At 45.6% G+C, this 129874-nt stretch overlaps 2 protein-coding genes, 1 long non-coding RNA gene and 1 pseudogene across 5 annotated transcripts; 1 reads left to right on the top strand and 3 right to left on the bottom strand.

Annotated features, from left to right (window-relative positions):
• Positions 1-10909: 10909 nt before the first annotated feature.
• On the top strand, positions 10910-11902 carry LOC136529745 (non-specific lipid-transfer protein 1-like). Its single transcript, XM_066522813.1, has 2 exons — positions 10910-11333; positions 11658-11902. Exons 1-2 carry the CDS (start codon positions 10987-10989, stop codon positions 11665-11667), a joined length of 357 nt encoding a protein of 118 aa, XP_066378910.1. The 5' UTR covers positions 10910-10986; the 3' UTR covers positions 11668-11902.
• A 3308-nt stretch (positions 11903-15210) lies between these two features.
• LOC136526140 (mitogen-activated protein kinase kinase kinase 1-like) lies at positions 15211-66467 on the bottom strand. Its single transcript, XM_066518903.1, has 6 exons — positions 66281-66467; positions 16268-16421; positions 16095-16170; positions 15959-16012; positions 15738-15842; positions 15211-15408 (listed from the first exon to the last, which is right to left on the bottom strand). The coding sequence occupies exons 1-6, from the start codon at positions 66465-66467 to the stop codon at positions 15211-15213; spliced, it is 774 nt and encodes a 257-aa protein (XP_066375000.1).
• Positions 66468-94474: 28007 nt separating this feature from the next.
• On the bottom strand, positions 94475-96382 carry LOC136529370 (cationic amino acid transporter 8, vacuolar-like; annotated as a pseudogene).
• Positions 96383-119912: 23530 nt separating this feature from the next.
• LOC136525172 (uncharacterized) lies at positions 119913-122214 on the bottom strand. Of its 3 annotated transcripts, none has more exons than XR_010776448.1 (4): positions 122053-122214; positions 121681-121894; positions 120852-120944; positions 119913-120786 (listed from the first exon to the last, which is right to left on the bottom strand). It is a non-coding gene; the product is annotated as an uncharacterized lncRNA (long non-coding RNA). The 3 variants fall into 3 exon arrangements; XR_010776449.1 differs by having other exon boundaries at positions 119913-120773; XR_010776447.1 differs by having other exon boundaries at positions 119913-120944.
• Positions 122215-129874: the final 7660 nt, after the last annotated feature.

The raw sequence follows: 129874 nt of genomic DNA, 5'->3' as shown, positions 1-129874 counted from the left end.
ATCTGCAACCGCGACGCCGTGGGGCGAATCTCCAAGTGGGCACTCGAACTAATGGGCCATGACATCAGGTACATTCCCTGTACCACTATTAAATCTCAGGCTCTCGCAGACTTTGTCGCTGAATGGACAGAGGTCCAGCTTTTGACCCTAGATGTCACCCACGAGTACTGGACAATGTACTTCGATGGGACCATAATGGCGCCTGGCTCAGGGGCTGGAGTGGTTCTGATCTCCCCAGATGGGAGTAGGCTCCACTATGCCATCCGCCTCCATTTTTTGGCCTCAAACAACGCCGTGGAGTACGAGGCCCACATCAATGGACTGCACATCGCCATTGAGCTCGACGCCACATGACTCTACATTCGCGGTGACTCGGAGCTAGTCATCGACCAGGTCATGAAGGAGTCCTCTTGCAAAAGCCCCCTCATGGTAGCATACTACCAGGAGGTGCGCAAACTTGAGGACAAATTCCAGGCAATCGAGCTACATCATGTCCCACGAAAGGACAATGATGCCGCTGATTTTCTTGCAAAATTGGCTGCCAGACAGGTTTTGTCTCTGGATGGGGTCTTCATCAATGACCTTCTCGAACTATCTGCCCACATCCTAGAAGGTCTGATCTAGACACACCCCAATGCTGACCTGGCGCTCAAGGGCTCCAAACCCAGTACCTCCATGATGATGTCGTCGTGTTGGCACTCGATCAAGCCGACTAGCGAGCACCGCTACTCGCCTACCTCCTCGAGGAGGTTCTCCCACCCAAAAGGACTAAAGCACGATGGATTGCTCGACACGCCAAGACATTCATTGTGATCAACAATGAGCTCTACAAATGAAGTCCGTCGGGAGTACTCATGAAGTGCGTCCCTAGCGACCAAGGGAATAAGCTCCTCCTCGAGGTCCATGTCAGAATCTACGGACATCATGCGGCCCTGAGGTTGCTGGTCGAAAAAAACTTTCACCAAGGTTTTTACTGACCCACCACACTATGAGATGCAGAGGAGGTCATTTTGCAGGTGTGATGGATGCCAGTTCTACGCTTGGCAAACTCATTTTGTGATGGAGGCTCACGAGACGACTATCATCCGCTCTGCTCACTACCAGCAGACTCTCCATAGGTACCACAAGAGGAAAATCAGAGGAAGGACCTTGAGGTCAGAGACCTCATGCTTCAAAGGACCCAATTGACCAAGGAGAAGCACAAACTCTCTCCGCCTTGGGAAGGACCCTACACGGTCACCAAAGTGATCCGACCGGGCACCTATCGACTAAAGGATGACAACAGTGACGTTCTCACCAACACTTGGAACATCGAACAGTTACGTTGTTTCTTCCCTTAAAAATATGGTCTTACCGTTTTATTTCAATCAACGTTCGCTCCTACAAAGCACCCAGACCTGAACACTTTCGGCCTGGGCCACTCGGGGGCTCCACGAGGGTGCGATACCACCACTTTTTTACTATCTTATGGTAAATACTTTTCTATCCAAACAAAAGGGTAGTCCATTCCTTTAATTACCTTACATAACTTTGCTTTAAACATTCCAACTGATCGCACTCCACCACTATCTACGGTTATGAGCTGCTGAGCCTCGCGGGCCATGCCTGGGCTCTTAAGGTTGCAGCCTACGGGATGAACGGGCAGGTGTGAAAAAAGAAAGAATAAAAACAGAGCTATGCTAAGGTAAAAACAAGGAACGGATGGGACAAGCTTCCCCGAATGAAGTGATTCATCACAAAACGAAAATTGTTGTATTCATTAATACATAAAATGTTCCCACGGGGGCTCCCCCATGAACTTATCCTTTACATATGCTAAGTACTTCTACTCTAATTTCTACTATGGCCGCCCAACGGCATCAGCTGACGACGTGACTGGCAAAGATAAAGGTTGCTCGCCCTCTGACGGGGCGATGTTTAGTTCAGTTGGAGGCAGGACGACGTCCGCTTCTAACCTGGGCCCCACTCCATCCGCAGGTTGGGCAATGTCCTCCTGGCGCGTGCCTTTAGCCGCGTTCGTACGCCGAGCCTCCATCACCCATTGCGCGGAGACTTGCTCTGCCACCATCTGTGTGCATGGCAGCAAGCTCTCCCCGAGCACAAGGATGGCGTCTGGGCTCTAGCCATCAGCATACCCGCTGTAGATGGCAGTGAAGTCCAGGTCCAGGTGGTGCATCGCCACCGAAGTCAGCACCCCCGACGTCCCGTAGAACATCCCGTCGGAGATGAGGGCCCAAACCTCATCCGGGACCTCTGCCAGATGGATGGCGGGCATGCTGGTGCTCGGCGCCGACCCAGAGACTTCTAAGACGACGACCTGGGCGACATTGCACATCTAGTCAAGTTCCCCTCGAGAGCATGTCGCTCTTCAAGGGACATGGCCAGCGCCTCCGTGCTTCGACCAATCATCGCCTTGGCCGTCTCTAGGTCCTGCTCCAGCGACCCAACCTTTTCGCCCAGCTCTGGAAGAAGGATGACAAGCTTAGAAGCAAGCTAAAGGAAGAAACCAAGACATCAACCAAAAACCAAATAGGTACATACCGAGGCGGGAGTTCTCAAGGATGGAGAGTCCTTCCTCCTGTTGAGTCACCTGCTCGCGCAACCAGACGTTCAACTCCTCCGTCCCAAGCACCTGGCCTTAGAGCGTGAGCACTTCCTGGTCAACCTCTGACCGGGCCTTCCGCTCTGACTCCAGGGCTTCTAGGGAACTCTGGAGTGTCGCCTCGGTCTCCGCTAGGGACTCATGCAGTGCTGCCTCGGTCTTTGCCTGGTGGACCTTTGTTGCGTCAAGCCCCCACTCAGCGGCGGTCATTCGCTTCACCGCGAGCAGTTCCGCTGCCTGCGCCTGGGTTGCCTCTACCACCCAATCTTGGGACTCACGGTAGGTGGACTCTAGCTGGCGCTCGAGCTCAGTGATCCACCATGACATCGTGGCCTCCTGGGCAAGCTCCTTCCGGAGGAAATGGGACTTGCGGCTTGACATCTCCTCCAAGCCCTACAAAGCAAGAGGCGGGCATGCTGAGACAACCGGGGGAAGACCAAGGAGCCAAGGATGAACGTAGAAAACTTACCTCTACGACCCAGGGTAGGTCGATCGTGGTTTGGGCGAGATCAGACTCCATCGTGAGCCCTCTCCCCCCAAGCACGTCCTAGAGCTGCACCTCCTGCTCATCCTAAAGGATGAACCGAACCTTCCTTGGGTCCTTGGGGCAGGGCCACACTAGGTTAGTGGTCACCCTCAGCTCACTGGAAGGCCCAGCCGACGACTAGACCACCGCCAGCTCCTGCAATGGTGCCGGCGGCACCACCCAGTCACCTGCTTCACCATCGGAGGGGACCTCCACTGCCTTGATTTCACGGCCCACCCATGGATGTTCCGCCTTTGGCCTGGCCGCATCTCCCCATGACACCTCTAGCTTCGACCGGGAGGGCGAGCCATGCGGCCCTCTGACCGGCGAGGCAGGGAGCCCGGTCTCCCTCCCCTCTTCCACCATAGCTAGTGAGGGAGGGATCGCGAGGGTCACCTTCAACCCAGCCTCTCCCACCACTGGGATCACCACCATCACCTCCACTGCCGCCGCCATACTTGCGACCGACCGAGAGGGCATAGCCCCTAGAGGGGAAGGTCGCCCCGCTGCCGCCCCGCTCTCCCCATCGCTCGTCGCGACACAATGCAAGGTGGGCCTCCACTCCTCCCGCATAGGAGTTGGGGCGATGCTCAACCCCGTCAATATCTGGCCATTGTCAAACAAGTACAGGTCAGTCATGCTAAAAAAACTGAAACTATGAGATCGAAAAGAAACAAAGAATACATACCGGGACACAAGCGGCAGGGCTCTAAAGCCCTGACCCGCTGGCAATGGGCCCAGCAGACAAGGGCCACTCACAGGTCATGAGCCATGTCCCCTCACTTCGATGGGGGGGTCAATTCGGCCAGCTCCTGATTGGCCCATGAATCACCACGACCTACGGCTCAAGGCGCACCGACCGAAGCAGCTGGCGGGGCATCCCTCCATTGTGGGTCGCGCACCGGCGCTGGCCCCAATGATGCGCGGGTGTGAGCTTGCTCCTCTGACCGCCTGTCCTACCCCACCATGCCCGAAGTAGGTGGGGACAAGGCCGACGATGCCACCCGCTCGCCGATGGTGTCAGAGCTGGCGGCGCATTTCCTTGGCGTGGGAATATCGTTGTGCCTCTTTGTATCCCGCCCACCGCTGGCAGACAAGGCCACACACTTGTGGCGCTCCACCGAGGTCACAACGACCTCTCGGTCACCCTCATCCTCGGAGGAGATCACATTGTCACCCATCTCCATGCGATCCTCCGCCTCGACGTTGCTCCTATTCTTCCTAGCCCGCACGCATCGGGCGATATCCTGCTCCTTCTAGTGCCTCCTCCGAGCCTTCTTAGGTCTCTTCTTGTTCCAGCCATCCACCGCCTCCTTTAGGGCCACCTATCGAGCTGCGCCCTTTGGCCCCTTTGGAAGATGCGGTCGGGACTTGTAGCGTTCGAGTCCCTAAAAAACGATGACTCGAAGTCAAGATTACAGGAGAGAAGGATCGAAAGGGAAACAAAATAACGAAAGGAGAACGTACCAGATTGGAAAGCTTCGAGGTGTGCAGAGGTCCGAGCTTTTCTTCTAGGGTCTCTGTGGCCCTCAGCTACAGCACCTGGTCTAATCAACTATATACTTCGTCCTTCACCAACTCCTCTGACAACGCATGGTCGGGGTCCATCGGGCCGGTGTACATCCACATCGGTCATGTCCTCTCCGCCAGTGGGGTGAGCCAACAGCGGAAGAAGGTGTGGAACTCCTGCAGCCCGTCAAGGGCCTACTGCACCAGCTTCTGGAGCTCCGCCCCGATGACCTCTAGCCTGTTTTGTCGGCTAGCGGGGCCCCACGACTAGCTATCCTACCTCTCCGTCCACCTTCTGATGAACGATGGGAATGGTGCCTCCATAGGGTTCCTGATGTAGAACCACTCCCCATGTCACCCCCGATTGGAGTCGTAGGGGGTGTACGTGGGGTAGGCTCCCGACGCACTCGGCTTCTTCTGCAGCGCGAAGCCCCCCACCGGCGCGATCCTGAGTGGCTTCCCCTCCGACAAGACTCGCCTAGAGAAAATCCACCAAAAGAAGTCCACATACGGCTCCATCCCGAGGAAGGCCTTGCAGATGGTGATGAAGCCGGCGATGTGCAGCACCCCAGTTGGTTGAGGTGCTGCAGCTCCAGACCCCACTCATTAAGGAGCCCACGCAGGAACTAGTGCGCGGGGTATCCTAACCCGCGCTCATGGAAGGCGAGGAAGGAGACAACCTCGCTGGCCTAACATCATGGAAAATCCTCCCCGTAGGAACCCTCTAGTGCGCCACCTCCTTTGGCGGCGGCACCTCCTTCTCGGTGAAGGTGGCCAGCACCGACTTGCTCACACAAGATGACCTCCAGCTCGACATTGCGCTCTAGATTCACGAATGGATCTATGAGTTTCTCCTCTCCCTCGCTCTCCCCTTTTTACTAGGAACCGCCGCGGCACACAAACGCTCTTGGCAAAAAGGAAGGAGGAGAGGCGGCAGTTGGGGAATAGGCAAAAGAACAGGATGAAAGCCCTTTCCCTTCCCCTATTTAAAGAAGAGGCATAACAGTTGAGGAAAGGCGAAGGATTAGGGCGAGAAACCCTCTCCCTTCACCCATTCAATGCAGATGGGATACGATGGGATGCGCCCTGACACACTCTGCCCGATGAGACGACGCCTGGTTAGACGGGACGTGGCCTGGGTATGGCCCACCACTACCACAAGCCAGGTGTGGGAAACAAGGTGCAATTGCACGCAGGTGGCCCTCTGCCCTCCTAGGCAAGGCTTCGAAGGGCCCAACAATGTGATCTCCATCTAGGAGAGACCAACAGGCTTCCTGAGTCGATCGGATAGCTCAGGCGAATGCCGAGAGACAGGTAAGGAGCAGAGGGACACCCCATGCGGGCCACATTGACTCCGTCACAAACGACGAGCGCAGATCCTATTCGGACATATCCGATAAAAACTCAAAGCCTGTCACTTGAGTCAAACAAAGGTAACACTACCGATCCCTCTTACTTTTTTCTGATGCACGATCATTCATTCATCCATTCGCATACATGCATTCACACATTCATTCATATAGTCATTCATTCATCCCATACATCCGAAGCATCGCATATGCAATTGATGCATCACAACGCTCTGTGTTGCATCACGAAGCGGCAGTTGCCTCATTCAACATGAGCAATGACCGACCGGGGTTGGAAGGCCGACCCGCGAAGGGCTTGAGGCCACCTCGTGTCAAACAGAGCTAGGGGAGAAAACACAGATGAGCCCCAGCGGCCCTCGCCCAGTCTACTCCGAAGCAGACAGGGTCATCTCAACCTTCTTGTTTGATCCTAACCTCAAGCCATGCCCATAGAATCTCCTTCGAGGGGAGGCCAGTGGGCCACCTAGGTCGGTCTCTAGAACGACCCGGGCATCTGCCAGGACGTGGGTTAAGGAGAAGTGGAATGCCACATGAGGGCTATGCCGACCCCGTCATGAATGATGGACCCGGATTCCACTCGAACGTACCTGTTAGCGAGCTCACCGAGCATGTCACTCGAGCCATCAAGGCAAGCGACATTAGTTTAGCCCCTCTGGTTGTGGAAACCATGGACAGGGTAATGCATGAAACTCAACCGACCCCTACCGAGCCTAATGGGGCTCATGATGCCCAACACCTCGGCACGACCTCGGCTGCGCCAATAGCCCAACATCCATGACTCCGACTCACCCGATCCCTCAGCTGCGCCCAGCGCCTGACATCCGTGACTCTGACTCGCTTGATCCCTCGGCACGCCCGATGCCTAGATCCACGACTCCGACTCGCCCAATCCCTCGGTGTGCCTGATGCCTGGATTCGTGACTCCGACTCGCCCGATCCCTCGGCTGCGCTCGACGCCTGGTCCATGAGTCCATCTCCCCCGATCCCTCGGCTAGCCCTTGGCTACGCTTAACGCCTAGATCCATGAGTCCATCTCGTCCAATCCCTCGATGCGCCCGACGCCCTGGTTGATGACTCCGTCTCTCCCAGTCCCTCGGTAGCGACCAAACGCCTAGGACCGCACTCCTAGTAACAAAGGGTCAGAAACTGGGAAGAGGAGGCTACGCCCACCAAGGTGCACACACACACGCCCGCTGACAAAAACCCCCAGGCGATTCTGTCCAAATCATCCGGGGGCTCAGGGGCTACACCCGCGGGTGCGCTCGCCCGCACCTGCTGTCAAAATGAAAAATTCCCCCGCTAGCAAAACGAAAACCCCCCCAGATGATTCTACCGGAATCACGCGGGGGCTCGAGGGCTACACCCGCTGGTGTGCTAGCGCGCACCTGCTGTCGAGACAAAAATCCCCCAGATGATTCTACCCGAATCGCTCGGGGGCTCCTGTCGGGTTCATAAACCTAGGGTCCCTCATGGACCTGCTTCCCAGCAAAAGCTCATCCTAGGAGACGATGTTGCAAACGATGCGCAACTCCTGGGTCGGCCCAAAAAAACCTAACGACAGGGCAGGGGCGATCCAGTCTCCGACCGAAAGGCCTAGCCAAAGAGGAACGGCACTCGCTTCTGACTCCGGCCCGCCTCTTCTATCGGAAGGCCTGGTAGAGGAGGAACGACGCTCGCTTCCGTCGCTTCCGACTCTAGCCCATCTCTCCGACCAGAAGTCCTGGCCGAGGAGGAACAACGCTCGCTTCCGTTGCGTCTGACTCCAACCCGCCTCTCTGACCGGAAGGCCTGGCCAAGGAGGATCGACGCTCGCCTCTCCGACTGGAAGGCCTGGCCAGCTCGCCTCGGACTCCGGCGCTCGCTTCCAACTTTGGCCCGCCTCTCCGACCGGAAGGCTTGGCCAAGAAGGAACGACGCTCGCCTCCGACTCCGACTCGCTTCTCCGACCGGGAGTATATCGAACCTCTGCTTACAGCTCTTCTCCGACCAGGAGGTCGGAGCCGACTGTGGAACGACCAACCGGGGACACCCCCTCGGTGAAGACCCAGGAAACGGACAGAGCAAGTAAGGCAGGGAGCTCCGGTCAACCGTAATATCAAGGGTCATACCCTGCACACCTGCAGGACAGTACTGTCAGGCTGTGTCAGAAGGATGCACCGCAACCTTCCAGACATGTCAGAACATGAACAATGTTGTGGGCACCGACATTTATCCTACAGTATGGTCGCCGCCGACATCTGTCATACCAGAAGAAGACAATGGAACCTACCACATGCATTTGAACATCAACAGTGTTGTGGGCGTCGATAAACCAACTTGTACCCGACGGCCTGGGCAACAAGACTAGGTAGCACACACACACTTTTTCTCTCACACTCTCTCTTGTAAAGTCATCCCCTTCATCTATAAAAGGGAATGCGCTCCCTCCAAAAGGAGGACGATCGATTCACAGAGTCGAACAACCTATGATTCGAACGATTCCAACAGAGTACACGCTTAAATACTTAGCGCACGTAGTAGCTCCCGTCTCTCTCGGCCCTTCGATCCCGAGTCCGACCGGACCTCTTGCAACCCCATCTTACTCCCTCTCATTTGTAACCCCACAACAAACTTCGAGCACCTAGGCTTAGGAATAAAGTCACCGACCGACTCAAACTGGACATAGGGCACATTGCCTGAACCAGTATAAACCCTATGTCATTGAGTGTTAGGCCACATCCGATCACAACGTACAGCAAAACTATAAATATTTACGTGTTGATCACTTTCTGCACCGACAAAGATATTCACAAGTTTTGTTAGGCCTTATTAAGGCTGGATAACGAGCTGGCTCGGCTCGGCTCGTTCTGGCTCGTTAAGATAACGAGCCAGCTCGGCTCGGCTCGTTATCCTAACGAGCCAGAAAGTCAGCTCGGCTCGGCTCGTTAAAATCTCGAGCTGGCTCGTTAAGCTCGCGAGCCAGATATAAAAAATACACAAAATATAATATTTGTATTTATCTAAAGTTTGAGAATAATAATAATATAAAAGAAATACATCTATACCAGTTACCAGTCAATTTATAGGGTCTAGACCAGTTACCGGTCAATTGTAAAGTGCAAGACATGAAGTAATACAAAAACTAATATAAGTTTTGATACTTTTTTTCCTGGAAGCTTGGCTCGTTTAGCTCGCGAGCTGGCTCGAGTTGGCTCGTTATAGCTAACGAGTTAAAATCTTGGCTCGGCTCGGCTCGTTATTATAACGAGCCGAGTCGAGCCAGCCACGAGCCGAACGAGCTAACAAGCTTCGAGTTTTTCGTCCAGCCTTAGGCCTTATGAGGGTAAAAAAAAACAATTCTCAGGGTTCTCCACCTTTAGCCTTTATAGTGGTACTGAAGTTAGAATCTAGGAGGATAAATGGTTATGAAACTTCATCCTCGAAGAATAGTATCATATTTATATTATGTCACAGGAAGAATCATATAACAATTGCTCGTGTTTTTAGCATCACATTTCTTAAATTTTTTTTTCGTAGAACGCTAGTGGGGATAACCTACTTAAATGGAATGAACTAGTCACATTAGTGGCATTTGTGCAACTCTATGAACAATCACTCTATTAAATGGACCCTTACTAAATTGCAATGCCTCTAATTTATTTATTATGGAAGCTCAAGCTACCCCTAAGAGTCAAGATATTTGTTTGGTTCTTAATAAAGGGGGTCGTTTTAACAAATGATAATCTTCTAAATGAAATTGGAGGGGTCATGAAAAGTGTTGTTTTTGTGACAACAAAGAAACCATCCATCATTTGTTCTTTGAGTTTCTTGTAGCACAATTTATTTGGAGGATTGTTCACATAGCATTTGGCTTACAACTACCAATAGATATGACTATTTTTCCAAACATTTACAACAACTAGACTTAAAACTGTAATCTCAAATTTGAGTGGGAGCAAGTGCAACCTTTAGACTATATGTTTGTCAGAAATGATACAATTTTTGTAAAACCATTACACTCTTATTTACAAACTATTTCAGGACGATCTGCTAGACACGATCTAGTCCACACTTGAAAAGGAGTCCATTAGTCCAACCAACCAAATTTGAAGCAGACATGCTGAGTGATGGAGACCGTAGCTAATAGAGATTTTTATCAAGAATATGTGGTTCTCTTCTAGTAGTAAGCTTAGAGTTCAGTTTGCTACTAGTCATACGGTCTCACACTTATCTCGCTTTTAAAGAACATCTCTTTATCAGCCGGACAGTGAAACTATATAATAATAATACTTGGTTCACTGCAAAGTTCTTGTAGAAACTGGAAAAAAAATCCTTTTATTTTTTTTAAATGAGCAGTAGAACAGTTCACTAGATATGCATGATCTTTAACAGCTGCTGCTGCTGGTGGTGGATTGTGCGGTTTCTGCGAGATTGCTCTGGAATCTGGAGGCTGGAGCTCGGCACAAATGGCATGAAGAGAGTAATCCGGGACACGCCATCAGTGTGGGTCTGTCATCTGTGGGAGACGCGCGGGTGCGCCGCATGAGCCTGGAATACAGGGGCCAGCGTGAGGAGCGACGCAGAGACTACCAGAGCACCTGTTTTTTTTTTTCAGATGTTTGTTGCGAACCAAGCTGATGAGTATCACCCCCAAAGAGGCCAAGAGCCTCGACGTCGTCCTCCAACGGAATACCTACCTCAAAAGCCTACTGCGCCGCATCTGCATTACTCCTTGAAGGTCTAAAGACTAAAGATTTACTTGGAAAATACTCATGCGGTACAGTAACGAGCAAGGACTCTGCACCGGCCACCAAAATTCAACGCTTCCCACGCTTTGAAACTTGAACCACCACCGTTGGAAACCTCCTGATGATCTCGCGCGCGCCCTATAAATACCATGCTGAGCCAATAGCACCAGCATCACACACTAATTAATCAACAGGCAGGACCAGCTAGCTAGCTCCTCTCACTGCTGTCACCCAGCCATCTCACCAGCAGCCATGAAGACTAGCAGCTCGGGCATTGCAGTCCTCCTGGTGGCGATGCTGGCGGTCGAGGCCGCGGTGCAGGTGCGGGCCGACATCTCGTGCCCCGACGTGCTCAACGACCTGTCGCCGTGCCTGCCCTTCCTGCAGGGCAACGCACCCCTACCCAGCGACCAGTGCTGCGGCGGCGTGAGGGCCCTCTACGCGGCCGCGGACACCAGGCCCGCGAGGCAGGCCACGTGCCGGTGCCTCAAGGCGGCCTACCTTCAGGTCCACGCCCAACTGCCCGCGGCGCAGGCGCTGCCCGGCGACTGCGGCGTCCCGATCTCCTACGAGATCACCCCCGACATCGACTGCGACAAGTGAGTACTCCTACACAACAGCTGCACAGACCGGCACGCACGTACACCATGCATGCGTGCGTGCACCTGGGCAGGTTCTTTCTGTGAAGGGGGACGGGGTACATCCTAGTTTCAAAAGCTAAAACAAAGTTTTTTGTATTTTGTCACAAATTTTGAATCATAACACATCAAATTTCGTAGGACGGATGGAGTAGCCTTTTAACTTGCAACTTGACCGTCATGATCTATAAATATAATTCCTCCCTTTCAGGCGTTTGGGGCAGTCAAATCAAACATTATTAGAGGCGAAACTAACATTATTATTTGCCCCGTTTGTATTGGCAGGATTGAATGAAGGAATCATGTTCCCTTATCAGAATCCATACGACGGATGTTGATGACAGGTGCCCTACTAGTATGCTGGAGCTGCATTGAGTTACTAGAATAAAGGATCTGGTGATGTCGTGCTGATTAGTGTTCGCCTGTAATCGTGTGATGCCGTCGTTGGCTTGCTTGTTCTATCTGTGTTAATCTCGCCTGTACTCGTGTTTGCAACTATACATACTGCTGTGATCCATTTATAATGTCTACTCAATGTCTCCTGTATTCAGAGGTTTATCGCCGTAGATCGTTCTCACTGAACACTGATCCTAGTCGCGCGACACACACTTTTAGCTGCTTAATTCACTTTTACAACAAGAGTTTTGCTCCAGTAGATCTCTAAAAAGAAATTACACGCATCTTAAAGTTATCTAATACTCCGTATTAATTTTTTTGAGGGGAAGTCATCTAATATTAATTAAAACATTCTGAAATAATTAACCCACGGTCTTGTATGGGCTCAGCTCAATCCATACAAGTTCTGAACCCGACCCATGTCGCTTGTTCGTTCTTTCATCCAATTGACAGCAAAGGCAAGACGCCCCGTGGCCACAACCTAGGGTTCCTAGGATTTGGTGGCTCCTCCGCAATCTGTAGTGGGAGGATCTTGGCGCGGCCTCCCGTCGGTCTCCTCCTGTCGTTCGTTTGGGCTTATCACGGGGCTCCCCTCTCGCAGCTGCCCGGCCTTGGCGCCCAGTCGAGAAACGACGGGAGCATTCGGATCGGATGTCTGCGAGGATGGTGGCAGAAGCGTCCGACATGAAGAAGAGGCTGAAGAAGCACGATGGCTACAGAGAAGATGGCAGCTCGAGTAAACTTTTGGCGGGCTCCGAGGATGAGCACCACCAGGCACAATGAGTTGTCTCATTTGGAACTGTCGTGGTCTGGACAACGCCGCAACAGCGAAGGGGCGTCGTGATTTAGCGAAGAAAGTTGCTCCGGCCGTCCTCTGTGTCATCGAAACTGAAGTACACAAAGCAAGGGTAGAAAGTTTGAAGAGTACTCTCGGTTTTGATCGTTCTTTTTGCTATAAGCAGTGCGGGCCACAGTGGCGGCTGGGCATCTTCTGGAATAATAAAACGAGAGTGGAAATTTTACTGTATTCTCAGTACCATATTGATGCTACCATCACAGAGAATGGGGAAGACCCATGGCGGCTGACTTGTGTGTATGGTGAAGCGCAGGTGGGACAACGACACAGGTCGTAGGATACGATCAGATCAATCATGGCCACATTACAGTTGCCGTGGTTATGTATAGGAGATTTTATTGAAGTCCTTCATAGGGAGGGAAATGTAGGTGCATAGGAGAGAAGTTTAGCCCAGACCGTGGGTTTCTGCGAGATGGTGGATGTGTGTGGCTTCCATGATTTGGGCTTTTGTTGGTCGTGACTGGACCATTGAGAAAAAGGTGTTGGGGGCCTTGGTGTCGAGTGCGGCTTGATTGGGCTCTGGCCACGTCGTAGTGGTGCTCCAGATTCCACTTAGCTGAGGTGCAACAACTAACGTCTGCAGCTTCAGATCATGGTCCAATTCTTCTCAGATGGCGTCATCCTTGGGCGCAGAACAAAAGGGGAAGGGAAAACGCTATAAGTACGAGCTGATGTGGGAAACTCATGATGAGTTTGCTTCAATGTTTGCCCAGACCTAGCAGCAGAGCCGAAAGGCAAGATCCACTACTACAAAAGGTATTTGTAGGGGCGGCTGGCGATGGTTTGTAGAGGCGGCTCAGCCAGCCGCCCCTATCAAACCGTCTCTATAAATCATGCATTTGTAGAGATGGTTCCTAGACCGCCCTTACAAATCGATTTGTAGAGACGGCTGGTGTTATCAGCCATCCCTACAAATCGATTTATAGGGGCGGCTACAGTACCAGCCGCCCCTATAATATCTATTTGTACAGTACCACCTGCCCCTACAGTGTATTTTTTCGCAAAAAAAATTAAATTTATAATTTAAAATCGACCAGAACATATATTTTTCATGCACAACTCCATCATGACTTATCTTCTTCTGCGATTGTACTGAAACTCAATGACAATACACATTTATTTATACCATATTATAACAAATATTCCATGACAATACACAACTCCATCATAACTTATATTCCTGGCTGTTAACAGAACTATTGTGAAACCTAGCACGCTGATTCGTGCTTTGACACCAAGAAGACTTAACAGAGCTTCATGAAGAGGGTTTTCATATATGGAAGAAGTGGTCACAACTATTTAGTTGTGCAGTGCCAGACATAAATCTTGTCAACGTGGCCTGAATGGGCTGGCATGAAGACTCAAAACTGGAGAGTTCAAATTCTCACCTTGTCTGGATCCTCGTTGGTGGTAACGATCATGTTCATCTTGATAAAGGACTCCTTTCCTTCATTCAGGCTGAGTGAAGATAGCAGCAGACCAAAAATTCTGAGAAAAGATAGCTACAAAGAAAACCCAATGGATTCAGATAAACCTATTCAATCATCTATGATGCAGTAATTATATCCGTAATTGTGTCTAATTTGAAACTAGATCATGTAAGGCCTACACATGAGAAAAAAAATAACACCAATGGTTGAAGCAAGAGAATTAAGAAAATGAAAAGTAAACCAATTGAATCCAAATAGCAAATCGGATTATAGCCTACATGGAAAGGTAAATCTATTCAATCATCTATGATGCATTGCAATGTTACAAATAGAAATATAGACTCTACCGCTTGCACCAGGCCCGTCCTTCGAAATAGATATGAGAAAGAGATAAATTATTGCTATATGCAGATAAGCCTATAACTAAAAAAACAGAGGACCCCAGCTCCAAGACGCACCCCCAAATTTCATTTTATTCTCTGAAATTGGACTGTTTTGGATGTACAAATACAACTAAAGCACACAGATTGCTATATAAACCTGAAATCATTTTTGTGTGCGAAAAAAACTTCAGAGGCTGTCTGAGAGCGTGTGCAAATCACAATTACCAGAGGTGGTGTAGTTTGGCCTCGAAGCATCTAGACCAGATGCAACCAGCGACCGCAGCATCAGTTTGGCTGATGACAGCTATGCTGATCTTTAGCCATTGCATTAGACTTGCATCGATGATAGCCATGCTGAACTTCTCATCCACTCGTCTGCACACTGCCAATCCACATAAGTGAGAAAATAACTAATTAGTATAATAACCAAATCAAACTCCAAGAGTGAGGACGGTAAAGATGTCGACGTATCCCACTGTATTGTTTTATAAAGCTTGTGTATGGGTTAGCATCATGCCTGCAACGAGCGATGCAAATTGATTGAGCAAGGAATGCCTTCAGATTGAGGGATCATTCTCTGAATTCAGGCCAGGGGTCATCCTCATTATAGCAACAGCTCACGCACGTAGGTTAAATCTATAAAATAAAAAAAATCATTAGTACATGCAAGTTCAGCTAAATATTTTCTTGAGTGATAAAATGGAGATGATCAAAGCAGCTGTTTGTTTAATAGGAGGTAGGAAGACTTACCAGCTTATGTACAATCAAATATGTTAGCAATCAATGAGGACATCAGACGCCATATTGTTGCAGCGGTTCTGCACAAATGGGTGCTCAAATAGCTGAGCAGCAGATGGCCGGTCATTTGGATTTGCTTGGACACACTTCTTTATGAAATTACGCGCATCTTCTGATAATGTATTAGGAATTTCTGGTAGTATTCCTTTACCAATTTTAAGCAAAGCATGTGTCTACAAAACAGGAGAAATATGATATCATTCACCTTGAAAGTATAGCTTTCAATCAAGAGAGTGCTACTTGTGTGTGCGCATTTATGATATTTCTCACAAAAATAATGGAATCATCTTGACCAAGACTACTGCTATTTTTGGTCCACTATACAATATGACATTTGCACAAACAAACATAGATAGATAAACAACAAATCTATCAGTCGGGAAAGGTAGCCACACGGATCTTCTTTCTTTCTTCTTGTATTCAAAGTTTAAACTTTAAACTACGTTGTATATACAAGTTTGTTACTGCTGCAGCAGAAAATTGAGGAGGCACAATCACTCACCCATTCCATATCAGGGTATGGCACTTTGCCTGTCAGCCTCTCCAAAACTGTGCAGCTAAGACTCCATTTGTCCGCTGGAGGTCCATATGGCTTAGCCTTAGCAACCTAATAATGAAAATATGCCATCAGGAAATGCCCACAATATTGGGTCGCAACTGGCAAGACCAAATTTTATCATCACTTTTGTGACAAAGTAAAGTAATAGCTTGAAGTCATATCACGCTTTTGTTTGTCACAGTGCCCTTGCTAGATTTTGCTTCGTTCAAAATTGACATCTTGCGAATGCAAATTAGAAAGAGTCAGCATAACATGTAGATGTAGAACTTAGATGAATGTTTAGAATGTCGTAGTGAATACCTCCTTTGCAAGTCCAAAATCTGCTAATTTGACCAATCTGCTTGCATCAACTAGGATATTGGCACATTTTATATCTCTAGTAAGTAGTAACATAGGGGGTGATCATGTTCAATATCTAGATATAAAGTAGAAAAATCAAATTGATACATCATTCTGATTCAATCCTAACTCACCTATGCAGAACATTCTGCTGATGTAGATAGTGCAAACCATTCAGAATCTGCCTTGTATATGCTGATACTTGTGAATCTTGCAAACGGTAGTTTTGATATAAAGCTGCCAAAGATCCTTGAGTAACAAGTTCAAGAAAAATATATAGTTTCCCACCTTCCAGCAAAGAATTCGTCCCATAAATTTAACATTAAAAAAACGTTCATGATGGACAGCTACCATATACTTGAAGATAGCATGTAATATGAACAAAAGGAGAGCACAAAAGGGAGCACAACAAAGCAATCACCACACAGAGAAAATTTTAATATAGAAAATAAATGTATGCTTATCATAGTTTTATTCTGGAAATGAATTTCATGACTATAGAAATGAGTTTAGTACATTATCTATTCCAAAATACTGAACTATATTTTCATGCTCCAAACGACTCAAGAGAGATATCTCCTGGAACAGTGAAACAAAATAATTACCTATTATCAGTGGAAGTCAAGAAAAATAATTGGATGATTGAGAAACATGTTTGAAGCAGCGTAATCGACCGGATCTACCCTCTGCTCGCGGAAGCATACTGGATCTACCGAGTACGGTTCAAGCAATTGGCGATTTACCTCAGGAGCAGCAGCAGATCTGCGCGGGACGACAAGACCTGGGTGTCAGGCGGTGGGCGGTGATGGGCGCGCGGAGAGCGCAGCTCGGCTCAGATCCGGGACCCTCCCGTCTCTTCCCCGCTCCCGCCCTCGCTCTCTCTCTCTCTCTCTCTCCGACGACAGAAGAGTTGACCTCGCTCGGCTGCTGTGGAAGCGGAGGTGGAGGAAGCGGTCCACGGTGAGGACGGGAGGAGGCTAGCAACTCGGGCAAAGAGGGGAGGAGCCGAGAAAGGAAATGGTGCGATGGGGGGAGGAGGAGGTGGAGAAAGGTGGCCGTAGCCGCCGCGCCCGCTCGCGCCAGGCGCCGCCGCCGCCCTGTCCGCGTCGAGGGAGAGAGCCAGTGAAGAGGAGAGAGACTAAGAGAGAGAGAGAGAGGGGAGGGGGAGAGAATTTTCTGGCCGCTATATATACAACGGGTATTTGTAGAGGCGATTGGTGATTCAGCCACCCCTATAAATGGACACAGTAGGGACGGTTGGTAATACCAGCCGCCTCTACAAATCGACGCATTTGTAGGGGGCGGCTCATATTACCAGCCGCCCCTACTGTGCTATTTGTAGGGCCGGCTGCTATGCCAGCTGCCCCTAAAGAAAAAAAAATTCCATCACTATAAACTATTTTTCACGTAGTGATCACCGAGGGAGCTGTACGAGAAGCTGAGCACGGTTACTGGTAATTAAGCTGGGCAAGTGAGGGGTCAACTCCTTGGCCATGTTCGAGAGGAGCTGAATGTTTGAACGCCGAGCTAGCGGTGCTGCGGTCTGATCCCCGGGGCAATTTAAGTTGCTGGAAGGCCACATATATATATATTATATATATATAGTGAGTATATTCAGTAGTTAGCTACAGAATAAGTTATTCTGTAGCCACCTCTATTTACGATAATTTTATATACTAATTTACGATAAATTGAATACATATTTACGATAGTTGTGTTACTATAACACATGAGGATATTTACCGTAACGTTATAATAAATCACATAATAAGAAGTTACTATAATCTCGTGAATTAGCATAGTAATTATCGTAACTCAAAGTGGCCACAGAATAAGTTATTTTATAGTTAGCTACAGAACAGTAGATATATATAGGGTATGGCTATTCTGCAGCTGGTCATAGAATAACTTATTCTATAGCCACCTTGATTTACGATAATGTTTATACCAATTTACTATAACATGAATATGCATTTACGATACTCGTGTTACTATAACTAACGGTGGTATTTACCATAATGTTATAGTAAATCATTTAGTAAGAAATTACTGTAGTCTTCTAAATTAGCATAGTAACTATCGTAACTCAAAGTGGACACAGAATAAGTTATTTTATGGTCAGCTGTAGAACAGTGTATATATATATATACTTAAAAAAATAGGAAAGGTTTTCATCAAACGCATCTTCGCGCGCGGCTGTCCGACACTCGATCGGGTCCATCTTCGTTTCCTCCATCCCGTGAAATACGGAAAGAGAATAGGGAAACAGGAGAAAAACGCCAACGATCACCACTGGAATATGGAAACATCTAGTACCCCCTAAAAAGTACTAATGGCTTTCGTCCAACAAAAATTATCGTGCGCGTGCCCTGGCCATGGAAAACTCCGACTGCAACCACGAAACCACGGGCCCCACCTTCCTCTGTTCCGTCAAAAATTCGTAGTGCCGCGCGGTTGCTTTCCCGTCTTTCCTGCGTCGAACGCCGCTGAAAGCTGGGCCTAACCAGCGTCTTCGTCCAACCGTGCGCGTGCGCGCGTCCCAAAACTGAAACCGAAACCGAAACCGAAACCAAAACCGAAACAGATTCTGATATGACGGCTGTGATACCAAAAATCCAACTTGTACGCACAGTATATACGGCCAGCCCCAACGCACCAGTGTGTCGTGCTGCTCCGATGCTCCGCGTGTGTGAAGCTCCGCGTTTCCCACTCACGGGAGCCGCAGACGAGAGGAAGAGCAGAAAAAACGAGCTTCACCTGGCTCCATCATCCGTCTTGGCAGGCACAGTCAAAAATACCCCTCCTCAGACCTTGTGGCCAGAGACTAGCTGCCGAGCTGGACCATCGCCGTCGGTCTACGCAGCTCCGGGATGGACGCAGACTCGAGGCGGAGTGGCGCCAGGGCAGAGCAGCTTAGTCGAGGTGGGGGCGCGGCCGCGCGGGGTCGCCGTGACGCTGTCTCGCCAAGGCGCAGGTGCGCGGGGCGCGGTGGCGCTCGAGCGCGCGACTGCAAGGGCCGCCGAGGCGCGTGTGCGTGCAGTTGCGGGACGGGCGCGCTGCGAGGTTGAAGACGCACGCGTACTCGCATGCGGCCGTGCCGTTGCAATCGCATCGAGCGACCGGATAATGTTAGGGAAAGAAAAAAAAGAGAAAAGAGAAAAAAAAAAGAAAAAAAATAATAAGCGACCGGATAATGTTAGGGAAAGAAAAAAAAAGAGAAAAGAGAAAAAAAAAGAAAAAAAATAATAGTATTATAGAGATTTTACCGCTTGGAACTACGAGAAGAAGCTATTTTACCAAACGGTCACGAAAACAACTTTAACTCTCCAAACAAATCTGCTTTATAGATGAAGCCACAACTAAAGCTATTTTTATAGGAACAGGCAGGGTGTTCGGCTGATATGTTTTTGGCTGATTTTGGATGATTTCGGATGATTTAATAGTATTTTGTGAGAGAGAATAAGCTCACACAAGCTGAAACAAGTGGAGAACCTACCAGCCGAACGCAGTGAGGAGCTTTACCAAACAACCCGTAGTCTCTTGCAGAAACAGCTTAGCTGACAGTTTGCAGAAGCATCAGATGAGAAGCACGTTGGAGTGAAGCAGACGTTTGCAAGGACACTCAGAGCAGGAGAAAGATAAAAGCAGTTGCATGGTGTAAGGCTTTCCTTCCAAAATGTCAAATTTTTCAAGATTCTCTGTCATATCGAATCTTTGAACGCATGCATAAAGCATTAAATATAAATAAAAAAAACTAATTATACAGTTTAGACGAAATCCACGAGACGAATTTTTTAAATCTAATTAGATTAAGATTGGACACTAATTGTCAAATAACAACGAAAACGCTACAGTGTTGTTTTGCCAAAAATTTTGGCAACTAAACTGGGCCTAAGTTTATGGCATTGAAAAAGCTGCAACGAATCAAAACGAAGTTTAACAAAAGGTGGCCACAATATGTACTTGGCATACGTGGAGCAGTGTTGCCATTTCTTAGCGTCACCCCTAACAATGGGATTAGAATTCATTCTCGGCAATAGCGCCAAATACGCATCGTTACTAGGTTTGTATCCCCAGCAACGGTGTCAGAAGTGCCTTGTCGGTATTACTTAGCAACATCACTAGTGATTAGCAATGTCACTAAATAATAGCCTTGATAGTTCCTTAACAATTTTAGATATTTATCCGCGAGTGCACGGAACTATTATTGTAGCATTTCACCCGGAAGTATTCAGAGTATCGTTATTTATATTTTCCCAAAGTAAGACATTTGATTAAGAGTCTAGTATGGATATGAACTTGAATAATAATACTTGCAAGTACACCAATTATTCATAGCGGGGGTAAAAATGGTATTTTCAACATAGTGAACACACACTTTGCATTCCTCATAGGATAAAATAAAGAGAAAGAATAAAAGGAATAACCTAAGTCGAGCAAGCATTGGTCTAATATAATAATACAAATATTAGTTAATAATCATACAAGTTACATAATTAGTTTTAGGGCTAAGTGTGAAACAGGTTGGGAGGCTATCGAGTACTAGTATGCTAGCAACCTCATGTGACAATTTAGACTCTTACACCCAAGTCGAACGTGGGTGATTACAAGGGACGGACATGGCTGTCACCACCTGCCTCCTACTCCTCAACCGTAGAAAGGAACAATCCATTCACCTGTTTCTTCAGACCCAAGCACCACGCTTGTGTATACAGAAACTACCAAAAGCCCCTGGATCCCTGACCCTACGGCTCGACAGGTAAAGAACTTAGGCACGCCTAACAGCACGATGAACCGCCACCTCAACTTAGCTCTAGTTCCGATTATATAAGTTATATGAATTGATAAGCATAAAGTTAAGTGTGCTACTCTCATGACATACAAACTATAGGCTAGTTCATATATCAAGATTATAACACAATAACTATACTCTAGTTCATAAGTACGACTATAAATGTATGATGATAGCATGACTTTGGAAGAACTCATATTCCTATTCATACCCAAAGATCTCTTCTTTCAAGGAGCCAAACTCTCCAAGATAGTTTTGCCTTGCTCTAAAGCTACTACTAAAAAGGAAAAGCTACAAGAGTGAGTGAGGTGTGTGGGGGTGATGCTCAATGCGTTGTGTGTGTTGTAGAGGGGGTACCCCTCTATTTATACAAAGCTCAAGACGGTGCAGGAGGCTATTCCTGATGCGAGGACTGGCTCCCACCGCCTCAGCATGGAGCCATGCCACCTATCGAAGGGGTGGCTGAGGCGCCCCGGCAGGGGTTGACTTCCCCTTGACCATGCCATCTCGCCACTGCCGTCGCGCGGTGGGCTGTGGGCTGGACGTGGGTCACTCCTCCGTAGTGTTTTGTCCCGGTTGAGTTGAGTTGATGGACGTATTTGTTATTTCTTTGCGCAAATCGGTGTCGGAAAGCATCTTTCGGTGAAATCTTCCATGTATTTGTGTTTGTGACCTGCAAAATAATGTTCTCCAAATACATGTCGAACTTGGTTAATAGTAAATACATATGTGTTTTAAGATTACCAATTTCTCCTCTTTTTGCACCTTAGTTGGCGGTCGGATTTGATCGTTAAAGACGGCGGACAAGTAGTATTTTTTATAGGGCTAACATTTCTATATGCCTCCATGGGTGCTGCCGTGACTATACTTGGTAGAAAACAAACAAGCTGCAGGGACGCACTGACTGCTTGAAAGGATCAAGATGCCCAAGAGGGGGAGGGGGTGAATTGGACTAATTCTAAAATTCTTTGCAATAATTAAACCCTATGGTTAGCCCACTTCACCCCTTGTGTCTAGAAAGTATTTCTATTATTCTACCACACAAAAGTTTTACAACCTATGTTCCAATCCTACTCTAGCATGACAATTCTATGAAAGTAAAGGCAAGAATTGAATTGCTCAAAGTAAATGCTTAAAGTAAAGAGAGAAGGAGGAACACGGCGATATTTTGCCGAGGTATCAAAGAGTCGCCACTCCTCACTAGTCATCGTTGGAGCACCCGCGCAAAGGTGTAGCCCCCCTTGATCCGTGTAAGGATCAAGTGCTGTCTACGGGTTGATTCTTCGACACTCCATCGCAGTGAATCACCCACAACCGCTCATAACTTGAATTGGGTCATCCACAAGCTCCGTCGAATGATCACCAAGCTCTCAATCACCACCAAGTCATCTAGGTGATGGTGATCACCAAGAGTAACAAGCACGAACTCTCACTTGACCACGATTAGCCTAATGGGAAGGGTGGATGCACACTTTGCTACTCTTCTTTTCACTAATGAGGTCTCTCTCTTGGATTCTCAAATCTCAATCACCTCACTAGGACCTTGCTCTTCTTGGCACTCTCAAGGGTGTTTCTCAGATGTTGGAATGAGCAAAAGTGATCCCTTGAGTGAATAGAGGAAGTATTTACAACCCCTCATTCAAAATGAACCGTTATGTGCCACTGCGGGGTGACTGGACGCTCCGGTCAGTTCTCTCGGCCACCAAGCAGTTAAGTTGTGACTAGACGCGTCCGGTTACAAAAACTGCCCTCTAGAACCTTACTGATGTTGACCGGACACTGGAACCCAACATCTAGTCACTTTGCTGCTCAGCGTCCGGTTAGTAGCCGGAACCTGACCATCGTTCGGTCACCACTGACCGGACGCGTCTGATCAGGATTCTCCCTCTCTAGAACCTTACTGGAGTTCACCGGACGCTGGCACCCAGCATCCGGTCACATTTCTCTCAGCGTGTGGTCGCAACCAAACGACTTCACCTTGATTAAATTAACTGACTGGACTCTATGCCAGCGTCCGATCACACCGGAACCAGCGTTCAGTCAACATTTGACCCTCCATTCACTTCCAACTCGCAATCATATGTGAATGAAGTTTGCTCCAATTGATCTAAGGGCTATTTAGGAGCTACCTAGTGCTAGTTTTGACAAGTGTGCACCACACCTAACCCACTAGACTCACCTAGGTCAAGCTACCTATCCATACCCCCCTTAATAGTATGGCCAAAGGAAAAACAAAGTCTTAAACTACTCTAAGTGTCTCTTCAACACCAAACAACACTTAGAACTAGTCCATCCTTAACCTTGTTGTCCATCCTTTGAAAACCGAAACGATTTCCATTGTAGGGGCATGACAACCATGATTGCCCAATCAATTGTCATTACCATAACCTAACTTAATTGCATTTGCAAAACACATGTTAGTCATAGTAATCTCGTATTGTCATTAATCACCAAAATCCAACTAGGGGCCTAGATGCTTTCAATCTCCCCCTTTTTGGTGATTGATGATAATACAACCTCGAGTATGTAAAAGAGATGAGGTTTTCAACATGCTTGGTTCATATAAGCTTTTGACAATAAGAACAAGAAAGTTAGGCAAGCTTATATGACCTAAGCCAACATGATGTACTCAATAGATATGAAATAAGCATGAGTACAAATAATAAAGCTCATTTGCATCGGAGTAAAACACGGAAGCAAGGCAAATGAGCATAACCAAGTGATATGACATATATAAAGATCAAAGTAGAGAGCACACATGTCACATATCACGTTAATATCACTATCACATAAATATCACGATTACGATCACACTTATGTAGTTCAATGTATAAAAGTAAACATGAATGCATATTAAGTATCACACATAAAAATCCAGATGTAATAGATAAGCTCCCCTAAATGTATCGCTCCCCATGTCTATCATACTCGATCCCTCTCCCCCGTTGGCGTCAAACACCAAAACCTAAGTGTCGGTCGATGGGACTGCAGCGGACGAGTCGGGTGCTGAAGTGCGATGAGCAATCTAGAACTATGCGCCATCATCATCTGATCCTGAGCTCTATGCAGTCTGACTCTCTATCGTTGGAAGTGACGCTGAAGCGGTTAGGGTCGGGATCTGGTACTGGTGTGGCCTGAGACTCTACAGGTATGACTATAGCAAGTGGCTCTGATGAGGCAACTGAAGAAGGGAGCATCTCTGTAGTCCTAGTAATAGGAGCAACTGTGGAAGGACCAGTGACATGTAGATATGGTGGAGTAGGCTACCCTGTCAACTCACTGAATGTCGCACCAAGGCTCCTAGAGACTAAGGTATTTGGCACAAGCAGCGAGGAAGTCTGAGGCGGTGTGAAGCCCATCTGTAGAGGTGTGAACTGCGGGGCTAGCACTAGCGAGGCAACCACTAGAACACCTACTCTATAGGCGAAGGAAACTGTGCCGCTGTCTGTCGCTGACTCTGAAGCCCACTAGGCTATAAAGCTAGAGTCATAGAAGTGGTGGCAGGCTAACCGATCTAGGGTGAAGGCTGTGGTGGTGGAGCCCCAATAGCAGAGACAACATGCTGCATGAATCCAAGTAACTGCTGCATGAGGAGCTACTGCTGCTGCTGCTGGATAGCCTCCTGCTGACGCTGGAACTTGTCCTGTCTAGCTTGAACCTGTGCTAGAGCAGCTGCTGTCTCCTAGGCCTAGCGAGCCTGATCTTGCCTCATCTGCTCAAGAATAGCAAGGAGAGCGGGGTCTGTCTATGGTGTAGGTGGAGCTAAATTGGAGCTACCGGCCTCATGGTCATGTCATCGAGAAGGCATCTGAGGGATATCATGGTAGTCATCATCTGAGGTAACTAGTGTCACTCTCTAACATACCCTCCTATTGAGCATCTAACTGCTCCTCCTCTATAGCTGCAATGCCCCTGATAGTCTCATCCTACTAGGTTGCAGTCTCTAGCACCTTTGGATGATGGCTTGGCTGGCTAGGTGCACTCGGCCTGCTATGACGGAGCATTTGGGTCAAGTTATATGCAGGGAACTCGGTAGTAGCACCAGAATACTCTGCCAACATCTCTAGAGGCATCACTGTAACTGCCCTGTGAATCAAAAATGTAATCCAGTGAGCATAAGGTAGCTGTCTATGTCCTCTGAATCCCTCTTCAAGGGTATCCTCCATCTCAGAAAGGATGACATCCCATACATCAAAGACTATCTGCTGCATCAGGGCGGTCGGTAGCCACAACTGAATGCGAGTCAAGCCCTCGCAATATCCCATCCTTGGAAGTAGGGTCTTCCTCATGATAGCATCTAGCAGTCTGGCTATAGGAGTGAGATCCCTAGGTGTCCTGCTCGACCCCTCACCGAATGGCTCTGTGAAGCAAGGGCAAACTAGATCTGTAGGAAGCACAAGACCACCGTGAGGGTGTCTAGGAGGCTCTATGTGTCCATAGCAAACCTCGTGTATACGGATGGGCCAATCTTGTAGCCTGAGTATCTCTCTGACCCTGAAGCTCGTCAGCTTGTAATCTCGGCCTCTGAATGCAAAGTGAATGAACATGTGAGCTGGGTCAATCCAAAGTGTAGCATAGAACTCTCGGACCCAAGATGGAACATATCTACCTGTCCATCCAAGTAAATCTGTCAGCCCTGGCAAGTAAGAGAGGTGAGGATGAATCTGCTCTCCAGCTGCTGCTACTATGGCGTCAATAGAACAGACCCTCTAAGACCTGAATGCAACCCCACTGTTAAGATATGCATTATAAAAATCTTCCTATAGTAGTGTATAGAACCCCTTAGAAGCATGCTCATCCCTCCTAGGCGGGAACCAGTCCTCAAACTGCACAAATCTGAGCTGCTGCACTTGTTTGGCTGTGGCGGCCCTCAAATCTAGATGAGTCACTAGAGGCGGACCCTATGGTCTGGGAGGCGGACAAGAACCCCTTCGTTGTGTCTCTGCCCTCGGTGTCACCTGGGTATGGGTATGACTAGAGCGGTGATGTTGTGGTGCCTGCTCTGTCTTCTCTGCCTACTCTCCCTCCTAAGCCTGCTCTATCTGCTGTTGTGCCCCCCCCCTCGAGGCTGAGTCTCCTCCAAAGCAACACGGCGTCCCTCAAGCATGATAGTCCTAGTTGGACTACCATGACGACCCTCAACTTGCTCTATAGCTGCCCTCTATGTTGGTGAAAGCTGATCTACAATCTAGACTCCAGTCCTATCACCTCCTCTCTCTGCACACTCTACGACAGCTGCAACTGTGGCTGCTCTCGCTGTATCAGCATCTGCATACTTCCGCTTCTTCGACATGATCTTCTTCGTCACCTTGCCTTTCACATCAGTAGGCAAGCAAGGTGGAGGCCTCGGATCCTCATCACCTAGACCACCTCCGGCATTCTTGACACATGCCATCTAGAATGATCTGCTACCTCAGACAAGAACCAACTATCACTAACACTTCCAAGGCTTGGCCTCAATCCGTACTCGCAAGCTTGGCCCTGAGTTGACTGACAACTGCCAAAGTGACCTCAGAAACATCGACTCGTTGTACGATAGAATAGATCGAATATATATGAATAATTTAAATATACATCTAGAGATACGAAACCCTAAGAAGCAAGCAATAGGTACGAAATTAGAGATGATGGATTGATACCTGAAAAACCGATGACCGAAGAGAATAGGAATGGATCATGAGCACCATCGAATCGGCAATTAGGTGCGACGTGCAGTGACAGCCGAGAAGATGTAGGGCAGTGGAATGTGGCTCGGGCACATGAAGCAGAGGCTCGGGCATGGGCTAGGGCAAGAGCGTGGTGGCGCTGTTGCTATAGGGGAGCATAGGCCATGGCTCTGGAGCAGGGCACGGCGGCATGGGAGTGCAGCGGGCGCACGAGCGAGCTACGGCGGCTGGCGTGGTGCGGCGGCATGGAAGCGACGTGGACACGGGTGCGGCGTGGGCACGATGGTGCGGGATGCGTCGGCGAGATGTGCGGCTAGGGCACGGGTGCGGCGATGTCGGCGTGGGCGCTTGCGATGCGGGCTTAGGTCACGGTGGTATGGCGGTTGGGTTATATGGGGTCCCCATGACAGAGTAGAAAAGGAAACGAAAAAGAGTACAAATCCTGTACGTTTTCTACTGACTGGACGCTCCGGTGGCAATGACCAGACACTGCCACCCAGAGTCCGGTCGACTCCAGAGAGGTCCAAAACCCCTCGAGTCGTGACTGGACATGTCCAATCACCACTAACCAGATGCAGCCAGAGTTCGGTCGATCCTGTCTTCGTCTTCTTCGCTTGACCGGACGTAGGATCACATTCTGACCGAATGCAGGGAGAACATTGTTCCAGCGTCCGGTCACTCCTTCGCAGCATGGTTCACCTCCTATGAACTGATCAGACGCTGGACATCAGAGTCTGGTGCAGCATCCGGTCACTCTTTTTCAGCAGATGTTCAAAGTTCCTTCATGCTGCCTGTTCCCAATCGAGTCCCAATTTCAATAAGACCCAAATAAACACCAATTAGGACTGATGTGAGTGATCTCTCTCAAACCCTCAAATTTTTCAAAGTATTTTGCCTTAGGCTATAATTCTTTTTTAAGAAAATAGGTAATAAAAGAGTGATTGAAGAGAAACGTCAAAACAATATTCATGCATATGCAATGCAATAATTGAAAGTACTTCTAGTTGCTTGTCAAGTTTGATCTAAGGTTAAGCTTCTTCACACACTTTTCAGCGGTTATCTTAACCATGTTAGACAAGCCCTAAATGCATTACCAAAAGTTAAACATGTTGTATTTTACAATGCAATGCAAGGGACAACACAAGCTCATTTTCTAGTGAAGTTGCTAAAATCAAGCACATTGAGCTCATTCCTCAACCGACAAAATATTGCCTCATCTAGCGGTTTAGTGAAGATATCCACCAATTGATCCTCGGTCCTTACACCTTCTAGTGAAATATCATTCTTAGCTACATGATCTCTAAGAAAGTGATGGTGGATATCTATGTGCTTGGTATGAGAGTGTTGAACCGGATTATTAGTAAGTTTTACCACACTCTCATTGTCACACAAAAGAGGTGTTTTTTCTAGAACTACACCATAGTCTAGCAAAGTTTGCTTCATGTAAAGTATTTGTGCACAACAAGCACCCGTGATAATGTATTCCGCTTCGGCAGTGGACAAAGCCACACTATTTTGCTTCTTGGAGGACCAAGACACAAGTGATCTACCAAGCAAGTGGCACCCTCCGGATGTGCTTTTTTTTATCAACTTTGCAACCGACATAATCCGAATCAGAATAGCCAACTAATTCAAATATAGCTCCTTTGGGATACCAAAGGCCAATGTTTGGTGTGTGCTTAAGATACCTAAGGATTCTTTTAATGGCAATCAAATGAGCTTCCTTAGGATAAGCTTGAAATCTAGCACACATACACACACTAAACATGATGTTGGGTCTAAATGTGGTTAAATATAACAAGCTACCAATCATAGAGCGGTAGAGAGTTTGATCAACCGTTTTACCTCTCTCATCTAGGTCGAGATGTCCATTAGATGTCATAGGTGTCTTGATTGGCTTACATTCATCCATATTGAACCTCTTGAGAAGATCCTTGGTGTACTTTTCTTAAGAGATGAAAATCCCTTCTCTCATTTGCTTGACTTGAAAACCAAGAAAGAATGTAAGCTCTCCAATCATTGACATCTCGAACTCCTTCGACATCAATTCACCAAAATCTTTGTAAGAATCTTCATTTGATGATCCAAATATGATATCAACATACACTTGACAAATGAAGATATATCCATCAAGCTTCTTGGTGAATAGTGTGGTGTCGACCTTCCCAATTGTGAAGCCCTTCTCAATGAGGAAATCCCGAAGGCGCTCATACCAAGCTCTTAGGGCTTGCTTAAGCCCATATAACGCCTTGGACAACCTATAAACATGATTAAGATATCTAGGGTCTTCAAATCCGGGAGGTTGATCAACATAGACTAGTTTATTTATAAAGGCATTTAAAAATGCACTTTTCACATCCATTTAATATAGTTTTATTTCATGATGTGATACATATGCAAGGAGGATATGAATGGCTTCTAGTCTTGCAACTGGTGCAAAGGTCTCTCCAAAATCCAACCCTTCAACTTGAGAGAACCCCTTTGCAACTAGTCTTGCTTTGTTCCTCACAACAACGCCTTGATCATTTTGCTTGTTGTGGAACACCCACTTTGTTCCAATGACTCTTGCACCTTGTGGTCGCTCTTCAAGAGTCCAAACTTCATTGCGGGTGAAGTTGTTCAACTCTTCATGCATGGCGTTTATCCAATCTGGATCTTAAAGAGCTTCTTCTACCTTAGTAGGCTCAAAGCAAGAGACAAAAGAGTGATGTTCAATAAATGAAACAAGTTTTTGAGATCGAGTCATTACACCCTTTGATGGACTCCCTATGATGAGATCTTATGGATGAGCTTGTAGCAGAGGTGAATTTCTTCTATCAACCACCTGAGGGGGAGGTTGTGGAGCAATAACATCTTGTGCTTGTGTCACCATTTGCTCATGGGGGACATGAGTATCTTCATTTTCTTCTGTCCCATCTTTATCACCATCTTGTGGCACATTTGATGAAGAAGGTGGATTGATCACTTGTATATCATCTTCATCATCTTGTGGCTTGATGTCTCCAACTGTAATGTTCTTCATAGCCTCCCTCAATGGTTCATCCCCTATATCATCAAGATTCTCATGTGCTCCTTAGGAGCCGTTAGATTCATCAAATTCCACATCCTATGTTTCTTCAACCAAGCTAGTGGCATGATTAAATACTCGATATGCTTTGGACTTTGATGAGTAACCAATAAAAAAACCAATATCACAACATCTTTGAAACTTCCCTAGGTGTTGCCGCTTCTTGTAGATGTAGCATTTGCAACCAAACACCCTAAAGAAAGAGATGTCCGGCTTCTTTCCATTGAGCAACTCATAAGGTGTCTTGCCAAGGAACTTTTGAAGGAATAGGCGGTTGGATACATAGCATGCAGTGTTGATAGCTTCCGTCCATAGAGCTTCGGGTGTGTTGTACTCATCAAGCATTGTTCTTGCTAGTGTGATTAATGTCTAGTTCTTTCTCTCAACTACACCATTTTGTTGAGGAGTATATGTTGCGGAGACCTCATGCTTGATCCCAACTTTATCACAATAGGCTTCATTGTTTGTGTTGTCAAATTCTTTCCTATTGTCGCTTCTAATCTTCTTGAGCTTCACTTCAAACTCATTTTGTGCTCTCTTGGCAAACTTCTTGAAGCATGATGCAACTTTGGATTTGTCATGAAGGAAGAACACCCATGTATATCTTGAGTAGTCATCAACAATCACAAGACAATAAAGATTTCCTCTCAAACTCTTGTATGTTGTTGGTCCAAATAAGTCCATGTGAAGGAGCTCTAGCACTCTTGTGTTTGACATGAAAGCTTTTGTAGGATGAGTATTTGCAACTTGCTTGCCGGCTTGACATGCACTACAAAGCTTGTCCTTCTCAAACTTCACATCCTTCAACCCTCTCACCAAATCATTCTTCATTGGCTTCTTGAGTCAGCTCATCCCAACATGAGCAAGTCTTCTATGCTATAGCCACCCAAGTGTTGTTTTGGTGAATAGACATGTCTTCAAGTTAGCATCTTCGGAGGTGAAGTCCACTAAATATAGGTTGTTGTATCCAAATCCCTTGAATATTACTTGATCATCATCTTTCTTGGATACAACCACTTCCTTCTCGGTAAATAGGCATTGAAAGCCAAGATCACACAATTGTCCAATGGATAGCAAGTTGAAACTCAATGAAGCAACATATAGCACATTTGAGATTGAATGATCATTTGATATTGCCACTTTGCCCAATCCTTTAACTTTGCCCTTTGAATTATCTCCAAATTTGATTCTTTCTTGTCCATCTACTTCTTCATCTAGTGAGGTGAACATACGAGGATCACCGGTCAAATGTTGTGTGCAACCACTATCAATTACCCAATGACTTTCACCGGTCTTGTAGTTCACCTACACACAAGAGATCAAGCTTTAGGAACCCAAACTTATTGAGGGCCCTTGACTTTGTCAACAAGTGACTTTGCTACCCAAATTTTCGTAGGCCTATTCTTGTTGGGAGGTCCTAAGAACATAACTTTCATCTTTCCACTAGAGTCCTTTCTAAGCATGTAATGAGCATTGAAAGCAAAGGGTCTAGCATGCTTGGGCAAGGGTTGTGGTGGTGGAGTTTAACACTCATGGGCAAATTGGCCTTCTTGTGCACACTCAAAATATCTCTTTGGCTTTGGCTTTGACTTGTGTTGTTGTTATTGAGCTTGAGCCTTCTTCTCTTGGTTTGCCAAATACCCAATGCCACTTCTATCTATCTTCATAACGGTGTTCATTAGTAGCTCACTTTGAAGATGCTTGACTCTTGTGAAATTGCTCAATCCAATCTTGAGATGCTCTTTCTCCAACTTGAGCTTCTTGTTCTCTTCCTTGAGTGCATCATTATTTTTCTCTTCCTTGAGTTTCTTGTTCTCTTCTTTGAGCTTCTCATTCTCAAGAATCAAATCACCATCATGATCAAGAGTTTCTAGCACTATAGTGTTGGTGGTTTTGAGCTCTTCAAGATCTTTCTTGAGCTTTTCATTATCATGCTTGAGATTGACATACTCATCATTGTTGTCGGTTTCAACCACTTGCTTGCCTTTGCCACTAGATCCTTGCTTAATGCTCTCAACAATTAAATCATCACATGATGTAGCTATATCAATCTTAACAACATCGTTAGTAGCATCATGTGGCTCATTTGATAAAAATTCTTGAGCGATAGCAAGATTATCATGATTGATCTTGAGAGTTGTATATTCTTCTTTTAGCATATTGTGGCTAGTGATGAGCTATTTATGCATCCCCTCAAGTTTATCATGTTTATCTTTAAGCTCTTTTTTAGAATATTTGAGCTCCTTGAGTTTGGATGACATAGCTTCATTTGCTTCTCTAAGCTCAACACTAGCCTTTTCGGCTATTTCACATTTAGCTAAAAGAGAATCATTCTTAGCTTCTAGCTTATCATTCTTAGCTCTAGTCTTTCTAATGATCTTAGTATATTGATTTAGCAATTTTACAAGATCATCATATGAAGGTGATTCATATTCATCATCATCATCACTATCACTATCACTATCACTATCATCATTGTTATCATGGTCATCACCACTACTATCATCATCATTTGGTACCTTCCGTTCACCCTTGGCCATAAGGCATAGGTGTGTAGAGGATGATGGTAGTGGTGTCGGTGAAGATGATGAAGAGTCAATCACAATTGCGGCCACCTTCTCATTATCACTATCATCACCGGATGACCAACTAGATGAATCAATATCCGTGAGCCAATCACCGATGATGTATGCCGTCCTATTTTTCTTCTTCTTGTGGAAGTCCTTCTTCTTGCCATCTTTCTTCTTGTATGGCTTGTTTTTCTTCTTTTCATCTTCATCTTCATCACTTGAGTCATCTTTCTTGCCCTTGTTCTTCTTGTACTTGTCTTTCTTGGGCTTGGTGCATTGATGTGCTAGATGACCAAGTTCTCTACAATTGTAGCAATCCATCTCGGAGATTGGCTTCCTTCTAGTGCTAGTGAAGAACTTCTTTTTCTTGCCATTGAACTTGATGCCACTCTTGTTAAGCTTCTTTAGCATCTTGGCAGTTCTTCTCACCATGAGAGCAAGACTTCAATCATCAACTTCATCATCACTTGAGCTCTCATACTTAATTCTTGCTTTGCCCTTCTCTTGGCTAGCCTTGAATGCTAAGTCTTTGTCTTTCTTCTTGGTAGAGGATGAGCCATCTTGTGGTGTGATGTGCATGTACATCTCATGAGCTTTGATCTTTCCCAAGATTTGAGTTGGTGTAGCGGTGGAAAGATCATCTTGATGAAGCACGGTCACAATATGCCCATATTTATCAATGGGGAGGACACTCAAGATTTTTCTTACAACATCAGAAGTTTGCATTTGAGTGAGTCCAAGCCCATTGACTTCCTCTATAAGAACATTCAAGCATGAGTACATTTCATTAGCACTCTCTTTAGGAAGCATCTCAAAAGAATTAAAATTTTTCATTATGAGATGATAGCATTCCTCACGTTCGCTCTTAGTTCCCTCATGGAGCGCACAAATGTCTGACCATAGTGCATGGGCGTCCTTGTGGTTCCTCACCCGGTTAAATACATCTTTGCAAAGGCCTCTAAATATGGTGTTTCATGCTTTTGCATTCCATTTCTCATAGTTCACTTCATCGCCTTGAAGGTGCGTGGGATCTCGAGGTTTTGGGAATCCTTGTGAGGCGGCTCTAAGTATTCCAACATCTAGAGCTTCTAAATATGCCTCCATGCGGATTTTCCAATAAGGAAAATCATCCCCCTCAAAGATAGGAGGAGGTCCATCCCCGTGAGACATCATTCTCTAGGCGGTTAAGCCTAAATACGTGAGCACGAGGCACTTATACTAATTGAAAGGATCAAGATGCCCAAGAGGGGGGGGGGGAATTGGGCTAATTCTAAAATTCTTTGCAATAATTAAACCCTATGGTTAGCCCACTTCATCCCTTGTGCCTAGAAAGTGTTTCTATTGTTCTACCACATAAAAGTTTTGCAACCTATGTTCTAATCCTACTCTAGCATGGCAATTCTAAGAAAGTAAAGGCAAGAATTGAATTGCTCAAAGTAAATGCTTAAAGTAAAGAGAGAAGGAGAAACGCGGCGATGTTTTGCCGAGGTATCAGAGAGTCGCCACTCCCCACTAGTCCTCATTGGAGCACTCGCGCAAGGGTGTAGCTCTTGATCCGTGCAAGGATCAAGTGCTCTCTACGGGTTGATTCTTCAACACTCCGTCATAGTGAATCACCCACAACCGCTCACAACTTGAGTTGGGTCATCCATAAGCTCCGTCGGATGATCACCAAGCTCCCAATCACCACCAAGCCGTCTAGGTGATGGCGATCACCAAGAGTAACAAGCATGAACTCTCACTTGACCATGACAAGCCTAATGAGAAGGGTGGATGCACACTTTGCTACTCTTGCTTTCACTAATGAGGTCTCTCTCTTGGATTCTCAAATCTCAATCACCTCACTAGGACCTTACTCTTCTAAGCACTCTCAAGGGTGTTTCTTAGCTGTTGGAATGAGCAAAAGTGATCCCTTGAGTGAATAGAGGAAGTATTTATAACCCCTCATTCAAAACAAACCGTTATGTGCCACTACGGGGTGACCGGATGCTCTGGTCAAGGTGACCAGATACTCCGGTCAGTTCTCCCAGCCACTGAGCAGTTAAGTTGTGACCGGACGCTGACCAGCGTTTGGTCAGCACTGATCGGATGCGTCCGGTCACAAAAATTGCCCTCTGGAACCTTACTGATGTTGACCGGATGCTAGGCGTCCGGTTACTTTGCTGCTCAGCATCCAGTCAGTAGCCAAAACCTAACCAGCGTTCGGTCACCACTGACTGGACATGTCCGATCAGGATTCTCCCTCTCTAGAACCTTACTAGAGTTGACCGGACGCTGGCACCCAGCATCCGGTCACATTTCTCTCAGCGTCCGGTTGCAACCAGATGACTTCACCTTGATCAAATGAACTGACCAGACTTTGTTCCAGCGTCCGGTCACACCAGAACCAGCGTCCGGTCAACATTTGACCCTCCATTCACTTCCAACTCACAATCATATGTGAATGAAGTTTGCTCCAATTGATCTAAGGGCTATTTAGGAGCTACCTAGTGCTAGTTTTGACAAGTGTGCACAACACCTAGCCCACTAGACTCACCTAGGTCAAGCTACCAGTCCATACCCCCTTAATAGTACGGCCAAAGGAAAAACAAATTCCTAAACTACTCTAAGTGTCTCTTCAACACCAAACGACACTTAGAACTAGTCCATCCTTAACCTTGTTGTCCATCCTTTGAAAACTGAAATGATTTCCATCGTAGGGGCATGACAACCATGATTGCCCAATCAATTGTCATTACCATGACCTAACATAATTGCATCTACAAAACACACGTTAGTCACAGTAATCTCGTATTGTCATTAATCACCGAAACCCAACTAGGGGCCTAGATGCTTTCACTGCTCACATAGGTACTCATGCCACCTTGCAATGTCTGTCGTTGGTCCCAAACATGGAGGTGTATTCTTCATGGATGGACCTGATGGCACCGGAACGACCAATCTGTACAAGACCCTGCTCGCTACTATACGCAGCGAGAATAAGATTGCCGTGGCAACAACTACATATGGTGTTGCAGCCTCGATAATACCTGGTGGTAGAACCGCCCACTCGTGCTTCAAGATTCCCCTCAATATTGACAATGGGTCCTTGCGCATCTTCATGAAACATAGTGGTATTGACAAGCTACTTCGAATTGCATCCCTCATTACCGATGTTCCCTTTCCAATTTAAGCGAAAGCAATTTCCCATTCGTCTAAGCTTCTCATTATTGATGTTCCCTTTTTCAATTTAAGCGAAAGCAATTTTCCATTTGGCTAAGCTTCGCAATGACAATTAACAAGGCCACTAGTAGATAAACGACTTTTGGTTCGCACTTTTAGTCTCGGTTGTGTTGGGTTCCGGGACTAATGTGAGCATTAGTCCCGGGTCTAAATTTTACAGGCATCAAAGTCTCTTTTATCCCGGTTGGTAACACCAACTAGGACTTAAAGCCACCCTTTAGTCCCAGTTGGTGTCACAAACCCGGATTAAAGGTCTCCCACCTGGGACTAAAAGTCCCCCATGGGTGAATTCAAAAGGAGAGTGCATGGGACTTTGTCAGATGTGGTGTGCAGTTGAGTTGGTAAGGAAGCTGCATGCGAGACAAGGGGTCTTGGATTCGAATCTAACGCACTACAAGAGCGGTCTCCTAGGATTTAAACTATTATTTAGTTCTGAGGATGGGCTTTATTATCGGTTGAGTGACCCAGGACCGTAATCCCGATTGAGAAACCGAGACTAAAACTAGTTGCCAACTGAGATTGAAGCAGGATAAACTATCCCTAACGTCGGAGTGTACTTGCGGTAACCAGTGTTCTCGCATGTCCAGTTACATGTAGCGCTATCAAGAGCCATGATAGGATCAAACATTAGGATCTTGGTCTTACCAGCTATTGAGATGGACATTAAAAAGAGGAAGAGGAAGAAGAAGCTAGCAAAGAGTATATTCACGAAGAATATCGTTTATAAAGAGGTTTTAACTCTATAATACATATTTTACTCCATGTGGTCAACAATACTCTAGCTTTATATATATTAACTATAAAAATATATGCATGATTCTACCAACACAACTACGAGAACTGGAAGGACTACTTAATTGCTGGTGCTTGCCGAGTCAATACCTTAGATGTTGTTAAGAAGATGTGAAACTTAGGTGTGTCGGAGGATACAATTATATTAGAACATAATTGCATAGTTCTAGCCATGCAGAAAATTAAATTTGTAATATTAATGTTTTGAACATCACAACCAAAAAAGATTTTTATAAACACTATTCATACTAGCATTATCATGATATTATATTTTACCCGTGCAACGCACGGGCATTTATCTAGTTAAAAAACGCATTGTCACCCAACAATACCAAGTCTTGAGATCCTTGCACTACCCCAGATCTGGACATCACTATCGGTTCAAAAACCCCCTTCACTGTCGGATTTTGAACCAACTGTGGCATACCGGCAGTGATGGGGGGTTGACATCACTGTCGGTTCTTAAAAACCGACACTAATCTACAGGCAACAATGTTGGTTCCTGGTTCCACCCGACAGTGTCTAGTTGAACAACACTGCCGGTTTGTAGTCCCAACTGATAGTGATGGTTGCATCAAGAGTGTCGGTTCTTGGCTCAAGCCAACAGTGTTGAACAAGCCTACACTGTCGGTTCATGGCTCAAGCCAGCAGTGTTGAGCAAGCCAACACTGTCGGTTCATGGCTCAAGCCGGCAGTGTTGAGCAAGCCAACACTGTCGGTTCATGGCTCAAGCCGGCAGTGTTGAGCAAGACAACACTGTCGGTTTGTTGATAACCGGCAGTGATGGTTACGACAACACTACTGGTTCGGTGCTAACCGGCAGTGATGGCCCGTTCATATTTTATTATTTTATAATTGATTTTAATTTATATTTTTTGTGGAATCGGGTTTTGCTTTATATACGTTATGTAGACGACAGGTCTATCAACATTAAACATTACAAATGTTACGGTTATAGTTCAAATGTTCTTATCAAGATCTCGATCCCTCAAAATAAAAAAGAAATATTCTTGGACTTCATAGATTGTGCAATGCTTCTCGGACTTCTTACAATAATCTGGTGAGCCGCTCTAGGCCATACTGGTCCTTGTACTTCATGGATTGGTCAACAAGATGAATGAGCAGATGCAATGAGATATAAAAGTAAGTCAGTGGGAAATGCATCTCAAGCCTAACGAGAGTTTCGGCTATGTCCTGCTGCAGCTGCTCTAGCGTGGATACATCAATGACCTTTTTTGAGATCGCGTTGAAGAACGAGCAAAGCTTTATGATTGGGGTGCGGACCTTTGGGGGGAGGATACCACGCAGGGCAACAGGGAGCAGCTGGGTCATAATGACATGACAGTCATGGGCCTTCATAGGGCTATAGTTGAACTTGAGTTCTCTCATGTTCACTAGCCTCTTCAGGTTCGCATAGTAGCCCGTCGGGACTTTGAGTTCATTGAAGAAAGAAATAAGCACACGCTTTTCTTCCTTCTTCAATGTCCATGACGCAACCGGAAGTTCGAACTGGCCATTCCCTAGCTCCACGGGATGCAGCTCCTTCCTGATTCCCAAGTGTTGCATGTCCAGGTGTGTGGCTAGTGAATCCTTCGATGTCCCCTCAGTGTCCATCAAGGTGTTAAGAGTGTTAGCGCACACGTTTTAGTGATGTGCATGGGATCAAGACAGTGGCGTACACTCAGAAATGGCCAGTAAGGTAGTTTCCATAATACTGTTTTTTTCTTCCAAACGCTCCCATCAAGCGTTGCTACTACATTGTCCTCCTTCCCAAGGACAACCTCTAGTTTATTGAGTTCTCAAAGTATCGTAGGCCCGTCTCAATATTTTGGAGCTAAGCGTTTCTCAATAGTACCGTTGAAATCTTTTCTGTTCCTGCGGTAAGGGTGATCCTTAGGTAGGAACATACGGTGTCACATATAAACTATCTTTGAGTTATTTGGTAGATTTACCGCATTGGTGTCGTCCAAGCACTCGACACATCCAGTATAGCCTTTTGTCTTCTCTCCGGACAATGAACCTCGACCTGGTAGGTCGGTGATTGTAGCGATAAGTACTTCCTTGATCGTGACATGTTCCTTTTTGTACTTGTCCCAAACATTCGACACACCCTTTTCAAACATCTCCACTATTTCATCGATCACTGGTTCTAGAAACACATCGATGCCATTCCCAGGTTGTCTTGGCCCTTGGATCAGTAGTGGCATCTGGACGTATGATCGCTTCATACAGACCCAAGGTGGAAGGTTGTATATACAGAGCATCACTGGCCAGGTGCTATGATTGCTTCTAACCTAGTTGAAAGGATTCATCCCATCTATGCTCAAAGCAAACCAAAGGTGCCTTACCTCTCCACCGATGTCCTTATAGAACATAGTATTGATAGTCCTCCAATCATGCCCATCGGTAGGGTGCCTCATCATTGTATCTTTCTTACGCTCTTCGCCATGCCAGCGCAACAGCTTAGCTGACTTTGCACATGCAAACAGCCTATGCACCCAGGGAGCTATAGGGAAATACCAAACGACCTTTACAAGACCTCCTCTGGTCTTGATAGAATTTCTAAGATGTAGTAGACTAGCTACTAAATGACCTTCGACACTTCTTTCTCTTGGACAAGCACCCATTGACCACATGGTCGAAGGCTGCAACATATAACAACAATGGTGCCTCCGGATCCAGCACTATTATCATGAGTTTGGTAGCCAAATAGTTTTTGAGTTACCGAAAGGCCTTTGATTGTTCTGGCCCCCATTCCACTTTATCTCTGCCTCTTAAAGCTTTGAAGAATGGGAGGCTATGTTCTGCTGACTTTGAGATGAATCTGTTCAACACAGCTATTCTTCTAGTGAGTTTTTAGACTTCCTTTTTGGTTAATGGTTCCACCATCAAAATTATGGCCTTTGTTTTATCGGGGTTGGCTCTTATGCCTTTGGGTCCTATGATGTACCCGAGCATTTTACCTCAGCTTATGCCAAAGACACTTTTTTGGGTTGAGTTTTAGCTCGGCTTCTCTTAGATTGACAAAGGTTTCCTTTAAATCTGCTATGTGGTCTCTCTCATCCTTACTCATCACCACAATACCATCAACATAAGCTATGATGTTTTTCTATGGCTGGGGGCCAAGGACTGCCTTTGTCATTCTGGCAAAGGTTGATTCAGCGTTTTTCAATCCTTCGGGCATTATTGTGTAACAATAAGTTCCAAAGGCGGTAGTGAAACTTGTCTTATCCTCATCTTCTTTTTTGATCCTGATCTGGTGGTATCTTGAGAAGCAATCCAGGAGAGAGAAATGCTTGCAATCTACTGCCTTATCAATGGAGGTGTCTATTCTTGGTAGTGGAAATGGATCTTTCTTACATGCTTTGTTTAGATCTATAAAATCTATGCACAATCTCATCTTTCCATTTTTCTTTGCCACCAGTACTACATTCGCCAGCCATTCTGAGTACTTGTCCTCTCTGATGACGTTTGCGTTTTACAACCTTTGAACTTTGGCTTTTGCAGCTAAAATTCTCTCCTCCGAAATTTTCCTTTATCGCCGCTTTTTTGGTTTTATTCTGGGGTTGATGTCAAGGAAGTGTTGTATAATGTCCCTAGTGACCCCTTTCAAGTCGGAGGCTAACTAGGTGAAGACGTCTTTATTTTTTGTTAATGTTTTTATGACCTCTGCTTCCTCTTTTTTTGATGGATTGCCTCCCTTCCTGTCTGGAACTGCATCTTTCAATGGGACTATCTTCGTTTCTTCCTGATCCTTGAGATCTATTTTCCCTTCGGCATGTCCGGAGGCTCTGTGGAATTAGTTTTAGCTACTTCGATGGAGTTGATGTTGTGTTGTGACTTGTAGATGGCTCTTTCTATATTTCTTGCTTCCTTTTGGCACCCGTGAACTGTGATGATTTCGTGCAAGGCTAGCATTTTCATACACAGATAACCCATATGAATGGCTGCATTGAATTTGTTTACGAACCCTCTTTCGAAGATGGCATTGTAGGGGTAGTAGAGATCTACTATGTTCAAGGTTACATATTCTGTTCTTGTGTTTTCTTGACCTTCGAAGGAGACCGGGAGGGATATTTTCCTAATGCATCTATCCTTTTCCCTCCAAAACCAATTAGTGGTGAGTCTGATGGCTGTAACTGACTCCTGCTTAGCTTCATCTGGTCGAAGGCATTTACAAAGATAATATCTACAGAGCATCCGGCGTCTGAGAATCCTATTGATTTCCCATCCTACAATGTTGGCCTTGATTACCATGGTGTCGGTATGAGGGTTGCTCTCCACCGCAAATCTTGTTCTGAAATAGTGATTGGCGTCTTCGACCAATCTGTGTAATGCACTGGGCCTTGAACTGCTATGTTGTTGACCAATCTAAGGTGATCCTTCTTCTGCTTCTTAGTTTGGAACTCCATCAAGGAGCCCCCGGCTATAGGCAATATCATGCTGATGGTTGGTAGCAGTGTGTGAGGGTTGAGTTGGTTCTCTGGGTTAGGAACGTTTTTGGGTGTTGCAAGTTGTGCTGTTGGAGGCAGAGGCATTGCCTCAAGCTGTCTATTATGTATTTGGGATGGCTGGTTAGTCTCAATGAATGTTATGTGCGGAGGCCTCGGGTTTATGTAAGTGAGGTTGACCTCTACCCGTTGGTTGTTAGTCAGCCCCTGCTGTTGAGTACTTGGTGTCCATGCGGGTAGGAAGTTTGGGTAATAGGCAACGACTAAAGTGGACGGGTGAATTTGAGCAGAGTTTAGGCTTGGGTAAATTAGGCAGTATTGCTGCTGAGATGCTGTAAAGGTATGGTTCACCTCTCTCGTGAGTTATTGTGGTGGAGGTGGTCGATTTGCTCTGCTTTTGATCCTTTCTTGGGTCTCCTTGGCATCTGGGCAGTCCTTGGTTGTGTGCCCTTTGTTTTCTCCATGAAAGAAACAATACTGCCTTCTTAGCCTTTGGTTTTGGTTTATGTTCCAGTTCTAGTTCCTACCTTGTGTAACACCCAAAAAAATCATTTTCGGAAATAGTATATAATATTGCCTCTTTTATTTAATTTATCATGAATTGTTTAGGTCAAGTAATAATTTTTATGAATATTAAAATCAAATATAAGGCTTTAGAAATTTTTTTGTTGCATTCATGCTAGTGCATAATTTTTGTTTGAGTGCAGGGTTGGTGTTGGGTGGCTTGAATTCAAACTTTGTTTGAATTTGAGCAAGTTTGCAAAAATAGAAAATAAAAAAAAGCTTTTCTTTTCCTTTTTCTCCCTCCCCTCCCTTTTGGCCTAGAACCAGAGCCGGCCCAGCCCCTTCCCTCTCCCTCTTCCTTCTTCGCACACGCGCAACAGCCCACCTAGGCCCGTAGCTACGACCTTCTCAGCCTCCTTCCCTTTTCCCGGGCCCACGCCCGTGTGGTGCGGCTTGTTCCCGCCTGCTAGCGTGCCACCGCCGCTACCAGCCCAGCCCCACTCGCTAGTTTGCCTGCACCCGCTGCCGCCTTGGCCCCACCCATCAGTGGCCGCACCTTTTCCCCTACCTCCAGCCAAACGGCGCTGCTGCCAATTCCGCCTCCCCTGTAACCGCCGTCGCGGTAGTGGCCTTGATGGCCATTAAGCCACCTCCTCTACCCATAGTGGCACACCCGTGGCCACCCACCGCCTCTCACCAGCCTATCAAGCCAAGGCCAAGCGTCCCCTTTCCCGTCACATAGCTTACGACCACCACCCCACCTCTCAGTTGCCATCCTCGATAGCCCGCCGCCGTCGTCGCTATGTCAACGACATTCTGAAGGTGAAGCCTCGCCCGTCCAAAGCAACCCCGTGCCCTTCCCTTTTATTTCACGCGAGCAAAGGCTCACTAGAGCTCTACATATCCCCACCGTCGTCACCCTCATCGCGGCGAGCCTCACCGCCGTTGCTGAGGGCTTGGTCGAGTTCACCGTCGTGCCCACGTTCCTCCGGTGCCGTCCCCTTCATGAGCCTAGGATGGGAGCGCCGTATCGGCTGCTCGCCGGTGAGCCCCGAGCTGCTCCCATGGCGCGCCGCCGCTATGACCATCGCCGGTCCATGGTGGACCGCGAGATCGAGCCCATGCGCGCGGTCCATGACTGTGTCCATGGCCCCAACCAACCCCACCGCGCCGTGTGGCGCCGTGTCGGTGTGCGCCCGGCAGCAGCCGTACCTTTTGCGCTGAGGCACCTAAGTTTTTTTGATATCAACCCGCCATGCATCCCAGTGCAAAGAACCTTAGATTTAGGTCCTATTTTTAGTAGTTTGAACCCTGAGCTCTCTAGTTTTTGTGCCGCGGTCTAGCAGACCTGTTTTTGCTGTAAAACCTCACAGTTTTATGTTTTATCATGTTTTAGGCCTCGGTTTTAGTTAATACGCCCTTGGAAAAATAAATTTAATTGCAGAATTGTCCCTGAAAAGGGTTTTGCTCATGACTTTCTCATTTTAGGTCCGATTAGAGTGATCTTCGCGTTCATCGGTTCATATAAATGAGTAGAATAGTTTTATAAGTGTTTCTCTATACCTTTCTATTGCATGGTGTAATGTTCTAATAGGAATATATCTTTCTTGCATGTGATGATTGCCTGGATATCTTGCTTGGTAATGGTTATGCGTATAGAGAGCGAGATGTTCAAGGAGTAGGAGTTTGAGGAGCAGTACCAGGATCAAGCTTGTGAGCAAGGCAAGTATAGCCTATAGTTTCCTTGTTACCCAGCAACTTTAATCACTTTTAAACATATGCATGTATCTAATTTGATATACCCTAAGGAGATGCCTAGAAATACTTGATCTATATTCCTTGTTACCTTTGGAAGGTTTGCATAATAGAAGGATAAGTTTGCTACGCTCAACAAAGGCTTAACTGTAATTTTGACTAATGGATTTATGGAATAATGGTTAAAAGATGCTTTTTAGCAACTTAAAGGGGGCTAGAGTATGGGTCTTTTATGCTCTAGTTGCTCTCCATACGGACTATCACTTAAAGAGGCAACCCAAGACATCCATACATCCTTGAGAATCAAAGTGGGCACTGTCTTAGCTGTATAACTAGTTTTCTCTAGCTCGTTAGTGGTTATCGAAAGGCGCAAGAGGGGGGCCTAGGTTGCAGAATGGCTTCTTGCTTGTCAAGATGTGTATTGGGCTGTGGTTAGGGTGTGCCAGTCTTGAAGGGGGCCTCCATTCGCCTAGCTACTAAAACCTCACGGCTACTAACTTATTAGGGTAATTAGTGAAAGACTTCGTAGTGAGACCCTGCCTACTCACCTTGGAAGTGTTAGGGGTCGACGGGCCCAGGGCAAATGGGGATCACAACTCAAGGTGAAAGTGTACAAACTCTACAGAGTTTGATCAAACTGATATATCAGCTATGCTCATGGACACGAGCGGCCTGGATCATTTTTGTATAGCTAGATATGTGGATGGATGGGAGGTAACTTTAATATTGATGTTTATAAATACTCTTCGCATGGCAAAGGGTTTTCTCACTAAGTTAGTAACTTAGGTGTTAAATAAAACATGATCGACTAAAATGCTGACCGCTTTAACCCGTGTCAAGCCTTTGAGCCTTGCATTCCCCCATAGTTATACTTGCTGAGCATGGTGAGCTGACGCTTGTCGTTGTCACCATTGAAAATCCCAGATAACTACCAGATGGAGAAGGCTATGAGGAGTTTCCCGAGGATGTCCAGGACTATTGAGGAGGGCGTACCACCAGTTGGTGTCCACATGGGATGGAGTTTTTATATCTTTTCTATGTATCCATTGTAATAATGCCATTGGCAATGATGTGTAAGACATGATCATGAGATGTAATAAAGTTATAAATGTGGTTCGTGCTATTATATCACTTCAATTTGTATGTATATGTGGTTGTGACTTCCTGGGCCCACATATATTCAATCTGCAGTTTTATTTATAAAACTGGGTGTTACAAATCGATATTAGAGCCGAACTGAATGTAGGATGCTCACCTTAGATAGACTGGACACCCTTTTAAGGATTAAATCCAAAATTTTTGTTGCTTTTGGTACTTTACAAAAAAATTCTGGTACTCTACCTTTGTTCTTTATGAAATTTTCTCAGATCAGACTCATATTTGAAAATTATGTGGATGGCTCGAACCAAGAAGACTGCCCGTAAGAGTACCGGTGGTCGTGTTCCTATTTGTGTAGAGTACCAGCACCCCGAGCCTGAGCAGCAGGTTGGGGTTAGAGACCCTGGTGATGACTCCAGAGACTCTAGCGATGAGTCTTCTGATAGCTCTGACAGCAGCTCTGATAGCTCCCACACCAACCGGGGCTAGGATGAGGACCAGGCTCAGGACTAGGTTGGGGACACGTGTGGTAGAACCTCCTAAATTATAGGGTCCACATGCACCTGTCACTGTCCAATGACCTCTGATGACTATGCATATGTTCCCGGTAACTTAAGAATACTGTCGGGTGTCCTCAGAGAACCCCGAATCATCCATGATTTTCCGAGCAGGATCCCATTATAGAGTCATTGTAGTATTACAACAGTTTATTCATTAATATACATCAGAGTGAAATAGCAAAAGTCTTATAATAACTTAGTTACAAAATAGTTATTTCACAAACTAAGTACGATTATTATTACAAACCATAGTAGTGGAGTGGCATTAGTATCACAAACATAACACACAACGAAAGTGCCCTGCCCAAGGGCCACACATTTACTTATTATCTTCGATTTGAACAACCGTCATGCAGCACGGTCCAAGACAGACCTGTGCATGAGGCTCACCTGCAACAAGGGTCAACGAACCCTAAGTACAAAAGTACTCAACAAGACTTAACCGAAATAACAGTAGATAAGACTCAGGAATGTCGGCTCAGGGATTCAAGGTAAGGCTTTAGCAATAAACAAGGTTCTTTTGCGTAAAAGCTCTTTTAAAAAGATTCTTTCTTTTAACATTTGATCCTTATCAAAACTACATATGAATCTGCCATGATCCGTATTGAGATCATGAACTTCATATCAAACCCTTTCTCAAATCTTCCTCAAGTTCCATTTATTAACTACGATGATGAACAGTGAGTTGAGTCTGCATAACCGAGGAGCAACGACGATTCAAACCGATTATAACCTAGCTGGGGATTCCTAACCACACGACATATGCAGGTCCCTGACCTACATATACCAATCCACCCTCAGATCCTCTAAAACAAGAATGGGTCCGTGCCACCCGAGAATACAGTACTCCACCAATCTAGCCCATTGCCACGTGGGTACACGCTACTCTCGCCATCTCTCCACTCCTAGTGCGTGAGTAGCCATTCTCAACAACGAACATGTCTTAATCGACATAGGTGGAAAGAACCTGCTCACAAGACCTTCATGTCTTGTGACTCCCATACACCGAGTCCACCCGGTCTAGATTTATTACTCCACGTGCTCATTATCTTATGATAACATAAATAACCAGTCGTATCCAAGAAACCATTTTTATCTCGCAGGTGACCGGTAATCACCTAACTTTTATCGTTCTAAGCATGGCTAAGCATAATTAGACATTTTTGGATTGAAACGGTTAACAAGGTTGATATTGAAAAACAAGGATGGTAATGCACCAATTAGGTTTTCACTCAACTCCTAACCACTTAATGCAGTATTGAAAAGCAAAAGCGATGAAAACTTGTAAAATACAAGGTAGGTTTAAATGCATTCGGAGCTTGCCTTGGTTGTCGGAATAATCAGGTTCCATAGACGTTCCACAGGTATCAAATACGACCTCAACAGACGGATTAACTTCCTCAACAACTTGATTGACTACCACATTCTCGCTTTCATTCACTACACATAGTAACAATGCCATGTTTAATATGATGCGAGATATAAAACATGATGTTTGACGATGGATGCAAAAATTAATAACTTGAATACAACTTTCCTTTGCGATATAGTTGCAAACCAACAACTAACTAAACCTTTTCATAACTCAAACACTTACTGTAAGTATCATGAATTATTTTATACTAATGACTCAAGGTCATCACTCAATCCAAAAATCAAACAAAACCTAAGTCATTAAGGTTCACTATTTGCTTTTATGAATTAAATATTTTAATTCAAAATTATGAAATAAATCAACTTCTTCCAATTGAGCTCAAAATTTTTGTGAAGACTCACCATATGATAACTAAGTGGCAAAACAATTTTCATAATTTTTGGATAATTATATAAGCCTAGAAAAATCATGGAAACCCATTTATTAATTAATTTGAGAAATTTTTATCACATTCAAAATGTACCAAAAAATAACATTTACTATTTTTCCTAAATGGTTCACATCACAGAGAGGTCACACAAAATTTTTCATAATTTTTGGAGCTCTAATTAATTCTATACAAAAATAACAAATCACAACACTATTCATTTAATTCTGTAAAAGAAAAATTCCATTTTGAAACCCACGGTCACTGACATCGGGTCCCACATGTCAGCACCGTTCCCCGTGCTCAACAGCGATGACCGCAGTTTGACCGCCGGTATCTCGCCGCCGGTGAGATCCCGGCCACGGTGAAGGTACCAACACATTCCCCACATCACAACGCATCGATTGGTGGCACAAACTAAACCAAATACGACCTAGATCGAGCACGACGCTGGCCATGGTGGCCACGACGGCACGGCTACAACACACTAGCGAAAGGAGGCTAGTAGCGGTTAAGCAAAAGGCCCAGGAAGAATCAGGAGCTCACCCCAAACACACTCGAGCAGAAATCAGGACCGAAGGAGCAACGGAGAAGCGTGTCGTCAACCACAGCAAACACGGCGGTGAAGCTGACGTCGACGGCGGTGTTTCGACGTCTGTAGTGGAGGAACGGAGCAATTAAAGGACCATAGAGCACCAGGGCAACATGGTGAAGATGAAATCAAGATTGAGAGATCGAGAAAGCTACCGGAGCTTGCTGGCCACGGAGAAGCGGGCTCGTCGGTGATGCTGCCGGCCGCGAGGAAGAAGGGCAACACTCAGTGTTTCCTGGTGGAGTCAGGCTTCAAGGATGGGCTAGCTGGGTTCGCAAGGAGTAGGTGAAGCTAGGACACGCTATGCCGAGACTGGAAAGGCGCTACGGCGACGGTGTGAGCTCGACGGAGCAGCGGCGGCGTCGTCGGGAAAAATAGGGGAGAAGAAAAGAGAAGAACGGCGACGGCGCGAGCTTTATAGAGCGGCCAGGAAGCAAGGAGAGGCCATGCAGCAGCCTTCTCACACCAGCGCAAAGCTGAAGGTGGCCACAGGCACGACTGGAAGCCGTCGGAAGGTCGCTGACGGTGAGGTGTCGCCCGAAGACACTGTTCACAATATTTACAGAATTGCCACTCGCCTAATTTCCCAAATTACTCCCAAATTTATATGGTAACTCAAAAATCTCCAAAAATAAAAGTTGTTCCAAATTCAAAGTTATACAACTTTTATTTAATAACCATACCCAAATTATGTCTACATTTTGAAATGCAAGTTAAAAATCAAAAGGGTCACTTTAAGAACATATCGCCTTTTCAAATTACTTCAAAATTTATATAACAACTTAGAAAAGTCCAAAAACAAACTTTGTACAACTTGAAAGGCTCTACACTTTTGTTTTTAGGCTCAACCCCAAAATGTGCTTAGATTTTGAATTAGGTTTTTAGGGTAGAATTTAAATACTAAAAATTAGGGTTTACGGAAATTCCAAATCAATACAAAGATTTTGAACTTGATTCAAACCATACAAGTCAACACATATAACATAAAAGTAACTTGTTTTAGTGGATGCATACCAAAATTTTCACTAACACAAAAATGATGTGCAATGCATATGATGACATGGCATGTTTTAGGGTTTAAAACACCAGAGGTGTTACAATCTTTCCCCCTAAAAGAAATCTCGTCCCGAGATTTAAAGTCTAAGGGTAAGTAATGGAAAAGGAAATGTGTCGAGCGAACACGTTCAAAACATGTCCATAAAACAGCTAAGGTCTCTTTACAAAACATGATTTGTAAAGACAGAGCACAACTAACATTATTCTATATTGACGCAAGAAACTCCGAAAACTTTTCTAGCAAGTAATCTTCGGAGGTGTGATATGGAGGCAAAGAAGTAGAAGTTCTAGAATCAACAGCTTGGCAGTAGCAGCCGACCTCATTTTTCTCAGGGTCAGAACAGCCAGAAAAGGTACTAGGGACAGTCCAACATGGTCAATCGCACCCAATTCTAGAAGAGAACACCACATCAGCAACAACATGGCTAGTATCGTGCTCAAGCTCCCCACTAGATTCAAATAGGCAATGCCCCAATGAAAAATAACACCCCAATGCAGCAAACAACAAGTGTTTTGTATGTGGTGAGACATGACACCTTTCTTATAGCTGTCCAAAGAGAGTGGCTCAAGGCCATCAAGGGCAGACAAGCAATCAGAAGATGAATGCTCACACTCCTAACAAGGAAGGACAACATAACTATGTTAGGGGAAAGGTGAACCATGTGACTTCAGAGTCGGCTCAGGATGCACCAGACGTGGTGATTAGTACGTTTCTAGTCAACTCCCATTTCGCTTCAGTTTTGTTTGATTCAGGAGCATCACATTCCTTTATATCTGCACAATTTGTGAAGAAACATACTATGCTCATGCACACCATGAAGAAAACTATGCTAGTTAGTTCACCTGGGGGGTGAGATGAGGGCAACATTGATGTGTCCTAAAGTTAAGTTTGTCATAAGGGTGGTAGAGTTTGATGCAGACCTCATAATTCTAAATTCTGCCTGTTTAGATGTGATTTTGGGAATGGATAGGTTAATTGCACACAAGGTAGGGATTCAATGTGAAACTAGAACCATACTTCTAGAAACTAAGATGGGGGAAATAATTGAGTTTAAGGCAAGGACACTTGTTTTGGGGGTTAGTGAAGTTAATTAGATGAAGAGTGTAGTTGTTACTGATATTCTGATAGTGAATGATTTTCCAGATGTATTCCCCAACGATTTGCTAGGTATGCCACCTAAACAAGAAGTTGAATTTATAATAGAACTTTTGCTTGGCACAACACCAATAGCAAAAAGTCCTTATAGAATGGGGGTTAATGAGTTAGAAGAACTTAAGAAGCAGATAAGAGAGCTACAAGACAAGGGGTATATACACCCTAGTTCCTCACCTTGGGGAGCACCCATCTTGTTTGTGGAGAAGAAGGATGGATCACAGAGAATGTGCATAGATTATAGATCACTTAATGAGGTGACTATTAAGAATAAATACCCATTACCAAGAATCGATGATCTGTTCGATTAGTTGAGAGGTGCTTGTATATTTTCCAAGATTGAACTTCGATCCAGGTATCACCAGCTGAGAATCCACACGTCTGACATTCCAAAGAATGCTTTCACAACTCGATATGGACTTTATGAATTTACAGTTATGTCTTTTGGGTTGACAAGTGCCCCAGCATACTATATGTATTTGATGAACCATGTTTTTATGGAGTACCTTGACAAATTCATGGTGGTATTTATAGATGATATTCTGGTATATTCCAAAAATGAAGAAGAGCATGAAGAACACTTGAGGCTAGTGCTATAGAAACTCAGGGAACATCAGCTTTATGCCAAGTTGAGCAAATGCGAGTTTTGGTTGAGAGAAGTGTTTTTCCTTGGGCATGTTATTTCAAATGGTGGAGTGGCTGTTGATCCAAAGAAAATTAAAGATGTGTTGAGTTGGAATCCACCCATAGATGTGAGTGAGATATGAAGTTTCCTTGGTATGGCTGGATACTACCGAAGATTTATAGAAGGGTTCTCAAAGCTTGCGAAACCAATGACAGCTCTACTTGAAAACAATGCTAAATTTGTATGGTCAGAAAAATGTCAGGCCAGTTTTGAGGAGTTGAAAAAGAGGTTAACCACAACCCCAGTGCTAGTTTTGCTAGACATATCTAAAAGTTTTTCAATATATTGTGATGCATCTAGACAAGGTTTTGGCTATGTTCTTATGTAAGAAGGCAAAGTTGTTGCTTATGCATCAAGACAGTTAAGGATGCATGAGTTGAACTATCCAACACATGACCTGGAACTGGCAGCAGTGGTGCATGCATTGAAGATATGGAGGCATTACTTGATAGGACATAAGTGTGAAATTTACACTTACCACAAAAGCCTAAAGTACATCTTCACACAGTCATACTTGAATTTGAGACAATGCAGATGGCTAGAGTTAATCAAAGATTATGATCTCGAGGTACGTTATCATCCTAGGAAAGCAAATGTGGTAGCTGATGCTCTTAGTCGAAGGAGTTATGCTAACATGGCTTATATGTCCCAACTTCCAAAGGGGTTATGTGAAGACTTTGCTCTAATGAATTTGTCAATAGTGGCTAACACCATGGAATTGGAAGTGGAACCCACCCTAGAGCGTGAAATTCGCAAGGGGCAATTGGAAGATGAGAAAATCAAGGAAATTGCTAAGAACATTGTAATTGGAAAAGCTTCTAGGTTTCATCTGGATGATCACGGAACTGTGTGGTGTGGAAAAAGGATTTGTGTACCTAATTCCAAGTCGATCAAGGATATGATACTAAGAGAGGTTCATAATTCAGCTTACTCTATACATCCAGGAAGCACTAGAATGTACCTTGACCTTAGACAGAGGTATTGGTGGTATGGAATGAAACGAGACATAGCAGAATATGTGGCTATATGCGATACATGTCAGAGAGTCAAGGCTGAACACCAAAGACCCGCATGATTACTTCAACCCATGATGATTCCAGAAAGGAAGTGGGAAGAAGTGGGTATGGATTTGATAGTAGGCTTACCTCATGATGAGGACATGACCTCCATGCATATGACCATGCTTGGAGAACCATATGGAGACCAAGGAGATCAGCGAGGGTGTCCAAGTCAAGAAGGAGGTCCGAGGCTAATTCGGTTCGAGTCCCCAAGGTGGAGGCCCAAAGCAACTCAAGTTCGAGTCTGTCTCGGGTTCCAGGACCAGTCTGCCTTAAATTGGTGACCCAAGACGCATCCGGACTCCGTTTTCAATGATCCATATATGGATGGAAAGCTAATTGGATAAGGAAGCCAACCCAATTGGTCTCATGACAAAATACCTTCGGAATCAATAGGAATCGTCAAAACAAGTCAGCATCCAGAATCTACTAGGGTGCTACGACACCGTCTTTTGATCTGTTGGACCGTGTATCGTGTTTGGGCCCATTAGGGGGTGCGTCCAGGGGGGTGACGCCCAAGACTCTATAACTAGCAGTTGTCGCTCTCCTTAGGGTTTGAGTTTTGTTTAGTTCTTGATTTCCTCGTGAAACAGACATCGTTTTGCTGCAACTGTGCCGCCAAGGCTGCTTGCTGTGAACCATGGCCCCAGTTCTTGATCTTGTTCGCCTGTGGTGATTAGTCCTTTCGAATAAAGACTTGAACTCCTTCTTATTTTCATCAGCCTCATATTTATTTGCAATTTCAGATTGTGTTCATCCCATTCTTGCTTATGTTCTCGATTCGCTTGCAGGAAAGCCTTCTCGGTGAGGTCAATCGTGTTCGCGTGGTTGATAACCAACGGAGCAGTGGTGTAATGGTTGCGGGGGTCCGAATTAGTCTTGGTTCGAAGCCTAGATCATGAACGTCGAGTCTCCACCAATCGACGCTATCATACCTTTCAGAAGATCGGGCCTAGTCTACATCAAGTGGTATCAGAGACCTTGTTGCCGTTAGGTATAACTTTGTTTTCCCCTTTAGATTGCTACTGTTTTTGTTTTACCTATAGTCCACAAAAAGCCCAAAAAAATATACACTATCACATATCTCTAGTCCTATAGCCCCATTGTGCCTTTGCAATTTTTTTAATTTTAGTTTGCTTTACTGAACTGTCGTCCCTCGCCGCGTCTTAGTGTTCGTTGTGTTCTGATCTTGTTCTTGGTCTAGTGTCAAGTCTTGTTTCCTAGTGTGGCTTGCATCAGATTGATCTCTAGTTTTTCTTTGGATCTAAAATTTTCATGGAGTGGGTTACGTGATTGAGTTTGGTTTGTCTAGCAATTCCTTCTACGGCTTCCTTGGTTAAGTATTTTTCTTCCATGGTGGAAATATCTAAAGTCTAATCTCTTATGTGTGGCACTTTTGTGAGATAAAAAACATAAAACAAAGAAAAAGGCAAAGAGGTGCAAAAACCAAAAGAAGGAAAAAAAGCCGCACCTAAAAAAAAGAAAGAGAAAAAATAAAGAAGGAAAAAAAAGTTCAGAAGTGCTTGCATCCTTTTGAGTCCTTGTGCTGAGTTGTATTGTATTGCTTGCTTGAACTAGGTTCAGGACGAGTTTAGGCTAGCGACATAGACTAGCTTGGGACTACTTTTCAATCTTGCAATTTCTGAATTAAATTATTGCTATTCCTTGCTACTATATTGTGCCTGTCCAAGCTCCACTTCTTCTAACCAAGTATAGGTTCGCCTTGCAACTGTTACACTCAAGCTACAACGGTATCACAGTCACCGACCGATTGCACCGCCTGTTGCTTTGGTAAGAACACTTGTAAGACCATGGTAAGACGCTTGAGAGTTGAGTGTCTTGTTTTTCCTTGTCCACAACCTAAGTAGTTGGTAGGGATAATACTTTTGTGTTGTCTTTTGCTGTCTTCTAACAATGACAGGTTGTTCGTATCCACCTATTTATGATGGTATAGGTGCTGATGAGTACATGGAGTGGGAAATTGCCATAGATAACATATTTGCTACTCGCTTTATGTGTCCAAGGAGGAAGGTAAAAAATGCAGCTAGTGTTTTGCGACATTCTGTTTTATCTTGGTGGGAGTCTTTAGATCCTTTTGATAAACCTCAAACTTGGAATGATATGAAACATCTTATGAGAGAAAATTTTGTTAATCCATCTCTTGTAATTAATTCAAATAATGAGGTGCATCAACTAGATCAATCTCTTGTTATTCCTCCTGCTATGCCTAACCTTTTGTAGGACAATGTACAAAAGAGCGAGGATGACGTGACAAAAAAGGAGATGCTCACAGCCTCATGTGAAAATTCAGAACCATCAACTATTACTCCTGCTGAACATGAGAGCAAAGGTAATGCCCATGATGCTAAACTCACGGAAGGTGAGAGTTCTCTTGATGTGCTGAATTTTTTCACCAAACATGCTATGATAGAGCAAATTTTAGTGGAGCCTTCACTTGATTTACCTTTGTCACAAGATGATTTGCTTGATGTTTCTTGTGATGAAGATGACTTGCATGATGATATTTATGTTATACCTATGCAATCATTGAAGAATGATCATGATATATGTGTGCTGAAATCGAGCACTTGTGCTGAAAATAGACTTGTTATTCATAATGCTAGTGAAGTTGATGAACTGAAATTGTTGTCTTCTTTAAATACTTTGGGTTACATTGAATTTGATGTTTCGTGTAATCTTAGTTCTTTAGAGGAGAAATTTTATGCATATGCTGATTTGCCATGATTCTCTAGACATACATATCATGTTTTTGGTAAATATAACAACCAAGGGCAATATTTGATACAACGAGTTTACATTTGTATAAATCCGAATTCTCCTTTTGTTGTACAAATTAATGATCAACTAGAGGATAGTAGAATCAACACTGTTGTTATGCCATATTCCTCTAGTTTTGCTTTTCGAACACAAGTGGAATCCAGAGAAAGGGAGCATATATTTCTTGTTAGTACTAATCGTTTGCAGGATAGTATTGGCAAAGATTGTGTGTATTTCAATCGAGCAGACTACATGTCTGTAGGACAAGGCATGCTACAAAACTAGACATGTGGTCATATTCTTTCTCACAACATTGTCCATTCCTATTATTTTGGAAACCTCATTTGTCCTCATGTTGTGCAGGATCGACTTCAAGCAAAATCGACGCCGAGGATGGCTTTTCATCAAGAAAGGGAGGATGATGAGGACATGACCTCCATACATATGACCATGCTTGGAGAACCATATGGAGACCAAGGAGATCAGCAAGGGTGTCCAAGTCAAGAAGGAGGTCCGAGGCTAATTTGGTTTGAGTCCCCAAGGTGGAGGCCGAAAGCAACTCAAGTTCGAGTCTGTCTCGGGTTCCAGGACCAGTCTGCCTTAAATTGGTCACCCAAGACGCATCTGGACTCCGTTTTTGATGATCCACATATGGATGGAAAGATAATTGGATAAGGAAGCCAACCCAATTGGTTTCACGACAAAAGACATTCGAAATCAACAGTAATCGTCGAAACAAGTCAGCGTCCAGAATCTGCCAGGGTGCTGCGACACCATCTTTTGGTCCGTTGGACCGTGTATCGTGTTTGGGCCCATTAGGGGGCGCGTCCAGGGGGGTGACGCCCAAGACTCTATAACTAGCAGCCATCGCTCTCCTTAGGGTTTGGGTTTTGTTTAGTTCTTGATTTCCTCATGAAACAGACATCATTTTGCTGCAATTGTGCCGCCAAGGCTGCTTGCTGTGAACCAGGGCCCCAGTTCTTGATCTTGTTCGCCTGTGGCGATTAGTCCTTTCGAATAAAGACTTGAACTCCTTCTTATTTTCATATGCCTCATATTTATTTGCAATTTCAGATTGCGTTCATCCCGTTCTTGCTTGTGTTCTCGATTCGCTTGCAGGAAAGCCTTCTCGGTGAGGTCAATCGCGTTCGCGTGGTTGATAACCAACAGAGCAGTGGTGTAACGGTTGCGGGGGTCCGAATCAGTCTTGGTTCGAAGCCTAGATCATGAACGTCGAGTCTCCACCAATCGACGCTATCATACCTTTCGGAAGATCGGCCCTAGTCTACATCACCTCATACACAAAAATGGTATGACTCATTATGGGTAGTTGTGGATCGACTAACCAAGGTGGCACATTTCATTCCTGTCAAGACCACATACTCAGGAGCCAAGCTAGCAGAATTGTATATGGAGAGAATAGTGTACTTACATGGTGTTCCAAAGAAGATAGTTTCTGACAAAGGGACACAATTCACCTCACAATTCTGGCAGAAGCTCATGAATCCATGGATACGAAGCTAAATTTTAGTTCAGCTTATCATCCTCAAACAGATGGACAGACAAAAACAACAAATCAAATCCTAGAAGATATGTTGAGGGCATCTGCATTATAGTATGGTACTAGCTAGGGCAAAAGCTTATCGTATGCAGAATTTTCATATAACAACAGCCATCAAAAGAGTTTAAAAATGTCACCTTTTGAAGCATTGTATGGCAGAAAGTGCAGGACACCACTATTCTGGAACCAGGTAGGGGAACGACAAGTGTTTGGCCTAGAGATCCTGAGGGAAGCAGAAAAACAAGTGCAAACAATTAGGGAGAATCTGAAAGTAGCTCAATCAAGACAAAAAAGCTATGCAGATACTAGGAGAAGAGATTTGGAGTTTAAAGTTGGTGATTATGTATATCTCAAAGTGTCACCATTGAGCGGAATTAAGAGGTTCCATGTTAAAGGGAAGTTATTACCAAGGTATGTGGGACCCTTCAAAATCTTGGATAGAAGAGGAGAGGTTACTTATCAGCTGGAATTACCAAAGAATCTATCAGGAGTGCACAATGTGTTTCATGTGTCATAGCTCAAAAATTGTTTACGTGTGCCTAAAGAACAGTTTCCCTTGGAGGAACTTAATATCAAGGAAGATCTCACATATACTGAGTGTCCTATCAAGATCTTGGAAGTAGCGAAAAGAATCACTCGGAGTAAGATCATCAGAATATGTAAGGTTCAATGGAATGTGCACTCTGAGGATGAGGCAACATGGGAAAGAGAGGAAGATCTAAAATTAAAGCATCCCCATCTTTTTCAGTCTTTTGAAACTCAAGGGCGAGATTCATCTTAAGGAGGGTAGGTTTCTAACACCCTAAAAATCATTTTCGGAAATAGTATATAATCTTGCATCTTTTATTTAATTTATCATGAATTGTTTAGGCCAAGTAATATTTTTTATGAATATTAAAATCAAATATAAGGTTTTAGAAACATTTTTGTTGCATTCATGCTGGTGCATAATTTTTGTTTGAGTGCAGGCCTGGTGTTGGGTGGCTTGAATTCAAACTTTGTCTGAATTTGAGCAAGTTTGCAAAAACAAAAAATAAAAAAGCTTCTTTCTTCATGCGCATGTAGCAGAGCTGGCACAACCCCTTCCCTCCCCTCCCTATTGGCCCAGAACCAGAGCTGGCACAGCCCCTTCCCTCTCCCTCTTCTTTCTTCATGCGCATGTAGCAGCCCACCTAGGCCCGTATCTGCGGCCTTCTCGGCCTCCTCCCCTTTTCCCGCACTCGCACCCGCCTTGGGCCTGCTCGGCACAATGCGCCCGCTCTTGCGTGGAGCGGCCTACTTCCGCCTACTAGCGCGTCGCCGCTGCTGTTGTAACACTCTAGTATTAAGCATTGTATTTGGCACTTGCATTTCATGAGCACAAGCATCATCCAAGCATTCATGACATATGAAGTTTCATTTCATTCACCTTAGACACATGTATATGCTTGTGATCATGTGTGACCAATGCAAAAGGTGGTTGTGAGGTCGCAAAAACACCTTAGACACATCTAGGATGGAAAATGGAACAATGTTTGTATTCATGACATGGGACAAATTTGCTTCTAAGTCCTAGTTTACTCAAAACTTCATTTTACATGATACTACTTTAACTAGAGTTGAACTATAGCATAGAGTGTTTGCATGGTAGTGCACCCTTAATAAAAGTTGTAGTTCTTGACATGGGTAACAAACTTTATTTAAGGGTCATGAGCTAATTCAGTTCCTAACATGGTCAAATAGGGTTTCAAAAAGTCAAATTAATGCTGTTGTAACAGAAAATTTTTGCTGTCCTAACTGCTTTTCTGTTTCAAAGTAGCCCACTTTGGAGCTTTGTAATTTGAAAACCAGCTCAAATTGGACCAAACTCTTTTAACAAAAGTTGTAGATCTCATGTAGCTCTTCATTTTGTATTAATGAAGTTTTCACAAACTCGCCACAGTTTAAGAGATCTAGAGGCTCAAAGTTCGTTGTTTCAATCGGCTGAATCGGCACAACCAATTTCAAACTTGGCGTCATGGCCGACCGGTGCTAGCTCCCTTCCACCACATGGCGTTGCATGCATGGCCATGTCCCCACACTGCCATGTCAAAAGCCGAGGCCGGGTGCTCGCTCACTCTCTCTCATGTGTTCACTTCCACTCGCCCTCGCTCTCGCTTCCTCTCGTGTGCGCCGAAGCGGAGCAACACACCGTGCCGCCACCGCATCGTCGCCGGCCAAGCACGTCACCATCGTAGCACCACCACCCAATCCATCTCACATGTAGCTCTGCTGTGTCGCCCTCTACCCCATTGACCCGCTAACAGCACTAGTTGAGCACAGTTGAGGCCACATTGCGCATTGCCATCGTCACCATGGCCATAGAGCACCGCCGAGCTCGAGCTCGCCCATGGCCAGCCACCACTATTGCTCCTCAGACCTCCCTCCACTTTGGTCCGTCGTCGCTATAGGTCATAGATACTACAACCGCCGCTCGTTTAACCGCTACCGCCTCAACAGCACGGGAACACACAATGGTGCCGTGTGCATCTGCCATGGCCGTGAGCTCAAGCTTGCCGTGGCTGACCCTGACTAGACCCTGTAATCCCCCTCTAGCATGTGTTTCTGCATTGCCATGAACCCTAGCACTATCCCTGAAGATGGAGACTTGCATTTGGCAGCCATCTCATCGGAATGGTGACCTCACCGTCGCCGCGCTCGTGTCGCCGTGCAACCATGCACGTGGCCGGAGCTCACCGCTGCTTCACCGTAGCTTAGACCTAGACCTAGAGCTCCGCTAAGACCTCCTGACGCCGTAGCCCCGCTCGCCTGGCCATGTCATGCCCCCACCACGCGCCGCCGCTGAGCCACCATGCTCATCTGCAAGGTAGCTCCGGTGATCCGCCGAGCCAACCGAGGGTACCATTAGATGCGGCAGAGGGTGGGGAACACGATCGTGGTGACCTCGTCGATGAGCTCTCACCGGTCAACCACCGCCCCTACTCTGTGTGTGTGACATGTGGGGCCCGTTGACCGTGGAACCCAGCTGTCTGTCTCTAGGGTACACTAAAACTGGGTGCACGTAGCGATTTAAGTTTTAAATGTTTTACTTTATTCTTTTTTAGAAATTGATTCAAACTTGCAAAATTTATATCTAGAGCTAGGAGTCTACAAATTGAGTGAACCAAATTTTATTGGATTCATCTTGATGAGTACTATCTGTTAAAAATATGAAACTTGATAAATGCTACCATTTTGTACCCTGTTTCAATTATTTTGTTTATGCCTATTAATCTTGAAAAATGCATAACTTAAGTTTGGTATATCTAAAAATATGATTCCAATTTTGTTAGTCATGTCTTGACATGTTGTAGCTAAGAAAAACATGAAACCAACAGTTAACATGCTTGGTATATGATTTCTTATTTTAGCTTAATTAAATGCTAATTCATGTGAAATTAATTGTGATCAAATTAGGTAATCTATGGACATGAATTAATTTCATAGTATGCTGATGTTATGGAGAATGTGAGAAAAATATAAAATCTGTTGCTTGACACTATTCACTATACTAGGTATATTTAAGTAGAATTATGCCATGCAACTTGTCATTTTTGTAGAGGCTGCCATACATATCCAAATGGACTAAAATTTTAACAGAGGTCTCTTGAGAGCATGTTTAAGCTACTGTAATTTTTCCTGAATTTTTTGTGCAGTAGAAGTAGCAGTTCCAATTTTCATCTAAATTAAATAACTTATAAAGGCTTATATACAATTGATTTAGGTCCAACCCTTGTACCTTTCAACGTGTTGGTGATGTATATAATCAGTGGGTACATTTGGTTGTGACCAATTTTGATTGAGCGTATACAGTTATATATTATTGCTCTCTAATTCGATTGCATCTAGTTTTTGAGTTGTTTGCTTTGTATTAGCATGATGCTTGTTAAATTAGGTGATTAGGTTAATTAAAATAAGTTGTTAACTGCAGCTCATATACATCTTAATGATGATGAGCAACTCTATCTTAGATTGTTAGAGCATGGTGAGTGTATGTTTCTTGTACTAGAGAAGAGATATACACCTACCTAGTAAAAATAAAGTTAATCTTGTCATCACCATAGTATTGGTTGTTAAGTACGTGTATGTGTATGCATTGCAGCATATCCTATCATCAATATCATCACCTATGCATTCTTTGTCTCTTATTGCGCACTCATGCATATAGGATCGCCAGCGGGAATAACACTATTGGAATTCAAAGCAGTGGAAGAAGAGGACCAGGAGGCACCACAGCAAGTAGCTCTAGCCAGTGAAGAGCAGGCCCTAGTGGAATTACCGGAGTGCCCAGATCGTAGGCCTACCTCTTTTCTGAAAGACAAGCCCCAAAGCATTCTAAGCCTCCTATGTTTTACAAATATTAACTTCAGTCCTTTTATATTTGATGCATTAGGTTATAGGAGTTGATTGGAAACTCTTGATGCATATAATTTCCTTGTCCAGACATATACCTTGAACCATGTGTAGGTCTAGGATCAAATATATGCTTAGCTCGGTAGAAGTCAGGTGATTTCCTACCACCTGCGAGAGGTAGGTGAATGTCTAGTCACGGTTGGCTATAATTGCTATCGTGGAAAAGAACCATGTGACGAGGTAAATGGAGGCCGAGCAGAGTCTAGGTTGTAGGTTGACACTTGTGATTCCGTCTGAGGGTTCCGTCTGAGCCGCTTAAGGACCGCAGCGTTGAAGGCCATCTTGTCATTTTGAACGCATGCCTATCACTTAGCTGGCCAGATAACTCTTTCGACCATGAAGCCGAGTAGCTCAACTCAAGTCGGGCACCGTTCTATGAAAGTGCGCACTCTGGATGATAGTAAGGATGTGTAGGGAGCCAGATGTGATCCCAAGGCTAGGCATGGCCTGAACGTCCTGGCAGCTGGTTATCCCTGATTGTATGGCGCTGATCGAACCCGTGAAATATGGACCTAAATTATACTAAAGGTGACCTAAGACTACCTTAGCGTAGGTATGTATGGGTTTGTGTTAGGAATAACTACTCAGCTAGTTACAATCAATTCGAATCGCCATCTCCCTGGATAGTAAGAAACTTGATGAAGCCCCTTCATCATAGTCACTTGATCAAATGTGATGGTTATGAGGAACGTGCAAATATTATACCGGATATGGTCACTATTGTTTGCTTGATCTAAAATTAAGTGATTGCTCTAGTATAAGTGCCAACTTAGACATGCTTAATTTTAATAAGTATAACTTGTTGCTTGAATAACTAATCTGATCAAAATATATATTACTTCCACTTTTACACAAAATGTTGTCAAGCCAACTCCACTTATAAAGCATTGCATGATCCTTGGTGTCATTTTATTTTTGGTTTATGACACGTAATTCTAGCTGAGTACCTTCTCGGACTTAGGGTTTATTTCCCACTTGTTGCAGATGGTACTATATTGCATGGGTACTGCAAGAATTGCTTCTCTCCAGCCGTGGACGAGGAGTAATGCCGCAAGCAAGGCTCTTCTATGTGGTCTTATCTATGATGCTTTTGTTGGACTTGATCATGAACTGGCATGTATTTAAACAAGTATGTGATGATGGTTTTAAAACTATATTGCTTCTGCTACTACTTTATTTGAACTTGGGTTGTAATAACTCTTTCCGTACTCTGATATATGTTGAACTCCTTGTGAACTTATGTAACATGTGGCTTGTATATTGAATCATGTATGATCTTGGTTGTATGTTAGATTATTCAAGATCCTTCATGATACTCGACACACTACCGGGTTTATATGTGCTCAAGTATGACACTGCGGCCGCTTCGGTGGTTGCCATTATACTTGTGCTCTTATAAATTAGTCGGTTCTACCATAGCTACCAGCCCAGCCCCACTTGCCAGTGCGCCCACACCCGCTGCCGCCATGGCCCCACCCGTCAGCGGCAGCACCTTTTCCCCTACCTCCAGCCAAATGGTGTCGCTACCGTTTTCGCCTCCACTATAAACGCCATCATGGTAGTGGCCTTGATGGCCATTGAGCCACCTCCTCTTGCCCTAGTGGTGCACCCATGGCCACCCACCGCCTCTCCCCAACCTATAAAGCCAAGGCCAAGGCATCCCCTTTCTTCCCCTTTACTGTCCCGTAGCTCACCGCCACCGCCCCACCTCTCGGTTGCCATCCCTGGCAGCCTGCCGCCATCAACGCTGCGTTGACGACCTTCAAAAGGTGAGGCCATGCCCGTCCAAAGCAACCCTATGCCCTTCCCTTTTAATTCACGCAAGCAAAGGCTCACCAGAGCTCTTTATCTCTCTCACAGATCCCCACTGCCATCACCCTCATCGCGTTGAGCCTCACCGCCGTTGTCGAGGCCTTGCTCGAGTTTGTTGTCATGCCCATGTTCCTCTAGTGCCTTCCCCTTCGTAAGCCAAGGCTAGGAGCCCTGTATCGGCAGCTTGCAGGCGATCCCCGAGCCGCTCCCATGGCGCACCGCCACAGTGACTACCGCCGGTCCATGGTGGACCGCGGGACCGAGCCTAAGCGCGTAGTCCACGGCCATGTCCATGGCCCCAACCAACCCCGTCGCACCACATGGTGCCGTGTCGGCATGCGCTCAGCAGCAGCCATACCTTTTACCCTGAGGCCCCTAAGTTTTTTGGATATCAACCCGCCTCCATCCTAGTGTAAAGAACCTTAGATTTAGGTCCTATTTTTAGCAATTTGAACCCTGAGCTCTCTAGTTTTTGTGCCCGCATGAAAGGATCAAGATGCCCAAGAGGGGGGGGTGAATTAGGCTAATTCTAAATTTCTTTGCAATAATTAAACCCTACGGTTAGCCCACTTCACCCCTTGTGCCTAGAAAGTATTACTAATGTTCTACCACACAAAAAGTCTTACAACCTAAGTTCCAATCCTACTCTAGCATGGCAATTCTATGAATGTAAAGACAAGAATTGAATTGCTCAAAGTAAAGAGAAACGAGAAACGCGACGATGTTTTGCTGAGGTATTGGAGAGTCGCCACTCCCCACTAGTCCTCATTAGAGCACCCACACAAGGGTGTAGTTCCCCCTTGATTCGTGCAAGGATCAAGTGCTCTCTACGGGTTGATTCTTTGACACTCCATCGCGGTGAATCACCCACAACCGCTCACAACTTGAGTTGAGTCATCCACAAGCTCTGTCGGAAGATCACAAAGCTCCCAATCACCACCAAGCCATCTAGGTGATGGTGATCACCAAGAGTAACAAGCATGAACTCTCACTTGACCACAACAAGCCTAATGAGAAGGGTGGATGCACACTTTGCTACTCTTGCTTTCACTAATGAGGTCTCTCTCTTGGATTCTCAAATCTTAATTAGCTCACTAGGACCTTGCTCTTCTTGGCACTCTCAAGGGTGTTTCTTAGCTGTTGGAATGAGCAAAAGTGATCCCTTGAGTGAATAGAAGAAGTCTTTATAACCCCTCATTCAAAATGAACCGTTATGTGCCTCTACAGCGTGACCGGACGCTCTGGTCAAGTTGACCGGATGCTCTGGTCAGTTCACCTACCTCTATGCAGTTTAAGTTGTGACCGGACACTGGCCAGCGTCTGGTCACGAAAACTGCCCTTTGGAACCTTACTAATGTTGACCGGACTCTGGAACCCCATCGTCCAGTCACTTTGCTACTCAGCGTCCGGTCAGTAGCCGGAACCTGACCAGCGCCCGATCAGCACTGACCGAACATGTTCGATCAAGATTCTCCCTCTCTAGAACCTTATTGGAGTTGTCCGGACTCTGGCTCCCAGCGTCCGGTCACTCACCTCTCAGCGTTTGGTCATATCCAGACGACTTCACCTTGATCAAATGAACTGACCGGACTCTGTGCCAGCGTCCGGTGACACCGGAACCAGCGTTCGTTCAGCATTTGACCCTCCATTCACTTCCAACTCACAATCATATGTGAATGAAGTTCGCTCCAATTGATCTAAGGGCTTTTTAGGAGCTACCTAGTGCTAGATTTGACAAGTGTGCACCACACCTAACCCACTAGACTCACCTAGGTCAAGCTACCCTTAGAACTAGTCCATCCTTAACCTTGTCGTCCATCCTTTGAAAACCAAAATGATTTCCATCGTAGGGGCATGACAACCATGATTGCCCAATCAATTGTCATTACCATGACCTAACTTAATTGCTTCTGCAAAGCACATGTTAGTCACAGTAATCTCGTATTGTCATTCATCACCAAAACCCAACTAGGGGCCTAGATGCTTTCAATCTCCCCCTTTTTGGTGATTGATGATAATACAACCTCGAGTATGTATAAGAGATGAGGTTTTCAACATGCTTGGTTCATATAAGCTTTTGATAATAAGAACAAAAGAGTTAGGCAAGCTTATATGACCTAAGCCAACATGATGTACTCAATAGATATGAAATAAGCATGAGTACAAGTAATAAAGCTCATTTGCATCGGAGTAAAATGTGGAAGCAAAGCAAATGAGCATAACCAAGTGATATGACATATAAATAATTCAAAGTAGAGAGCACACATGTCACATATCACATAAATATCACGATCACATAGATATCACTATCACATAAATATAGTTTGATGTATGAAAGTAAATACATGAATGCATAATAGTGTATCACACATAAAAAACCAAATATAATAGATAAGCTAAGCTCCCCCTAGATAAGTCGCTGCCCCTAAGTCTAACATACTTGATGCCTCTCCCCCTTTGGTGTCAAACACCAAAACCTAAGGGTTGGTCGGTGGGGCTGCAGCGGACGAGTCGGACGCTGAGGTGCGAGGAGCGAGATGGAACTGTGTGACATCATCATCTAACCCTGAGCTCTAAGCCATATGACCCTCTGTAGTAGGAAGCGACGTTGAAGCGGTCTGAGTCAGATCAGGGACTGGTGTGGCCTGTGACTCTATAGGTATGAATGTGGTAGGCGGCTCTGATGATGCAACCGAGGAAGGGAGCGTCTCTGTAGTCTTGGTAATAGGTGCAACTATGGAAGGACCAAGGACATGTAGATATGGCAGAGTAGGCTGCCGTATCAACTCACTAAAGGTAGCACCAAGGCTCCTGGAAACTATGGTATCTAGCGCTAGCAACGAGGAAGTCTGAGCCGGTGTGAAGCCCATCTGAAGAGGTGTGAACTGTGGGGCTGGCATTAGCGAGGAAAACCACTAGGACACCTGCTATGTAGGTGAAGGAAACTGTGTCGTTGGCTGTCCCTAACTCTGAAGCCCACTAGGCTATAAAGCTAGAGTCGTAGAAGTAGTGGTAGGCTGGCCGATCTAGGGTGAAGGCTATGGCGGTGGAGCCCCAATAGCAGTCACAACATGCTACATAAATCCAAGTAACGGTTGCTGCATGAGGAGCTATGGCTGATGCATAGCCTGCTGCTACTACTGCTGGATCGCCTGCTGCTGTCGCTCGAACTCATCCTGCCTAGTCTGAAATTGTGCAAATGTAGCAGCGGTCTCCTAGGCCTGGCGAGCCTGATCCTGTCTCATCTGCTCAAGGATAGCAAGTAGAGCAGGGTCTGTCTGTGGTGTAGGTGGAGCTAAACTAGAGCTACCGTCCTCATGGTCATGTCGCCATGGAGGCATCTGAGGGATGTCCTAGTAGTTATCATCAGTACTGTCGCTGGGGTTGCTCTCGACCATCCCCTCCTGCTGAGCATCTAACTGCTCCTCCTCTGTAGCTGCTCTACCCCTTATGGTCTCATCCTACTAAGCTACAGTCTCTGGCACCTCTAGACGATGGCAAGACTGCCTAGGTGTCCTCACTGCACTGTGGCGGAGCATCTGAGTCATGTTATAGGTAGGAAACTCTGTAGTAGCACTACTGTACTCTGCTAGCATCTTAGGTGGCCTCACTATAATTGCTCTATGAATCAAGAATGTAATCCAGTGAGCATATGGCAACTGCCGGTGACCTCTGAATCCCTCTACAATAGTATCCTCCATCTCTAAAAGTAAGAGATCCCAAATATCAAATACAGTCTGCTGCATCAAGGCATTCTGTAGCCATAATTGAATGCGAGTCAAGCCCTCACGATATCCCATCCTTGGAAGCAGTGTCCTCCTCATAATATCATCAATCACTCTAGCTGTAGGAGTGAGGTCACTGGGTTTCCTGCTTGACTCCTCGCCGAATGGCTCTGTGAAGCAATGGCGGACCAAATCAGTAGAAGGCACCATATCGCCATGAGGGCATCTGGGAGGCACTGTCTGACCATGGCAAACCTCATGTAGTCGGACAGGTTGCTCGAAGTCTGAGAATCTCCCTGACCCTAAAGCTCATCAGCCTGTAATCTCTGCCTCTGAATGAAAAGTGAATGAATCTATGCTACGGGTCAATCCAAAGTGTAGCATAGAACTCTCAGACCCAAGATGGAACATATCTGCATGTCCGTCTGAGTAAGTTAATCAGCCCTGGCAAGTAAGATAGGTAAGGGCGAATGTGCTCTCCAGCTGCTGCTACAATGGCCTCAATAGAGCAAATCCTCTAAGACCTGAATGCTGCCCCACTATTAAGATATGCATTATAAAAATCCTCCTACAGTGGTGTGTAGAAGCCCTTTAATGCACGCTCATCCCTCCTCGGTGGAAACCACTCCTCAAACTGCACGAACCTGAGTTGTTGCACCTGCTTAGCCTTGGCGGCCCTCAAATCTAGATGATTCACTGGAGGTAGACCCTGTGGTCTAGGAGGTGGACGAGAACCCCTCCGCCGTGTCTCTGGCCTCGATGTCACCTAGGTACGGGTATGACTAGAGCGGTGAAGCTATGGCTGAGATGCTGGCTCTGTCTCCTCGGCCTGCTCTCCCTCCTGAGTCTGCTCTGCTGGCTGTGGCTCCCCCTGAGGCTGACGTTCCTCCAAAGCAACACGACGTCCCTCAAGCATGACAGTCCCAGCTGGACTACCATGACAACGCTCAACCTACTCAATAGCTGCCCTCTGGGTTGGTGAAAGCTGATCTGTAATATGTACTCCACTCCTAGCACCTCCTCTCTCTGCACAGTCTGCGGCGGCTGCAACTGCTGCTGCTCTCTCTATGTCAGGATCTAGAAACTTGTGCTTCTTTGTTGCAAGCTTCTTCGTCGCCTTGCCTTTTCTCTCAGAAGGCAGGTAAGGTGGGGGCCTCAGATCCTCATTACTGGGACCACCTTCGACATTCTTGACACGAGCCATCTGATGGAGCTGAAAAGAACAACTACACTAACAAGAATCAACTGCCAACTATCACTTCCGAGGCTTGGCCTCGATCCGTACTCACGAGCTTGGCCCTGAGTTGACTAACAACTGCCAAAGAGACCTTAGAAACACTGACTCGCTACACGATGGAATAGATTGGATATATGAATAATTTCAATATATATCTAGAGATATGAAACCCTAAGAAGCAAGCAATAGATGCAAAATTGGAAACGAGGGCTTGCTACCTGACGAAATGGTAATCTAAAGAGCAGAGCAACGAAACACGAGGGCACCACCGGGAAAATGCCTAGGGTTAGGGTTCCGGTAAGGCAATGCGGCGCGTCGATTTGGGCTGGTTGCTTGCACTACGGTGGATCACGACGGCGGCTTGGGCGTGCTCAGGTGGCTCTACTGCGGTGGGCATGATGGCGTGGGAAGGTGGCACAAGAAGAGGGCATGAGCGTGGCAGCACTAGGGCTCGGCGTGGGAGAGCTACAGCAGCTAGCATAGTGGCGCTGCTTCATTGCGGGCACGACGTCGCAGGGCACGGCGGCGGTGCTAGCGAGGCTATGCGGGAGTGGCGTAGAGGCGCGGGCGTAGGCAATGGTGAGCTCGAGCGTGGAGCATGACGCGGGTGCGGATGTGATGGCGGCTAGGGCACGAGCTATGGCAATGTCGGCGTGGGGTACGGGATTAGGTCATGGCGGCGTTGACATTATATTGTGGCCCACTCATGATAGAAAAGGAAACAGAGAAAAGAGTTCAGATCCCACACGATTTCTACTGACCAGACGCTCCGATGGCAACAACCGGACGCTGTCACCTAGAGTCCGGTCGATTCTAGAGAGGTCCAAAACCCCTAGAATTATGACCGGACGCGTCCGATCACCACTGACTGAACATAGCAAGAGTGTGGTCCAACCTGTCCCCTTCGTCTTCGCTCGACCAGGCACAGGAACGCCATCTGACCGGATGCTGGATAGCAGAGTCCGATCACTCCTTTGTAGCAACAGTTCACCTCCTGTGAACTAACCGGACGCTGGACTTCAGAGTCCAGTGCAGCATCCGGTCACTCTTTTCCAGCAAATCTTCAAAGTTCCTTCGTGTTGCCTATTCCCAATCAAGTCCCAACTTTAATAAGACCCAAATAAACACTAATTGGGACTGATGTGAGTGACCTCTCTCAAACCCTCAAATTTTTCAAAATATTTTTCCTTAGGCTATAATTCTTTTTAAGAAAATAGGCAATAAGAGGGCAATTGAAGAGAAATGACAAAGCAACATTCATGCACATGCAATACTTGAAAGTAATTCTAGTTGCTTGTCAAGTTTCATCCAAGGTTAAGCTTCTTCACACTCTTTACGATGTTTATCTTAACCATGTTAGACAAGCCCTAAGTGCATTACCAAAAGGTAAACATGTTGTATGTTACAATGCAATGCAAAGGACAACACAAGCTTATTTTCTAGTGAAGTTGCTAAAATCAAGTACATTGAGCTCATTCCGCAATCGACAAAAAGTCGTCTCATCTAGCGGTTTAGTGAAGATATCCGCTAATTGATCCTCGGTCCTTACACTTTCTAGTGAAATATCATTCTTAGCAACATGATCTCTAAGAAAGTGATGGCGGATATCTATGTGCTTGGTACGAGAGTGTTGAACCAGATTATTAGCAAGTTTTACCGCACTCTCATTGTCACACAAAAGAGGTACTTTTTCTAGAACTACACCATAGTCTAGCAAAGTTTGCTTCATGTAAAGTATTTGTGCACAACAAGCACCCGTGGCAATGTATTCTACTTCGGTGGTGGACAAAGTCACACTATTTTGCTTCTTGGAGGACCAAGACACAAGTGATCTACCAAGCAAATGACACCCTCCGGGTGTGCTTTTTCTATCAACTTTGCAACCGGCATAATCCAAATCGGAATAGCCAACTAATTCAAATATAGCTCCTTTGGGATACCAAAGGCCAATGCTTGGTGTGTGCTTAAGATACCTAAGGATTCTTTTAATAGTAATCAAATGAGATTCCTTAGGATTAGCTTGAAATCTGGCACACATACACACACTAAACATGATATCGGGCCTAGATGCGGTTAAATATAACAAGCTACCAATCATAGAACGGTAGAGAGTTTGATCAATCGTGTTACCTCCCTCATCTAGGTCGAGATGTCCATTAGTTGGCACTGGTGTCTTGATTGGCTTACATTCATCCATTTTGAACCTCTTGAGAAGATCCTTGGTGTACTTTTCTTGAGAGATGAAAATCCCTTCTCTCATTTGCTTGACTTGAAAACCAAGAAAAAATGTAAGCTCTCCAATCATTGACATCTCGAACTCCTTCGACATCAATTCACCAAACTCTTTGCAAAAATCTTCATTTGATGATCCAAAGATGATATCATCAACATACACTTGACAAATGAAGATATATCCATCAAGCTTCTTGGTGAATAGTGCGGTGTCAACCTTCCCAATGGTGAAGCCCTTCTCAATGAGGAAGTCCCGAAGATGCTCATACCAAGCTCTTGGGGCTTGCTTAAGCCCATATAGCGCCATAGACAACCAATAAACATGATTAGGATATCTAGGGTCTTCAAACCCGGGAGGTTGATCAACATAGACTAGTTCATTAATAAAGCCATTTAAAAATGCACTTTTCACATCCATTTGATATAGTTTCATTTCATGATGTGATGCATATGCAAGGAGGATACGAATGGCTTCTAGTCTTGCAACCGGTGCAAAGGTCTCTCCAAAATCCAAACCTTCAACTTGAGAGAACCCCTTTGCAACTAGTCTTGCCTTGTTCCTCACAACAACACCTTGATCATCTTGCTTGTTGTGGAACACCCACTTTGTTCCAATGACTCTTGCACCCTGTGGTCGCTCTTCAAGAGTCCAAACTTCATTGCAGATGAAGTTGTTCAACTCTTCATGCATGGCATTTATCCAATTCGGATCTTGAAGAGCTTCTTCTACCTTAGTAGGCTCAAAGCAAGAGACAAAAGAGTGATGTTAAATAAATGAAGCAAGCTTTTGAGAGCGAGTCATTATTCCCTTTGATGGACTCCCTATGATGAGATCTTGTGGATGAGCTTGTAGTAGAGGTGAATTTATTCTATCAACCACTTGAGGGGGAGCTTGTGGAGCATCAACATCATGTGCTTGTGTCACCATTTGCTCATGGGAGACATGAGAGTCTTCATTTTCTACTCTCCCATCTTTGTCACCATCTTGTGGCACATTTGATGAAGAAGGTGGATTAATCACTTGCACATCATCTTCATCATCATTAGGCTTGATGTCTCCAACCAGAATGTTCTTCATTGCCTCCCTCAATAGTTCATCACCTACATCATCAAGATTCTCATGTGCTCCTTGGGAGCCATTAGATTCATCAAATTCCACATCATATGTTTCTTCAACCAAGCCGGTAGCATAATTAAATACTCTATATGCTTTGGACTTTGATGAGTAACCAACAAGAAAACCAATATCACAATATCTTTAAAACTTCCCTAGGTGTTGCCGCTTCTTGTAGATGTAGCATTTGCAACCAAACACCCTAAAAAAAGAGACGTCCGGCTTCATCCCATTGAGCAACTCATAAGGTGTCTTGCCAAGGAACTTTTGAAGGAATAGGCGGTTGGAAGCATAGCATGTGGTGTTGATAGCTTCCGCCCATAGAGCTTCAGGAGTGTTGTACTCATCAAGCATTGTTCTTGCTAGTGTGATCAATGTCCGGTTCTTTCTCTCAACTACACCATTTTGTTGAGGAGTATATGCTGCAGAGACCTCATGCTTGATTCCAACTTCATTACAATAGGCTTCAATGTTTGTGTTGTCAAATTCTTTCCCATTGTCGCTTCTAGTCTTCTTGAGCTTCACTTCAAACTCATTTTGTGCTCTCTTGGCAAACTTCTTGAAGCCTGATGCAACTTCAGATTTGTCATGAAGGAAGAACACCCATGTGTATCTTGAGTAGTCATCAACAATCACAAGACAATAAAGATTTCCTCCCAAACTTTTGTATGTTGTTGGTCCAAATAAGTCCATGTGAAGGAGCTCTAGCACTCTTGTGGTTGACAAGAAAGCTTTTGTAGGATGAGTGTTTGCAACTTGTTTGCCGGCTTGGCATGCACTACAAAGCTTATCCTTCTCAAACTTCACATCCTTCATCCCTCTCACCAAATCATTCTTCATTAGCTTCTTGAGTGAGCTCATCCCAACATGAGCAAGTCTTCTATGCCATAGCCACCCAAGTGTTGTTTTGGTGAATAGGTAAGTCTTCAAATTAGCATCTTCGGAGGTGAAGTCCACTAGATATAGGTTGTATCTAAATCCCTTGAATATCACTTGATCATCATCTTTCTTGGATACAACAACTTCCTTCTCGATAAATAGGCATTGAAAGCCAAGATCACACAATTGTCCAACAGATAGCAAGTTGAAGCTCAATGAAGCAACATATAGCACATTTCAGATTGAATGATCATTTGATATTGCCACTTTGCCCAATCCTTTAACTTTGCCCTTTGAATTATCTCCAAATTTGATTGTTTCTTGTCCATCTACTTCTTCATCTAGTGAGGTGAACTTGCGAGTATCACCGGTCAAATGTTGTGTGCAACCACTATCAATTACCCAATGACTTCCACTGGTCTTGTAGTTCACCTACACACAAGAGATCAAGCTTTAGGAACCCAAACTTATTGATGGCCCTTGACTTTCTCAACAAGTGACTTTGCTACCCAAATTTTCTTAGTCCTATTCTTATTGGGAGGTCCTAAGAACATAACTTTCATCTTTCCACTAAAGTCCTTTCTAAGCATGTAATGAGCATTGAAAGCAAAGGGTCTAGTATGCTTGGGCAAGGGTTGTGGTGGTGGAGTTTGACACTCATGGGCAAAGTGGCCTTCTTGTCCACACTCAAAACATCTCTTTGGCTTTGGCTTTGACTTGTGTTGTTGTTGTTGAGCTTGAGCCTTCTTCTCTTAGTTTTCCAAATACCCAATGCCACTTCTATCCATCTTCATGATAGTGTTCATTAGTAGCTCACTTTGAAGATGCTTGCCTCTTGTGAACTTGCTCAATCCAATCTTGAGATGCTCTTTCTCCAACTTGAGCTTCTTGTTCTCTTCCTTGAGTGCATCATTATTTTTCTCTTCCTTGAGTTTCTTGTTCTCTTCTTTGAGCTTCTCATTCTTAAGAATCAAATCACCATCTTGATCAAGAGTTTCTAGCACTATAGTGTTGGTGGTTTTGAGCTCTTCAAGATCTTTCTTGAGCTTTTCATTATCATGCTTGAGCTTGACATACTCATCATTGTTGTCGGTTTCAACCACTTGCTTGCCTTTGCCACTAGATCCTTGCTTAATGCTCTCAACAATTAAATCATCACATGATGTAGCTATATCAATCTTAACAACATCGTTAGTAGCATCATGTGACTCATTTGATAAAAATTCTTGAGCGATAACAAGATTATCATGATTGATCTTGAGAGTTGTATATTCTTCTTTTAGCATATTCTGGCTAGTGATGAGATATTTATGCATCCCCTCAAGTTTATCATGTTTATCTTTAAGCTCTTTTTTAGAAGATTTGAGCTCCTTGAGTTTGGATGACATAGCTTCATTTGCTTCTCTAAGCTCAACACTAGCCTTTTCGGCTATTTCACACTTAGCTAAAAGAGAATCATTCTTAGCTTCTAGCTTATCATTCTTAGCTTTAGTCTTTCTAATGATCTTAGTATATTGATTTAGCAATTTTACAAGATCATCATATGAAGGTGATTCATATTCATCATCATCACTATCACTATCACTATCATCATTGTTATCATGATCATCATCACTACTATCATCATCATTTGGTACCTTCCGTTCACCCTTGGCCATAAGGCATAGGTGTGTAGAGGATGATGGCGGTGGTGTCGGTGAAGATGATGAAGAGTCAATCATAATTGCGGCAACCTTCTCATTATCACTATCATCACCGGATGAGCAACTAGATGAATCAATATCCGTGAGTCAATCATCGATGATGTATGCCTTCCTATTTTTCTTCTTGTAGTGGAAGTCCTTCTTCTTGACATCTTTCTTCTTATATGGCTTGTTTTTCTTCTTTTCATCTTCATCTTCATCACTTGAGTCATCTTTCTTGCCCTTGTTCTTCTTGTACTTGTCTTTCTTGGGCTTGGTGCATTGATGTGCTAGATGACCAAGTTCTCTACAATTGTAGCAATCCATCTCGAAGATTGGCTTCCTTCTAGTGCTAGTGAAGAACTTCTTTTTCTTGCCATTGAACTTGATGCCACTCTTGTTAAGCTTCTTTAGCATCTTGGCGGTTCTTCTCACCATGAGAGCAAGACTTGCATCATCAACTTCATCATCACTTGAGCTCTCATACTTAATTCTTGCTTTGCCCTTCTCTTGGCTAGCCTTGAATGCTAAGTCTTTGTCTTTCTTCTTGGTAGAGGATGAGCCATCTTGTGGTGTGATGTGCATGTACATCTCATGAGCATTGATCTTTCCCAAGATTTGAGTCGGTGTAGCGGTGGGAATCCTTGTGAGGTAGCTCTAAGTATTCCAACATCTAGAGCTTCTAAATATGCCTCCATGCGGATTTTCCAATAAGGAATATCATCCCCCTCAAAGATAGGAGGAGGTCCATCCCCGTGAGACATCGTTCTCTAGGCGGTTGAGCCTAAATACATGAGCACGAGGCTCTGATACCAATTGAAAGGATCAAGATGCCTAAGAGGGGGGGTGAATTGGGCTAATTCTAAAATTCTTTGCAATAATTAAACCCTACGGTTAGCCCACTTCACCCCTTGTGCCTAGAAAGTGTTTCTATTGTTCTGCCACATAAAAGTTTTGCAACCTATGTTCCAATCCTACTCTAGCATGGCAATTCTATGAAAGTAAAGGCCAGAATTGAATTGCTCAAAGTAAATGCTTAAAGTAAAGAGAGAAGGAGGAATGCGGCGATGTTTGCTGAGGTATCGGAGAGTCACCACTCCCCACTAGTCCTTGTTGGAGCACCCATGCAAGGGTGTAGCTCTCCCTTGATCCGTGCAAGGATCAAGTGCTCTCTATGGGTTGATTCTTTGGCACTCCATCACGGTGAATCACCCACAACCGCTCATAACTTGAGTTGGGTCATCCACAAGCTCCATTGGATGATCACCAAGCTCCCAATCACCATCAAGCCATCTAGGTGATGGCGATCACCAAGAGTAACAAGCATGAACTCTCACTTAACCATGACAAGCCTAATGAGAAGGGTGGATGCACACTTTGCTACTCTTGCTTTCACTAATGAGGTCCTATCTTGGATTCTCAAATCTCAATCACCTCACTAGGACCTTGCTCTTCTTGGCACTCTCAAGGGTGTTTCTCAGCTATTGGAATGAGCAAAAGTGATCCCTTGAGTGAATAAAGGAAGTATTTATAACCCCTCATTCAAAACAAACCGTTATGTGCCTCTGCGGGGTGACTGGACGCTCCGGTCAAGTTGACCAGACGCTCCGATTAGTTCACCCACCTCCGTGTAGTTTAAGTTATGACCAAACACTGGCCAGCGTCTGGTTAGCACTAACCGGACGCGTCCGGTCATAAAAACTGCCCTCTAGAACCTTACTGATATTGACCGGACTCTAGAACCCCAGTGTCCTATCACTTTGCTGCTCAGCATCCGGTCAGTAGCCAGAACCTAACCAGTGTTCGGTCAGCACTGACCGGACGCGTCCGATCAGGATTCTCCCTCTCTAGAACCTTATTGGAGTTGACCGGACTCTGGCACCCAGCGTCCGGTCACTCACCTCTCAGCGTCTGGTCGCATACAGACAACTTCACCTTGATCAAATGAACTGATCGGACTCTGTGCCAGCGTCCGGTCACATCGGAACCAGCGTCTGGTCAGCATTTGACCCTCCATTCACTTCCAACATGCAATCATATATGAATGAAGTTCACTCCAATTGATCTAAGGGCTTTTTAGGAGCTACCTAGTGCTAGATTTGACAAGTGTACACCACACCTAACCCACTAGACTCACCTAGGTCAAGCTACCCGTCCATACCCCCCTTAATAGTATGGCCAAAGGAAAAACAAAGTCCTAAACTACTCTAAGTGTCTCTTCAACACCAAATAACACTTAGAACTAGTCCATCCTTAACCTTATCGTCCATCCTTTGAAAACTGAAACGATTTCCATTGTAGGGGCATGACAACCATGATTGCCCAATCAATTGTCATTACCGTGACCTAACTTAATTGCCTCTACAAAACACACGTTAGTCATAGTAATCTCGTATTATCATTAATCACCAAAACCCTACTTGGGGCCTAGATGCTTTCACCGTGGCCCAGCAAACCTATTTTTGCTGTAAAACCCCTTTGTTTTAGGTTTTATCACGTTTTAGGCCTCAGTTTTAGTGAATAGGCCCTTAGAAAAATATATTTAATTGCAGAAATGTCCCTAAAAATGGTTTTACTCATAACTTTCTCAATTTAGATCCGATTAGATTGTTCTTCGCGTTCATGTGTCCATAAAACGAGTAGAATAGTTTTCTAAGTGTTTCTCTATTGCATGGTGTAATCTTCTAATAGAAATATCTTTCTTGAATGTGATGATTGTCTGGATATCTTGTTTGGTGATGGTTATGCATATAGTGGCTGATGTGTTCAAGGAGTAGGAGTTTGAGGAGTAGTACTAGGATCAAGCTTGTGAGCAAGGCAAGTATAGCCTATAGTTTCCTTGTTACCCAGCAACTTTAATCACTTTTAAACAGTGTTTTCCTAAATGCTAAACAGTAAACAGTTGGTCACCTACCATTTAGCCATTATTCGGGCAAAACGTCCCATTAAACGGGCTAAACGGCCAATTAAACAGGGTAAACGGGTGATTAAATGGAAACGGCGCACCACCGTGTAGCGTTTACACAGTGTTTAAATGGGCTAAACGACCGTTTAGGCGAACAATGCTTTTAAACATATGCATGTGTCTAATTTGATATACCCTAAGGACATGCCTAGAAATACTTGATCTATATTCCTTGTTACCTATGGGAGGTTTGCATAATAGAAGGATAAGTTTGCTACGCTCAACAAAGGCTTAACTGTAATTGTGACTAATGGATTTATGGAATAATGGTTAAAAGATGCTTTTTAGCAACTTAAAGGGGCTGGAGTATGGGTCTTTTATGCTCTAGTTGCTCTCCATAAGGACTATCACTTAAAGCGGCAACCCAGGACATTCGTACATCCTTGAGAATCAAAGTGGGCATGATCTTAGTTGTATAACTAGTTTTCTCTAGCTCGTTAGTGGTTACCAAAAGGCACAAGAGGGGAGCCTTGGTTGCAGAATGGCTTCTTCCCTGTCAAGATGTGTATTGGGCTATGGTCAGGGTGTGCTAGTCTTGAAGGGGGCCTCCATTGGCCTAGCTGCTGAAACCTCGTGGCTACTAACTTGTTATGGTATTTAGTGAAAGACTTCGTAGTGAGACCCTGCCTACTCACCTTAGAAGTGTTAGGGGTCGACGAGCCCAGGGCAAATGGGGATCACGACTCAAGGTGAAAGTGTACACACTCTACAGAGTTTGATCAAACTGATATATCAGCTGTGCTCACGGACACGAGCAGCCTGGATCATTTTTGTATAGCTAGATATGTGGATGGATGGGAGATAACTTTAATGTTGATGTTTATAAATACTCTTCGCATGGGAAAGGGTTTTCTCACTAAGTTAGTAACTTAGGTGTTAAATAAAACATGATCGACTAAAATGCTGACCGCTTTAAACCATGTCAAGCCTTTGAGCCTTGCATTCCCCATAGTTATACTTGCTGAGCATGGTGAGCTGACGCTTGTTGTTGTCACCATTGAAAATCCTAGATGGCTACCAGATGGTGAAGGCTATGAGGAGTTTCCTGAGGAGGTCTAGGACTACTGAGGAGGGCGTACCACCAGTTGGTGTCCATGTGGGATGGAGTTTTTATATCTTTTCTATGTATCCATTATAAAAATGTCATTGGCAATGACGTGTAAGACATGATCATGAGATGTAATAAAGTTATAAACGTGGTTCATGCTATGATATCACTTCAATTTGTATGTATATGTGGTTGGGACTTCCTAGGCCCACATATATTCAATCTGTAGTTTTATCACCTTGGCTATTTTCCTTGCCTTCGGGGTTGTTCCTGGGAAGTATCGTTTGGGCCTGCCTTCACTAATTGCTGCCCCTGCTGGCTATTTCCTCGTAGTTCTATGTTGAAGACTTGCTGGTTTTCCACTTGCTATGGCTATAACTGACCTTGGCTTCTGTTGCCCTTCTGGGCATTTCTACTGTTGCTCTAGAACTGCTTGCTTTGGTTTTGTTCTTCTAGTCTTCTGCAGAGGTCATTATCAGATCTGCAATACTTCTCAAATTTGCCATAAAGGTCTTCGATGGTCTGAGGCTTTTCCCTGGCTAGGTGACCTGCAAATGGACCTATGCAAAGGCCTTTGATTGCTGCTTCGATAGCGATGTCCTCTGGGACATTAGATGCTTTTCCCTTCATTTGCATGAATTTCTAGTAGTCTTTTAGGGCTTCTCCTTGATTCTGCTTGCATTGAAATAGGTTCATGTAAGTCAAGGATTCACTTGAGAAACCCCTTGAAATTTGCTAAGATCTTATCGTGAAGGTCTGCCCATGAATAGACTGAACTTGGCCTTAGCATTGAATAACAGGCTAATGCATTGCCTTCAGCTACTATGATGAAGGACTTAGCTAGCACCGCTTCATTTCCACCAGCAGAAAGCTACTACTACCTAAAAGCTTATAATGAATTGTCGTGGGTCTGATCTTCCATTGAATTTGGGCAAGGTGATGGGTTTGTAGGAGGGGGCCAGGGTGAGCTCTGGATGCCTTCGAATAGTGGTGATTTGGAATCGATGGTTCTGTGGGTTTGTGGTGAAGTGTAGGGTGTGTTGAAGGTTGGTTGTGCTATGGAACATGGCAGGGGATTGGGTTGGCTTTGGTTTGTTGAGTGGAGTTGGTTGGACATGTTGAAGTTGCATTGTGAAGGCTGCATACTTTGTATTTTGGCCTATAAGACGATTAGCTGTTGCCTGATCTCCGCTGCCTGAGCAGATGCTTGGGTTGCCCATTGATTTGCGGTGAAGGCTGCTGCGACCCTATCTCTTTCTTGTTTCATGCTCTACAACTGGGCCTATAGCTGTTGAAACTCTTGTTCTAGAGTGGGACTTGGGGTTGCTGCTCCTCGGATGTAGGAGGTTGATCTTTGACCACAGATTCTTCTCCAACTTGATCTTCTAGGGCTGTAGCGTAAGTGTTGTGGGCACTACACTTGGGTTGTCCTCTCGTCAAGGGCTCTACAAGAACCCTAGCGGAGGCTGCTCTCTTTCTTACCATCATGGGTCTTGCTTGGCCAACACGTGGTGGGCGCCAATGTTGGAAAACGATGGTTTCTAGCAGGTGGGACTAGAAGGAGATAGCCGACGCCTTTGCCCGGATAGGTGCCTCGAGCGAAGGCAAGTCAGGTGAAAAGTGGGTCCAAACCAAACTAGGGTTTCATAAATGCATTCAACTACCTCCTCCCTTGTACAGAGTTTGTGTTCCCCTTTTATAGGGCACCGCTTGCTAAGGCTACTCTTTTACAATTTTACCCCATGACAGTTACAGTACATCCTCAGAATATTCCTATACTAATACAAGCTACTAAGGGTAAATTGGGTGCCTTCTTCTTCAACTGCCTTTGCTTGATGGGATGCAACCGTGAGTCCATCTATGGCCCAGGGCCTAGCACTGCCATCCTTCAGGAAGTCACTCGACTCCCGGGGCCTTCGTCTAGGGTGACCTTCGCCCGTACCTACGCGCCGACTCTCTGTAGCCTCCGTAGGTGGCGCCCGAGCCTTCGCCGTTGGCTGCATCAAGGTGCCTTCACTCCGGTTGCCGGAGCCTCTGCCTTGGACCGCGTTTAGGTGCCTTCACTGTATCCTCTGGTCCTTCACCCTGATTGGTCGATCAGGCCGAGGCTTTCATCTTCTCTTCCTGCACATCACTCATAAAATTCATTAATCATTAGCTTTCATTGCTGTTGCAGTCCCTAGCCACCACGACTCATAACCATGTCCTAATAGCTAGAACTTGGGAGGATCAGACCCTAAGCAAGCATATCCTTCACCTGAGTCTCAATTTCATCCTTCAGACTTGGAGGTTACCGATAGGGGCGAATGAACACCGGTTGAGCACCCAGAATGAGGGGAATAGTATGGTTGCAAGGCCAGGATGGTGGTAACTCTATGGGCAGGGCCAATACTGAAGGGAAGCTATCCAGAATTGACTGAATCACCAGATGCAGAGGTTCAACAGAAGATGGCTGGTCAGTAGGAGCAGATAACTGACAGACTTGAAGGACCATCTTATTAGGCAACTCCACATCAAGACCTTACAAGAGTACCCACTAACCAAGATATGGAATCATCAACCACTTTTGCTGCCAATGTATATGCATTGGCCTAAAACGCTTGAGCTAGTCCATGCAGACATTAAGGTCATATGAACAGAGAGGCAATATACAGAAATCCATGAGAAAGGAATAATCACCGACCGACCACTATAGCACTGATAGACCATTGGACTGTGTAACACACCACCACCAACCACTCAAACTTCGATAGGAGCTGTTACTGAAGAAAGCCTAGATAGACATGAGCCAAAGCTGAACTGATAAAAGATGCTGAGCTGCCTGAATCAACAAGAACCAAGATGGAATGACCTTGCACTGAACCGCTGAAATGCAGAGCCCTAGTAGATGAAGAATTCTCCATAGCGACTGTTAACGGTCACTAAATGCATATTTTGACCATCAACATTGCACCAAAAATGGGCGTAAACAACAACATAGGTAGTGATTTATGTTTATAAATGACCTATTTCCACTTGTACTTGGAGATCTTTGCTCATGCAGGAAAACTATACAAAAATATCAAAAAACAAGCAAATAGATGCAATTGGAGCAAGAAGGGCCACCATGGGCCACATGGTGGGGCCGACCGACCCCACCATGCCACCGATCGGCGTGGCACTTCAAGTGCCTCCTCACCAATCCATGGGAAGTGACCTCCAAGCCTTCTCCACCGTTGATTCCAAGTCGGTGCATGATCAAGGGCCAAAAATAGGCATCACATGGATTGGTGACTCACCATGCGGTATGTGAGTGCTCAAATGGACAAAATACGTCCATACGCACACTCTACTACAACCCAAGGGGCCCCACACTGAAAGAGGAGGGCCCACTCCATAGTGGCCCATTGGCCGGCACCCTACCCACGCCACCCGGCGCCCCTTAGTGGCTCCACCGCCTATCCTTCGGACACATGCAAGGAAACACACTTGGGAGCAATCCTATGCGTTAGTTTAAGGTGGTTCAAGGTCAGTTTGATCCAAGGGCAAGGAGAGGGTGTCACACGGATCGATGACGTGGCATTGGATTAGCTCCTACTCCACCTTAGGCTATAAATAGGACCCATCCCCCTCACTTGTAACACACCCCTACACACCTACTCTACACAAGAGATGTATCTCTCTCTCTACTCTATCAAGATGTAGCTCTTCTAGTAGTAGCTAGTCTTGGTGGGAGCTCTGGAGCAGTCTTTAGGAGTCTGGTATAGCTTTGTCTTTCTCTTGTAAGTACTTTATTTATTTTAGTATGTTACTTTCTATGCGAGTATTATTTCAAGTCTTTTACTTTATATACTAGTCTTTTCTCTAGTTATACTTTGGTTATGCTTATACTCTTGTGATAAGTGGGCTCTCTGTAGCATGGATTGTTCGTCACTAGTTGATGCTCTAGTCTTAACGTGAGGCTAGGGTAGTATCAAATAGTGTAAGCATGGTGCTTATACTGTCGGGTACCTTGCAATGTGGCTAGGTGTCCAGATAAATTGGGATAGTTGGCAGGTGGTGACGGCCATGTCCATCCTATGTATTTTCCCACAATAGATGTAGTTGTTAAATCATAAGGCAGAGGTGCTTTGTGCCCAATCAACCCTCTGGGTGAGTTTGGGGCGGGTACGTCCAAATTGTTATGGCATCCTACCTCATATTATCTTGGTTTATCTGTATAACCACAGTCACTAGCTAAAGTAGTGCTTGAATAGAAGTAACTTAGGATTCTTGTGTTCCCTTTATTATTGTCCCCCTACCTAATTATGTGTCTGCTTTACTTATTCATGATAGGGTCTTTGTGTGTCACCCCACTCCATTGTATATCACTTACCCCCATATTTGTCTAGTCGGTATACTAGTTGGTAGACATGCGATGGTTAACTATCACCATCTTTAACCATTGCTTTACTGTGGATAAATACGATATCCTGGAATACTCCTGGGTGAAATGCTATAACGATATTCTGTGCGCTTATAAAATTATCTACTTGAGCATAAGAAATATCAATAAGTATTTTTAGCGTCGTTGTTGGAGATACAACCTTGGTAGCGACGTTAAGAAGTATCAACAGAGACCTTGGAAATAGCCAGAAACAACTAAGCAGACTCGGCCTTGTCAGCACACGATGGTTCGGCGACATCATTAGAGTCTACGAACCAATCCCAAATGGCCTCCATGGCGAGCAAGACCTTAGGAGGGCACTTGAGACCATTAGCGCCGTATTTGAAGGAGAGGCGGAGGGCACGCTGGTACGTCTTGTGCGCGACCAGTGTGGAGGTGGTCGATGAAGATGTCAGAGGCCTGTCCACTGGTGTGCAGGCAGCACTGCTTTGTCTAGGCATGGCAGAGGAGGCAGCGGCAGCGGGTGCTTGGAGGTCGAGGCAGTACGCACGGACGATGGTCAATCACAAGAATGCGTGGGATGCGAGTACGATGCCGGGGACACCTCCTCCTGCAACAAAGCCCAAGGTGGAAGCAGTATCCAAGTTTTTCGGGCGTTGAATGAGAAGAACAGATTTGATATCAGAACGTAACCCATCCATGGAATGCATAGTGTAAAAGAGGGAATCATGTTTGGGTGAATAGGAGGATAATTTATCCACAAGATCAGTGAATCGAGTAACATAATCAGAAATAGTAACAGAATTAGAACAAATTATAAGATGATGAAACGACAAAACAATTAGCAGTATATGAATTCCTTCTATATTTCATAAAAGGAGTAATTGCGCTTATTGGAGATGACATGAATCGCTTGTATTAATAGGTTGTAAGTTAATGGGATGACACAACTATTAGTGGTAGATGATGTGGATAGTTAATGAAAGATGATGTGGATGATTTGCATGTTGAGATATAACTTGTAGTTGGGATTAGCTTTATAAAAGATATTATTTCTTTGTGAGTCTATTACAACTTAAAAAGTAACTAAACGTATCGTCTGCGTTCCCCCGCCCTTCTTCTACACCTAAAAAATACGTAGGGGTATCGTCTGCTTTGCCCCGCCCGTCGCCCTGCTCCTGCGCGTTGCCCCGCTCCGAGTCTGAGAAGTAGAAGGGGTGGGAAAGAAAAAGGTGAAAAGACAGGGTTCCAGGTGAAAAAAGCGCAGAGAGAAAGTTCTAGTGGGAGGACTTAAACGGGTATAGAAACAAATTCAGGGTTCTTGATGCAAAACATCATATATCTGTGACCAGTTCGCGGAACAAAAAAGTGCCGCACAAAAATGTTTTGAGATAAAAATATTGGAAACTTTTGGAGATGGCATTCTTTATTCCTCCCTATACTTTTTTAGGAGTTGCAAAACTTCATGTTTTTAGAAAAAAAAAATATTGAGTACCCTTGGAGATAGCTTTAACACAAGCCGGTGGGAATACGTATGCACTAGAATAATTGAAAGGAATAATACATTAATACGTACGTACTTGCATATTGGAAAGGCAATTCTCTACGTCTTCGTGGCCGGTTGCAACATGTATACGTACGAGCACTTGCATATGGAAAAAGGAAAGGCAATTCTGTATCCGTTGCCCCGCTTCAGCGTGTGGCCACGCTCCAGCGGAGCTTGCGTCATTCGGAGTCCGCATCATGCAGTGCCAGGCACGGGGGACAGCTAGGGTCCGAGCGTGGCGGCGTTGTGCGTTGCGGGCGCACCTCCTTCCACGCAGATCCGAAGGCCCATGGGGAATCCTGCAAGATGGAAGAGGCCATGGCGACAGCGAAACGGGAGCGGAGTCCGCGTCGGGACGAGATCCGGCATGGGGAACAGCGAGGGTCCGAGCGTGGCGGCGTTGTACGTTGCGGGCGCACCTGCTTCCACGCGGATCCGAAGGCCCGTGGGGAATGCTGCAAGATGGAAGAGGCCATGGCGACAGCGAAACGGAAGCGGAGTCCGCGTCAGGACGAGATCCTTCTGCCACCGCCCACGTCTCCAACTCGGCTCTCTACACCTAAAAACCGGGACCACGACACGGCCGACACCGTCAGCGTGTGCTCCGTGAAGACGAACTAGCGCTCCGGGTACTTGCACTAGCGCTTGAGCAGGAGGAGCCAGTGGTTGGTGACGCGGCGCGGCTAACAGCATCGCGAAGGAGATCCACGAGCACGCAGACAGCACCCACCTCCACGGCCTTGGCACGCTAAACGCCGCTGGAGCGCGACATGATGTTGAGGAGCACGACGAGCATCATCCGGACAGGAACTCGGCCTTGGCACGCCGAGCACCGCCGGAGCATGCCGAGACGTCGAGGAGCAGATCGAGCATCATCGCACAGCAGCTTGAGGAGGGAATCGATCAGGTTCCCTTTCCTTTTCTTTTTCCAATACCTTGGTTAACTAATTTGTAGTTACTTGTACATCCACAAATTCCTCGACGGCAGTGTTCAGACTGCGAACTACATAGATGCATTGTTGATGAATTGATCAAACTAGCTCTACTAACTAACATACTATCCCATATATTAGGCGCAGAGACTATCGGTCCCTTCAAAATCTAATTGAAGAAGCACTCGCATATTAGTGTGTGTCCTCACCTTTTTAAATTCAAAAGGATTAGAAATGTTATGTTCGTTTCTCTGAATAGCCACCGAGTGCTTACAAAAAAAAACATTTACGAGCCTGTCAGTATAGGGGACCATATGTGAGTAATTAGGTTGCACCTTTTCGTTCAACTAAATTATTGTCAGGGACCAATATTAGGGTACTCGAAGAGTAGGAGCTAACAACCATCGAATGCTAACTCGTCCGCACAATCAAGAGCGCGACTACACCGCTTACCGGGTCACTCCTCGTTCGTCCACTGGGACTATGGGCCCCTCCCCCAGCGTCCGAGGGTAGGCTCCGTCTCGACCGACGCCCGGGGGCTAGCTCCGCCTCGCCCGACCCCCGGGGCTGGCTCCGCCTCGACCAACGTATAAGGGTAGACTCCGCCTCGCCCGACGTTCGAGGGAAGGCTCCACCTCGCCTGACCGGCTCCGCCTCGCCCGACGTCTGAGGGCGGACTCCGCCTCGCCCGACGTCCGGGGGCTGACTTCGCCTCGCCCGACGTCCGAGGGCAGGCTCCGCCCCGTTCGACGTCTAAGGGCAGACTCCGCCTCGCCCGACGTTCGGGGGCTGGCTCCGCCTCACCCGATGTCTGAGGGCTAGCTCCGCCTCGCCCGACGTCCGGGAGCTGACTCCGCCTTGCCCAACATCCGGGGGCTGGCTCTGCCTCGCCCGACGTCCGAGGGTAGGCTCCGTCCCGCCCGACGTCTGAGGGCAGACTCCGCCTCGCCCGACGTCCGGGGGCTGGCTCATCCTCGCCCAACGTCTGAGGGTTGGCTCCGCCTCGCCCGACGTCCGGGGGCTGACTCCGCCTCGCCCGATGTCCGGGGGTTGGCTCCTCCTCGCCCGACGTCCGGGGGATGACTCCTCGCCTGACGTCCGAGGGCTGGCTCCGCCTCACCCGACATCTATGGGCTGGCTCCGCCTCACCCGACGTCTGGCGGCTGGCTACGCCTCATCCGACATCTACGCGCTGCTCCTTCAACAGCTATGACGTTTTGGTCCACCAGCGCGATCAGAGTCCTTGTCTCCGCACTCCGAACCTTAAACTCCACCTTCTTGGGAAGGACTTGGAGGAGCTTACCTACAGAACCTCCATCAAGGAGAGGCTGTCAGGTCGCCCAAATCGATCAAACGGCTTGGGCCGCTACAGAATGACAGATACGGAGGAATGGGAGTCTCATGCAGTTTACGCCAGACGTCGGACCCGAACCCTGCATGGACATATCTGGTAAAGAGCTCCCAGAACCTGTCACTCGTGCCATCGAGGTAACATTATCGGGCCCTGTTTTTTCTTAAACTATGATCATTTATACATTTGTCCATTCAATCATCTCGTACATCCAAGCATTGTACATGTGATTGCCGCATCACAATGCTTCGCGTCGCATCACGAAGTAGTAGTCGTCTCATTCAATATGAACGGCGATCGACCGAGGTTCGAAGGCTAGCCCACAAATGGCTCAAGGCCGCCTCGTGTCAAACAGAGCCAGGGGAGAAAAACCGAGATGAGCCCCTGTGGCCTTGCCCAACCCCGCTTAGAAGCGGACAGGGACATCTCGACCCTTCTCGTTTGATTCTAACCTCGAGCCAAACCCACAGAATCTTCAATCGAGGAGAGGCCAACGGGCCACCCGAGCCTATCGAACGCCTCAGGCATCTGTCAGGCGGCGGGTTAAGAAGTAGTGGAATGCCACATGAGGGCTCTACCGACCCCGTCAGCGGATGATAGACCTGGATTTCACTCAAACATGCCCGTTAGCGAGCTCATTGAGCTCGACACTCGAGCCGTCGAGGCAAGTGTCGTTACCTCAGCCCCTCCGGTTGCGAAAACCGAGGATGGGGTGATGCATGGAACACGGCCGACCCCTTTCGAACCCCACGGGGCTCAGGGGCTCAAGCCACCCGATCCTAGATTGAGAGACAAAGGTTCGAAGGCCGCTCGCGAAGGGCCCGAGGCCGCCTCGCGTCAAACAGATCCAGAGGAGAAAACGTAGATGAGCCCCAGCGGCCTTCGCCCGTCCCGCATAGAAGCGGACAAGGTCATCTCAACCTTCTCGTTCGAGCCAAACCTCTAGCCGAGCCCATAGACTCCCCATTGAGGGGGAATCTGTTGGAAGGAGGGTTAACGAGCAACGGAATGCCCCCCGAGGGCTTTGCCGACCCCATTACAAGCAACAGAACTGAATTCCATTCAAACACGCCTGTCAGCAAGCTTGTCAACCACGTCACCCGAGCCGTCAAGGCAAATGATGTAAACTAAACCCCTCCTGTTGCGGAAACTATGGACGGGGCGACAGTCACAAAAAACAAGCCGACCCTTGACCAAATCCCCACCAGACGCGGGGGCTCAAGGAAGGTTGGACTTACAAGGAGACCTAATGTACGGTCGTAGAATGATAGCTAAGATCCTAGGGAGATGGTACGTGCGAATACAAGACATGCATTCTCCTAAGTTTTGGTGTCCTTCCCTCGATTTTCAGTGACATCCAACCCTAGCAGCGGCAAAGGGGTCAGACCTCACTCGAGGGCTGATAAAGGTATAAGTATACCTTTTCTAAAATAGTCGCTGCGTCAGACCTCGTCTTCACGCTAAGCCTAGTGGCAAGGTTTGTGGAAACAAATAAATGGTCATGTCTGGCTAGACTACCAAACACCTACGCCTCAGCGGCTACGGTGTCTTTGCTCACTAGCATGGTCAAAGTTCTCCCCTTACACCTTGGGCCCTATGGTCTTAACAAATGGAAGGGTCGGAACACATGAGCCTTCTCTTCTCGCATACAAAAAGGGAAGGAAACAAATTCAATCAAACAAAACAAAATAACGAAGTTACGAAATTGTTCTTATAATACGAAAGGATCGGCAATTGTCTAGAGTACAATGATGCTTATCCAAGATTACCCAACCTAGTTGACTAACTATCCCCTCTGTGGGAGAACTATTTCTTTAACTTTGTCCGCCAGGTTCCACACGACAGGAGCCACCGCCTTCTCTATTTCATCCAGCTCGGAGGCTTCGTAGCCAGGCGCGAAGCCAAGGCTCATTGTCTCCAAGTCAATACTATCAGTGTAGTTGGAGCAGGTGATGGCGAAGGCTTGGGTGATCCCAGAGAGAAGAGCTTCCCTCTCGAGCTGGCGCACCCATGCCATGACATCTATGGCACAAGCCGCAAGCGAACTAGTTCCCTCCGATCGCGCCACCTCCAGGTCGTCTAAGACCACCCCGACGGTAGCACGCATGAGATCGTGCTCCTCGCTCTCCGCCTGAAGGATCCTCTGTGCCTCAGTAAGCTCCATGACTAGCCCGGCGGAGACGCTCTCAGCCTCTAGCCTTCGGGCTACCATGGTTCTGAGATTGGCCTACAGGGAGCTGATCCTCTGCTGCGCCTGGTTGCCCTCTCGGACGGCCTGGTCACGCTCTCCGCAGGCCATGCCACGCTCTGAGCGAAGCCTCTCCACAGTCTGGCGTAGCTCATCTCATTCCCTACGTAGCCAGGCAACCGCCTCGGCATCTAGGTTCACCTTCTACTGCAGGGCCACAGACCTCTCCTCGGTTCCTAGCTTGAGCTCCCGCACCTTCTCCACCTCGGCCAGGGGGTCGAGGATCCGCTGGCGGGCCTCAGCGCCCCTCTGGAGTAGCTCGTCCTGCTCCTTCCATACTCTGGCGGCCACCTCCTTGTCCATCCACGCCCTCATCGACAGATACTAGATCGCCTTCTCAGCATCCTTCGTGTCCCGATGCGCCTCGGCCTCCTGTTGTCGGAGCCTAGCCACCTCCTCGGCCAGGGGAGTCAGCTCAGCCACCCTCTATTGGGCAATAGCAAGCTGGGCGCTCACATCCCCAAGCAGCTAGGCCTCTTCATCGAGGCGGTCCCATTTCTCCTTCTGCTCGCGAAGGAACTGGGATTTCTCCCGGCTACGAGCAATAAGGGACTGAAAGAAGATCAATGTCAAAACACAAAGATACATGAAGAAAGAAAAAAGCGAGAGGAGAGATTAAGTGAATACCTGGCCTCTAGGAACGATGACGTCACGCAGGACACCCTTGGCCTGGTTTAGAGCTTCTAGCATGACCGATATCCCTCTGTTAAGACTCTCCCACTCTATGCTCTTGGTAGCATCGTCGAGCGATAAGAGTATTGACGACGAGTCTTGCTGATCCATCCACTGGAGCAGTGGCTCGCCCCACGCGGCCGAGTGGCTGCCCCCCGACGTCAGGTCCAAGGGTGACTCCTAGCTGGTCCTCTCCACCACTGCCACGGTGCCTGGGGACCCCTCGGCCGCGCCTCCCTCCGACCGGCCCACGTCGGGCGCCATCACTTGGGCCGCCGGTGGCGTGGATCGCACTGTTTCCTCGAGCACCGCCAAGACTACGTCCAGTTGTGCCTAGCTTGTCACAGTCACTGTCACCTCCATCGGTGTCGAAGGGGCCTCGACCGGCGGCAGCCCACCCACAGCAGTCGGCGCCACAAGTGCGAGTGGCAGCTCCATCCGCTCCGACGTCGGCAGCGGAATCACTTCCATCGTCGGTTGCTCGGTGACCTTCGAGGGCATTCCTTCAACCTCAGCGACCGCTTGCCCCATCGAGGTCACGGGCACCACCGTGGGTGGTGCTCGACCGGCCGACAAGGCTGTGACGCCGGCTCCATCCTCGCCTAAAACAAGAGCGACGGCGAGCGACGACCGCCGCCTCGCCTGAATGGCGACACTCTTCTTGGGCACCAGCGCCAAAGAGTGGCCCCGTCTCAGGACGCTACAAGAAACAAAAGACATAAGTCACGCTGAAAACAGAGAAAAACAGATAAGTCAATAACTTACATTGGCACCATTGGGCGCAGGATACGTTTAGGGGACGAACCCCTAGGTCCTTGCTCTGCCTCCTCAGGACAGGTCGTTTGGTGCCCGCCCCCTGCTCCCGGGCCGAGGGGCTCACCTCCCTTGTACTCAGGAGCACAGCGGCGAAGCCATCCCCCTCCCTCGGCACCTCGAGCGCGGCAGTAGATCCGCTCGACCCCGCTATCACCTTGGGCATGGCGGTAGATACACCCGCCCCTACTAACTCTTGAGGGACTGTGGCGGGGCAGCTCCCCTCCGCTGACACCTTGGGCGCGGCGGCAAATACACCAGGCCCTACTTGTTCTGAGGACAGGCCGATGGTTTGGCCTGCCTCTGCCTCCTCCGGCCTCACGGCCGCACCTTCCCTTGTGTGGAACAGGAAGGGTCCCTACATGGACGAGTGGATACCTGTCAACGTATCCTCGCTCTCTAGGTCATCCCACTCATTGTCGGCTACTACCTCCTCTTCTTCTTCCTCGTCATCATCATTGTCACTATCGGTCTCCTCCCCGCGCTCCCGCACACGTAACTTCTGCTACTTCTTCCTCCTCTCGTCCTCCTTCGCCTTCCCCTATCGCTCAACCGCGGCGTGGTTGGCCATCGTCACGGTTAGGTCCTTTGGTAGTGGAGCCAGAAGATCCATAAGGACGAGTTTCTTTAGCTGGTCCCCCTATCTCAATATCAGCATCAAGAGGTTAGGAGTTCAATTAAAAAGGAGGCACGAGGGAAGAAAACTTACGAAGACAATGTACCCTAGTTCTATCAGCATTGGGGGATGCCCTGGCACTAGATATGCAAAGTCAAGGACAAAGCCGGCGTCGTCCCATAGAGGCTCCATCGCCTCCTTGATGCACAGCACCACTTCAGAGGGGGAGAGTGCTCCCTCGGCGAGCGCCATCCTGTCGAGTGACGCCCTGGGCACCATCATGTGTAGGGGGAGCGAGCGCCTCATCAGCGGCGCCACCCTCCACGCGTGGTAGATGCTGATGATCCCCGACCCCTTCACACCCCTCTCCTTTAGAATTCGGAAGGTGGCGAGGTGGTCCTGGATTTTCTTCTTGTCTTTCTCTGGGACACCCCACCTCCTCCATGATTCTAGGACCTCTTCGATAAGGCGCCTGGTGAACTCTGGCAAGGGGGCGGGTGCGTCGTTCTTGACGTAGAACCAATGCGAATGCCACCCCTTGTTGGAGGTCGACAGATGCATCGGCGGATACTCATTGATGTAGTTGTTGCGAAGCTGAATGCCGGCACATCCCATCGGCACTCTTAGCTCCCACTTCTTCTCCCGCTTCTTCAGGAGGGTAACGACAAAGAAGTACTGCCACAGGTCGAAGTGGGGACTAATCCCTAGGATCCCCTCACCACAGGGTGACGAACACCGCAATGTGCTGGATTCCATTGGGATCAAGATGTTGTAGCTCTACCTTGTAGTAGTGCAGCAATCCCCAAAGAAACTTGTGGGCGAGGGTGGTGAATCTCTGCTCATGGAAGTGAGCGAAGGACACGACATAGCCATCAGGCGGTGATGGCGCGTCCTCATTGCCGGGCAGCCGCCACTCCTCGATGGCAGTCCATGCGTAAAGGAGACCACGGCGAACGAGTCCCTCCAAGCGCTAGAGGCTGATATCAGAGCGGCACCATGGCTCCATTGGAGGATTAGAGTGGTGGATGCGAATTCGACGATGGCTAATACGCGGATGCGGGAGGCTTAGGCGATTGGCAGCGAAGGTTGTAGATGCAAAGGCAAGGAGGCAATGTATGAAACCCTAGGGGCGAACCCTTTGGTTTTATAGGGGCAACGGATGCGAGGAAGGCAACCATCCACCTAGATCTCCATGCCTACCACGATTCGCCACCACGTCACCATGCGGGATATGCGCCCCCAATCTCTATCCTTTCCCTAAAAAGTCGCACCGGACATTTCGCCTCCCCAGGTAGACCAGAACTCTTTACCAGCAAGAGGATATAGGTCAAAAAGCGTTCCTCCAGCCCAGCTAGGCCCAGAAGTTTGAGGGCTCGCCCATCAATGATTTTGATGGCCATCCTAAGGCACCCTTACGACAAAGGATGGGCCTGCGATTGGCCAAAACTTAGGCACACAAGCTTCACGGGAGTCCTGGCCCGTAATCAAGATTCAGCCGGGCTGACTCTGACCGGATCCCCATGAACGGGATGTTAGGATCCCAATTGAGCTATCTGGGTAAACAACCACCAAATCTCACGACCATACCCACGAAGGGTCTAACCTCAGCGAAGAAGAAATTGCATCTTCAGGGCAAGGCCGTGGGCAACAATGGAGGGCTAGGGCTCTCAGAATCCTCTCTTTCGGAAAACCCTTCGAAGGAGTATCCTACTCCTCCACAGGCTCGGGGACTACACCCACTAGGTGCGCTCACGTGCACCCGCTGGCAAGTCAAAAATCCCCTAGGCCATTCTGCTCGAATCACCCAGGGGCTTAGGGGCTACTATCGGGGACCAATATTAGGGTACCTGAAGAGGAGAAGCTAACAACCATCGAACGCTGACTCATCCACACAATCAAGAGCGCGACTACACCGCTTACCAGGTCACTCCTCGTCTGTCCACTAGGACCATGGGCCCTGCCCTGAGCGTCTGAGGGCAGGCTCCGTCTCGCCCAACGTCCGGGGGTTGACTTCGCCTCGCCCGACGTCCAAGGGCTGACTCCGCCTCACCCAACATCCAAGGGAAGGCTCCGCCTCACTCGACGTCTAAGGGCACACTCTGCCTCGCCCGACGTCTAGGGGGCTGGCTCTGCCTCGCCCAACGTCTGATGGCGAACTCTGCCTCACCCAACGTCCGGGGGCTGACTCCGCCTCGCCCGTCGTCCGAGGGCAGGCTCCGCCCCGCCCGATGTCTGAGGGAAGACTCCGCCTCGCTCGACGTCCAGGGGCTGGCTTCGCCTTGCCCGACGTTGAGGGCTAGCTCCGCCTCGCCCAACGTCCGAGGGCTAACTCCACCTCGCCCGATGTCCGAGGGTAGCTCCGCCTCACCCGATGTCTAAGGGCAGGCTCTGCCTCACTCGACGTCTGGGGGCTGACTCCTCCTCGCCCAACATCCGGGCGCTGGCTCCACCTCGCCCGATGTCTGGGGGGCTGGCTCCGCCTCACCCGATGTCTAAGGGCAGGCTCCGCCTCGCCCGACGTCCGGGGGCTGACTCCTCCTCGCCCAACATCTAGGCACTGGCTTCGCCTCACCCGATGTCTAGGGATTGGCTCCGCCTCACCCGACGTCTACATGCTGCTCCTTCATAACTATGCGCGCAGATAAGGCAGGACACTCAAAATCAACCGTAATACCAAGAACCATACCCTGCATGCCTGTAGGAAAGTACTATCAGGATATGACAAGATGGGTGGTTGAAGCCCTTCAAGGCATGTCAGAGCCCGAACAGTGTTGTGGGCGCCAACTTTTGTCTTACAGTGTTATGGGCGTCGGCATTCACCCTCGGGCATGGATCCTGATGGAAGCATACGACAACCACTACGGCCCCGGAGGAAACTCACATCATCTGCAATAAACGGACGTGGGGTCACTGCGTCGTCTGCTCCCCATAGGGTCATGGTTCGGCATCCTGGTCCGTCGCGCCTCCCATAGGGGCGGGATGGGATGTGATCACTTGCTGATAGAGCTAGAGTGTGGCCCTATTAGGAGTAGCGGATATGCACCTAGCATGAAGCTATCCCTGGCACCGTCTGCCATGTCAGCGGGACTTGCTCAGAGGAAAAGGAAGACTCGGCACCTTTGAAGGACCTCCTTAGACTCTGGTTTTTCTTCTTTCTCCCATCTGTAATTCCTGCTTTCCCTTAGTCTATAAAAGGGAAGGCATGGCACCCCACTAAAGAAAGGGGGATCGATTCAACACACCACGCATCACATAACACACAGTTGAGTAGCAACCAAGCTCTTAGCGTCCTTTCAACCTTTCCATCAGAGACTTGGGACCTGTCCCTCTCTCGCCCGTTTATAACCCCTACTATGAATCTTTCAGTGCTAATAACACGACCAGCAACCACAAATTGGACGTAGGGACATTCTGCCTGAACCAGTATAAACCTTGTGTCTGTTGGCACACCATCCGGACCCAACGCGCAATAATACAAATTTACTCGTTGGTGTTTACTCAAAACACTGGTAATTATCCAACCATTATTATTCGCATGGGCATTAATCTAGTAATTATAAAAGATATTTTATATTTCATATATACTAAAAGTAGTAATTGCGCTTACTAGAGATGATGTGGATAGCTTGTATTAAGAGGTTGGAAGTTAGTGAGATGACGTAACTATTGCCTATTGGTGGTAGATGATGTGGATAGTTAGTGAAAGATGATGTGGATGACTTGCATGTTAACTTGTAGTGAGGATTGGCTTTATACTTCCTTCGTTCTAAATTATAAGTCGCTCTAACTTTTTTTTTGATATGTTGAATCTGCTATGTATATAGACATAACATTGGTCTAATATATACTAAATTTGATGTACTAAAAAAGTCTAAGTGACTTATAATTTAGAACATAGGGAGTAAGAGATATAAATATAGTTTTGTCTTTTGCTTTCCTTGCTTATTTTCATGCTTTATTTTTTCTATTTCCTGAATTTATTTGTAGCATTTACTTTTTTTTTTAACATTTCCAATAAAGCTAAGCAGTAACGGACCCTCCTGATTACTCAAGAAAATACAGCCCATTTCTTTAGTAAAAAAGAAAACATGGTATTAAAAAAATGCATGCCTCTTAATTCTTTAAGGGCAGTCTCAATGAAAGAAACTAGTAGTTTCTATAACATAGGATACCGCACAGAAAAAGTACTGATTTCCAACTCATGGTTTCTATGAGTAATAATTATTTTTTCTTGCTCTCTCCCAACTCTATCTTCTTTCTCCAATGGGACTGCTGCACGAGCCCTCTAAAAACTGGTGGTTTCTCCCCAATGGCGATTTCATAGTTTCTTGGTGCATTGAGTCAAGAGAAGACCTGATTTCTTCATGAGGAAACCATTTCTAGGATTTTTGCTCTCTTTCTTCATTAATTACGTTGCCATGTCAGCGTTTTGCCTACGTGGCAAGTCATTTAATAAAGATAGAAACCATCATCAATACACCATTGGGACTCCCGAGCCGTCAAACTAATAAAAAGGACGCACCTGAAACCCAAAATCAATGTAAGAATGTGATCTTTGACTCACCAAAGGCAGGTGTAACCATAAAATACTTCACTATATTTTATGAATTTAAGTTAATAGTCAGCTGAAAAACAAAGCAGAGAAGTATGAAAAACTATGACAGATTGTAGTCCATCTTTTATTTCAAACAATGTAAGCATGTGATCTTTAACTCACCAAAGGTAAGTGTAAGTTGGTTATAAAAAAAGGCACGTGTAACCATTAAATATTTCACTATATTCTATTAGTAATAGTCAGTATGAAAAGTATGACAGATTGTAGCCTATCTTTTATTTTCTTTTGCAAAGTTGGGGTGTTACTAAGTTGAAGGGCAAACAAATCAGACATTATAGGTAGGGATGAAAACGGTACGGATATTTTCCGACCGTATTCGAAACCGAATCTGTTTAGAGGGGTTGAGATCTGTCCGTATCCGAGTCCAGATATCTAATATCCGATATCGTATCCGTATCCGAATACTCAAATCGCATATTTATGATGTCGATATCCAATCGTATTCTATCCGACATAGTTGACACTATCCGTATTCGAATCCGAATCTGGACAGAAATATGAAAACAAATGTAATATCGGTGATATCCGTCCGTATCCGATCCGTTTTCATCCCTAATTATAGGCGACTTAACATTTTCTTTTGTTTTTAGCAAAATTGGAATACTTTTTTGTTTGCTTTCGACGCATTGATTGAAAGGACCATCCATAAGAACAGTTGATATGATTGGTAATGATTCTCCTTTCTGCCAATCTCCATCATCAGCTAGGAGTATGTGTTTTTTCTACAAACTGCACTGAACCAAAGCACAACATTAAATTAAATAATTGATGACAACAAAGGCGTTCATGAATCACGAGGTTAACGAAGTGAACAAAAGAAAATGTCATCTTTTGCGCAAACCAATTTTTTTGTTTGAGCTGCTTCAGCAATCAGCAAACAGATGAGCTAATCTGAACGAGGGATCCAATTAACTAGAGCGATTGAACAAACCTGACTCAAGCGTATCCTACAAATCCACACTGTCATGGCATACAATAAAAATCAAACCTTTTGCTCAATTAACCATGAAATTAACATCCGCTGTCTCACACCGGCATTATCTTCCTCTGCTCCACGCCGTCGGTGGCAGCGTCTGCCGCCGATGTCGTCTGACCTTCAGAGTGCACCATGTCATAGGTGGCGTGCACGCCGAAGAGCACGTAGTAGACAAGCATCGCCGCCGTGCAGATGCCGAAGCGCATGTAGGCCAGGGAGCCGAGAGAGCCCATCAGGAAGAGGTTTGTGGCGACGGACATTGCCGGCAGCCACGGCATGAGCGGCGCGCCGTACACCTTGGGCGCGCGCTGCTGCTTCGCGAACAGCGCCAGCCCCGTCGTGCCGGCCGCCCACAGGGCGCCGAACACCACGTACCCGGGCCACCGAGCATCGTAGCCCGAGTTGTAGTACACGGACAGGCCGATGGACGACAGGACGATCAGCGCCAGGAAGGCGAGGAAGGTGCGGGCCTGCGCGGGTGACGTGGTGCCCGCGACGTAGTAGCGTCGGACGAGGAGCGCGACGGCGACGAGCGCGAAGATGAAGAGCGTGCTGATGGAGGAGACGGACTCGAGCACGTCTAGGCTGGAGAAGAGCGCGACGTAGGCGGCGCCGAGCGTGACGGCGATGGTGGCGTAGATGGGCGTGCCGGTCTTGGGGTGCACGAGCGCGAAGTAGGGCGGGATCATGTGCGTGCGCGCGATCTGCGTGGTGTAGCTCGCCTGGCCGAGCGCGCCGACGAGGAGGCCGCTCGTCATGCCCTTGAGCGCGCCGAGTGCCACGATGTAGCGCGCCCACTTCATCCCGGCCGCGGCGAACGCCACCGAGTAGGCCTTGTTGGCGTCAATGTCGCTATACCGCTGCATCCCCACGAGCGCCAGGGACATGGCGCAGTAAACGAGTGTGATGGCCGACATGGACGAGATGAGGCCCAGCGGCACGTCGCGGCCGGGGTTCTTGGTCTCCTCGGCCATGGTGGCCACCATGTAGAACCCCGTGTAGGACCAGTACACGACGGCAGCGGCGCGGAAGACGCCCGCGGCGCCGAAGGGGAAGAAGGACGGCGCGAGGTTGGCGGGCTCAAAGTGCGAGAAGCCCGCGGCCATCACGAACGCGATGATGGTGATGCCGACCACGGATGCGATCGAGTTGACGGTGGAGGTGAGGCGCGCGCCGGACACGGCGACCGCGGAGGTGGCGCACAGGACGACGGCGGCGATCGGGTCCAGCAGATTGAATCCGTCGGCGAGCGCCGGCACGTGGATGCGGAGCGCGTCGCTGTCGCGGCCGATGAGCGCCGCGAGGTACGACGTCCAGGACCGGCCCAGGCCGGCGGCGCCCACCACGGCCTCGAGCAGGATGTTCCCCGCGGCGATGAAAGCGGCCAGGTCCCCAAGCTCGACGCGCAGGTACGAGAACGAGCCGCCGGCGGACGGGATCTCGGTGGCGAGCTCGGCGTAGTAGAAGGACGAGAGCAGCGCCGAGAAGCCCGCGGCGGCGTAGGCCAGAGGGATGGCCAGGCCGGCGTGGAAGCGCGCCTCCTGGCCGGTGAGCACGAAGACGCCCGAGCCGACGACGGAGCCGAATCCACCCACGACAGGCACCGCCGGAGCGGGTTTCTCGCTCTGGGCGAGCAGCGTCCCCGCCTCGACGGCCTCGGATGAGCGGCTGGTGACGCGGTCCCGCAGTCGCGGCCCAGTGGACAAGAGCGCACCGCCGTACGCGCGCCAGCTCCGGAACGAGGGCTCCGGGAAAAAGTCGGCCTTGCTCCACCGCCAGTACCGGCGGCCCGCCGCCGGCTCGCCCCCCCACCGCCGCCGATGTCATCACGGATATGTGGACGGGCGAGGGGGAGAGAGATTGATTTCGTGTTAGCTACTAAACCCAAGCCATCGCCGATCCGCTCTGCTGGCACAAAGAGCTTTACGGTTGGTTTGTTGGAATTCTGCGAGAGATATATGATGAGATGAGTTGGGCGGAGGCGCGTGGATAGATGGAGACTGTTGAGGCTATTGATCCGTGCGTGCGATCGCGATTTTGAGACGTCAATCATCAAAACAAACAGAGAAGCGGGGAAAGTTCGGCGTACGGTGATGCATCGAGCCGGGAAGGCGGGAACCCACACCTGGGGACGCGAGCGCGATGGCCCGCGCGTCCGCATCGTCCCTCTCTAAACGTCTGTCGCCATGATTTACCAATTTATAAAAAATACATGTAACATTTCTAACATCAAATAAATTTATTAAAAATTTAGATTTAAATATCTATTTAATAATATTAAGGGAAAACGGTGTTTTTGCCCCTGTCCAGAGGTTCAATTGTGATTTTACCCCTGTTTTTTCAACTTTGTGATTTTACCCCTGTTATTTTGAAACGAAGAGGCCGTTTACCCCTGGTTTGGATGTCCGTTATTTAGAGACTGATTAAACGATTAAAAAAAACAAAACACATAAAATCAGATGCGAAATGACTGAAATACCCCTTCCTCTTCTTCTTATCCGCCAAGACGGCAAGACCGGAACCGGGAGAGGCGCCCAGGCCCACCACAGCGGGCACTCCTCCGGTCCTCCCCATTCCCGAGTCCCGACCAACCACCGGCACCGACGCGGCCGCTCCCCAACATGGCGTCCACCTCCGCGGCGCCGCGCACCACGAAGGAGCTCATGGACGCCCTCACCGCGCACCTCTCCCTCTACCACACCGCAGCGAACCCTAGCCCCGCCGCCGCCGCTGCCTCCTCCCCGTCCTCCTCACCGCGCGCCGCGATCCTCCGGTGGCTCGCCTCGCTCTCCCCCGCCGCACGCGCCGTGGCCGCCGCCTCCCTCCTCTCCCCCGCCGCGGCTGCCGCGCTGCTCTCCATGGTCCGCCGCCTCCACCTCCGCGGCCACTCCTCCTTCTTCGTCCTCCACTCGTCCCCGTCCACCTCCTCCGCGCGCGGGGCCGAGGAGCCAACCGTCCTCTTGCGCCTCTCCCGGGGCCTCCTCGCCCGCGCCGCCGCGGGCTCCCGGGCGCAGGCGCTCCTCTTCGCCAACATCCTCCTCTTCCCCTCCTCCCCCGCATCGTCACGGTGCCCTGACGCGATCACCATCGCCGAAGCCTTCCTCGCTGACCTCGACGGCTTTGTCGCGGCCATGGACGAGATCTCTGGCGGGAGGTTCCTCTGCTGCGGGGAGGGGGAAGTTGACCTGGCCGCACTGGCGTGCCAGGATTTCCCGGAGTTGCCCTGGCTTAATGCCAAGGGGTACTACGTGATCGAGGAGTTTCTGGCCAACAGGTTGGAGATCGCACTGCGAATGTCGTGGGCGGCGGCAGGGGGAGGGGGAGTTGGAGGGAGGAAGGCGGTGAGAATTGGGAAGGGTGTCAAGGAGAAGGCTGGACTTGCTGCAAACGCGTTCTGGAGGGAGAAGGGATATGTGGATTGGTGGATGAGGCTGGAGCCTCGGATGAGAGCAAGGATCATGGGGGCATTCTTTGGGAAAGGTGCAATTGCCCTGGCAATATGCTTTCTGTGCTGCATTTTGATATAATCTGGCAATTATGGATTTCAAATACTTTTGGGTTGCATTTCACAGTTGTATGCCTTATTTGCATAAGTGAGCTCCAGATTTCAGAGTCATATCTGTAATTTTGTATAAACTTTTACAATGATTTTAATTCAAGTGAGATGGTTTGGGATAAGATGTTTATTTGTTATTATTACATGAATACATGAACATTGTCAACCTGTGATTTAGTTAAGATGTGCATGAGTCAAGTAACTCTGGTTTGTGTTTATTAGGGGTGGTGTATCCCATACTGATGCATTTTGCGGTAGCTATTTTATTGTAAGAAATGTGTGGAAAGGCCGTTGATGGTGATGGAAGGATGGAAAAAGTGAGAGAAATAACATGGCATACTCTAGTCTTGCAATCTTATTTCTAAAAAACAGTTTAGGGAAAACAAATCATATTTCTTAATCTCGTAATAGGCCCTTGTATAGGAAATAGAAGCAAATTGTCTTTTCTTGTATTGACGTTAATTTATGCAAATGTAGGTGCACCTTTCCTTTAAATAAAAAAAAAGCAAGGCAATCTAGTAGGTTTCAAAGAAACTTCTTCAAAAAGTATCTGAAATATGAAAGCACCTGGTTCAGGAATATGATGAAGATGGATTTCACATATATTTTTAAAGCATTGGTTCTTCTCTTGTTTTGGAAATGACATACAGAAGTTGCCTATTGTGTTATGTTTCTGCTGAGAAAAAAACCCTTCTTTTCCTCAAAAGGCACTAACATGTTCAAACTGTTTGGCAAGTGATGTTTTCTGAAATCCGCGTGCTTTATCTAACTGAAGTTTCGGCATAGTCTTAAATCAGGCTATGGAAGAGTTCATGGCTGCTGTATGCTGAGAACTTATCTGTGCATTTTCCTTAATGGCAGGAGTATGATGAGCTTATGGAAGAGTTCATGGCTGCTGTTAAGCAAATCTACGGTGAGAAAGTCCTCATTCAGGTGAGTTAGACTCAAAATTGTACTTTTGCTATGCCAGATTAATTGAGATAACCATCCTTCAGTTTATTGCCTTTTGTGGTTGGAACACTCACTAGAATTGCTGCTGCTCTGTCGAGAAAAATATTTTAATGTTAGTATATTATATAAGCAACTTTTCTCTGCCAGTAACGATGTGGCTGTAGTTCGTTCTCATCAACTTTCACATGTTTTCTTATCCATTCATTTCTGGAAGGACATCTGGTATAATTTTGCCATCATTCTTTCTGTCCAGAGGGAGCGTTTAGCCACCTGGAGATTGCCATCACCTGCGTCCTGCCGCCGCCCCTGCGCCTTGTGCCAGAGACCATCCTGCGCCTTGTGCCAGAGACCATCCTTTTGATCCTAAAATTTTGAATATTTATCAATATTAAATCTGAGTTCAAATAATTGCAAGTTGTGCCAAATATGTTTGACCAAATTTAATCAATTGTCAGCATACAATAAAAAAGTCTAATTCCAAATCAGGATAAAATCACAATTAGGCATAACAAACAGGGGCAAAATCGCATGGGCATTTATGTCCTTTTGTACAAAGTTTAACACCGTTAGGGGTGGATGATGGAGCAGGGGCAAACTAGTGCTTCGTGAATGTCACAGTAGGGGTAAATTCACAAAGTCAAAAAAAATAGGGGCAAAATTACAATTTCGATACAAAACAAAGGTACAAACGCAAGAGCCTCTAATATTAATTATGTATCATAAATATTAATTTTGTTTAATATATATTTAGTCAAAGCCGTTTATCGGGAAACGAGGACGGCGGGAGTACTCTATTGAACCTCCGCTAGCTCGTGAGCCGGGGGGTTTGGTGACTTCTGTTCAACGCGTGTGGTGGTGCGTGGCTGTTTCACCGACACCCCGAGTTCATTTCCGTACTAGCTAATGACACGTGCGATGCTTACTGCACATGCAAACAAAAACCATTTCTTCCAAACAAATATCCCATGAATGTTGGACCAAAGAACAATACTATACTTTCCGCCATAACAAATTATTCCACTACTCTGAAAATTTTATAGTAATAATAAATTTCCCGTTCAATTTTATTGATGGGAGATGCTATTTATCAGATTTCAGATGTGATTTCTTTTCCGAGCAATGCCTATGAGGTTGAAGTTTTAGATAGCCTCTTTCACCCATCAGAAGAAAATCTCGCTCTGATTTCCCTTGATCTATTTAACCTGGCTCGATCTCTGCTATTTATGGTTCACCATTCATAGAAAGCCTAGTACCATCCTTTGTTCTCTCCCATCCTTCCAATCAGCTTCATACACTAAAATGAGGCTCTAGTAGGTTGTAAAGCAGTTGCTTTATAGAGATAGAAGCCCTCCCTATCTAAATTGGACTTGTTATCAACCAAAGTATTGTCGAGTTTTCTTCGTCCTCTCATTTGACGACTTTTTTCCCGGTAATGTTCTTCTCAGGACGTCCGTCCGTTGACACGCGCCTTTCCTAAGCCTGCGGAGCCCAATACGCCTGCTCCCCTCACTGCTTCTTCATAGAAAAACTGGATGCTGATTTCCCATTTCTCCTATCCTGTCGTGGCCTTCTTCACCACGACATCCGACCGACGTGGTTGACTCCACCGCATCACTCGTCCACCGCTCGCCTTCTCCAATGCGAGGAACACTCACCGCGGGACAGCGCAGCTGGCCGGCGCTGTCGACTCCACCACAGGGGACCACACCTGCCCGCCCTATTGCCGGGCGCCACGCAGTCGCCCGCCTGATGGCATCACCCCCTCCCCCCTCGTGCCACTCCGCAGCATTGCGTTCCGCGCCGGCGTTGTGATCCGCGTTGACGAGCCTCCATTCGTCCAAACAACAATTAAATATTACGCTTGAAAACGCATGTTGCAAGTGTACGTTAAGTGTTTCAGATGTGTGTTGCAAGTGTTTCATAACGCATGTTGCTCTCAGTTTCTCTTTCTTGTGCTTCATCACTTCATTGGTAGTATTGCACAAAAGAATTGTAAGTGATTTGTTTTAGGACCTGATTAGTTAATGGCCAAAATTTAGTTGTCAAAATTCAGACAAGTCAATATTTTGGTAGCCATTTGGTTTGGCAGCGTTGTGGTGGAGAGGGAGCGGGCGAGCAGAGCCAGGTAGGGGGCGGCACGGACGTACAAACATATACTCCCGGCAGGCGGCAAGCACGGCGCATCGGCACGCCACACGGCTAGGAGACACCGGACCATAGCAGGGTGCGAGCGCGCCGCGCGCAGCGGCCGGCCGGGTTCAGCGCCGCGACGTGCTGCTGGGCGCTGCTCGCACGCAGCACGCTCCGTCTGCAATTGCCACCACACCTGCCGCTTGCACCGCCGTGCATCCTCGGTTGTGTCTCCATCTAGTTGGATGAAATGGCGCTACAACATCGCTCAACACGCGTGCGAAAGAACAGGCGAAACGACAGCAGTAGATTGGGTCCAGAATATTTTTGTGTACATGGGCTGGACTCAACGCAGGTATGGATAAACCCGTAGACAAATTAATTATGAAGATTTAATTAACATTAAGGTGTTGTTTGGTTTAGGAACGGTAACGCAAACGCCAATGTAATCAGAATTGTTTGGTTTCTGCACTGTAACGTAAATGGAATCAGAAACTGCCCGGCGGCAAGTTGTCCGGCCAGTGCGAGAGCTCCCAGCAGTCCGGCGCAGAGCAAGAAACACAAGCCCACAGAACTAAAGACCATGACCGGCGCCACCACTGCGCAGCCAGCCTTGGGTTGAGATGCATCTGCGTCCACGCTGCTGCTGCCCTAAGCCCATCAGCCGGTGTAGATCCGTCCTTGGAGATGAACGTGGGCAGTAGTCTTGCCGCCGCCGTCCTTGCCAGATGTGTGGGCTTCCTCCTCGCGCTCGCCTGTGGCGACGAGCCTGGGTGGAGGAGGGACGGACTGCGGAAGACTGGGTGGAGGAGAAACTACTGCGGCGATATCGACGAGTCGCCATGAAACGCCTCGCCGAGATGATAGAAAACGCCAAGTCGAAGACGATGGATGCGGGGTGTCGTGCTGGGCTATCCGGGTCCTGTGCGGCCGTGCTATCCGATTACGGAAGGTTGGGAGGCGTATTCGATTTGTATACTACGGTATCAGGGGATCTGATTGCGGTTGAGGCTGAAACAAACAGAACTTAACGCAAACGGTTAACAACGTAAATGGATTACGTTACATAGGACCGAACCAAACACTATGTAAGTTGCTTTAAGATGCATGCAAATTTCTTTGGGAGGTCCCTCAGAGCAATACTCATAACCAATCGTGTTAGAGAATCTCCAAGAGACTTTTTACATCTTTTCGAATTTATAGGATTAGAGATTTTGGTAAAATAAATTACACTCAAACAGGCACTTCAATTGGATATCTAAATGTAGATATCCTCTATTCAGAGTTTCTTGCTAGCCAAAGATAAAGAGCGAGAATTGTTCTCTAGACTGCGTACAAGATAAAAAAATATGTTGAAAAATATAAATATATGGAAAACGACATTTGCACAAATAATTCTCAAAATGATAACTTAGATAGTAGATTTTAGAGATGCTCTTATAAGGAGAGGGAGAGATCAGTTAATGCAACAATGGTTACACTTGTTTTCAGGTCTGCAGTTAGTTCTGAAGCTTTGCAATTGACAAATACAATGCGGCCAGTTTCACCATTCACAAACCTTATAAAGAATGAGATCTGCACACGGGGAAGACACCCCATTGACATATCAAGGAAATTCATATAAGATGCCATTTGGATCTTTTCATTTGGAGGAATTAAAATCTACTTAATAAACTAGGCTATTTAGCTTAGAATTTAGTATTACACTACTTTCTAAAGTTCACATATAAGATTATCTCCAATTTATAGGGTGAGAGATGTAAGTTGATTCTATAGATCAATATTCTATATTTCTACTTTGCAATTTATAACATATTTTTCCACTCGCTCCCCTACAATAGAAATACAATACATAAGTATCTCTCTCGTATAGCCAACAATAATATATAAATATAATCCATATACAATCATATTAGCTTAATTAATATGTTTTTAAATTATGATTATTAAAATAAATTCAATTCTAAGGATCCATACGGGCCTAGTTTTCGTTTTCTGATATAATAGTTTCGTTTGTTCTAACCGAAACGTTAGTTTTAGATAGAGGCATTTTTCCCACAACGATAACACTTTCATTACTTGTTCAACGAAATTACAAAGTTTGATACATCATAAACCCCGATAACCATGTTCCCGAGCACCAAGGAATCAGCCAACATGTGACCAAAACCAGCACCATAAGGACAAACAACAAATTTTGGTTCAATTCTATATAGGGGAGAACACAAATCGCTTGATGCCGCAAAGTGTAACAGATAGTGATAGTGAGCCAGTGAGGATTCAATTTAGTAAAGAGCAGATGGAATAGAGAAGCTACACATTCTTACTACAGTGAACACAACACTACTACAGAATGGACTTGTTGTCCCGGGCGGTAATGGCCTTTAGTCCTGGTTACCGCGCCGGGACAACGATCCCGGGACTAAAGGTGGAACCTTCAGTCCCGGGTCATCGAGCCGGGACTAAAGAGGGACCTTTAGTCCCGGTTGGTGTTACCTCTTAGTCCTGGTTGGTAACCCTAACCGGGACTAAAGATTCCTTTTCTTTTTCTTTTTTTTTTGTTTAATTTGTTTTCAGTTCAGTTACACATATTTGTTTAATATATAATATGTTTTTATGTACGTATTCTACGCTGCTAATATAAATACACGCACGCATATAATTACATCTAATTCTCATCTCGAGCATTATTATATTCGAATAAAGTATGAAACTATATATATTATAGATATATATGTATATATACAACACTTTCATAATCTTGTTCTCGAAAATAACGATATCAATAAACATTTAATTTACATCATTAGTTCCTTAGATCAAAGTAGAACTCGCCGTTGGGATTTAGCACTTTTTCTAGAAGATCTCCTGCTATTGACTCTTGAACTGCTTTCAGATGGTCTTTTTGCATGACCCTTCGTTTCAACCATTCAGTCTTGCATTTGAAATAAAAGGAAAAGTATTAATACATATATATATATATATATATTCATTTAAAAATAAATAAAAATTTGATATATACGTACTCTGAGGATATCTTCAGGAGTTCTTCTTATGTATGCAGTGATAAATTCACAAACGTAGTATCCACACAAGTTATTACCTGGTTCCTGCCGCAAACACCACTGTACGAGAAGAAGATTATTCTCATCATCTCACACGTAAATTGAAGTACGATATAGTAATTAAATACGTGGGGAAGTATATATAGTACTACTTACTGGTATTTCAACTACATTAAGTGGTGCCTTGTAATCCTTGCGGTGTTGCCGAATAAACTCTTTCCAAACCCTGTGCGACCAATAATGTACGATCGTTAATAAATTATGGTAAAGTCTATTCAATAATAGTTGTGCGCGAGAGATCGAAATTATCCCTGGATAATGTCTATCATATCTTGGTATTGTGCTCGCTCTTTTCTCAATGAGTCCAAGATTACTAACTGACTTGAGTTTAACTCAATGACAATGAGTATCCAGTGAAACCTGCATTGGTTTATACACACACGTACATGCATATAAGTTGTATTGATATTACATAAAATGTGTAGACTACATTATTATTAACACTTACTCAAAGTTGTACGGGAAAAGTATTGTTGTCTTGTCGTGCTGCTTCACGAAGAACTTCATGATATTCGTCTGTGCTTCAGATACCCAGTGGTCCTTGACAATAATATCGGTTTTGAATACGATATAAGGATCAATGAAGCCAACACTGGTGTCTTGTATTCTTTGGAGCTCTGACATCTGGAATCTGTATATAAATATAAGTTACATGTGAGGATAATTATATACACGTATGCATGGAAGTGAGTTTATTAAATAAAAGTAAGAATCACTTACAAACAAAAGGAGCTAATGATTGATTTGTCCAGAGCGTCCAAGTGGAATAGTTGATGCAATTCTTTGAAACTAATATGTAAGATGTCAACGCCACGGAAGTAATGATGGTCTCTAAATCTGACAAAGATCCACTGCTCACCCCTGCCACACGCCTGCATGTACCACTTGTTGAGCAAGTACATTTGCGTACCCAATTCATTCAGAGCCGCAAGGTTGTACAGACTTTTGCCATATTTATAAGTCTTCCAGGTATCAACTTCCAGGTTCTAGATTGGAGCTTTGCCCGTCAATTGATCCAAGGTTAAACCAGTATATTTAAAAAAAGCATTAAGGGCTTGAACCGACACTTCTCTAGAGTTGTCTGGTCGATAGACTTCTATGTTGGAACCATATTCATTAGGAACAATAAGATTTTGCATTGGTTGCTTCTGTTGTCCGAGCTGTGGGACATCCTTCCCTGATGCTCTTTTCCTTTTCTTATCTGCATCATGTGACTTCACGAGGGAGCGGTCATAGTCTGATAGTTGCGAAGGCTTACGAAGTTCAATCATCTTTTTTTTGTGAGCATCGATCTTCTGCCTCAGCACATCTCGTGGTATGTAAAAGTACGGCTTCTCCTTAAGCTTCGCTTGACTCTTGTTTTTGATATCTATAAAAAAATCTTTCACTTTTTTGTCTTCTTCAGCTGCTATTTGCTCATCAGTCTTTTCAGGAAGTATTTCTTGAGAAATAACTCTTTTTCTCGGGGTCTTCTTTGCCGCCGGGACCTTAGACGTCTTTGTAGTGCGTCGTTGTGGAGGGGGTGGGGGCGGTGTTGGAGACCGGCGTGGAGGCGATGAGGCCGGTGTTGGTGGAGACCGGCGTGGAGGCGTTGGAGATCATTGTGGAGGCGGTGGGGCCGGTGTAAGAGTTGGAGATCGTTGTGGAGGCGATGGGGCCGGTGTAGGAGTTGGCGATCGTCGTGGGGATGAAGTCGTCTCGCCCCCCGCGACGCTGTGATGAGATGGGGAATGAATGATTAGGCTAGGCTGGGGGGAGACCCTGCTACAAAAACAAGTTGTGTGTCAATTATTTTTGAAGCCAATAGAAAATTAATGGAAAATAATATTTCATTCACTTTCATTCGTACCTAGGGTGAGGTAGGGGAAGCGGTGGCGCCCCAGGAATGATGATGAAGCGTTTGCGCCATTGAATAAATGTCTTCTCTGCTTCTCCTAGTGTCTTCTCCCCATCACCGCCTTCAATGTCAAGAGGAACATTGCTGTAACCTTTGAGCACTCTATCGACCGAGACGCTAGCATATCCAGGTTGAATAACTGACCCATGGATTCTTGGTGTCTTCGTTCGGTCTATTGGAGATACAACCCCGACAGCCACCATGATTGATGCATTATTACCATCTGGAATGTGCAGCTCACATGTTGTTAGAGGCTCGGTAATGTCATCAACAGGGAAGCGCAACCCAGCGTCGTCTTGAATAACTGGCAGCTCCGTAGAAGCACAACTGCTTTTCATCTGACCAACGGGGCTAATGGTGACTCCCGGCGTTGATTGCGATTACATTTGACTCATTGCTAGCTGCACTTGCCTCTTGATCTCCTCCTGCATTCTTGCCTCAAGAGATTTTTCTCGTTCACGTGATTCAAGCAATGCTTGTCATGACTCATCAACAAATTGCTCCAATGCAAGAATTCATTCTGCCTCCTCATCCTTCTTTCTCTGGCGGCTTCTGTAGGTATCCTTGTCTGCTGGGAATGCGTGTAGCCACGGAACCACCCCATAGCCTCTTGTTCGACCACCGTGTTCGGGATTCTCTAGGGCATATGTCAATTCATCCTTCTCTCTGTTGGGCTTGAAAACACCACTATCAGCTTCTTCCCTAGCATGAGCTAGTCTCTGTGTTGCTCTCTCAATTTTTTGGCCAAAAATTAGCTTGCTAGTGTCTGAGTCTAGGCTTCCCCCATGAGCGTAGAACCAATTCTTTGCACGTTGAGGCTAGTTCTTCTCTATTGTTTCAGGTATAATTCCCTTGGCAGTAATCTCTGCTTCTAGGTTCTGCCACTTGGGAATATCACTCCTATAACCACCTAATCCCATGCGATGATGGTATTGCTTCTGTCGGGCATTCTGCCGATTCCTCATCACATGTTCCTCACTGTCTTGAGATGTCTTGTATTCTACGAAGGCATCCCAATGGGACTCCAACTTGACAAATGCCTTAGCATTGAAATCCGGCGTAGCATTCTTCAAGATAAACTTTTTATACAATGTCTTCTTCCAACTCTGGAACAATGTTGCCATCTTCTTCATTGTCCAATCCCTCACTAGCTCCTTCAAAGCATCATCTGCTTGTAATGTGAAATGCTGAGTGATATCTCTCCAAGCTAGGTTCTTGTCACGATCAGATACAAAACTAACATTAGGAGCGGATATCTTCTGCTTCCATTCACGAGCACTAACTGGGATCATATCCCTTACAATGAACCCACATTGATTGACATATGTCTGAGCATGTGGTCCCAATGGTTTGCCGGTGTCGGTGTCGAATTCTGATATTATGAAACGGCCCTCTAATGGCTTTTTTGGCCCTTAGACTTTCCTACTTTTATCGGTGATTGATGTAGATACAGAGACCGGCTACATGAGTAGAAACACAATGATTAACAACAAATATACGTACGCATGCATCTATAAGAGATGATAGATAATCGAATATATACCTCGCCAGTATTTTCTTGCGCGACAATTTGTTGATCTTCAACCACCGGCATATTCAGGATATCCTCATAATTAGCAAAGTACTGACTCGTGTCATCTACATCCACATTAGTGCCGGCGTTGATAATATCCGCCATTATGTCATCACTCAAGTTATCATCCGGAGCAGCCATTTGTATCTTCAAGATAACACATAGATAGAATTACTATGGTACATAACATAAGTACATGTGATAACACATATAGAATTACTAAATCTAATTAAATATAATAACACATAATATTTCATAAGGATAAACAATAATAAGGTATAGGCTTTGGAATCGAATCAAAAACACTTTCGATCCAAAAACATGGAAATAAGTACATGTATATATATACACATAGAATGATACAATATATTTTCTCTCTCTCTCAACACATAGAAATAAGTGCATATGTCTATATCTCTAGATATGCATGTGATAACACATAGAATGTCTCTCTAGATACAATTTTCTCTCTCTCTCAACACATGAAAATAAGTACATGTATATATACATATAGAAATAATTAAGTACATATGTATACATATAGAATCTCTCTCTAGATATATATAGAGAGATAGAATATATAATTACTAAATCCAATTAAATAAATCTAACATGAAATTAGATAAACTAGTAATAGATAATACATTTTAATCTAACATATATAAAAAACTATAATAAAAAACTATCTAAAAAAACTATCTAAATAAAATACTAATTAAATTTTAATACATTTAAATCTAACATATATCAAAAACTATCTAAAAAATAACTAAAAAACTAACAATAAACTACTAATTAAAATTTAATACATTTTAATCTAACATACAGCCGAGGCTTTATAAAAAAAATCTAAAAAACATGGCCGACCGAGAGCAGCAGATCACGAGAGTTCGACGGAGGGTACGGTGGGCGCGCGGGAAGCGTCGGCGACGGAGGGTGGGTCGGGTGCGGCGGCGGAGACGGGATGCGGCGCGCGATGCGGGCCGGGAGAATGGCGGGGCCGGGCGGGGTTAGACGACGACGGCGGCGCGGCAGAGACGAGCTCGACGACGGCGGATGGCGCGGCCGGGCGGGGCTGAGCGACGGAGGCGAGATCGAAGATGAACAGAACAGACGTTCGATATATATAGGCCGGGACCCTTTAGTCCCGGCTGGTAACACCAGCCGGGACTAAAGGACATTTAGTCCCGGCTGGTAAGACCAACCGGGACTAAAGGTCCAACCCTTTAGTCCCGATTGGTCTTACCAGCCGGGACTAAATGTTCTTTAGTCCCGGCTGGTGTTACCAGTCGGGACTAAAGGTATTTTTGGGCGGGCACCGAAATTGCCGCCCACCCTTTAGTCCCGGTTCTTGGCCTGGGCCGGGACTGAAGGCCTAAAAATTTTGGCAACCCGCCAGCGTAATTGGAAAGGCCTGGGATTTTGATTTTGTTTAATACTAGGTTAATCAATTAATTCCATAGCAACTTCAATACTTTGCAATATTTATTTTAAAAAATACTATTGATTAACTAATTATTTATTGTAAATAGGAAAATTTTGTAACCTAAAGTTTTTAATTTCTTTTATGAATATAGAATATAAATGTTACTAATACTAAGTATTTTGTTAATGCAAAAATATATTTGTAACTTAAAATTAATAAAACTAATATTATTCGATAGGAAATTTATTATCATATTATTGTAACGTCAATGTTTCAATTTTTTCTCGGTTTTTGACCAAAATTGACAGGAAATTTTTGTTGAACCTATAAAAATAAAGAAAATATAGTATTTTTTGTTCTACAACTTTTTCAAATGAAAAAATGGCCTATATAAGGATTGTATATATTGATGAGCTTAACAAACTTGGTATTCAAAACTTTTCAATTTGAGACAATCTAGGGTTCCGAAAACTAGTTTGTAGGCGTCGAAATTTAAAAATCACAAATTTGAACCATCCAAACTCTCTCAAATGGAAAGTTGACCAAAACAACAATTGTAGATCTTTTTGAGTTTAACAAACTCGGTATTCAAAACTTTTCAATTTGAAGTCATTTAGAGTTCATAATACTAGAGTCAAAATATTGTTTTTTTATTTGACCAAATTTGACTTGGTCAAACTTGCTCAAATGAGACACTAAATGACCTCAGATGAAAAAACTCTGAATACCAAGTTTGATCATCTCAGTAAGATCTACAATTTCTACATAGCTCATTTTCTCATTTGAGAAATTTTTGTCAAACACTAGTCTCAACTTCTTGAATCTCATATAGACTTTCTAAAACTATGTCACACACTTGTGAAATTTAAACTACATTTTGTTCAAGCTTTCTCAAATGAAAAAATGGCCTATATAAGGATTGTATATATTGATGAGCTTAACAAACTTGGTATTCAAAACTTTTCAATTTGAGACAATCTAGGGTTCCGAAAACTAGTTTGTAGGCATCGAAATTTAAAAATCATAAATTTGAACCGTCCAAACTTTCTCAAATGGAAAGTTGACCAAAACAATAATTGTAGATCTTTTTGAGTTTAACAAACTTGGTATTCAAAACTTTTCAATTTGAAGTCATTTAGAGTTCATAATACTAGAGTCAAAGTGTTGTTTTTTATTTGACCAAATTTGACTTGGTCAAACTTGCTCAAATGAGACACTAAATGACCTCAGATGAAAAAACTTTGAATAGCAAGTTTGATCATCTCAGCAAGATCTACAATTGTTACATAGCTCATTTTCCCATTTGAGAAATTTTTGTCAAACACTAGTCACAACTTCTTGAATCTCATATAGACTTTCTAAAACTATGTCACACACTTGTGAAATTTGAACTACATTTTGTTCAAGCTTTCTCAAATGAAAAATGGCCTATATAAGGATTGTAGATATTGATGAGCTTAACAAACTTGGTATTCAAAACTTTTCAATTTGAGACAATCTAGGGTCCCGAAAACTAGTTTGTAGGCATTGAAATTTAAAAATCATAAATTTGAACCATCCAAACTTTCTCAAATGGAAAGTTGACCAAAACAACAATTGTAGATCTTTTCGAGTTTAACAAACTTGGTATTCAAAACTTTTCAATTTGAAGTCATTTATAGTTCATAATACTAGAGTCAAAGTATTGTTTTTTTATTTGACCAAATTTGACTTGGTCAAACTTGCTCAAATGAGACACTAAATGACCTCAGATGAAAAAACTCTGAATACCAAGTTTGATCATCTCAGCAAGATCTACAATTGTTACATAGCTCATTTTCCCATTTGAGAAATTTTTGTCAAACACTAGTCACAACTTCTTGAATCTCATATAGACTTTCTAAAACTATGTCACACACTTGTAAAATTTGAACTACATTTTGTTCAAGCTTTCTCAAATGAAAAAATGGCCTATATAAGGATTGTAGATATTGATGAGCTTAACAAACTTGGTATTCAAAACTTTTGAATTTGAGACAATCTAGGGTCCCGAAAACTAGTTTGTAGGCGTCGAAATTTAAAAATCACAAATTTGAACCGTCCAAACTTTCTCAAATGGAAAGTTGACCAAAACAACAATTGTAGATCTTTTTGAGTTTAATAAACTTGGTATTCAAAACTTTTCAATTTGAAGTCATTTAGAGTTCATAATACTAGAGTCAAAGTGTTGTTTTTTTATTTGACCAAATTTGACTTGGTCAAACTTGCTCAAATGAGACACTAAATGACCTCAGATGAAAAAGCTCTGAATACCAAGTTTGATCATCTCAGCAAGATCTACAATTGTGAAGTCATAACATTTTACATAATATCCATCTCTAAAACATAATATATTAAACATGCATCGTTGTGTCATGCGGGCACAACAGTGAATTTCTTCTTGATGTATGACCCTTGGTTATGATCTTGTCGTAACCATGGAGTGTCTTCATAATTTAACATGATGCTTGGATCTTTCTTCACTATAAAGGGTGGAACTCGGACATTTCTTTCGTAATCTTCTGACATGTCTGACTTGTCTTTAATTCCCACTATATTTATTTTCCCAGAAAGAATTATGTGGCGCTTTGGCTCATTGATCATTGAGTTGATGTCTTCGTTTTTTCCTCTCTTTGATTTTGTAGACATGTCTTTCACATAGAACACCTGACTCACATTGGCAGCAAGGACGAATGGTTCCTCTTTGTACCCAATATTGTTGAGGTCCACTGTTGTCATTCCATACTCTTTGTCGACTGTTACCCCTCCTCCGGTCAGCTTCACCCATTGGCACCGGAACAAAGGGACTTTAAAATTAGGTGTATAGTCTAGTTCCCATATCTCTTCTATGCGGCCATAATATGTTTGTATATTCCCATTTGGATCTGTGCCATCTATGCGAACACCACTATTTTGATTGGTGCTCCTTTTATCTTGGGCAACTGTGTAAAATGTATTCCCATTTATCTCGTACCCTTGGTACGTGAGGATATGCCACGATGGCTGCCTAGCCAACAAATACAGTTGCTCATCAATATTGTCATCGCCTTAACATTCTTTTCGCAACCAACCACTGAAACTTTCCATGTGCTGATGCCTAATCCAAGCTTCAGTCTTCCCTGGAAACTTGGATCGTAAGAACTCCTTATGTATCTTGATGTACGGATGCACCAATGACGAGTTCTGAAGAACTATGTAGTGTGCTTTATTGAAATAATCGTCTTCCATGCCGATATATGTTTTCTTCCCTAAAGTTCCTTTACCACTGAGTCTCCCCTCGTGTTGTGATTCGGGAACGCCAATCGGGGCAAGGTCAGGAATAAAGTCAACACAGAACTCAATGACCTCCTCTGTTCCATAGCCCTGGGCGATGCTTCCTTCAGGCTTAGAACGGACTTTTACATATTTCTTCAAGACTCCCATAAACCTCTCGAAGGGGAACATGTTATGTAAGAACACAGGTCCAAGAATACTAATCTCCTTCACCAAATGAACTAGGATGTGTGTCATGATATTAAAGAAGGATGGAGGGAACACCAACTCAAAGCTGACAAGACATTGAACCACATCATTCTGTAGAGTAGCTAGTTCCACTGGATTGATTGCCTTCTGAGAAATTGCATTGAGGAATGCACATAGCTTCACGGTGGCTAGACGTACATGTGGAGGTAGAATTCCTCTTAAACCAACTGGAAGCAATTGCGTCATAAGCATGTGGCAGTTGTGGGACTTTAAGTTTAGGAATTTCTTATCTGGCACATTTATTATACCCTTTATATTAGAGGAGAATCCCGATGGGACCTTGATGCTGCTTAGACATTCAAACATGTTGTCCCTCTCTTCTTTGCTAAGCGTGTAGCTAGCAGGACTTAAGTAATGACGTCCATCATCTGTCTTCTCTGGATGAAGGTTGTCTCGTTCTTTCATGCCCTGCAAGTCCTGGCGTGCTTCAAGTGAATCCTTTGGCTTCCCGTACACACTCATGAATCCTAACAGGTTCACACAAAGATTCTTTGTCAGGTGCATCACGTCAATTGCGTTGCGGACCTCTAGGACTTGCCAATAGGGTAGCTCCCAAAAGATGGACTTCTTCTTCCACATGGGTGCGTGTCCCTTAGCATCTTTGGGAATAGATTCACTGTCTTGTCCCTTTCCAAATACTACTTTCACATCCTTGACCATTGCGAGTACATCTTCCCCGATTCGGTTATGAGGCTTCTTCCGGTGGTCTGGCTTACCTTTAAAATGCTTCCCTTTCTTTCTTACTTGGTGATTCAAAGGAAGGAATCGATGATGGCCAAGGTACACGACCTTTCGACATCTTTTCAAATATATACTGTCAAGGTCATCAAAACAATGTGTGCATGCATTATATCCTTTGTTTGTCTGACCTGAAAGATTACTTAAAGCAGGCCAATCATTGATGGTTATGAACAACATTGCTCGTAGGTCAAAGTGTTCTTGTTTGTACTCATCCCAGACACGTACACCTAGTTTGTTCCATAAAACTCGAAGTTCTTCAACTAATGGCTTCAGATAGACATCAATATCGTTGCCAGGTTGCCTCGGACCTTGGATGAGGATCGGCATCATAATGAACTTCCGCTTCATGCATAACCATGGAAGAAGGTTGTAGATACATAGAGTAACTGGCCAAGTGCTATGACTAGTGCTCTGCTCTCCAAAAGGATTCATACCATCTGTACTTAAGGCGAACCTTAAGTTTCTAGCCTCATTTGCAAACTCTGGAAATTCCCTGTCTATCGCTCTCCACTAGGACCCATCAGCTGGGTGTCTCAGCATATTGTCTACCTTATGGTCTTCTTTATACCACCGCAACAACTTTGCATGGTCTTTATTTCTGAACAAACGTTTTAAGCGTGGTATTATAGGAGCATACCACATAACCTTGGCAGGGATTTTCTTTCTAGGACATTGTTCACCCTCGACGTCACCAGGATCATCGCGCCTGATCTTATACCACGATGCTTTACATACCGGGCATTCATCCAAATTCTCATATTCATTGCCATGGTAGAGGATGCAGTCATTAGGACATGCATGTATCTTCTGGATTTTTAATCCCAAAGGGCAGACAACCTTTTTTGCTTCGTACGTAGTGGTGGGCAATTCATTTGGCTTCGGAAGCATCTTCTTTATGAGGTTCAATAAATTCCCAAATGCCTTGTCGGATACACCATTCTTTGCCTTCCACTGTAGCAATTCCAGGGTTGTACCTAGCTTTTTTTGCCTCTCTTCGGCCGTCGGGTATAGCAACTTCCTATGATCCTCAAGCATACGCTCGAACTTAACTTTTTCTTTTTCACTTTCCCATTCTTGTTGTGCATCACGAATGGCATCGCCAAGAGCATCACCGAGATCATCTTCTACCGCTACTCTTCTTCATCTCCCCCATTGTAGTATCATCAAAAGCACCATACTGAGCAATAATGTCATCAATGTCTAAATCTTCTCCTTCACCTTCTTCCATCATGACCCCGCTTTCTCCATGCTTAGTCCAACATATATAGTTTGACATGAAACCTGACTTAAGCAAATGTGAATGAAGACTCATTGAGCTTGAATATTCCTTTAAATTCTTACATAGGGCACATGGACAGCACATGAAACCATCCCGCTTATTTGCCTCGGCCACACCTAAGAAATAGTGCAAGCCCTCAATAAAGTCTTGGGAGCGGCGATCGGCATTGTACATCCAATGGCATGACATAATCTGTATTACATGACAAATTATGAAAACCTTGAACATAATTAAGTATTTTATTACACAACATAAATGACACACACACGGTTGATTAATTAACTAAGCCTGGCTACAACGTAAGCAATCCCAACTATCACTAAACAAACTAAAACTAAAATGCACTTCAGTAACATAATTATTTCATGATCGTACGCAATCAATAAGCTTCTCCTGCTGGCTCACTGCCTCATCAGCAGCAGCCACTACCTCAAGCGCACCCAAATTCTACACGTATGTAGCATAATCTTCCTCCCAGTACCAACCATCGCATCCATTGCCCTCCCACTGAAATTAAAGCCAAAAATATTTAGTCAAAAATATTCAAGAAAAGCAGGTCAATTAGCCATAATTATAAAATGCATAAGAAACTCACATCGCGATCCGGGCACTTGTAGAAAACACGACCCTTGTTGGGTCCCTGTCTCTTGACTCGGTACTCCATCACAATCTTCTGCTTACACTTGCCGCAGATAATGAGAGGGAGTTCTGGCCTCAGTCGTTTCGCAACCGAACGAGAGGCCGAGGATCCGGTACTAGTTGTCATCTACTTTCTATACTTATTTTTGCAAACTAGTGTAAATTTCATATTTTCTAAAATGATATATTTAAACAAAACTAGTACGGATTTCACATGTTTCAATAAATAACCATCCGTACTAGTTGACCTTGCTTACGTGATCATCTCGGCCAGCATTTCTCCACTGGACGGCACCGTACTTGGCCAAGGAAGAGCTCCGATTCTACGAGAAAGGGAACACGGTCTTCCACGACCGTTGCCGCTCTCCCTCGTAGAATCAAAGTTCCTCCTTGACGTCCGTTACTGCTCGGCAGAGAACATGTTGGCCGAGCTGAACACGGTCCGCAAGTTCAACTAGTACGGATTTTCTATAATTTTCTAACTATTTACTAAGTTTTTCATTTCATGGAAAATTTAATTCTAAAAAAAGGCATGATTTCTAAGTAGTTCATTTCATGGAAAAAATAATTCTAAGTGACCTGCTCGATATCGGTGAGCTCGCGGACGTTTAGGTTGCCGAGGATAGTAACATTTGTAGATGACATTTGTAGGTATATCCATCAAATTATAGCTCAAAATCATGTTTCAATAAATAACCATCCATACTAGTTGATCTTGCTTACGGGATCAACTCGGCGAGCATTTCTCCACCGGACGGCACCGTACTTGGCCAAGGAAGAGCTCCGATTCTACGAGAAAGGGAACACGGTCTTCCACGACCGTTGCTGCTCTCCCTCGTAGAATCAAAGCTCCTTCTTGACGTCCGTTACCGCTCGGCAGAGAACATGCTCGCCGACCTGAACACGGTCCGCAAGTTCAACTAGTACGGATTTTCTACAATTTTCTAACAATTTTCTAAGTTTTTCATTTCATGGAAAAATTAATTCTAAGATCACGTAAGCCACCGGGGACGAGGATGGCGCGTGCTCCAGCGAGGACGAGCGAGGCGTGATTTTGATGAACTAATTTAACTTTTGTTTATCCAAACATATATGCAAATCATCATGTGATTTTGAGCTAAAAATGACATATAAAATCATAATAAAGTCCAACATATAAAGTTACACATGCATCTACATCGCAAAATGAGATAAGCTACTGATAAAACATAAGAGGATTAAGTTTGTTACCTCCAAAATCGAAGAGCAACACCAATGGAGGGGGAGAGAGCAAGAACAACAGCAAGCTGAAGAATAGAGGCAGTGAGTTTGAATGGAATGGCTCGGGCTCGGGGAGGAAGAAATGAGCTAAATTATAGACCGAGATAATTAGTCCCGGTTAGGGGTCCAAACTGGGACTAAAGATTAATCTTTATTCCCGGGGCATCACCCAAACCGGGACTAAAAGCTCGGTTAATAAATATAATAAGGATTCGTTTGAAAGGGGGACTAAAGGTAAACCTTTAGTCCCGGTTGGTAATACCAGCCGGGACTAAAGATCCCTGCCCCGCGGACGACCGTTGGGCAGGGACCTTTAGTCCTGATTGGTATTACCAACCGGGACTAAAGGGTCCTTTAGTCCCGGGGGCAAAAAATGCCGAGGCTAATGCTAAATTGGGACATCGTTCTAAAGTCTGTTCTCTAGTAGTGCAAGGGTTGTTTGGATATGTGAATTGAGCGCTACTCAGCTGGTTGGGTTTCTTGAGGTGAAACCCGAGTTCAAGTCATCGACTTGACATGGGTACTCGCATTTTTCTAAATTTATTGTAGGATTTGGAGCTATTATTTTAGTGATAGGCACGTGTCCATCGACGGCGAGACGTCTGTGGTAACTTCATCAATCTCGATATTTATCGGTCCAACTCAGTTCTTCGAAGGTGCTCATAGGGGTAGGGTGTGCGTGCATGCGTTCATAGAAGTGAGTGTGCACTGGTGTATGTGAGCGCATCTGCCTGTAGCTGGGTCTCGCAAAAAAAAGGATATTTGGATCCCTAGAATTGATCTTATTCCAAGATAAGGTTTTAGCAATCAGGTTCTATAAAAAAATACATTACTTAGATTTTGATTCAATTGAGGGTGAGTGTGCGCTCGTATATGTGAGCGTCTGCGTCTGTAACTGGGTCTCGCAAAAAAAAACTATTTTGATCCTAGAATTGATCTTATTCCAAGAACCTTAATAAGGTTCTAGCAATTAGGTTCTACAAAAAACAGATTACTTATAATTTGATTCAATTCAGTTTTTTTCTTTGGGTAGACATGGGAACATTTTCTTATAATTAAATTGTAACTTTTGTTTGTCCGTTTGGTAGAATTTTGTTAGATAGCGGGGGCTCACAAAAGCATCGAAAAGAAACGACGAAGCAGATTGTCACTAGTATTAAGAGCAAATAAAAACCATCTAAGAGCATCTCCAAGAGTTCTCAATATTTTCTTCCCAATACCATAGAATTTTCCAACTCGCAAGTCCCGGAGACATAAATAAGATCATCTCTAACTGTTTTCAATAATTCACTCCTAAATGTAGAAGAAAAATTTACATCAGGAATCCTATACTATTTTTAAATTATCCTAACCACTTTATATATTCTTTCTCTCTTGTACATTTTGCATCAGGAACCTTTTCCTACTATTTATTCTTTTTCTGCCCATCCACCTTTAGATTGGCCGAAGGATATACATGTTTAGATGGCGGTGGGAGGGGATACGTGCGACTTGGAGTCCGCACATCTTTACGCGTAAGGGGACATTTTTTCCCCAAGTGCTAAATGATTGGGAGGTGGGATTGGGAGTTATTGGAGATAGTTTTTCCTATTCCGCCAAAAATCCTAGATTGGAAGAGTGTTTTGGTACTCTTGGAGGTGCTCTAACAAAAGAGGGGATGGGCAACCTTCGCATTGACGGCTAGATGCCTCCTTGTCACTCGCTAGGCATAGGCTGTCGTTGCTGCACTGGAGTGGGGCATGCGCCACCACCATGCGCCCTTGCGCGCGATGTCCTTCCTTGGCGCAGGGTAGTTTTGGGAGGATGGGCACGGGTTTGTCCGCTCGTGTGCAGCGTATCACACTAGGTTTTCTTCAACAAAATCGAATGCACATCACATGCATGTTAGTTTATTAACACATGAGACGATAATAACAAAGATACATTGCAGTGTTTGTTACATAAACAACAACGTTATTACAAAAATACCAAAGGGTCTAAAAGAAAATTACACAGAGTTCCAACGAAGAAAATTACATAAACAATAACTTTATTACAAAAATACCAAGTTTTTACTTGGAGCTTTCATTATCCTTCCTCATATCTAGTGGCATTGTGTTTGCTTTTACCTGGCTTTTGGGCACTCGAATGAGAATTTTCTATTTTGCCTTCAAACCTTCTTTGTTGGGCATTAGTGTTGGTCAATGCATTTATCAAGGTGGAGATTAAAAGATCATGTTGAGAAGTGTATCGGTCTCACCAATGTGTGAGAATGATTGACACACAAGTTGAGAGGTCTGAGGCTTTCCAAGTTGAGTTCATATTCATATGTGCTCGATTATGCTAATGGCTAACCGGAGGAGTTGTGGTGTGTTGCATTGATTGTGTTGTACAACATCTCTCTTGGCTTGTGAATGTGCAGGTGTTGGGTGCGCCAAGAAGGTTGATGGCAATAGAGAAGATCAAGGGGAGACCATGCAGCTCACATTGGGCACATGAGAGCAAGCGTGCATTGGTGATGGAAATGATGTCGGGCAAGTCAAGGAGGTAGACGATAGCGTCGTGGCACTTGGCAGAGACCGTACATGCATCTACATGGGTGATAAAATAGCATCGATCAAGTCACGAAGGAAGACGAAGGCGTCAACCTTGGCAAAGGTCGAATACGCATCGACATCGGCTAGTCATGACTAGCGAGGCAAGCATGATGGGTTGTCAATTTGGTCCTAAAAAACTGGGGATGAATGATTTGATGGTTTGGGCCTCAAAACCATCGGAGCAAGGTTTGGTAGTTTGGGCCTCAAAACTAGACGTGGACGATTTTGTGCTTTGGGCCTCAAAACCATCAGCGATGGGATTGATTGGTATTGGGCGTCAGCACCGGGGAGTGGCAGATCGGCACACACGTAGTGGCATATCGAAGCTTGTGTCAAGACGAAACGATGTCGAGAAGGTGCCGGGTCCATTGGATCGATGAAGAAAAACTTGGACAGTTGTGTACCCGTGAGGGTATTTGGGCTAAGTACTTCATGTAAAGGCAACTTGAGAAATAGCCAAGTGCCTATATATATGGGAGATGGCTGGTTGTGAGGCCAAGCCTTGGAGATTAGACACTCATTTGTCAGGTTGAGAGCTTTTGGTTAGAACTAGGAAGAGAGGAGTGTCTCTTTCATTGATCCTTATGCCATCCAAGCTTTGAAATCTGCTAGGAGTGGCTTATAATCATACATGATGAAGTAATAAAGAGATCAAATCCGCGTACCACTTTTTGTCCTCAAAATCTAAAATGCCTCTTTTCAATGATTTTCATGATGATTTTTGGGAGAATTTCTTGTTGCTGCTTGGGCTGATCTTTTAGCACAATTTTGTGTGGTTTTGGGACCCTTGTAACTTGAGCAAACCATTGTTTCAAGCCCAGCTTCTATGTACCCTGTTCCAAGCCCCCAATACCTCTCTTTTCATGATCTTTTGGTGATTTTCTTGAGAATTCTTTGAGCTGAGATTTTGGTGCTTCTCATTGCTTCCTCTTGGTGCCTTGAGGTCTTGGGAAAATGTCTATCCTCTTCGTGCGTCAAGCATTGGACCAATAACCGGCGGTGCTAAAATGTTCTACCGCCAGTTTGGCGTACGATGCGGTGGCGAAGACCGGCACTGTGTTCACCGCCTTATCATACGCCGGGACGGCGGTGAAAACTTTTATCACCACTAGTGGGTCACCCGGAAGGGAGCTGGCGCCGGTTGTCTCATAACCGACAGTGAAAGTCCTAGCAATAATTAAGCTTTCTGTACTAGTGGCTCACAAAACTCTTCTCTCTAGAATGTTGTGAAAACCCCAATTTGAGAAGAAAACAATTGATTTTCTTGGCCAAGCATTGAGATTTTGGTCAAGACTCTTGGCGATAAAGTCACAGTATCCTAGTAGAGATGTGTAAAAAGTTTGGTGCCGATTGGATTTCGTTTGGTTGAATTTTGGAGAACTTCCACTGCCGCGTTCTACTTCTGCACAAATAGCATGGAACCTCTGGGCTTTGGTGCAGAACCTCCACGCTCTAAGAATTTCTGTGACTGTGGCTCGATTCTTAGTGTTATCTTGTCACTTGTTGACTTGTGTGTCGTAGGAGTCTACAAGAAAAATCTGTTTGGGTTGATTTCGGGATATAAGCCAATTCTTTAGAAGAATTTTGATTATCTCTCACTTACCTCTCGATATCGCTGTCTCGATCCTTCAAGGGCAACCACTTTGATTTGCTGTCCCAATAAACCGGGGTTTCTTTTGACCCAGACACATGATATCTACAAAATCCATGTCAATGACAGACTGCTAATAGAGTTTTTTTAACCATTAGGCGTTTGTACCAAGAATTCGCAGGACAGGAGGAAGTATCTATTTTCCACAGGACTGATAATGACTTGCAACAGCCTTCTAGCACTACGTGAAAAACGCTTTGTAGGGGCGGCTGCAGATCGTTTGAAGAGGCGACTCAGCCAGTCGTCCCTACCATATCGTCTCTACAAATCATGCATTTGTAGGGCCGGTTTCCAGACCGTCCTTACAAATCGATTTGTAGTGGCAGCTGGTGTTACTAGCCGCCCCTATAGATTCGTAGGGGCGGCTGGTAGTAACACCAGCTGCCCCTACAAATCGATTTATAGGGACGGCTGATAACACCAGCCGCCTCTGCAAATCGATTTGTAGGGGCGGCTACAGTACCAACCGCCCCTACAGTACATTTTTTCGCTAAAAAAATTCAAATTTACAATTCAAATTCGACCAGAATATATATATATATATATATATATATATATATATATATATATATATATATATATATATATATATATATATAATTCAAATCTGACCAGAACATATATAATTCAAATCAGGCATAATGACAATCTACATGTGCCGTCACAACTTTATATAATTCAAATCAGGCATACTATAATAATAACCTCAAAAAACGCGTGAGTAATTTTTATTTTTCCAAGTGAAATTGAGTTCTAATGCTGTAGGCCTGATGACACCTACCGGGAACCGTCGATGCCATGTCTGATGTCTCGTACTCCTACCGTCTACCAACTGAACCATGGCAGCATCCTCCGGCCGGCTACAGAGTGCCGAGGCAGCGCCAGTGATCCTCCGTGAAGGCCAAGTCGCGGTGGCGGAACGCGGCCTCGGCAGACACGAGCTGTTGAAGCGCCGTGATTTTGTCCCCTAGCTTCTGGCTCCTCTTACATGGTGCCTGCACAAAAGTATATAATAACCAAAAAAAAGGAAAACAAAAACATTCAGAATACAGAACGTTCAGGTGATGTTGATGTCCGGGATCAGGTAGGCATCAAAGCCAGCCTGCTGTGCATACAAACGGGGTTTACATGCGAACAAAACAACCTCGGTTACCTTCATCATAGACTGATTTCTTGTTGGTTTCGGATTGCACCGTTGGCCGTGTTGTGGACCTTGTGCTGTCGCTGGCGTCGTTGTCTTGAGCCTCTTTGATCCCCTGAGACGGCTGCCATCACCGGTCACCGTCTCCCCCGCTGCCATCCATTTCATCGAGTAGTGATGACAGAAACAGGCATGTCCAAGACGCAAGCTTAATACTAGAACCATTAGCATGATACTAGAAGGTTTCAACTTGAACAATGTGAAGAGAATCATAGGTGCATACTGACAATCTACAAGTGCCATCACAACTTGTTATTCCTCATGAGGATGTGGTCCAAGTAATTAGGCATCCCAGAAGACATTCAAACACGAATAGTTGCATTGAAAGGTAAAAAATAGGCCTGCAAAAGCTAGAAAAGTACATATAAACCAATCTCAACAGAGAAGATCCTAAATTTGATCACTATATATTATATAGGCATAGAAGACAATGAGGACAAATTGAAAATACAGAAGCAATATGTCAGTATCTCAAATGAGAGAAGCATAGAATTGGCAAGAGATTGTGCCCATTTCATAGAATAGAGAAGAGTTTGTTACAAGAACAAACTCATATATACATATGCTAGATGCTACTGATGATCTTCCAATCTAAGTTACTTATGTCAAATACAACAATTCCAGTTTAGCATCTATGCAACTGGGATTTGTCCAGGCTCAAAACTAAGGACCTATGATGCATATGAAGCCATTATCCATTATGTTCAAATGCAAAACAAACAGGGACTTGAAAAAATGGGAAAAATCAATATGGGCAAGATCTTAATTGAGTTTCAAAATATTCGAATTTGTGTAGAGACAGTGGTATGTCCTTAAAACTCTGGTGTTACTTTACGCAGGCTTTTTATGCAAGTATATATGCATTTTTAAGAAAGTATATTAGCCATTTTATCAGAGCTCCTGCGAAAAAAATCATACATGATGCTAACCTGCTAAACAGAGGAAATAGAGCTGTCCCTTGAAGCAGCCAATGGATCTCTGGAATGGAACTAAATGCCCATAGAAAATGTACAGTCAGCTGAGACATAGAAAGGCAAGCGAAAAGTTCAACTCTAAATTAAATGCCCATAGCTATAGCCTCTATCATTATGTGTACCCAGCCCCTATCATATTGGATCTCCCAACTGGAATGTAATGTTAGTTGGTAGGTAGCAAACAGATATAACCATGAAGGGCAAAGTTCTGATAGGCTATACTTGCAACAGTTGCACAAAGTGGGAAGATTAGACAAATGTATGCATCGATATATGTATGTACCATGTAACGCGATCGAAATGCTCTGGTTTCATGTTGTGTTCCTGTTGTCCTGAGGTAAGATAAGTTTTATATTGGTACCAACAATAATCGTATATCTGTAATAATTTTTAGGTATTTTGTTCCGATCGCGTTAACATGTAGAGGTGACATTACTGCTGAAAACATATTTAAATTACACATTTCATCTATTACATTCTGTTCTACATGATCTGCCCAAAAATCACAAGAAGTTGTACCCTGATCTAAAGACCCAGAAAATTGTTTTGGAATACAAACTGCAAGAAGCCAATCTTATGGAAAAAAGACATCAGAAGGCACCTGCACACTTCTATCACCGGTACTTTCTCGGCGAACACCTTGAATATGGCACTTGGTCTTCCTCTAAGGCAATGCATCAAACACCTTGAGCGTGCCGTGTGGTCCATACATGTGAAGGATCAGCAGTGTCCACCAGCAGGTAGCGAGGAAGACAGCGGAAGTTACAGCCGTCAGGATTAGGCATGGTGGTGCAGTAGCGACTTGGGATCTGGATCGTGGTACCTGAGGCTGATGTGGGAGGCAATTCTTGCGACGTCGTTTGGAGGGACAGGGGGAGAGAGGCCGCCGGCGTACTGTGCAGGGCCCGTCGCAGCCGGAAGCACCAGATCCAGCGTGCGAAAGCGCCTAGGCCGCCGCCTCGAGATAGCTGCAGCTGGGGCTTGGCCAGGCCGCCACGCTGGGAGGGGGAGCGCCTGTGGCAGGGCTGCCACGGTCGGGCGCCCGTGGCGCAAGGGCCGGTGCGCCAGGTTCGGCCGTGCCGGGGGGCGCCGCCGTCGGAGGGGAGCCCATGGGGACGGCCGCTAACGTCGCCGCGGGGGGGTGCGGCCGTGGGGACTGCCGGCAGCGGGGAGGCGCCGTTCGCTTCGGGAGGTCGCGTCGAGAGGGAGAGGGAGCGAAGAGAAGAGAAAGAGAGGGCGACGGGCGAGGCAAACCGGCTTAATATATTGGAATTTTATTGTCGGTTTGGTATTTGTAGGGGTGGTCGGTGATTCAGCCACCCCTATAAATGGACACAGCGGGGGCGGCTGGTATTATCAGCCGTCTCTACAAATCCGACCTATTTGTAGAGGCGGCTCGTAATTCCTGCCGCCCCTGCTGTTCTATTTGTAGGGACGGCTGGTCTCTAGGCTCCCGAGCATGCCACTGTAGGGGTGGCTCTATCACCGACTGCCCCTAAAAAAAATTGCCTCATTGCTACATAGCGTTTTTCACGTAGTGTAGGCAGGCAGATCAAGCGGATATCAGTCTTTTGTCAAGGTATTAAATTGGTACATGGTCCGACGTTTTTTTATATTAGAAAACTACACACACTTCAACGTGGTAACTAATTACTCAGCAATGCAAATCGATATTATGTGTCCAATGTCCGCCATGCATGAGCAATGAAACTCACAAATGAGTCATCATGGATTAGAACAAAAACAAAGGCATGTGACCAGATTCAGATCCGACCAGTCACAATCCCATACGATCACATGACGAGCAGCGGTTAGAAGTGCGTTGTCGTGCACCAGTTCGGAGCGTTACAGTTACGACGATCAATCGATGACCGTGGTCCCTGTTGCACATAAGAGCAGGAAACGGTTGCTACAGCACTATCGGCCTCTTTATGAGCACTATAAATGTGTTGCAGTTGCACCCAACGCACCTGGCATGGCAAACTCCAATGGTTTTTGCGTTTTTTTTTCTAAAAAACAAAAAGGTGACGATTAATGTGCCGACGAAGCTTCTTTGGATTTTTTTTTGACTTTTGATATTTATTTGCTGATAGATTTTTTTACTAAATCTGTCAGATTTCTATATCTATGATTATGCTTTAGGATTTGTGCTTCAACTTTCTACTAGGTTGCACTTCTAAAAAAATCTGACAGATTTAACTACACAAAATCTATTGACAGATAACTAGACACTCCTTTTTGTTTTTTTTGCCACGCTTCCGTGAAATTCTCCATAGCCAGCGAGAAACAACTTTTCTAGCTTTTCCACACGGTCATCATCACCTATTCTACGCCTCCAGTCAACACACAAAGAAACACAGTTTTTCTCATGTGTTTTCCTCCTGTGGCAGCACTGGTTCAGCATCAAGCTTCTTGTGGGGTGTTGCTCCGGCCAAGGGTCTTTCATCGGTGTTTTTGCTCCGTATCTTAGGACGGGCTTCTTTTGCGGCTTAAGTAGCCCTTTGTGGCGTTTCCTGCTGATGCGTCTTTGTTGTTTCTTGCGAGAAGACGATGGAGAGTTCTGCGTTGAGGCGTTGCCGGTTACGAAGAAGATGTCACTGCAGTTTGTGCTTATTTTTTCCTTTTATGTTAAGGGTGTCGTGGTGATGAGTACTGTACTGCTGTGTACTGTCGTTTTTCTTATCTAATGGAAGCAGATATCCCCTTTCAAAAAAAGGAAGAGTAAATTGATCTTTTTTATGTCTATCAGTCAAGACTATTAGAATATAATAAATAACGGTAATGCTACCATTAAGACGTCCGGAAGGCCAGACGTCTCGCTCCACTCACTGCTGCATACGCCGCTCATTTAAAAAACAAAATCAACTCTCGCATGCCTCGCTCCGCCCCCGCCCTTACCCCTTCCATGCTCCTCATCCCCGGCCGCAGCGCACCAAAGCCTACGCGTCCTCCCCCACTAGGAGCCCCCAACGCCCGCAGATCTGGCGGCCCTCTCCCCCACCCCGGCAAGATACATGGAGTAGGAGCGAGATGCATGGAGGTGGCACAGTGGTGTTGCAGAAGAATGGGTGACTCTCCACATCGGTGCCGTGACCTCCCCACCCCCGGTGACCGAGCTCCCCAACCCCGGCGGCCATGGCGCTCCTTGCCCCCATCCCCCACCGTCGCCGCCGAGCCAAGCTGGGTACTAGTGGCGCTGGTGGCGGTGGTGCTCGTGCGCCTCCGCCGGTTCCGAACCTGACAGCTAGAATCGACCCCGACGGCTAGAATCGACCAGCCCAGGCTTCCCCTCCCTTATGTTGCAAATGTATGTTTTAGGTGTTTCAATCGTTTCAAAGGCACGTTGCAGTTGTTTCTTATGGATGTTGCAAAAGTAGATCGGGGTGTCATCACTAGAAATATCCACTTCTATGACGAACAACTTTCGTCACTGAAGGAGTCAAATTCGTCATAATTTCAGTTTTATGACGAATTTATGACGAAAAACGGTTCGTCATAGAAGTCACGTCATTCTTGAAATTCCATAACGATTCTAGAAATTTGTCATAGATGTGGATAGATCTATGACGAAAACTGACCGTCATAGAACTGCTTTGGCATGCGTGGCAGGGGGCAGCCACGCTGGTGGGTGCTTCCGTTGGAGATTGCTTTCCACGTGTACATACTATAGTCGGTTGAATTGGAGATGGTTCGGTGTCATCTTCTTATTGCACAGCGTGGCCATCTCTAGTTCTTGCACGTTTCAGGTTCTTACTGGACAACGTGTCAGGACCCTGTTGCTCCACATGTCAGTTTTCTTTTGGCACACGTGTCGTGTTGTGGTTGGGTCACGTGTCACTTCTTCATTAGATCATGTGTCATTTTTATTGATCCACGTGGCATGACCACAATACCCCGTGTGTCTTTCTTTTACTCGAGCACATGTCTTGATTATGTACGTCCGCGTGTTAGTATTTTATAGGGCCACATGTCGTGCCCTAAGCTACCCACGTGTCTTTTTCTGATTCAACCATGTGGCAAGACGGATTTGTACCATATATTTTGTTTGTATTGGCCCACGTGTCTTGTCCTAGCTCTTACACGTATCATTCACTGGTTCGTTAACGTGTCAGATTCTTATTTAATTAACAACATGCCTATGTTGGATCTACCACGTGCACACCAATCATTACATCAGAAAAAATAATTTTAGATCTGCACTGCTGCACAAAATGACACATGTATAATTATATTGATCCTGAATCAAATAATAGCAGTTCAGCTCAGCAGCAAACCACTAACATAGTTCATATATCAAGCCACCAAAATTTCACATCAAAACAGCAAACAAACCACATGTTCACTGCATCAACAAGACTGAGAGTTACCAGCACTTAAGAGCATGATATGCTCACGGAGCTTATTGTATTGCTTCTGTTGTTGTTTCTTGAACTCCTCAAACTCACTATCAGTGTTTTCTGCCTTCCTCATTAGTACCTCCTCCCTCATCCCCATGAGATCCATGCACATCTGATGGCTCTATAATGTCAGTACCTACTCCCTCTTCCCCATGATGAATCCATGTGGTGTATGTGGGTGACATTATGTATATAACTAAGTTGTCCTTCACCTTCAGCCAAGTTTTATCCACCTGGTTAAGACATTGTGTACACGGAGAAGGGATCTTTTGTCCCGGGTATCTTTGTTCAACCATATCCATGAACTCTTCAACTCCTGCGATGAACGTCGGCTAGAATGGTCTTCCATTACGAATCCAGGATCTGTCCATCTGTTGCTGCAAAAGCATGCAAAGTCAATTAGAGTTTAGACCATTGGGTGGACAATGGCAAAACTAGCATTATAACAAAGAATACAGTGTTTGAGAGCACTAATCTGTGCATGTATTCATATCATACTATGGGACAGTCTGATTTTCTATTTTTGTGTGACAAGCATTGATTGCAATTGAAATTCATACAAAATAGCCTTTCTTTATGTGTACTTTACTTTATCGTGTATAGAAAATATAGTCCTATAATCACAGATGAAGGAACTCATACTGGCTCGGCTGCAAGCCGCCTTTGCCGCGGCACAGACCTGATCACGTGGACGACAATGCTACCACGCTCCACCGGGAGAGCCCTGCCACGCCACCAAAAGGACGCCTGAGCCACCACAGCAGACCGAGGATCCTCCACCTACACCTTCGCCACCATCGTCGCAAGTCCAGCGAGCACAGATTTGTTTTCACTTGCAGGAGATACCCAATTTAGGTCAACCTATAGGGCATCCACACAGCCAATAGGATATTATAGCGACTCCAAAGAGATGTCAGCACAGCTAGATGTCTAGTGCAATGGTAAAGACGCTCAATTCTTGGTCCAGATCTTGGGTTCGTCTCCCAGGTATCAGACTTTTTTAAGAAATTAAACCCCGATGGCACACATGGTACAAGTGACACGCAAACCATCGGGTCCCACAAGTCGGATGGAGATGGAGAAAGGTCCCACATGTACACATGACACATAAGTCGTCCGGTCCCACAGGTGAGATGCAGAAGGATCGAGTGGAGACTTTTATGATGAATGGCAAGCGTCAAGTGACACGCAAGCCTTCGGGTCCCATAGGTCGGATGTAGATGAGCCATCGAGTCCCACAGATCAGATAGAGATGGAGAACGGTCCCATAGGTACACTAACACGTAAAGTGACACGCAAGCTATCAGGTCCCACAGATCGGATGGAGATGGAGAATGGTCCCATAGGTACACGTGACACATAAGCCATCGGGCTCCACAAGTTGGATGTTGAAGGGTCCCGCAGGTACATGTCGGATGGAGAAAGGACCGAGCGGAGACTTTTATGATGAATTGCAAGCATCACAGATGAGTAACTGTAGGTCCCACAGGTACAAGTCGCATGGAGAAAGGATCGAGCAGAGACTTTTATGACAAAGTGCAAGCGTCACAGATGAGTAACTGTAGGTCCCACAAATACACGTCAGATGAAGAAAGTACCATGTGGACATCTATGACGACGCGCCATTCATTACATATCAAATATTGTTCATCATAGATGTGTAATTAGTTCAATGACAAAGCCCTGTTCGTCATAGTATTAAAGGAGATGGTCACAGATGAGTCGTGCGAGTGATCTGCAACAAAACCTTGTGCTCTTCTATGATGTTCTTTGTGACGATGCTTGATTTCATCATAGATAGGGGGGATTGAAGGATCGTCACTACTAATCTATGACGAAATAGAAATATTCATCATAAAAAGTGCTCTTCTATGACAGTTTCAAATTCGTCATAGAAGTGGATATTTCTAGTAGTGTGTTGTACATGTTGCATATGCTGTAAGTGTTTCAGAAGCATGTTACAAGTATTTGTTCAAAATGTTTTATTTGTATGTTGTAATTATTTTTTATCTGGATGTTGCATATATTTTCACACATATGTTGCAACTTTATGTTTCAAATGTTTTAACTGTTTCAAATGTATGTCGTAGTAAGTGTTTTTTCATGTTTCAATTGTTTTAACTGGATGTTGCATATGTTTCACACACATGTTATAAGCGTATGTCCCAAATATTTTATCTGTTTTAAATGTATGTTGCATTCAAGTGTTTCATGTTGCAAGTGCAGACCACCGGCATTGGTGTACATGAGGGCGGGCAGGGCCAAGCCATGACCATCGATATGTGGAGGAGGCACAGGGCTCCACAGGTGGTGTGGGGAAGAGGCACAGGCCGTGCGGTGCTGTTGTGGAGGAGGCAGGGGCGAGTTGTTGAAAGGTCTTAATGGCTAGAGGGGGTGAATAGC

Source organism: Miscanthus floridulus, chromosome 19 (assembly GCF_019320115.1).
Source record: "Miscanthus floridulus cultivar M001 chromosome 19, ASM1932011v1, whole genome shotgun sequence".
NCBI classification, from domain to species: Eukaryota; Viridiplantae; Streptophyta; class Magnoliopsida; order Poales; family Poaceae; genus Miscanthus; species Miscanthus floridulus.
The sequence above is the reverse complement of the archived record's forward strand: the minus strand, read 5'-3'. Positions and strand labels throughout refer to the sequence as shown.

Excerpts from the sequence above, each read along its gene's own strand:
- LOC136529745 (XM_066522813.1), top strand. The coding sequence starts at position 10,987 with ATGAAGACTAGCAGCTCGGGCATTGCAGTCCTCCTGGTGGCGATGCTG.
- LOC136526140 (XM_066518903.1), bottom strand. The coding sequence starts at position 66,467 with ATGGCTCGTGTCAAGAATGTCGAAGGTGGTCCCAGTAATGAGGATCTG. Across the intron at positions 16,171-16,267 it reads CAGCAGAATGTTCTGCATAG|AGATATAAAATGTGCCAATA; the intron begins GTGAGTTAGGAT and ends ACTACTTACTAG. Across the intron at positions 15,409-15,737 it reads CATACCCTGATATGGAATGG|ACACATGCTTTGCTTAAAAT; the intron begins GTGAGTGATTGT and ends CCTGTTTTGTAG.